General features: G+C 39.5%; 1 pseudogene; it reads left to right on the top strand.

Annotated features, from left to right (window-relative positions):
* The first annotated feature begins 44,744 nt into the window (after window positions 1-44,744).
* Window positions 44,745-117,647, top strand: LOC116151601 (ubiquitin-conjugating enzyme E2 D2-like; annotated as a pseudogene).
* The last annotated feature ends 8,699 nt before the right edge of the window (window positions 117,648-126,346 follow it).

Genomic DNA, 126,346 nt, shown 5'->3' on the forward strand with positions numbered 1-126,346 from the left:
GTAGAGAAGGGGCTCCACTAATCTGTACCCAGGGATCACTTTGACTCTGGCCAAATACTAAGCTGCACAATCGTCAGGCGAATGTCCAGGAAGCCACGCAGAGAGCAACCAGCAGGGAGCTGAAAGCTGAACAACTACTAGAAACAGCACAGGACGGCAGACGGAGTGACCAAATCACCTAGCGGGAGAGACCCTGTTGAACACCACACATGTTCCAGACACCCCAGGAAACCCACGGTTTAGGAGGAAAGCTCAACTGGCCCTACAGCAAAGGCTGCCGTCTACAGGTCCTAGCAGAGACTGAAACAAACCTCAAAGGATCCAGATGATCTACAAGTTAACTAATGGCCTACCAGGTCAAAATTCAGCATTTTTAAAATGAGGATAACAAAGCCCAGAAGCTCAACAGCTTAGCATTCTTAACACACATATCCAATCAAAAATCACTAGGCACATAGAGAAGCAGGAAAATGCGGTCTGTATTCAAGAGAAAAAACAACAAAAACTCATTAGCAGACCCAGAAATGATAGAAATAATGAAATTAGCAGACAGGCAATGTCAGAGACTCAGTACAGACACAGTGTTACATACAAACATAGGACCTAATTTACATAAATTTCTTTCTGGCCATATATTAGAATAACATGATCCATTCAACAGGTAACTAATCAGGCTAAACTGAGATGAAGCTCCTAAAAAGGGAAAAAATCTACTACTACTGTAAGAATAAAAGTATTTTCAAGAACCTGATTGCATAGATGCTAATCACTTACTTAGCTGAGTCACACATTCACTGCAGTCACTTGGCCTGCAGTAAGTTTAACTTTCACTGATAAAGATACCAGAAGTTTTACAAAAATTACGTAAGTCATTCAAACTGACAAACTACACTGGTTATAATCAAGAAATAATTCTTTCAAACAAGCTAGGAAACCATTACCATTCAGACTAGATGGTAAGCCAGACCCTGAGATTCCAGCGTGTCTCTCAATGAAAGAAATGACCACAGAGCTCAAGGCTCTCAGACAGCTGTCCCTCATACTAGTGCTGGTCGGATGATGCAGCCTCACTTACGGTTTACAAGACAGTCGCCTGAGACAGGACCAGCAGTAGCTGACGGACATGGAACAGGTCAATGCAGCCTAACTAACTTGTGCGCTCAGTGAACGGCACTTCCCTATTTTCAGTCAGAAGGTGGGGTCTGTGTTCACCTCTCAGGTCAGAGTCATCCGTGGGCAGTGAAGGGGGAGCCCTGGACCCCTCTGGCTGGGAGAGCTGTGGGTCTCAAGCTGCTCACACTCATCTTTGTGAAGCCCCGTGGTCTTTCTGTATCTCAGATGCCTCTGTACCATGCCAATTTAGCATATTCATTTACAAAACAGGTAAAATGAGAAATACGTGATTTGGAAAGTTCAACTTGCTACGCAGAAACACACTGGCCTAGGGTTTAAGACTTCCTGTCCCTTGCCGTAACCCCAGCATAAACGCAGCATGGTGACAAACAAGTCAGTTTCCTTATACACGAAGTAAGATTCATCATCATCTCGTCCAGTCACATAAATGCAAAGTAGTCCTTCCCTCGTAAAATGCCATGGGTTTGAAACGTTACACAGGTCACTGCCAGAGGAAAGGAAAGGTTGTGCTCAAAAGTCTCTGTTTAGAGCTGAAAAGACACATTTTAATAAATGGTGGTTAGATTCTAACTTATGTCCTTTTTTAAAAAATCTACACAAAAACATAGTAAAAAAAAAAAAAACTTCCAATGTTTTATACACACACACACAGTGTGTGTATACGTACATACATATAAAACCTGAATTACCCAAAGATGCTCCCTCCCCCACCCCGCTCCAGGAGTTTTCTTCAGCTCTCCTCACCATCATTTTGCCAGCGCCCACGCACACTAAACCTGCCTTCCAGAAACCTGAAAGTACAAACAGAAGAGACATGATGTACTGCAACACAGCTAGAAGCTAAAGTATTATGAAGGCTACTGTAGAGCTGGACGCTGCCTGCATGGCTGCCTTCCCCTGGGGCAAGAAGAACCAGGAAACAGAAAGAGGCAGCCAGGAGTACAACACAGGCAGAAAGCTCACCTACCACAGGCTGCCATCACCTTCAGCTCGGCCACAACCGTGTCACTTTAAGAAGTGTCTGAAGATGCTACTGAGTTTCAGGCACATTCAGTTTCTTTCAAAGAATGCTGCCTCAAACCTTCCCTCATCTCTGCCTCTGCCTTCTCTCATCTCTGCCTCTGCCTTCTCTCAAAGCCGGCAAAGCAACAGCAGCTGAGGGACACAACCACTTTTTACAACTTCCCCTATCCTACCCCAGGCAGAAAAGAGGAGAACCCTGCACATACTCCTCTCCTCACTTTTTTTTTTTAGTTCTAGCTAGACAGCTGTGAAACATACAAGATATTTTTAAATCTAGTCAAGTGCTTGGTTGGGTACCTATATTGAATTGCAGCAGAATACTTAAAATTATTCAATGAGGCAAACATTTGGCTTTGTGATTCCAATTAAAACACTGCATGTTTATGGGGATTTTTCCATTACAAAATGCCCGAAGGGCAAGATATTCATCTGACCAGAGACACTTTAAGAGTTAAGCACTGAGCAAATTGTTAACTGTTAGACAGAGGTTATAAAATGTAATAATATAGAAAAGTAACACTTCATTGAAAGTATACTTATGTAGCAAATAAACACATCATTTCAGAGCTCACCATTAGTTTTCTTTCTTCCATACATACTGTGTGAGTGTTTAAAATTTGTGGCTGAGTTCCACACCAAATGAAAATAGTATAGAAAATGTTACCGTATGAAATGTTATACAGTATCCTGAATATATGAAGTTCCCTAGTGATACAATTAAAAACACTAAGATCTGTCACTGCTTCCCGCCCCCACCCTCCAAAAAGTCAGGCAAAAGATGAAATTCTCATAAACCAATAGTAAGTATATGGAAAAACTTTCAAATTCACTAGAAGTCAAAAAGTAAGCCCATAGATAAGTAACTAAGATTTCATCATTTACCTCTTAAACAAGCACATTTTTCCAAACCAGGCATAATACCCTGAATAACAACAGCATGGATAGAGCAGCTTTCTAGGACCCTTTACCAGAACGCTCTGCTAGCAGTGTTTCACAATTAAAGAAAAAGTGATAAAAGTAAAAAATAGTAGGAACATCCATCACACTCTCCATGACAAACTTTGTGCCAGTATGCCTCAGATCCATGCAAGTCCCACGAACCAGGTGGCATTATTACAGCATCTGTCACATTATACATAGAAAGAAAAGAGTCCAGCAGCCCCATGGGGCCTGGCAGCTGGTGGCCCCACGTTCATGGGCTTGGGGCTGATCAGTGCAAGTAAGGCAAACCAGACCCTCCAGGGTCCACCGTCCTCAGAGACAGAGGGAGTAGGGGTAGGGGGTGCTCAAGAGACTTGGGGAGCGCCCCTGTGAGACAGGACTGATGGGTCCTCACAAGAGTGAAGAGAAACTGAACCAGCAAGTCTGAAAAGAGATCGGGCTGGGAACCAGCCCTCTGCGAGAGATGTCCCCTCCCACGTGCAACCTACTTGAATGCAGGTGAATGCAGATGAATGGGTGGCTGTGGCCAGAAGAGATGGGAATTTAAAAGGGAGTCTAGGAAAAATGAGTAAACTTCACATCAAATTTTACAAAAGAACCTTAAAAAAAAAAGAAAAGCCAGTTCTCTAGTCACCATGAATTTTGTGACGAGCTCATGAAACTGACCTGTGAGAAAAGACTAGACTAGGAAGTGAGCCACAGTCCAGCAGCCCTGTCCCTGCAGCCTCCCTCTGATACCCACCCCCCAGGCTCCCGGCATACCAGGGATACCCTCCACCTCGGAAGTCCTGGCTCTGCTGCTTTGCCTGAGCAACTCCCACTTCCCCTCCCAACTGCAGTTCAAATGTCACTTCAGGTTTGGCTGGAGAATGGAGTACAGACAGAGGAGCAGGTAAGGATACACAGGTAGGCTGGACCAGAGTCCTTCCACCAGGGTAAGAAATCTGGATTTTGTTAAAAAAAAAAAAAAAAGCTATGAGGACACCAGGGAAGGTATGCCAGGAGTGACATGTCTCTGGCTGTGTTTTCAGTCAGTGATAAACACTCTGGGGTGTCTGGATTCAATCTCGCCACTTACTACCCAGCGACTGAGTGACTGGGTAAATAAATCTGTGCCTCCCTTCCCATCTGCAGAATGGGTTAAGCCAGTACTCAAACCTCAAGACTATTATGAAAATCAAAGACTTAATGTTTAAATTGGTACCTGGCACATGGGACCTTCATGGATTCTACACTCCCCCTTAACACCCAATCTATCCTCTAATTCATTCATTCAACAAACATTTACCACGCCCCCACTACGCTCTACACCTTAGCTGTCCGGTATGGCAGCCACTAGTCACAAGTGGCCCCTCAGTGCTTGAAATGCAACTATCTGGGACTGAGATAAGCTGCAAATGCAAAGCACATGCAAGATTTCAAGGACTTAGTACAAAAAACAGAATATAGACTATATCAATAAATTTTTAATTTTAAAATAATGTATTTTAGATATATTGGGTAAAATAAGATACCAAAATTAATGTTTCTTTTTTTCTATTTTTCAAACTGTGACTCCTAAAAGCTTAAATTACATAAGTGGCTTGTTTTATAATCTACTGGACAGTGCTGTTCTAGAAAAAGTTCTTAGCATTAAAGACACAAGAGAAGATGAAGGGCAAAGTCTCTGGCCTCCTGGAGTTTGTATTTTATTGCTGGTTGGGAGAGGACACGATCCCTCACAAAATAAATAAGTGAATTCGGTAATGTCAGAAAATGATCAGTGTTCTGAAGAAAATAAAACAAGGAAAGAGAAATTGGGAGTGGAGGGGAGCTGTGTCTTCCACCTCACCTCCCGTCTCTCACAACAGAGAGTGCAGCCAGGTCTCCTGTCAAGCACGAGCTCAGATAGACTAGCAGCGGCCGTCCTGAGCACGTGCTGTTGTTACATTCACACACCCCCAGGCTAACCTGAGCGGGTCAGAAAGCCCGGCGCTCTGCCTGCCCCGGCGGGAGCCCAGGCGGGAGCACAGAGAGGACCGCCGTGTGCGCCCGGTTCTATGAACTGCATCCCCCATCCATCCACTCAAGCCAGAAACTCTCTCTCACCCCCACCTCCCTATACACACAAGCTACATTCTGAGACTGGCCTCAGGAATGTCTCACAAATCCCACTGTTAATTTGTTTACTCTGTCAGGCTCTAACTCAGAAGAAAGTGAAAGTGATGAAGGGGCGATTCTGCAGCACCCGAGGCTTACCCAGTCTCTGTGCCCTCTCCCCACTGTTGCCGGTCTGCTTCCTTATCACAGGTTCAAGGTCAGCATCGCTTTAAGAGATCCAGAGCTTCCAGGTTTACATGTCACCTCATCTCACTGCCCACCAGGTCTCTCCATCCCGTGGCCCCATACATGGCCTCCCTCTGAGCTGCACTGACAGTCCCCAGGCAGAAGTGCTCCCCCGTCTAGAATGCGGTCCCTCTTCTCCTCTTTTCTGCTCCTAGAAATCTTGGATTCAATCTAATGTCATCTTCTCTAAGAAACCTTCCCAGAATCTTGCAGTGAGCTGCTCCCCTGCTCCATTTCTTTCCTACTGTTCTGCTGTTAACACAGCAAACATGCGCTGTGCTGAAGCAATCAGCACATCCTCACAACTAGAACCCTTGAGGGAAGGACTGGTCATACTTGTTTAAATATTCTCATGAATACAACAATGCAAAGGCTTAAAATAGACAAAAAATAAGTGGATGAGTGAAGCAGAGAGGCCCGTGAACCCCCTGCCCACAACCCTCCCATCCAGATGAGGGGCTCCTCAGGAGCTGCTGGGCCCCCCACAACTGTGCGAGAAGGACTTCTCTGCTCTGAAGGGCGAGACAGCCAGCATGCCTCTCTCACTCTTCTCTTTCATGCCAGCACATAAAGGCATTCAATAAATATTTTATTCAATGAGTGTGCAGATGAACAAGCATTATCAGACATCAAGTTCCCCATCTCAATTTATAGAGGGGACACCTGCGACCCAGAGAAGTTTTATCTTTTGTCCCAAAAGGTCAGTGGCAAAATCAAGACTGGGACAGTCTCCTATCTTACACCCAACATGGCACATTTTCTTCTGATGAAAAGGTCCTGAAGTAGGCATTTGTCACCTTTTGGTCACTCAGTATCTGGACACCCATCATGGTTGTGGCAGTCACAGAAGACAGAAAAAGCCGTGTCTCCTACTATAAAAGCCAAACAGTAACAAAACTTCTCTCATCCTCACTCCCTGCTAGCAACCCAAGTTTGAATGGTCAAACGTTCCTGCTCAGCCTGAGAACTGGAGGCGCAGCTCCTGCAAGGCGCACGGGCAGTGTGAGCGTGCTCCCCGCAGGGAAGGGAAGATGAAGCTCACACAGCAACTGACTGCAAAGAGCCAGAAGCGGTGAGACCGGGCCTACGGCTTGACCCGGCTGTGTCCTCTGCTGCTGCCTGCCACGTTGCCTCCTACTTATTTCTCTAGCACAGCCTCCAGCTTTCCAATCAATTCTGCGGGCTAACTGATTCATTTTCTGCCTAAATTAGCCAAGGATGGGTTTGTTGTCTGCATCCAAGAACCCTGACTGTCGCACATAAATGAACAACAAGGGACAATCACTCAAAAAAGGGGGATGAGAAAAGGAACAACGAAAGAAAATGTTACACAGAATAAACCAAGGCCCTGCTGGTGTTTACAGTGGCCACACATGCCACATGGACAAGACTGCTAACCGACAACCAAAGGCATTTTTCTTCCCTGACTGAAGCAACTAGTCATTTCCCAGCTTCCCCTGCAGCTAGCACGGCCCTGTGACTCAGCTCTGGCCAGCGGAACGGCAACAGAAGCGACGTGTGTACTACCAGGCCTGACCCACAAACCTCCACGCTCTCCCCCAATCCAATGACTGAATGCCAAAACCCAGGGCCACCTTTGGGCATCATATGTGAGATAGGAAAAATATCCAGTTTGGTCCCTGAGTGACTGTATGGAGCAAAACAGTTATTGCCAGTCACTGGGCTATTACATAAACAAGAAATAAATTTCTAATTTAAATCAATGAAATGTCACATGTCTGTTACACCAGTTAGCGTAGCACAATGAAAACAGAAAGTAACACCTGCCTAGGGAAGTTAGCAAATACTTCACTGAAAACAATGATCAGATGTATGTCACTTGCCACTAGTAAGGTAATACAAACAAAGCTACCATCCGAAAGTTAAGAAATGTGTTTTTTATTTTGAAAGGACTTTTTCTTGGTGATTAAGTACAAAAGTAGAGGGTGAGAGGGAGTAAATTAACGTGACTCTTTAAATCAAGTGACATAATCCCTTTTTTATATGCATTTCCTTCCTTTGTTCAACATCTGGATTCAAAGGAACTCAGTATATAAATTTTTTTCCAGGATAAACCATGAACTATATACTAGAAGCATGTTAAACCTTCCTATCTGCCTATAAATTTTCATTATGGAAAGAAAGTTGTATCATACAAGGTGCCACCTGCTCAATAGCTCACTTGGAGGGCTCTTTCTTACAGATGACATCCCAACCTCTAAAGATCTGGATTCATTTAGGCCTAAAATAGGGACCAGACATCAATATTTTTCAAAGATTTACCAGGTGATCAGATTACAGGGTGCCTCCACTAGAAGAATTTTGATGAAAACTTGTAAGATTTAAAATAATGATGATATAGCACAAAAGTGCTTTAATATTTGCCATGAAATCATAATTTTAAAAATCTACAATGGTAACTCATAACTGATGGGAAGACTTACACTAAAATTCTTTCCAAAATATTTTATGTTAGTATTGTATGTAATAAACACTCAACTGTACAACCCCTAATTCTCTGCATTTTGAGGAACCAAGTCAACTAACAGGTCACAACGTGAAAGAAAATAATCAGAAAACATTTTTTTAAAACTCTTGGATAGAAGGAAATATTTAGACAGAGGGAAAAATCCATGTCTTAACAGCTCTTAAGGAGTATTTCTGAAGAGTGGGACTCTAAGGAAATAGGAGCAACTCTCATTATCTAATCTGTATACACTTTTATTAGATCACATTTGAAAAATCACCATGAACAATTCACACTACTATAAAACACCAACAACAAATGCTCTTCTGAAAGCAGAACAGGCTCCCCACCTCGAAGAAAAACTTCCTTAGTCACCTCCACCTCTGAGTTACCACGGTAACCCACACCTAGTGGATGGAAACTATCCTCTCTGCACCAAAGTTCCAACCATCTGTCATCCCTGGTGGCTTCTGAAATCGAGCTTTATTTTCTAACTCTGAGGCTGAACCGCTACCTTCAAGTACAATGGCTGGCAAGATCTTGAGCAAGAGGGCAGCTAACTTTTTCTTAAAGCCAGAGTGTAAATATTTTAGGCTTTATTGAGGATACACTGTTGTAATTAATCAACTCTGTCCTTACAGCATAAAAGCTGCCACAGACAATACATAAGCCAATGAGTGTGACTGTATATTTATTAAAAAGAAGCAACAGGCTGGATTCAGGTCTTGAGGCTTCAGAGGCAGCAAAGTTAGCGTGAGGCACTGAAATTATATATACACACACACACACTTATATACCTATATATTACCTATCTACATCATATAAAATATTGTATGTTTATATGTTTATTTATATAGTACCTGTGTTTGTGTTATTATCTCTTTTACTCCAACTATAATACAAAGCCCTTAAGGATGCTGCTTCATTCACTGACAAATCTTTGGTGAGTGGGCACACGATGGCACACAAAAACCATCACTGCCTGGCTCAACAAACTCACCTCCTGAGACCCAAACACAGATTAACAGGAAGGAGGGGGATACAAAAGAACCAATTTTCTCCGGCCAGGAGTAGAGAGATTATTAAACACAAACCTAGGTTTCTATAGTCAAATGGCAAGCACCCTCGCCTCCCTTGCCAAGGCATCACTGTAACTGATGAGGACGATGAGTGCTAACAATGAGGGACAGTCACAGGACTAACAGCAACCAGAGGAGCTGTGACTTTTATCAAGAACTGCAGGCAGCAGATTTGCCAAGGAGGCCACCACAGGAGAGCTCCTTCCGCCAGTCCTGGACGTGGTGCTCCATCAGCAAGAAGGGAGAGCACCAGCCAGGGCTTCCTGGGGGTGGCATCCCCAAGCCCAGGGCTCATGGCAGGCAACAGGGACACTCTGCAAAGTCTAGCCTCAGCTCAACTAACTCACAGTGTGATGACCCTGGCCTTTCTCAAGGCTAAGATGCCCTTCCAGTAAAGGAGGGATGATAAATCATTCCAACACCTATGAGAGGTTCATGTGAGCAAACTAACGTGAGCACATTTCACAAACTCTAAAACACCACATATATTCAATGATAAAGGATGTGAAAGTTGCCTTCACGCTATGAATTCGCAAATGTCAGGATACACATACTTTAATAGCTGGAAAACAGTACCAACTTTCCTATTAACTACTTTATTAAATAGGAAAATAATGTCAATTAATATTTTTTAAAGGCCCCCATGGACCTGAAGGCTATTTTCATTTTGAATTTTTGAAAAATGCCACTTGCCAGGTTTGTTTCCTGAGCTCTACCTGCTGCAGTGAGTACTTAATAGTAATGCATTTAGTTCAACGTGTCTTAGAAAAAAAGTTAATATGCCTGTGTTTTCAGATACATATAATACTCAGGAGGTAGTTAAATTAAGTGCAGTAAAATCAATTTTATGCAAAATGAGTGAACGGAGAAGCCTGGTACTCAGGAAAACTTTCTCAAACTTTCAGTTATAAAACGTTCATCCATATTAACTATCAATAAACACGGATGGTATGAAGGGACACTAGCAACAACTCTCCTGCATGATACTACGTGCTTTTCTTAATGCTAAAGACAGTTCTGGTAGTAAAATCTACTCACCGTTTTAAAAGCAAGGAAGCCCTCCCCCTAAACAAATGACAAGAGCAGAGTGCTAAGCTCCCCCCTCTCCCTGGCCCCCTGGCCAGTCTTTTACACAGAGCTTCCTGGTTTCACATGGACACCCATCATTCCTCTCCCCCAACTGGGAAGAAATGTTAAGTTGTTTTGGATATTAGAATAGATTTGCAAGATCTTATGCACGGCTGTGGTTGGCACTATCAACTAGGCTATTCCACAGACACACATGTTCATTTGAAACAAGTCAAATGAAACTGAAGTAAAGCACTCCCTTGGAGAGGCCATCCCTGGCCTTTCTAGAGAAGACTGCACCCGCCTCCCACATCATCTGTTTGCTTTGATGTTTACTGTGTATCTCCAGCCACTAGAATCCAAGCTCCATGAAACCAAGGGCTTTGTCCTCTAGTATGCACCTAATACCGAGAGGAAATGCTCGGCATGACAAATGCTTAATAAATGCGTGTTGCTCATCTCACCATTTTCTTAAACTACCTGACATCTAGTAGAATATCCACTGGTTACTAAGTGATCATAAAAAGTTCCATCATTCTCGGGTAGGCATTCTGCAAGTTGTAATAATTTAACAGAATTGCTTTGGTTCCGCTGTATTTATTTTTACTCCTACCTTCAAGACAAGTGAGGCTGATGTTCTTATAACTGTATAATATTATTATAGTTTCCTTAGGAGTGTTAAACAATTGAGTGCATTTAAGGAAAAATTATTAGAGACAGTACAGAGTAGTGCTAAAAGCACCGACCCTTGAACCACAATGTCCAGGCTTGAATTCCAGCTCCACCACTTATCAGCTGCTTCCCTGGGCACCTCTCTTAACTTTCTGTGCCCTAGCTTCCTCATTAGTAAGAGAGAAATGATCGTCATATTATCACCTCCCAGTTCTCCAGCCCTTTCACTCTTCCTTCAAACACTTTCAGAACAGCACCTGCCCAGAAAAGCCCTGTTGTTGACCACTGTCAGCCCCCCTTGAAGGGGCTGCTCAAGCTCTCTCTCCTCTCGTGGTAGAGTGAGACCAACATCTATTGATTCGCTATTCATTTTGGCATTTTCTACTTCGAGGTTCTACTTATTTATCCAGAAGCAAACTAACTTACCCCACACACACACACCTCAAAGGATGCCTTTCCTGACCTGCCATCTCCACCAGCAACACTCTCCCACTCGTCCAGGCTTAACACCATGCTTCTCTAATGCTCCTTCACCCCCCACCTTGCATGACTCATCATTCTCTAAGTTCTGCCTAGGAACCCCTTCATGCCCATCTTCTCTGTTCTTTTACCTCTTAACTGTTCATAGACAGTAAGTTCCATGAGAACAGAGGCAGATTCTGTAATTTTCATAGGTTTATCTATTCCTAATACATAGTAAAGGGTTTTGTATCTAGTAGGCTCAGTAAGTATTTGTTTAATATAAACTAATGCACACCAGGCTTACTACAATCACTTCTAGGACTCCAGACTCCAATCCTTCCTTAAGTTACAAATCATTCATAAAATGTCTCATACCTACAACTTGTTTGCTCAGACACACTCATTAACATATTCAATTCAAGTAACCACTAGTTATAAAGCACTACAGGTGGTTTGGGGGAGGGAAGAAAGATCTGGGGCATGATTCCAACAGTGAGTCCTCTCCATGTCTTCAAAAATATTACAAGAATGTGTAAGAAACAGCCACGTAAATATTTACAATAAAAGGTAAATAGACATTAATTCTGATTAGTAGGTGGTTTTTAATAAAGACAATACAAGCAAAGGAAAGGAAAAGGGGGCATTCCAAGACATGGGAAGAACACAAGTAAGAAGCATCAAAGTGTTATGTTCAGGAAACATCACTGGGGGAGGGGACAGGTGAAGGGTCAACTGAGTCCACTCAAAATTCCTGTTAAAGTCTAACCTCAAGCACCACAGAATGTGACTTTATTTGGAACTGCCCTTATTTGAAAATAGGGTCATTGTGATGTTATGAGTTAAGATAAGGTCATTAGGGTGGGCCCTAATCCAGTATGGCTGATGTCCTTGTAAGAAGAGGAAATCTGGACAGAGAGACAGGCGCACAGGGAGAACAGGGCAAAGCGGGGTCAGGACAGGACCCACCTTCACCGGTCAGAGCCAAGGCCTGGGCATCTCTGCTTCCACACGCCACCTGGATCACTCTGTGACCAAGGACGTTCACCTACTCAGTTACAAATGCAGAAACAAATCAAGCACAGGCACAGAGACAGCAGGGGGGTTTCTCCCCACAGACTGAGAGCCATACTGCACAGGGTGTCATGACCTGTCTGAGACTCAGAGCTTATCTCCTCTGGAAATCAGCAGATGGGAAGCTTTCTGAAAGCAACAGAAATGTGTATAATCACCATCCGTGGCTTCAGCTGTGTTGTACTGTCCCCGTGTCCCAGGCGGCCGTACTCTCCGAGGCCCCAGGTGTACAGTTCACCGCTGGATGTCAGGGCTGCGCTGTGTGAGCTCCCGCAGGCAATGTCCCAGATCCGCTTGGTTTTCAGGGCCTCTGTCAGCAGGGGCTTGTCACAGTTCCTAGAGCAAGATCAAGTAATATTCCCTATAATCAATTCAGCCTTTTGGAAAGAAGAAAAAAATGGACATCTGCATGAACCCACGTTTAGTCAAAACAACAGCTATAGATCAGCTGAACTATCAAAACTTAGAACAGAATATGTGAGGCCAAGTCACATTCATGGAGATTTTTTAAAAATATATTTTTCAGTTCTATCTTCATAAATAACCTCTCCTATTCAATTTTCCACAAAACAACTTTCAAAGGGCCTTCACTTTTATGATCAGTAACAGTTTCTTATTAACACGTAATGAAGAAAATATTCTTAAAGTCTGCTGAAGTGTCCGAGTTTGCCATCATCACCTTCACCCCAAGAAAACACTTTCCCATCGATGGTTAAAGCCGCAGCGTGCCACCCACCTGCAGCATTCACACACACAGGGGCTGCCCGAGCTGGCTGCCCAGAGGTTAACGGCGTACCTACCCACTGTGCCTGGCAGCCAGTATGGACTCAATGAATCTGTGCTGAATAAATGAGTAAAGAGGGTCAGCATTTCAGGGCATCAAGTACATAAAATAAGTGAATGATTATTAAACTACAAAGTGGAAACCCCAGAAAGAATTTTACTTGCCAAGAAGTGGCAAAATAATGCTATTTATTTAATGGGGTTGCTGCTATGTCAAATACAGAAAAGATCAAAATTCAGATGAAAAAAGTAAAAATAAGTACCTTTGTGATCAGGCAAATTGTCAAATGCAGAGGCAATCAGGCTTTGGAGAAATGCAGTGGGATTATTTAAGCAAAAGTACCATCGACTGCAGTTAAGGCACTACGCTCACTCTCCCCAAACAACCCGCTCACGCTCCTCCCCCAGCATGGACTGTCCTCCCAGGCTATCCACCCCACTCAGGACTGAGGAGGGTTTCCTCTGAGCAGTGACTGCCAGCTCCTAGGCTCCCGGCCTCCAACACTCATCCCACCACCGCTAGAGCCCACGTGATCGAGGGCCATGTGTTCTGCTAAAGCTCACGCTTCCCTGGCTCCCCTGCCCAGAGAGCACAGTGGCAGAGATGCAACAGAAGTGAGTAAGGCTTCCAGAAAAGCTCTCGGACAGGTCAAATGGGCCTGAGGAAGCATCTGTCTCGTGTGCTCACCTGCAGCTGCAGGGACGTCTCTCAGCGAGGGTGGACAGCAGGCCAGCACTCCCCGGGGGCACTCAAGCTGCCGCACTGGCTCTGGACCCCACCTTCAGGCTTTTACAGCGGACTAAAGCTAAACTCTGTCTTGCTCAAGTTGCTACTGTTTGGATTTTTCTGTTATAAGGGGTGAAATCTAACCCTATTCAGTACAGAGATGAACTGAGTCTGTTGTATCTAATTCAGTTCATTCCTCAGAGGCCTCATATCATGGTTGGAAATAATAGTAAGTTTCCTGAACTGAAGGGGTATGACTTTTGTAAAAGGTTCTTTCTAATCACCGGGATACACAGACACTGGGAATCTCGTGAAAGTTGCAGGCTCTTTCCCCAGAAAAATAACACATACTTAGGCACTGAAGGCGATGATTTCAAAGATGCTATAAACCCCACCACAGCTCCAAGACTGAAACCCCCTCCTTGGAGGGGTATGCCCCACATGCCTGGGATTCCAACAACCACTGGTCCCCAAAAGCCTTGTAGAGCAACAACAATTCAACTCTACACCACCTGGAGCTGTACATTATTCCATTTTTATTCCTAATAGTTAAGTAAAACTTGAAGAATCCATTGGTACTTTAGGGAAAATTATTTAAGACCTTGAGTTAATTACAGAGCATGAGCAACAGGCTTGTCTGCACACAAGTGCCAACCCTGGCCCCGTACCTGAGTGAATGGCCACCTTCTTGACCACGTAACTGCTCAGGGCTGTGATCTGCCAAGGGGTGGGCACAATCCCGCTGGAGAGGCCCAGCCCCAGCAGGCCGCTGGTGGCTTCCCCACAGGCATACACCTCCCCTTCCACGGTCACTGCCAGGGACAAATGTGAGCAGAGCATTCACTTTTCACAACAGAACTATGTATTCAGTGCTAAGCACAATTCAAAAACCATTTAACATTAAAGGAGTCATATCTGCAAATAAACTTTTCGAACCACCAGCCACCTGTACTACTTTCAAAGCAGATAATTTCTCAGAGAACGAAGGAACTTTTATCTAAAATGGGATTTTTTAAAAAGCAAAAGAGAAAAAAAGATAATTTTATACATTTGAAAATTATAAGTAATCTTATTAAATGTTACAAAGAATTACTGCTAATTTACATGGTTATATTAACCAAAAAAGTTCTTTTCTCTTAGAGATACAAAGTAAAGTATTTTAAGCATGAAAGGATCCAATAAGATTTATTTTAAAATAAATAGGGGTCGGGGGTGTAGAAAATAAAGACAGAAGTGACACCATCTACCGGGAACTGCTGAAGCTGGTAGAGGAACCAGAGGACTCGGGTCCCTATTCTTCCTACCTGGGTACACCTGAACATCTCATAATAAAAGGCAAAAAATAAAATACACATCATGTAAGGATATGAACAAACATTTGGTGAACTACATTTTATTTCAGGTCATGCCCTGCTCACTCCTGTTGATTCTGTCTTTTCTAAGAAATTATATGCTTAAATTTCCCATTGGAGATTGGTGTGATTTAGTGTAAAATTATTAAAGCCCCCATCTAAGAAAACCTTATGATTCCCATGCGTCAGAAACTATCAGTCACCACCACCATGGGAGAAAGGATGTTCATCGCAGCCCCGAAGCGCCAACCCACCTTCACACGCAAACCCCCACAAAGGCCACGTGCCCTCAGGACCCCCTCGACAGCCCACACCATCCTGACAGAGGCTCCCAGAGCTTCTGGCCCCCACGCCCCTCCAAATGCAGCACAGGGGCCTCAGAATCAAATGTAATTCATGGCTGCTGAATTGCATAAGGTAATTTTTGTTGCACTAGAACAGTGAGACTTAAAATGAGCTCTAACTTTCCTTTTCAGCTTCTCAACGACGCAGGTAACTAAGGGATCTGACAACGGGCCAAGCCGCCCAGAACACGAAGCAGCAGAGACGCTCATCTGAGAAGAAACTGTTTCCAGGCACGAACCCTGGGAGGAATCTGTTCTCTGGCTCCTCAGTTAGGAGCCACACTGAATTCAACTCAGTTCCGATGCATCATTTGTTTTATCTGTTCTTCAAATCACATCTCGCTCATCCTGTACTATGACTACATTATTTTATTCACGGGAAGCAAAAATGTTTACTGTATTGAAGGCAAGATAGATACAATTATCCTCTACAATTTTCACCCCTGTGCTTGTCAAATCTTTTCAAAAGTATACGCTTTAGTTTACAAAACAGCAATAACGCAACCGTATCTGAAGTGCCCTATTTTCCAAGAACAGAGGCTTCTCAGAAACTAAAATTGAGAATGTCTGTGGTTCATGCCAAGAAGTACTTTAGGAAAGTCAATTTTAGAGAACCACATGTAGAAAGCAAAAGCATCACAGAAACCTCAGGAGGCCTGGCAGTGGCTGGGCCCGTGTGGGCCGGAGCAGCGGGGTGAGGCAAGGGCGGGGGCACTGGGTGGGGACCTTGGAGATAGAGGTCATTTAGAATGAAAAAAATATTTTTTTTAATAAAAAGTAAAGCAACCTCAAGAACACACAGTTTGCTGGTTACTATCAGAAACTCTTAAAGTTTTGTTTTAATCCAAGAAAAAAAATCAAAATTTAATATCCTGAGATATACACAGGAGTTAGTGTTCCAGAGGGTCAAAATTTCTAGATACCAGCTTGCAACCTTTCAAAACTACAACTTAATTTTAGCTTTTTCATTCGGTGGTGCTCTTCTTGTAAGACCACAGTTCTTTCCTCCTGTACACCAAGCTGAACATGACAGCTTTTACTGAGTCAGAGCAATTCCCGCCCATCACCTCAACATACAGCTACTACAGATGTAGCCGGAGACAACACTGGCTAAGTGGCCCCAAGAGTCACCACTGGAGCTGGCTTTGTGGCCATGTCCCTAAACCCAGTCGTCTGTTTGGTCATACTTTTCCTCAAAAGAAATAATAAAATTGGGGGAAGGGTATTACTCAGAGGTAGCACGCGTGCCTAGCATGCAGAGGTCCTGGGTTCAAGCCCCAGTACCTCCATTAAAAATACACAAACCTAATTACCTCCCCCACAAAAAACAAAAATAAATAAATTTTAAAGATTTCAAAAAAATCAAAGAATATGAAAAAGTAACCAACAATTTTTTTTTTAATTTGAAAAGAAATAAAATAACCCTAATGACCTCTGCAGTGCTCTGACAGACACAGGCTCCAAGACCTAATGTAATTTCCTTCTTCTACACCTCCCGCCCACTCTGCCGGCCAGCTGGGCGGGAGTCCCCACCTCCACCCCACCCGGGAGACCTGCCCGCACCCCGAGGTTCCTACCACCCCAGTCGTCCTATCTCCTGACCTGCCCTCGATGGGCTGTACATCTGGTCAACAAAACGCTCCGGTTCTTGAACCGGATGAGACCATCTCTTACCTGGCACAGTGTTAGGTGTTCTTGGCTGAGGTGGTAAGAACTGCTGCATGCTGTGTGTTTGAGGTTTTGGCTTTTTGTCTGCTTTTGTTCTGTTTTTGTACAGCTAGGACAGACAACTGAAGACTCCAGAGATGAGGTAAGATTTTTTTCTTTGACGTGTTGTATCCTAATGAATATTTAAGGGATCAAAATCTCACGGCTAGGGAATAAAAATATAGGAAAACCCTCTCATTGGTATCAGGCACAGGAGACCAACTTGAAATACTTTGTAACGACTTGAAATACTTTTTAATAGTGTTGCTCAAAACTGTGCAGGGGACACCACCAGTGTCGAGAAGTGTGATGACTGGTACCATGTAAGGATGAGCCATGGGAAGGTGGGCCTGCAGGAGTCTGTGTGGGTCCCCCCCTGGCTGGGGGCCTGCCCTGTGGGAGGCTGCCCGGGCCACTCAGTGGTTATTAGCTGATTACTGATACCTGACAAGGAAAGGAAAATTACACTCAAATATCCAGAATTTCTTCTGTGAATCTACTCAACTGCATAAAAATTCCATCTATGAGTAAACCCAAACTTTTCTGGTTATTTTCCATACACATATGTATTAATTTTATTTGCCCAGTTGATCTTAGTTGCTACTGAATAAGAAAATCTGAATCTGTAATCCTTTCTCTTAAAAATCTCTATGATTTATTGAAGTGAACTGGAGGTCTCATTAATTAAATTAATGCATGTAGACACTATCGGTTTGAATGATAACATGTGATATAACGTATATTCTAGATAAGGCAGTGTTATAAATATTATTTTCCTTTCAACTTCTTTGCAAAGCTTCCAGAATAAAACAAGACAGGATCCAAACCCAAGATCCCTGGAATGAGCTGGAATGACCGCAGTGGCCACCCATTCACAACTAAGAGTATGTGCTTCATAGCAGTGCAGGGTTAGGTTCCTTTGTGTCAAAGAGACAGGTTTCTGACATCACACCCTAGAAAGCATTCAGTGCTCAGGGAAGAGACCAGCAGAGCTCCTCTGGCACTGGGACCTGCCTCTGGTGCACATCTTCAAGGGCCCAACCACAGGGTCTGGGAATAAGAAGCAAATGTGTACAGACCTGGCAGACCCCTGTCTTCACCCGTGGTATGGGCCACTCCCCTGTCAACACCCTCTCCTGCCCACTCTGCCCTGAGGAGGAGAGCCTTCCTTCTCCTGACAGCTCAGCACACTTCTGCAGCCTCTCAGAGCACCAGGCGTGTCTCCCCCGTGCACTTCCCACAGCCAAGAGGACACTCTGATGTGTGTGTGGTTGTCTAGTTTTATCCTGCATGGTCATGACGGCAACTGCAGGACAGAGAACAGAGTTCAGCCTACAGTCAGCATTCACTAGACACATGGTGTGCGATTAAATACAGGAACAGCTGTCACCACAGGCCTCCTACAAACTGAGGACCTGAATAAGCAGATGAGAACATAATCGTAAGATGAAATCTGGCACTCAATAAATTTATACAACAGAAGACGGATGATACGGACATTCTGAAGATGGATGTTGCCCAAAATTGCACAGTGATGCAAACATACTTAATGCCACTGAACTACACTTGTAAAAATGGTTATATGGTAAATTTTATGTGTACTTTATTACAATAAATAACTTTTTATTTAAAAACTAATAATAAAACACTTAGCACAAAAGGCTGTAAAATACATACCATATCACCTCCATAGGAAAACACAATCAGGGACAAATAAAAAAGGAAAGTACAAGGATTTGTATCAAAATATTAATGTGACATTTCAGATAGAAAATTATTTTCCCTTTTAAATGGTATTTCTCTAAATACCGTATGTTCCTACATTAACTATTTTCCTAAATTAAATTAAATTAAATTATAATTTTTGAACACTCAACTAATATTTACTGAATAGTCCTGTGGGCACAAATCTGTTATCATTATGAGATGCACACTAATTAGACACTGGCTTTTGAAAGGAAGAGCTCTGGCATAAGCACCACCAACAGCAACAGCTCTCACCTCCCACTGCTGCCTTTTTCATCTTCTTCCTCTTCATTATCTGAAGCTAAGAAAGGAATGGCAGCCAGACCCTCCTCCTCTGCACGGATCCGTCCCAGCAGGGTGAGGCCATGGATTTTACAATCAATTCCTGAGCTCCTGCACTGCTTTATCGCAATTTCAATAAACCTGGGACCCAGTCCCAGCCCCTCGCTGACGTGCGGCAGTGTTACAGCACACAGCCGGGTGTGTGACCGAGACTGTCCCACAGCCTCGAATGTCCACCACCTGGCCCTTCACAGGAAAGTTTGCTGACCCTGGTCTGGACCATTGGACCATCTCCTGTTGAAGATGAGTAGAAAAGCTAAATAAATGTGTATATTTGATGTACACATACTGTAGGTATAAACTGATATAATCTGATGCTTGAGGCATCAGATACACTCATGATGGTGAAGGATCACAGGGCCAAGTTCCTTTTCTCCTATTTAAGTTCAGTTTGCATTCTTTGCTTTTTGTTACCTGTACTTCATGTCACATTTTGGAAAATAATTCATCCCATACTTAATCCTACCACTAATTTTTTTTTGAATACATTCTTTAAAGTATATGTATTTCTTTTTTTCATATCTACCATATCATTTTTTTTTATTGAGGTACAGTGAGTTTACAATGTTGTGTCAATTTCTGACATACAGCACAATGTCACACATGAACACACATATATTCATTTTCGTATTCCTTTTCACCTTGAGCTACTACAAGATATTGAATATATCTCCCTGTGCTATACAGTGTAAGCGTGTTCATCTGTTTTGTATATACCAGTCAGTGTCTGCAGATCTCAAACTCCCAGTTTATCCCTTCCCACCTCCCCCCCCCCCGGCAACCACAAGTATGTGTATTTCTAATTGTTGGTAATGAGACATCATTTTTACCGAATCTGCTATAAAAACAATACATATAAAATTATTCCATAAAATATTTAACTCATATTTATTGTCTCTATTACTTCAATTCCCATTCTTATTCCCAATTCTTACTCTTATTAATGTTATTTGGAAACATATGATAAATAAATAATTTTACATGACAAGATAATAATGAACTGGAACAATTATTTTGATTTGTTTAGTCTATCATATTTTCCACTTTGTCTAGGACAGTAAAAGTCATTTTTGAATTTTTTTTTTTTTTGCTAATTTTCTGTCCTATTACATTTTTTCTTTCTCAAATGGTATGCTTTTCTTTTGATATTAGAAACAATTTCTCTGGTTCATCTTTTTTTTAATTTGATTTTTTTTGCCGTGTTAATTATGTTCTTTCTAACTGTGTTACAAATTTCATTGTTTTTATTTGTCCATGAATTCTAGCTTATGTCATTCTTCTCCTTTTCCATTTCATTCTGCTTTATATCTTGTTTTTTCCTATTGGTGTTTTTCTTTCCATTTTATAGATGGCAGATGTTCTCGGATGGTAAGAAATTTTACTTATTCATACAGAAATATTATTTTCTCAGTTCTATGTCTCAGCATTCAAGACAATAGTTATTTTCTCTGTTTTTGCATCACTTAGTCACAAATTATTGTTGTTGTTTTTGTTTTTTTCAACATCACTTAAAGAAGTGAAAGCTACTCCAGTTCAGAACTTTGTAATTATCAGCTCTGTGACTGCTCCTGCTGCGCTCTCTCTCCCCATGTGGGTGGCGGCTGGATGCAGTGCTCAGTCCCTCACCTGGACCAAAAGCTAAGTCCCCAGAATCGCCAATGGTTCTTGTTAGACTTCCGTGGAGACTCTGCACTGCTTTGGTCAGTTTTGATCCTTTCACCAAATGATCTTACTTTCACACTGTGAACCTACAGAGGGTGTGGAAGACGAAGTTTGGAGACTGTGCTCCTGTATCCTCACAAAAAGCCTTTTAGGGAGCTGGCCGTTTCCCAATACCTGGAACAAGACTGGGGCGAGGGAGGTGTTGAGCAGAGATAGGGCTCTGATCTATTTAGAGGCAACATGTAAATATAGACTTTGGGCTGCCAATTTAGGTGTCTAAAGTTAGAAAATGCATGATGTGACCCCCCCATCATTTTTTAGATGATATAAAGATAAAGTGTTTTTATCCTGGTTCCATTAGCTTTGCTGTTGGTAGAAATTCAAATTTGGGATTTAGTGGTACTCTAAATTCTAGTCTTATTTTCAATTTTTACAGACATACTTGACAGGGTTTGGGAAATTTTTGACCATTGATTACAACTCAGACATCCTTTAAGACAGACAAAATAATTTGCTATGTTTTGGGCCATAAACTTAACATTAAATAAATGTCAAGGAAAAAAAAGTCAACACCAGTAAAAAGAAAGTGAAAGTCAAGGAGAAATATTTTTAAAATCCACCCTTTTTACCTTTTCATTTAGCCCCAACAAACTGTCTCAAAAACTCTTCTTGGCTGCATATCTCCCATGCCTCCAGGCTCTTGGCTGTAAGTCTAAACTTTCAGTTAAAATGCATGCACATGTGCACTTTTGAATGATTTATGCACTGAAGGAAATCTGTATTATTGTGTAGAGTTATGCTACATAACAATTTACATCCATTTATGGGAATCCAATAGGCTAGAAAAAATTGAAAACATAATTGAAATCTGAAAAAAAATGGACTTTAGGATAAAGATGAAGAAAACAAATCACATGGTTACTAGGAATCAAAACTTTTAAAAGCATACATTATACACTTATGAGGTAATTTGACGTATACCCCAAATGTTTCAGATTCAGTGGTTCTTTATATTATTTTTTGCATTTTTAACTTACATTATTCTTTGTATTTTGTATGTTTAATCACAAAATTGTTATAATATTTTGACACATTTCAAGAAAGTAAACTCTTTTTATAAGCATTTTACCCAATATTTAATCATAACCTATTATATTTTATGTGCAATAGAAAATATTTTATGCACAAATGAATGCATCCATTGTCCTCCTTCACTGAGCAAATATGTGTTGGGCACCTGTGTGTTGGGCATTATACCAGGCACTTGGAAACATAAGTGAATGAAACAGATCCATATTTCTGCTCTCATAGGGGTTACATTCTAGTGGATATGTAGAGAAATAATAACTAAACATAAATAAAATACATTATTTTGTGTTAATAAATGATAAGTGAATAAAAACAGAAAACAGCAAAGCGGCAGGAGAAGATGAGCAAATGCTGAGTGACTGGATGTACCAATTTTATACAAGGTGGTCAAGAGAGATATGGAGAAAGTGATATTTGAGCAAAACTTTGAAGGTGTAAGGCATTTAGTGATGGCAGATGTTGGGGAAGAAGGTTCCAGACAAAAGAAAGAGCTAGTGCAACATCCCTAACATCGGGGTGTGTCTGGGGTGGGAGTCCTATGGGATGACGTCAGAAAAATACAGGAGTCAAGTCCTTGGCACGCAGCTGAAGGACTTTAACTTTGACTGTGAAATAGGGAGCCCCCAAAGCCTTTTGAGCAGAGGAGTAATGTGGTCTGACAAGCTTGGAAGGATCATTCTGGCTGATGTGGTGTGAGTGGAAGGCAGCAGGGCTGAGGGAGAAGGAGAGAGTTTGGTTAAAATTCTCCTGCAGTCACCCAGATGAAAGAAATTAACTCCGTTATGAAAAAAATATCATTTTGCATATTTGCAAATCAAGAAAAAAGCTTAACTATTGAATCATAAAATAGAAACTGGCAGCAAAATTAACTGTAACTATGACATTGGAGGGTGTGCGTATGTTAAAAATCTGACCTACTGACAACACATAATAATGATAATTTAAAAATACACAAAGTTACACGTGCAAACCATATAACTCACAATTTAAAATACCTCTTGTGAGATAATTAAGAGTTTTAGATTCAGTGAGAGATTCCATTAAAATAGAAACATAAAAGCCATTGCAAAACTTGAGAATCATGGTGTGAAATCGATGTACAGGGACGATACTATCGGGCTGTTTCAACGCTGACTTATGCAGACGGTGTTTCTCAAAGGTAATAGGCAAATACACAACTCAAGGAGAAAAATATTATAAATATAATTTTAATAATGCTGCTTTCTACTCTCATTCAAATAATTTTAATTTTTATTTTCAAGGTAGTATACAGTAAAATTTGTTGTGTGTTTGCATTTCAAAGAATTTTAACAAAGGGGTAGATTTGTATAATCACCCTTACAATTAAGATACTAAAGGGTTCCATGACCCCCAAAACCTCATTCATGCTATTCCTTTTTTTTTAAGTTAGGGTTTTTTTTGGGGGGGGTACTTAGGTTTATTTATTTATTTACTTTTTAGAGGAGGTACTGGGAACTGAACCCAGGACCCCGTGCATGCTAAGCACGTGCCCTACCACTTTGAGCTATACCCTCCCCCACCATGCTATTCCTTTTTAATCAGACTTCCCCCATCCCAAACTCTGACAACCACTGATCAATTCTTTATCATTACGGTTTTTCTTTCCAAGAGCATCATATAAAGGAATCGTGCATTACATGAGCTTTAGAGACTGGGTCCTTTCACCCAGTATATCTTTGTGATTTAGCCAACGACTGCATGGAGTCATAGTCCATTCTTCTTATTGCTGAGTGGTATCCAAATACGCAGACGTACCAAAGTCTGTTTATGTACCCACTTACTTAAAAACATTTGAGTTATTCCCACTTTTTTATGACTATGGATAAAGTTGCTATGAGCATTCATATATAAGATTTATGTTTCATTCTATGAGGTAATAAGATTTCATTCCCCGTGGTAAATTCTCAAGAATAGCATCATTAGGTCATATGGTAGTGAGTGTTTAACCTTATAAGAAAGTGCCAAACTGTTCACCTCAGCAGCTGTACAGTATTCCTACTTCCCACCAGTGATGTATGAGTCCTTGTTACATGGCATTTCCAGGAACACTAGTGCTGTCATTTTACTTTTTTTTTTTTCTTTCTGCCATTCTAATAAGGGTGCAGCAGTAGCTTATTGTAGTGCAAGATATTGTAAAAATCACATTCAGTTTTTTCAAAACCCTTGAAACTTGAGAAGGGGTAATGAGTTCAAGGATTTCAGGGGTGATCAAGAAAAATGCCAGGATCATTAGGGAGCAGGGGTGCATGGGGAGCTTTCTTTGGGTTAGGTTAGTATTATAAGCAGGAAGCCCTTTACCTCCCATCAGGAGACTTCAGAAGCAGGGGATCAGAGCCACCCCAGAGGGCAATGAGGGTAAAGAAACCCCTGGAGAAGAGGGACCATGAGGAGGGGCCTCTCAGGCCTAGGTGGCATCCTTCAGCTGCACAGCTGGGGGTTCTCCAGGGCAGAGAACTCTGAAGGGCAGCCACTGGGGGTCTTTCATAGTCCTAAGGTAGTTCTTATCTATGGCTTGCAAATGTTTTGCTGTGTATGGAATGCAGGGAGGTTCTAGTTTGCTAAAAACAATGCTGATCAGGGCATTATGCAAAGCAAATGGATGTGTAAAAATTTAAGTTTGGCACTTGCAGGTTTTTGAGTGAATGGTCCCAGCTTGCTGTGAAGAAGTAAATAAAATAGGGGTCAATACAGGAACCATCTTTGGCCAATGGGGAAGGAAGTAGGACTATAGAGACCTATAAGATTTAATCAATTGTGTGAATCATGTTAATACACTTTCTGTAGAAAATCATAACACTTTACTACTATTTGAGAAACTAAAATTGGAAGATGAGAAAATGAAAATACGCATTTTTGAGAACTCCTTTCTTAATGCTTGAAAGAGAAACAAAATTTTATCTTCATATTTGAAGGTAGTATTATAGACCTTCTGGTAAACTTTCTTACCTAGAAGTGGAGATAAACATTTGCTCAGAAATCCACATAAATCCAAGTCTTAAGAAGGAATGTCCTGTGTTAACACAATAGCTTTTTGATTTAATGATATAGTTTAAGGCTGTGGAAGTCTGTGTGTGTGCACACCAATCACAAGTTAATTTGACAACTCTTGTGTTGCTGGTAGTAACCTGTTGATCTACGCAGGCAAAAATATCACTAAGTATCATCAAAACAAATGTTTGTGTACTTGATCAGGGAAGCAGCCCAGGGAAGAGCTGGGTATGCAGAAACCAGCTTTTTGTTCAGGGTCAGCATCAGTCTGAGTAAATCCCACTAATAGTTATTGAATCTCCTTCCTCTGTTGGTTAACACTGTTAAGTATTTCCAAATGGCCCAGTGACAGTGCACACATTTCCAGGTCTGGGGAGATGAGACACCAGGGTCACAATCGTGGAGAGTTTTGCTTGCTTTCTGTACCAGCTAGACCTCATCAAACAGAGAGACAAGTCATCAGGCAGGAAGACTTGGAGGCATTATTGTCTTTGTAAGTATGATGACATAAGTCACATTTACATTCTGCATCTTAAAAAAAATGTGAATATTTGTATTATGACAAGTATACATGAATATTTTGTACATAGAAGACTTTGTCTATTTCTTTACTTTGTGGATTTGTTAAGTTAGATGTAAATTTTGGAAAATGTGATTATCTTCTAGGGAGGTAACATTTGATGAGAATAAAGTTTAGAAGACAAAATAATCCCTGTATACTTTCTTCCCTATTGGCCACTCACTGTCTGAATCTTCCTTCTTCTTTCCTCCCCACTCCTTCCTTCTCTTTCCTCCCCTCCCCTTCCCTCCTTCCTTCCTCCTTTCCTTCCTTCTTCCCTGCCTTCCTTCTCTGTCTCTTTCTCTCTTTCTTTCTTTCTTTCTTTCTTTCTTTCTTTCTTTCTTTCTTTCTTTCTTTCTTTCTTCCTTCCTTCCTTCCTTCCTTCCTTCCTTCCTTCCTTCCTTCCTCCATTCTTTTTTTCTTCTTCTTGGACCATCACTGAGGAAGAATTTAAGGGAGAATTAACTATAATACAGTGACCACTCCCCAGGAAGGAGAACTAGATTATACTATTGAAATCTCATAACTATAAGAATATTTCCCACTATTTGAGTTTCTTTGAATATCTGGTAGTTTTCTTTATTTTAAAATCAAGCTCCATGTGTCCAGAATTTCAAGATCTTTTGAAGAGTAAGATGTGATGAGGGCTTTACGTCACTTACTCACTTAACAAACAGTTATTAAGCAGCTACCACATTTCAGGCACTTGTTGACTTATCAGCTTTGAAAAGACTGTACAAGAATATTTCATTTTCTTCTTTTTCATTAAATTTGAAGAGTTAATAGATTTGATTATCTCCAATTTTATGTACATGTTTATCTTAATAATTTGCACTTTTCCTAATAGTGATGCTGAAAACTTCTGTAATTGGATCTTTAGTCATTTTGTTTGACATTTAAATTATTGAGGTCTCTAAATTCAACCTGCTAGCCTCTGCAAATACTGTAAAGGTAGTGAGAGCAATTAGTTTGCATTAATATCACAGGCATTTAAAACATCACTAAGACTATCAACTGCTTCATCTTTCCTGGAAAGTGAAAGTATTAATTGAGCACCCCCCTCCCCCAGTTTTTGTGACCTCTGCACTGAGCATCTCCCTGTCACTCTTTCATATATGTTTACAGATGGTTTTTCAAACCAATAGGTGTGTCTTGATCAATTAATTTTGGGAAAGTTCACTTAGCTGGCATCATCTTCTCAACTCTTGGCAACTGTGTATATAATTCTATCATAGCAGAAGGGTTTTTTTTTCCCCTCTGATTTTTTTAAACGAAAAAAATATGAAAGCATTTTTTAGGAACAAATCTTCTCAAATATCAACCCTATTAAAATTATATGTTTATTTGTAAATCTTCTTGGTTAAGTTATTTTGCAAGTACATTTTTCTCATTACAGAGATATGACTTGGCAAATCTCTCTATTACTGTAGTTTGAATTTACCTATTTAAACAAGAGGAGTAAGTGCATATTTTTTGATGCTATTTAGATTTAAAATAGCTCTGGCAATGGTTTTTAACTTGAAATGTTGCATTTCCTCCTCAATGCCTGGCAAACTACAATATTTCTAATGAATAATAAAAATAATATTCTTTATCAACCCAAACCATTTTCAAGAATTATAAGATAAAATGCATATGTGCTTTGTGGACAAATATAAAAATGTTTTTTGCTGGATATTCACTAAATTCCAAATATTTAATGTAGTACACATACATCCTTGATAAGTCTATGCAAATTCTGCACTTAACAGAAACCTCATTTCTGAGTAGTTCTATTAACAAAAATACATGACTGCTCTTCCACTTTGAAGTGATAAATGGGAATTGGAAGATGAGTCAAAGAGATCTGGAGCCGTCTTCGAGGGTGCCTCATTCAGATCAGCATCCATTATGCCATTTGTATGGATTTTTACCCTGTTGCCTTCATTTGCCAGCCAGGATTCAGGATTCTCTTATATGTTCCTTGAGGTTAAGCAGCAGACAGGGGTGGAGAGGTTGGGGGAGGTGAGGGTTGACATAGGAGGGTGTGGTGTGGGTGAGGGTGGGAGAAAAGAGAACTGAAACTGAAAAGATGAATCTGAAGTCTCTGCCCTAGAGCAAGTCACAGGTTGGTGGATAAAGAAGGCCAACCACATGGAGAAATTACAGTAGAAGACGTGAGACGCCATAGTAGGGAAGTCCATGGGTGCTCTAACAAGTATTGATTATGTACTTTCTGCATGATCAGATTTGGATTTCAGAATGATATCTTAATTAACAAAGGTAGAGGATAATTTAAAGTTTGAAAGGCTGCAATAAATCTGGTTATTACAATTTGAAGATACAGCGCTAAACTAGCACTGCCAATGGGAAGGAAACAGCACTGCAGGCAAGTGTTAACAGTCAGCATGGTGGGCGGGGGTGCAGCTCAGTCGTGGAGCCCGGCTTAGCGTGCGTGAGGTCCAGGATCCAGTCCCCAGGATCTCCAGTAAATAAACAAATAAACCTAGTTACCCCCCCAAAAAAACCCAGCAAAATAAAACAAAACATTAATAATAATAATAATAATAATAACAATAATAATAATAATAATAAAGAATCAGCATGATATCACCATGTAGGTAGTTACATGGGGAGATGGATGCAGGAGCCTTAAGAAGCAGGATTGCTCCCTGGTTCCCCACTGAGATGATTAGGTGGACAACAAGTTTGAGGGTAGAGTGAAGTGATGAGCCAACTTTGGACTTGCTTGAGCTTGAGATAGCATGACTATTCATGCAAGAGTTTTGACTGATACTTGAAGATTTTTCCTAAATTGGTACAAGCCTTGTTTGAGTAAGAAATATGCAAATATGTTTAAGTTGGGTTTGTAGGTGGAAATGCGGATTTTCTGGAATAATTTCAGCTTGATTCACTGACATTGGAACATATTGGAATAAGCTTGAACTTGTTTTTATTCATCAGACTATGTTATGCCAGAGTAACCAAACAAACAGCAGCAATGACTTAGAACAAGGAGAACTTCCTTCTCATCAGACAGGCACAATGGTAAGCTTAGCTGACAGTCCATGGCAACCATCAAGCCAAGGAGAGTTCAACCCCATGTTTCCACATCCACCAAGACTGTTGTCACTTTGAAACAGAGCCCTGGAGCTTTCTACCATCAATTAATTGCTTTCACCCTTAAGTAACATATGTCCCATCTGCACACATTTCTTGGCTAAAACCAATCACAAGCCACATCTAACTTCAAGGAGGTAAACAGGTTCTCTGACTAGCCTTATGTGCTCAGGAGAACCAGAACTATTGATAAATCACACTATTATCTTCCACAGATTTGTAGTCAGAGACACTTAAGTTTCAAGGCCAGCTCTGCCTAAGCTTCTATAGTCACAAAGCGAGAAGACTGATCTTCTGAGATTTGAGGATATGATGCCAAAGTCTGTATAAAACTCCTGGTCAGTTGCTCTATCAATGGTACAGTTGGTAGGCATAACTTGCTTGAATATTTAAATGCATGCTATCTGTTAAAATGAACTTTGAGTGTGGAACTTGTCCCCACACACCAAACACAAGTCTTTGAAAATTTGTTCTTTCCATTTTTAGTTTATATTATTGCAAAATGTGATTGGAAATAAATATAAATGAACATATGATCAATTCCACTTTGTGTTTCTATAAAGGTTTCCCTGGGCATCACAGCTTATTTTGTTTTTGAAGACCTTGTGAATCTTGCTTGTAATTTGATGTCCTTCAAATTCTTCTTTAAAAGAAGTTCTCCTTTTTGATTGTTTGTTAGAGTTTGTTGGTGTTTCAATGGGTGGTTGCTTATTTTTGGATCCAACAGATTTTGATCTTCTGATTACTGATCTGGATCTAAATATATGATACATGCAAGTTTAATGATTTATTGCATGGCCACATCTGCATATCTTAAACCTGAATGCTATTAACCCATAATTCCCTTAGGCTGGGTAATGTCCACAAGGCTCCTCCCCACAACACTTCATCTCAGAGCTTCCTCAGGGCCTTTGTCCTCCAATGTCACTAGCATTCTGCCAGGCTTCCAAATGTCATTTTGACTGTAGACATGCCAATTTCAATTATGCAATGTTTTTTAAACTAAGATACAGATTGGAAATGCTCAGTGAATTCAAGTAATTACATATTATTACCTTGAGTGAGGTAATGCATTACAAGCTGTAATGTAATTAATCTTACCTTAGTGGCTTCTATAAGCATGCCTGATATACACCAACAAGCTTAATTACTTCAAGCAGCTAAATCTGACTCGATATTAGGACATCTGATTTCATTTAGAATAATTAAATTTAGGAAAAATTAACTTTTATGTTCTTATTTCAAAAGATCTAAAATTAATTTAAATTTTAAATGTATTATTATAAATTAATTGTTCATTGAAAATATACCTTTGAGTGAATTTTTAACTAACATAAAATTAGTTTGGGATATTCATCTTTGTGAAGGTACAAATGTTAAAATATGCATTTAAATTAAAAAAAAAGAAAAGATAGAGATCAGTACCTAAATTTAAGCAGCAGTCTGTGCTAGTCAGGAAAACATTCTCACTGTGGAGGCAGCAACTGAGAAACTCACAGCAGCTTTGACACCCAAATGATGTTATATGCTAACTTCTATTTATTGTACATGAACAAACTCTTAAAGTTAATAATAAAAGTAGAATTTCTGAAGTTAAAAATGTGGAGGAAAACCCCCTCTATATCCCTATAACTCTAAAGACTGTGATATATTATCATTCAAATATTTGTTTATTGAGCATTTACAGTGGAAGAGGAGTGATTGGGTCCTGCAGAGGGGGCATCTGAGTTATTACTGGGGTGCCAATTAATGCATCTTAGTTGAGGTAATAAGTACATAAATTTTTAAAGTTAAAGTGCTATGAAAACGTAGTCCAAATTTGCGTGTGGTGTGTATATAAAAAAAAATAGAGGTATTCCCTATTTATCTGCAAACATTTAAGTCGTGCTGCTGGTAAACACCATAAACAAGAGCTTTTATTATCTTTCTCTACTTCACACCAGAATTAAAGGCCCTCTTATTCCTCATGCTTAGAGTTGACTCTACCACTTAACTCAATGGTTCTTTTTTTTTTTTTTTCAAATTAATGTAGAAAACACCCAAGAAAAGTAAAGAATAAATAATAGCAGCAATTTTACTAGTAGTTATTAAACAAGTTCTTCCAAAGGGGAAAAAAAGCAAAAATTTCAAAGAAATGTGTCAACAAAAATCAGCTTTAGACAATAGAATCTGACCTATGGATAAAATTTTAAAAGAAGTTAAAGTATATTTTGAATAAAACAAAAAATGCCAAAGAGTGTGACTTTCAAATGTATCAACAATTTCCATAACAACGATGAGCTGAGAGAATGTCATGTTTTACAGCAAAAATCATCAGCAGAAGTCCAGACGTGAGACATTTCTTGGGAGTCGGGTGTGGAGATGCAGCGTCCGCGGTCCTAGGGACTGACTGCAGCAGGCGCCCCCACTGCCCCGGGCAGGGGCAGAGACCGCAGGGACTACCCCAGCTGAAGGGGTTGCTGCCCAAGGCCACACCCTTCCCGGGGCGCTGCACATCCATCACTGTCTGATGAAGGATCACCAAGGTGCAGCCATTTCCCCTCAAAGCTGGACCACTCCGATAGGGTGCTTTTAGCTCCAGACATCCCTGGGTCAGTGGAGGCTCTGCTCACTGGGTGATGCTCCAGTTCTAACTCTCTCCAGAGAGACAGTGTACTTCCTCCCCTCCTCTCTCCCACACACTCAGCTCTGTTTCAACATCTCACTCTCAGAGCAGCTGATGTATCACATTTTATAAATGCAATTTAACTGAAAAGAAATCATGGCATATGAAATCTGACTTCTTAAGAATGATCTTTTCTTTTTCCACTAGACCTAAGATTGTTATACATATTCATATATGATTTTCTGTTAAAACAAAACAAAACAAAAAAACCTATGGAACACAGACATAGAGGAATTGGAATGAAAACTGTAAAATCTGTGGTATCTGGGCTGCCTTTGAAGAAGCTAAGCCAGGATTCTGATGGCAGGAATCACACCAGCCAGAAAGAACAAAAGCCGGGTTTGTTTTCAGACAGTGTAAGAATGGCAGAATTAGACATGAACTGTGAAAATAAAATAAATGTAAAATGTAGACACATATTCTGTTTTTTGCACTTTTCTCAAAAGATGGCAGAGTCCTTAGCATCTTCTAATTTCCGCATTAAACTATTTTGAAATCTGCCTATGATCACAGAATTTTGTGATGTGCTAAAGTGCTTATGATACTCAGCTTTTAAGATTTCAATTAGCAAGTGCTAATTAGCATCTAAAATGAGGGAAAGGTCCCAGAGAGGTTGTAGGAAAAGCAAGGAAGGTACAAAGTTGAGGGGCCTGAGATAGAAAGAGAGTGACTTCAAAGCAGAGAAGAGGAGAGTGGAGGAGCAGGAGGTGGGAGCACAGTGGGCCAGAGGAGGAAATGATGTCTTCTCAGCAGAGGAAGCAGAGCGATGTGCAAAACTGCTTTTTCAGAGGGCTTGTTTTTCTTGCCCTTGCTTTCAAACAAGATTCTGAAAATGCTTCCTGCTTAAATGATTTAATTAAGTTTTATTTTCACCTTACAATCAAATCTGAAGAGTGAAATTCAAATAAGCTACAAGTAGCTTTCTGTTTTCAATTGTTAATAATTCTGGACAACAACGTACACTGACTTTATTCTCAGTTTCCTTCCTGTCTTGCATTAAATTGTACATATCACAACACAAAAGTTTAGAGTTTGAGAAAGTTGTTTACAACTCAATGCATTTTTATGATGATAAAAACTTCAGAAAGATCCCCTAAGAAATTATTATCCTTTATGAGTGAATAACTCAAAGACTTTAATTAAAAAATCCTTCACAGATCCCATATGCACCCAATAAGGCTAAAGTCATATAATTGGCTACCTAAGCTGTAGGCAGCTGGAGACGGTTTTCCAATTCCTTACAGGAAGGGAGCCAGAACAGAGAGCAGGAAGACAATACGTCATTGAGAACATCGCTGGAGCATCACCTTTAGTGAAAGGAAGCAATGGAAGTCTCAAAGGGCAAAGGCAGGCAGTTGGTCCTGAGAATCTCTTGGACGAGGTTATTTTTATTAGGCATAGCTTATGATGGGAAGCAAATGCACTAGGAACAAACTACCTGGTGCAGACGGATGTGGGTGTTAGTTTCCTAAGGTGAGAATCAAATTCGCAAACCTAACATTTAATCAGAACTATTGTTTCTAACTTGCAAGTCAAGCTCTATTGCTTCCAGGTAATACATTGTATGATTTCCAATCAAATGCTAATGAGGAATAGAAATGATAGAGTGGCAGGAACAGCACTGAGACAAACCTGCTTTTCTCCAGATATCCTGGGGGGGAAAAATCCTCACCCCTAGGATATTTAAGAAAAGAAGAGAAGTGCAGACTTCCACCCTGCTTACATGATGTAATCATAGTTCCATCACTGATAACACAGCTTAAAAATTGTACACAGCTTCACAAAATGTGATGGACATTGAGGTGGGTTCCATACTAACACTGAAGGGAATCATATGCTGTGGACTCAGCTTTACTGCAGGAAATAATTTGGCTGTGAAACATAGGCTGAGTTGGCTTTCACCATCATTTTCATCAGGGCTTAAGTTGTTACCCATTTTCATAATGCAGTGACTAAAAACATTGCATCTGGAATTACCACATTGTTAAGAACATTTACAATTATTTCAAGAATTAAAATTCTACTTTTCAAAACTGTATCTGGGAGGGGGCTTTATAAAGCAGTGTGTGTGTCTGTGTGAGTATGTGTGCATGTATGTAGATACGTGTGTAGGTGGATAAAATAGCCTGTCACGTTTGCTTTGAGTTAATAAAACAAAGATGTGCCCTGATGCAGTTTCACAGCACATTGGCTGTCATAGCCTGAAACCAGCACATTCCGTAACTAGATTCTCAATGAAACTTAATACAACTTTTCTCACGTTAAGGATGATTTCTGTTTTTCCCTTACAATGTAAACGACTTATCACATAAGTGAATTCTGCTTTCAATTATTATAAAGCACGGTACAATCATGTAGTATGATGTCAGCGTATGATGTCTTATGTGGTCATGTTAGTCATCGATCCTCATTTTCCATTGAATGTTGTCCAAGTTCCTTAGCAGCCTATAATGGCCCTCAGTGTCACAGGGTGTGTGTGTGTGTGTGAGACTACAACTCTCATCAGATGCTTCTGGAAAAGTATGTGCAGTACTGGAGAGGAGGTGGGTTTGACCTGTTGCAAGGACTAGGACTTGCTACTGGGATTTAATCGATGAGGACCAGTGATGCCAAGCATCCTCCTCCAAAACTGTCATGAACAGCAGAGAGCTGCCCAGTATGCTGGTAGCGCCTCTGCTGAGGAGCCCGTCATCACAGTCTGACTCGCTGTGTCTCTGTGAGCTTTGATCTGCCTTGCCCGCTCACAGGCTCCAAACCCCGGGCACACTGGATGTGCTGTTTGCTTTAATATGGGCCTTGGTGTGCTGTCTCCCCTTCCCGAAGGGCCCTTCTCTTCTTCCCTTCCCTGTCATCAGGAAGCCGGACCACTGACTCAGTTTTCCAAATTCAATTCACCTGCTGTTTCCTTAGTAAAATGTTCTATAACTTTCTCATGTTTCATGAAGTCATATCTTGTTTTATTGTGCTTTGTTTATTGCAATGCACAGACATTCCTTTCTGTCTTTCTTTTTACAAATTGAATTTTTGTGGCAACCCTGCATTGAGCAAGTCCATAGGTACCATTTTTCCAAAAGCATTTTCTCACTTTGTGTCTCTGTGTTCCATTTTGGTAACTTTCACCATATTTAAAACTTTTCCATCATTATTATATTTTTATGGTGATTTGTGATCAGTGATCTTTGATATTACTACTATGCTTGTTTGGGGCCACCATAAACCGCATCCATGTAAGATGATGAGCTTAATCAATAAATGCCATGTGTGCTCTGAGTGCTGCCCCTCCTGCTGTCCCCCCACCTCTGTCCCTCTCCTCAGGCCTCCCTATTCCCTGAGACACAATGATATTGAAATTAGACTGATTAATAACCCTATTACTGATTTGAATTGTGATGAAATACTTACTTTTGAGTAACCACAAAAAATTTAATATTTCTGAATTTCAGTTTACAAAATCTATACAATTTATAACGTATTTCAAGAATGAAGCAAACACATATCTAGCGAGTGTTCTGTGAGGATCAAGAGGGGTTACATAATGCCTTAGACAATTTCAGGATCATTGGGGGGGTCTCAATGACTAGATCATATGAGAGCTGCATCCATCACTCTCAGCATGTCTTTATTCTGTCTGGCCTTTTCTCCTAAAGTTTAAATTTCTCAAACCTTTAAATCTTGCAAGAACTAAAAGTTCTTAAATTTTGCTGTATTCAAATATATATACAACTTGTTTACTATGTTTCATATGTTATGTTTTGATTTTTGCCATAATGATAGATCAGTTTTTTATTCTATTTCATGAGCAAGTTTTGATTTAGACCACGTGAACACTATGTTCAAATGTCCTTTGACAATTTAGCATGGATTCAAGGTATAAATCAAAATTCAATCAAAAGCAGAACCTTGCTTTTTCATTGCCTTTTGTTGGTGTGACTTATAGTTTCCTCTGGCTTTTTTGGCTTTCTCCCAAGTTAATAGTTCTTCAACTCTTAGATACTTGATATCTTGTGTTGCCATTAATCACCTCAAAGTTAACAGCTAACACACCTCTCAGTATTATCTTGGGTTTAACTCTGTCTACACAGCAATGAATCAAAGTCACGAAAACAGGGGATAGTACCTCTTTAAATCAAAGCATTTAAAAATATATATATTGTTCAAAAGTTTCAGACTTCGGAAATTCTTTTGATTCTGACAATTTTCTCTTTGAAATTAATGTCCTTTAAACATGCTATCTGGTGAAATGTTACTTGATGAAAAGTATTAATTAGACATGACTCTTTAAGGTTATTTTGCTAAAGAAAAATTCCTATCTTGACTAAAAGTTTATTCAATTTTTATTGTTTTTCTAAAATGCTGCTATGTGTTTATCTCTCAGTATCGATACACTGTCTTGTATTAACACATTTTTAATAAAAGGGGAACTATAAATTTGATATTTGAGTGATAAATCAGGTGATTACCTGGATCAGTTAACTTCTTGGCTCTACAAGAAAAATAGCTTAATGACTGACTCAAAACCTTTGGGGGTTAAAACTATGTTGTAGACACTATGTGAGAATGTTTAAATTCTATAGCTTTGAAATCAAACTTTTATTTCCACAAAATTATGAGTATAGGAATCATAAATCTTATTGATATTGGAAGTTAATTGGGAGATTTTAATGTGAAAATTTTTGTCTAATTATATCATAAAATTATACTAACAAATAGTTTGGGCCTTTAAACAATCAAAAGATAGGTTAACTTGTTAAAAATTATCTTTTAAAAATACATTTCACAGAATATGGGTAGAATACGGAGATGAATTGAAAGATTCCAGAGATGGACAAATATGAAAGAGTGACATATTTCTATCTGAAGGCAAAGATTTGAAAATGATAGTTCTTCAGTTTATTGCTTTTCTTAAAATTGTATCTTAACATACCACTCATATTATCAACTCATAATTTTGTAATTTTAATCTGTTGAAAGCATGATTTTGCTGTCAGATAAACTTTTTTTTTATTAAAACTAACTTTAAGTGAATCTTGAACCCCTAACCAGAAGGAAACCATTAAATATAAAAAGGATTAAAATCTTAGCAAGTTAAAAAATAAAATTAACAGACAAGTTGAATTTTATAGTATGATAAAAATGAATGATTCAATTACATTTATGATATTTTCTCTCTCCTCTTTATGCACTTATGAGGAACTTCAGTTTTGATAGATGACTATTATTGTGCATCCATAATACATTTACTTAAACTATGGGCTAGTGGAAAGAAGCCTTAGATATTTTTCATGTGGTTAATATATAGGATTAGTAAAAGTGATTATTTTCATCTAGTCCAAAGGGTTATGAGGAACATTCAACACTGTGGACAGGGGGAAACAGACCCTTGGGTTCTTAGATTAGGAGAAGCCAAATAAGCTTGAACACAAATAATTATCAAAACAGTGACAATAAAAATCTACCCCACTTTTAAATTACTCAGCTGGCAGGTACTAGATTCACTTTCAATTGCTAAAGCAGAATCTATGCTTGAGGTCCTTGGCCAGCTTAATAGAGAGGTAAGTGACATGCACAACCTATTTGTATGTTAATAGTAAGAGCAAGATAAAACTTCAGGAGTAGACAGGCCACAAGCCAGGGAAAACAGGGAAGGGAGAGATAGTGGAATACATTATTAAGAAAAAGGAGGAGATATATATATATATATATATATATATATATATATATATATATATATATATATATATATATATATCACACAGGATACATATATTGGGCCTGCTTCTGGCATCTCAGCATACATGTAATCAAATAGTTTATACATTTTAATATCTTATACTTTGTTACTTTGCTATGAAGTAAGGAGATCGGGAAACACGATTAAATAGGCTCTACAGCTGAACATTTTAGAATTGCAAATAATAATAATTATGCTACAATATTGATCTTGGCTAAAGAAGAAACTCCTAACATAAGAGACCTAAGATCGACTGCCTACCTGAATATTTTCCCCAGTAGGCAGAGAAGTGTAGAGGGTATGTTCCTTATAGCATGGAAGGATTTTCTTTATTGCATGTAAAGTGTTAATACTGGAAGCAGTCAGATATTATATGTTTCTTAAATTATCTCCTTCAAATCTTACTATGATGCTACTAAGTGAGAGTATTTTCCTTTTTATAGACCAAAAGAAAAAAAAAAAAAAAAAGAAATACTTAGTAAGTTGCTCAAAGTCAGGTAGATTTTTGCGTCTGACAGGGGTTAAACTCCAGCCCCTCCCCAAACTGCCCATTCCACCAAGCCAACAGCGTCCTGTTCTCTTCTTGAGAGTGGTTGTGGCAAATAAATCCCAGCTGTGTATGTTCTTCTTATATAATCTCTCTTCTTGTGGAGGAGGAAGAATAAAATATATCAATTAAATCATCTTTAAACTAAATAACTTGCTTCTGAGACCCATCAAAATCAAAAGGAGTGGTGGAGGTATGACTCAGTACAGAGCACGTGTCTGGGATGTGTGAGGTCCTGGGTTCAATCTCCAGTACCTCCATTAAAAGGATAGAATAAAATCAAAAGTAGATACTGCATTTCAAATGCATAAAGCCAACATTTGCTGTAGAAAGAGTTATTCAGGATAAACTTCAAAAGTAGGATCTGAAATTAATACAAAGACTATATGAAGAATGTATTGAAGAATAGTGCCTCTGCTGTACAATGGGAATGTGTGTCTAAAGAAACGGGCTCGCATAGCAATTTTCAGTGATATGTATACAATTACTGGCTGTCAAATAAAGTTACATTCATTAAATCTCAGATCCAGACACAGGAACTTTAACCATAGAACCATCCTTTGGTGAGTATTTTTAAAGTCTATGATTACTATTGGTATTGTTACTTATTCCCTGTACCTTAGATTAATTACTAAAAATATCTTCTGATCCTATGAATAAGAGGAAAAAGTTTTAGGAACTGATTTGAGGATTAACTTCAGATTTCATCATTAAACTTAGACTTATATGTAATATTCTTAATAGAGAGGAACATAAGTATTCTTGTAGGAATTTTTAGAAATAATTCCAAACAGTAATTCATATCAGCATGAAGTCATAAATAACTTTATTATAGGCAAATTGAAAAAAAAAAAGTGAATTTCTTAAACTCTAGAATTTTTTCAGAATTGAGAATTCTGAAAGCCCACAGAATTCAAACCCGGTAATCTAAATAAACAGGCCTGAGTTGGGACTGAGGAACCTGACCGTCATTAGTAAGGTATGCATACTTAGATACAGAGTAGGACCCCGGTGTTTCATAACACACTCTGAGGAACAACTGAGATAGCAGGTCCAATTGTTACAAAGTCCAAAATTGTTCTGCTCACCACACAACAGGCCAGTAAGTTGGGAGACTAGGTGTTGGGGCAAGGAATAATAACTATTTGGAAAGTGGGCAGACCGAGAAGATGCAGACTAAAAATGTCCTGGAGAACCATCTTCCCCAAGGCAGAATTCAGGCTCCTTTTTTACTAAAAAGGGGAGGGGGTGTGGTTGGTTGTTGCAAACTTCTTGGTGTCAGAATCCTTTGTTCTGCAGCCTTCCATGTGGGTCAGGTCATACTGTCCCTGTAAACTTCCAACAACATGTTATTTTCTATTCTGCAACTTTTTAATCTTTATATGAACAGGAAAATGTTATACTCTTAAATAGCGCAGCCTTGGCAATGGGCTGCCCTGTCTATTTCAGGCTCTGGGCAACATTCTTTTACAAAAGGGGCAGAACCAGGATGAGTCAGCTCTGGACACAGAGCACAGCGCTAGAGCTAAAGGCACAGGTTTAATATGGATTCAGCTTTGTTCTCCCCTATTTCACCATGAACAGGGAATTCTAAGAAGTGGGCAAATTATACATTTAAGAAGACAACACAATGTTTTCATTTTAAGAAAATAAAAAGATGAATACCTGCTTCAATTATACTTTAATTATAATCATTAAGAAAAATCAAAGTATCACTATGTATATAGACACTCCCGGTCATCCAGCCATTCATTCAATTAATATTCACTAAGTTCAGTTCCTGCCATGTGTGTCCCAGGCTCTGGTAACAGGGATACATGGGGAACAAGAGATTTAGGGTCCCTGTGTCAGCAGAGCTGTCAGTCCTATGAGAAAGATTGCCATCTGATTGCCAAAAAGCAAGCAAAAATAAAATAAAATAATTAACAATTCTTATTGGATTTCTAATGAAAAGAAGGTAGGTTTTCAATTACAAAAGAGAAGTATTTGAGGGTGAATTGTGTCACATAACAGAAAAAAATCTCAGTGAGGCATTTCTGAGGAAATTATGGTGAGTTCTCCAAGAAAGAAAATTTAACAGCTTCCTCTGTGATGTCTGTGTTGGTCTTGCCAGGCTGTTCCTGGCTGTAACTGAGCAGGAGTCAGGAACTTATATTCCTGGATGTCTTTGCAAAGTTCAAAGTTCATTTCATTGGGTCTCAGAGCACATCTCTTGACAAACAAGAGAATTTTAACTTATAGCTCATTTTATACAGAATAGTTTGTACCTCTTTCTTTCTTTTGTTATTAAAATATAGTTGATTTACAATGTTGTGTTAGTTTCAGGTGTACAGCAAAGTGATTCAGTTACACATACATATATTATTTTTTAGATTACTTTCCATTATCGATACTGAATATAGTTCCCTCTGCTATACAGTATGACCTTGCTGTTTATCTATTTTATATATGGTAGTGTGTATATTTTAATCCCAAACTCCAAATTTATCCTCCCCATACCTTTCCCCTTTGGTAACCGTAAGTTTATTTTCTATGTCTGTGACACTATTTCTGGTTTGTAAATAAATTCACTTGTATTATTTTCTTAGATTTCACATATAAGCAATATCATGATAGTTGCCTTTGTCTGTCTGACTTACTTCATTTAATATAATAATCTCTAGGTCCATTCATGTTGCTGGAAATGGCATTATTTTATTATTTTTTCTGGCAGGGTAGTACTCCATGTATATATACAATGCATCTTCTTTATCCAATCATCTGTTAATGGACATTTAAGTTGTTTCTGTATCTTGATGTTTTGTTATTGAGTCATATACACTGTATATATATTCTGGAAATTAAGCCTTTGTCAGTTGCATCGTTTGCAAATATTTTCTCCCATTCCATAGGTTGTCTTTTTGTTTTGCTTATGGTTTCCTTTGCTGTGCAAAAGCTTATAAGTTTAGTTAGGTCTCATTTGTTTATCTTGGCTTTTATTTCTATTGCCTGGGTAGAATGCCCTAGAAGAACATTGCTAAGATTTATGTCAGAGAATGGTTTACCTATGTTTTCTTCTAGGAGGTGTATAGTGTCTTTCCTTATGTTTAAGTCTTTAAGCCATTTTAAGTTTATTTTTGTGTATGGTGTGAGGGAGTGTTCTAACTTCATTGATATACACGCTGCTGTCCTGTTTTCCCAACACCACTAGCTGAAGAGACTGTCTTTACTCCATTGTATATTCTTACCTCCTTTGTCAAAAATTAATTGACTGTAAGTCTGTGGGTTTATTTCTGGGCTCTCTTTCTGTTCCATTGGTCTATATGTCTTTAACCATCTAACCACAAAATACCTTACTCTCTTAATTACTATAGATTTATAATGTATATAACTCTCAATATCTGATAAACTCTATCTCCCTTCTTATTTGATATAACATTGTCTTGGCTATTCTTGTCTCTGCCCTTGAGTACCAAATTTATCAGTTTTTAGTAGAAATTGATTACATTTGCAGATTGTGGGGAAAAATGATTTTTATAAGATACTAACTATTATATCCATCTCTACTTCTACATTTATGTAAATCCTGGGTTTGCTGTTGAAGACGATTTTATAATTATCACTACAGATGTTCTGCAAATTTCTTTACATATTGTTAAAAATGCATTGAAATGTATCTGTTTTTATGTTGACATTTTATTCAGCAAACTTGATGAAGGCTTTCTTCCAAAAGACTGTCCTTTTCTATGTGGAATTACTGTATGGTACAGGGCTCCCCACTATTTGCAGTGGAACCCTGCTGTGTCACAAATAGGTTACAATTGTGGCAAGATATTGATCTGAATCTTTGAGCAATTTCTGTGTATCTCCTGAGATGAAAAATGCTGGCAAGGACTGAATAGACAATCATAACTTCATTTGTTCTTTTCTTTTCTTTTTCCCTCATCACGCTGTTATGGTGGAGCCCCTCAGCACAACATTGAATAGATGCTGTCATTGCATCTTCCTTCTCTTGCTATGGATTTTTAAAGAAAATGTTTATAATGTGTTCTTTAAAAATGATGTGTGTTGTTGCTTGTTAGTAAATAACCACTATCAGATCTAGAAATCTCCCTTTCATTCCTAATGTTCTGGCATTTTATACTCAGAGTTTGTGGAATTTTATTAAATATATTTTTCCTGCATTGACTAGTTGATCCTGTGATTTTGTTTCATGACTTTGCCAATGTGAACAATTATGTCAATAATTTTCTTTGCTGCTAGATTCTTCTTGTATTCTTACCCATATGCATTTTTAAATAAAATGCTGTAGTCAGTGTGAAGTATTTTAATTAATCTTTTTACTTATAGATAATTGTAGATTCATATGCAAGTGTAAGAAATACTAGATAGTGATCTCATGTACCATTTATTCAATTTTCCAGTTGTCATGAATTTAATCCATCCTTCCCGTTATACTTTTCAGCCATTCTATCAGTCACCATAAACATGTTTACATAATGGTTTACTTAAAGTTTTCCTGATTTTTAGCCTACAATAAGGGATGTCTCCTTTTAAATAATATATATCATATAAAGCAAAACTCAACCAGGAAAGCAGTAACTTTCCTGAAAATAGAACTAAAATATGAAGCATTACAATCTTTGACTTACAAAAATACCTTTTGGTCTCATTAAACCTTTACTCTCATAAATAAATAAGGTTACACTGATATTTTCATTGACTGTTGCATAAATGTAACATTGTATAGTACAGGCAACATTAAAAAATTTGATCTTTTTTTTAAATTACTCTAAAAGCTAACCAGTTAATGAAATACATTCATATAAGAATTTGTCTTTGAATTTTTCCCTTAAATCAGTGAGAAAATCTCAGTTATTTAAGCATATTTAAACATAAATTTAACATAACTTAAACATAAAATTTAGGGATGTTAGGTTCAGATACAACGTTAATTTTTTCACTTGTTCATTACACAAACTGACCCAGCAACAATGCAAAGTATAAACCTTGCAGAATATTAGCCTTTTAGCCCCCAAGGCCAAATGCATAATAAATATTAAACATGCTGCAGAGGGTAGAGATAATTGAATTATAAAATTACAGAAAACAACGACATTTTGATTGGAATAAGATCAGTAGGTCTTCACAGAGGAGGAACAGTATAAATAAAGCCTTAAAATATTGATACAATTTTCACATTAAGGGCATATTTCAGATGCTGTCAGGAGTAGCACGTGTCAATGGTTTTTGTAGTATGTTTAGAGGAGGGAGGAAGACAGGGAGAGATTCAGGGCTCCATCATGTAGCCTCTCAAAAGTGATGCATTTTAAAGACAGCTTGCTTCTTTATGTAAAATATACGCAAATTTTATAAAGCACTCATAATTTTTTTGTTTTATTGTGTTTTGTTTTTAAATATTGGCCTTTCCATCTGTAACATATTCTGCTTCCCACCATCTGTGCATAAATGGTTCATGTCCTTAACAAAGTCCACAATGTTTAGCAAAGCTTGGCTCCCAAGCACCCTTACCACTTAATCCTCCACGTTACTCCCCAGCCATTTGGCCCTGTTTTATTTTCAGTGACGTTCTGTTCGCTCAAAAGGGCAGGTTTGTGATGAGATCAGCTGGGTTTACCTTGAAAGCCTGATTTTCAAGAGGATGTGTGAGTAAAACAGTGGGAGGCGGAGGTCTGTGATATCGCTGGCTAAAGGACTGAAATGATTTGAAGAGGAGGCGTGACTCAGATTTCAGGTCTCATTGTTGAGTGAAAACAAAACATGGCATTTCAAATCGTTATTTTCCCCCGGGCCAAAACAAGGAGTCAAAGTGAAAGAAACAGCGCCCAACTGCAGCTGGCAGTCCCTCTGGCTGTCCGACCGAGAGGCGCCGCGGAGCCCCGGGCCTGGGGCGCTTGCTCACCGGCGGGGCGACCCCCGGCGGCCGGGCGGGCGGCGCAGAGGCCCCGAGGCAGGGGCGGCGGCTCAGGCGGCTCAGGCGGCTCAGGCGGCGGCTCAGGCGGCTCAGGCGGCTCAGGCGGCTCCGGCGGCGGCGGCGGCTCAGGCGGCTCAGGCGGCGGCGGCTCAGGCGGCGGCGGCGGCTCAGGCGGCGGCGGCTCAGGCGGCTCAGGCGGCTCCGGCGGCGGCGGCGGCTCAGGCGGCTCAGGCGGCTCAGGCGGAGGCGGCGGCTCAGGCGGCTCAGGCGGCGGCGGCTCAGGCGGCTCAGGCGGCTCAGGCGGCTCAGGCGGCTCAGGCGGAGGCGGCGGCTCAGGCGGCTCAGGCGGCGGCGGCTCAGGCGGCTCAGGCGGCTCCGGCGGCGGCTCAGGCGGCTCAGGCGGCTCAGGCGGAGGCGGCGGCTCAGGCGGCTCCGGCGGCGGCGGCTCAGGCGGCTCCGGCGGCGGCGGCGGCGGCTCAGGCGGCGGCGGCTCAGGCGGCTCAGGCGGCTCCGGCGGCGGCTCAGGCGGCTCAGGCGGCTCAGGCGGCGGCGGCTCAGGCGGCTCAGGCGGCGGCGGCTCAGGCGGCTCAGGCGGCTCCGGCGGCGGCGGCGGCGGCTCAGGCGGCTCAGGCGGCTCAGGCGGAGGCGGCGGCTCAGGCGGCTCCGGCGGCGGCGGCTCAGGCGGCTCCGGCGGCGGCGGCGGCGGCTCAGGCGGCGGCGGCTCAGGCGGCTCAGGCGGCTCCGGCGGCGGCTCAGGCGGCTCAGGCGGCTCAGGCGGCGGCGGCTCAGGCGGCTCAGGCGGCTCAGGCGGCTCAGGCGGCTCAGGCGGAGGCGGCGGCTCAGGCGGCTCCGGCGGCGGCGGCTCAGGCGGCTCCGGCGGCGGCGGCGGCGGCTCAGGCGGCGGCGGCTCAGGCGGCTCAGGCGGCTCCGGCGGCGGCTCAGGCGGCTCAGGCGGCTCAGGCGGCGGCGGCTCAGGCGGCTCAGGCGGCGGCGGCTCAGGCGGCTCAGGCGGCTCCGGCGGCGGCGGCGGCGGCTCAGGCGGCTCAGGCGGCTCAGGCGGAGGCGGCGGCTCAGGCGGCTCCGGCGGCGGCGGCTCAGGCGGCTCCGGCGGCGGCGGCGGCGGCTCAGGCGGCGGCGGCTCAGGCGGCTCAGGCGGCTCAGGCGGCGGCGGCTCAGGCGGCTCAGGCGGCGGCGGCTCAGGCGGCGGCGGCGGCGTCCCGGGCGGCACCGCACTCGGGGGCCGCCGCCGGGTGACGCGGCGACCGCTGCGGCAGGCTTAGGCGCCACGTGGGCCCCGGCCTCAGTCAGTCCCACCGGATCCGCTCTCCGGAACACCCCATCTTCTCCCGCCGATCCGCGATCACCGAGGCGGCCTCGTGCCCCCTCGCCCGCTCCTGTCCCTCCCCTGCCTCCGTCCTCGCCTCGGGGCCGCCGCCGCCGCCCGCCTCCCACGATGGCTCTGAAGAGAATCCAAGTTGAATTGAATGACCTGCGTGGGAGCCCCCAGCACAGTGTTCAGCAGGTCCCGCTGGAGGTGATACGGTCCATTGGCAAGCTACAATAATGGGGCCAAACGACCGTCCTGATCAGGGTGGAGTATTATTCTTGACAACTCATTTCCCAACACGTTACCCCTTCAAACTACCTAAGGTGCATTTACAACAAGAATTTACCATCCAAATACCAACCATCATGGCAACATTTTTCCTGATATTCTACAGTCACAGTGGTCTCCAGCACTATTTCAAAAGTACTCGCGTCATCTGTTCTCTGCTGTGTGGCATATGGATTAGATGATCCTTTAGTGCCTGAGACTGCTCAGAGGATCTACAAAACAGAGAGAAAAATAAAGCAGAATAGCTCAGGAATGGACTCAGAAGTATGTGATGTAATTAAAGAAATTATTGGATAACCTCTACAAATAAAAATAGGGAAACTGAAAGTCCTTTTGATTTCCATCTGACTGCTTTCTATGTGCCCACACCTCATCTTCCCCCGTGCACATGTTTACCTGATAACAGCAGTGCTGCGTGTTGCACATACTTGGAACAACAAACTATAACTCCTGCACTTTTGTACCAACATTGCCTCCAAGCAGAGAAATGTGTGTGTGACAAGCCAGTTCTCCAGGCATAACCTCGGTGCGAGATTAAAAGCTTTCCTTATTGACTTCAATTTGGATAACAGCAAGGTGAGTGGTGGTGGGTATAGTGTGTGCTTGAAAGGGGAAGAAAAGCTCCACTGACCTGTAGGAGGTGGTTTTTTTAAGTGGAATCCTATTAAACTCAAAACAGTTTTGAAAAGCAAGGAGAAGAACACAAAGCTGTTTCTGTATTCATTTCATTCTAAGGACCTACATCTTAGGTGAAAGTTATGACCAACCAGATTAAACTCTACCCACATCCTGTGTTTTAAGGTCTAAGTTTAACTGGTCAACATTTAAATGGATTGGAGCTATGAGTATGTGAAGTGTGATGGGCTTTGATCCAACTCTTTTACATCTCCCCACCCTTTATCCTTCAGCCCCTTTCTCGCTTCCATATTCTTTGGTTTGTATGTGGTTTCTCAGTTAATGCATAGCTAATAGCTCTTATTTTTCTTATGTTTTTAACTGCTTAGCTCTATCTGTATGTAAGGGTGAAAATTCATTTGATGGAAATACTTGTTTATAGTTAAAGACCCATTTGCTCCTCTGGAGCTTGTACATTCAAGAATGATTAATCTGTGTAATAAACTGATTATTACAGTCATTACATATATATATATAAAAGTAAATGAAACATGTTGAAGAGACAAATCCAGGTCTATTTGAAGCAGAGAGTAAATCTATTTTCAAATTTTAAAAGTCATTACAAAGTTCCCTCTGGTACTAGTTTTTATTAGAAAATATCAGTATAAAGTCATCATCTCATTAACAACTCCTGAAATATTTCTATTTTCTTGCCTTTGGGAAATGTAATAAATACATCCCTAAGGGCTTGTAGGCTGATCCAAAGTTTTAGATGTTTCATAGTCTCTGATCCTAACTGGATATTATTAATTTTATCTCTAATATAAAGAGTTTGGACATGATTTAATTATTTCTGGGATTTTTCCAACCTCAAACATTCTCTAAGTCACATTTTCATAGCTCTAAAAAGAGTGCGCATGAAGAAAATGCCCAAATATTAATCTCCAGACATATTTTCTCTAAACTTTCATATCTCATGTCCAACTTGATATGTTTCCTGGAATTCTCATCAGCATTTCATTTCAACATGCCCCAAATCAAACACCTATATTCCTTACCACCCTCTCCCCTCCCCTTATTCTGTCTATTCTTCTCCTTGGTCAAGGCAAAAAAACTTGCATTTATCCTTGACTTCTCTCTTCTCTTGCATCTAAACTGAATCCCTCAGAAAATCCTGTTGCCCCTACCAACAAAATAGAATTGAAATCTGCTGCTCACTACTTCCATCACTACCATCTCAGTGTCATTTCATCATCTTTAGCATCTTTAGCTGGTTTACTGGACATGGTCTCCAAATTAATCACTCCACCTTTGCCTTTTCCTCCAATAGCAGCAAGAGTGATTCTGTTTAAATGTGAATCAGATCATGTCACTCTGCTAAAACCTTCCACTTAATGGCTGCCTAGATCACCATAATACGAGCCCTTAAAATGCCTGATGAGGACCTGCATGGTCTGGCCTCTTTCCATCTCTGACCTCATCTCCCATCTCACTAGTCCCTCTCTTACTCTTTTGCAGTCTTACTGCCACCTTGCTGAACTGTGCAACTAGACACTTCCTGACCACATTATTTAGTAATAAACCCTATGTCCCCACTCAAGCACTCTCCATCCTCCTTTTTGCTTTTTTCCCTTCACTGTCACCAATTAACTTGCTATATATTGTAATAATAATAATAATAATAATTAATAATAATAATAATGAAAAATGTGTATGTACTTGTTATGTTCTTCTAGCAGAATGAAAACCCATGGAAGGGACCATTTTGATCTGCTTTGTTAATTATTCTAGCTCCAGTACCTAGAAGAGCCCCTGGCACATAATAATGTCCTGTTTACCATATCAATAACTAACTTTGGGGAAAAAACTATTTATGAAATTACTCTTTCAATACTGTTTTATGAAAAGCTTAATATCTACTCTGAAAATATCACAATATTCCTTTAATGTTCCCTTTATAAACCTGAGTAATGTTTAGCCTATCTGCTTAGTTTCATAAAGCTGAAGATTTTAATTAAGTGGATTTGAAGCTTGCTGTTATTGTTGGATGTTTTCTTGTTTTCCAGAAGGAATCTGGTGAGGGATTTTTCTTTATTATAGTCCATATTTTTAAAAATACAATAAAAATTTACCAGAGACATTGGCTTGATACTGTTAAATGTAAATCTTGTGAGAGATTTATATTTGAACTTGGAAAATTTAGACAAGTTTATAAAATGATGAAGTTAATTTAATTTTGTACTTGTTTCTTCATGCATTTAATTGGAATTTTTTAAAGTTAGGCATTATTACTAAAATTACTAGTTCAACTTTTCAAAGCTAACTCTGACTTCATACCTCATTTCCTTTATAATATCAATGGCCATTTGGATATAATCTTAACTCTACATTACCTAATAACATTTATTTCTCAATTAGCAAGTGATCAGGAACAAAATTGGATCAAGATGTCTTTCAACATATAAAGATACTTCCACCAATAATACATTACTTTCATATTTAATGAACAAATAGATAAGATAAATACAATATTTTCAAAATACATGACAACAAAATATACTCAGAAGAGAAACACTGTAACCACCATTACAATCATATATTCTTAATTTTGTCCCAATTATTATATGCATCTTAGGTGACTTCCTAGGATACAGCAGTATCACCCAAGGAGAAAACTTGAATAGAAGAAAAGTGCGTTTAGCACGCGGTCTGGAGGAATGCCAGCAATGAAAGTGCACACGAAGTAAGAGGCAGAGACACCGATCTGCAGGCACTGATGGGAGCAATAGAAGAGGTAAGACAGTGACGTTAGGAAGTCAAGATGAAGGAGCGTTCAAAAACTAGGCTATGGGGAGTGACTTCAGAGAGCTGGCAGAGTGGGAAGTCCCAACTCGTCCCCTAATAGCAACGCTGATTTAGAAACAGCACACAGGTGAAAATAGCTTTATGAGACCTCCACATCCGAGTCAGTAAGTTGTAGCATGGTGATGAGCACAGAGCTAGTGACAGCCAGGTGAAACAGGCAAGGACATAACTTCACTTCACCCCCAGGAGTCCCTCCCCCAAGCAGGCACAGTTCGGCACCAAGAGGGCACAGCTTGACCCATGGTTTCTCCCTCAGGAGAAAGAGAGTGGAGCCTGCACCCAACACCCTCGGCCTTTCAGCACACTGGCCGCAGGGAAAGTGGTGGCAGCTGTGCACAAATGGAAGAAGGCGCACAGCCCAGGACGGAGAGAGAGAAGGGGGATGTGCACATCCATGAAAAAGCCTGAGACTCTAGCTGGCTGCCTGGTGAGGCCCTTTCCCTGTGAAAGCCAGTCTGTAAATGCTGGGGGAGGCGTCTGTTTCTATAAGTACGCAGACACAAATGGAAAACTGCAAGAAACATGGAGAATAAAGAAATATGACCCAACCAGAAAACAAATCTCTAGCGACCAAGACTAAAGAAATGGAGATTTATGAATTTCCAAAAAAAAGAGTTCAAACTAATCATCTTCAAGAAGCTACATCTTAAAGATGCTTTTATGAGTTACAAAATAACACATATACACAACTAAACAAAATCAGGGAAATGATACATTAAAAATGTGAATATCAAGAAAGAGAAAGAAGGCATTAAAAAAGAAAAATGAAGGGAAAAAAAAGAGAGTGAGAGAAAGAATGGAAGTAAATACATTTTGGAGCTGGAGAATACAACTAAAAATTCAATAGAGAGCTTCAGAATCAGATTTGATCAAGCAAAGAAGGAATTGGTGAACTTCAACACAAGTCATTTGAAATTATTTAGAGAAGCAAAAAGAAAAAAAAAAAGAATGAAAGAGTAAAGGAAGCTGAAGATGAGACACCTCAAATGAACAACACACAGAGTATAGGAGTCCCATAAGGGGAAAAGAGAGAAAGTTGCAGAAAGCTTAAAAAAGCAGTGCCCCTAAACTTCCCAGATCTTTGGAAGGCGGTAGATCCCAGACTCATGAAGTCCAAAGTAGCCCATAAATGAAACAGAAGGTGTCTATGCTGAGACATGATAACCAAATTGTCAAAAGTGAAAGACAGGGTGAGTTTTGAAATCACTCAGAGAAAAATCACCCACCATGTAGGAGGAAGTCCTCTTAAGGTGATCAATCCATTTCTTAGCAGAAAGCTTGCAGGCCAGAGAGATTGAAATAGTGTATCCAAAGTACTGGGGAAAAAAATTATGAAACAAGAATGCTATACCTGGCAAAGCTGTACACCAAAAATAAAAGAGAAGAAAATACTTTTTTAGATGAACAAAAGCAGAGAGAGTTCATTACCACTAGAACTGCTTTAAAGAAATACTAAAGGGAGTGCTTAAAGTTGATAAACAGCAAAAATAAAGCATAGTATGAAATCAGAAAATTCACTGATAAAGGTAAATATAAAGACAAGTACAAAGATTGTAGCATTGGTGTGTAGACTCCTTTTAATTTTAGTATAAAAGTTAAAAGATAAAGGGTATATAGATTGTTATAATTATAAGATCCTTATGTAAGCCTCATGGTAATCACAAAGAAAATATACATAAAAAAGCATATAAACTGAACTCCTTAATCAAATTAATAAAGTGGCTGAATGGAAAATAATATAACAAATAACAAAAGAGAGCAGGAGTGCCATTACTTACATCAGGCAAAATAGAATGTATGTCAGAATCTATCAGAAGAGACAGAGAAGGACATTGTAAAATGAAAGAAGATTCAGTCCAGGACAATTGACATTAGAGTACCTAGAAACACAAGGCAAACATCGATAGAGCTGAAGGGAGAAATTAACACCAATATAATAATAGTAAAAGACATCAATAACTCGCTCTCAATAATGAACAGAACATCCATAAAGAAAATTAATAATGAAACAGTGCACTCAAATAATGCTATGTATATCAAATGGACCTATCAGACATATATAGCGCATCCCACCCCAAAACAATAGAATACACGTTCTTCTCAAAAACAAACACAACTTTCTCCAGGAAAGATCATATGTTAGGTCACAAACATTTTAAAAGATTGAAATCTTGCTATTGTAAATATATTTTCTGACCACAGAGAAATGAAACTAGAAATCTACAACAGAAGGAAAACTGGGAAATTCACAAATATGTGGACATTAAGCATCATGCTCCTTACCAAACAATGGAGCCAAGAAAAGTTCAAAAGGGAAATCAGAAAATGTCAGCATAAATGAAAATGAAAATGCAACATACCAAAACTTATGGGATCCATCAGAGGTATTACTCAGAGGGAACATTATATTGATAAACACCTACATCAGAAATGAAGAAAGACCTCAAATAAACCACCTAAGTTTACACCTTATTGAATTAGAAGAATAACCTAAGCCAAAAATTAAGAAAGGAAATAATAAAACTTAAAGCAAAAATAAACAAAGCATAGAAAGATATTTCAAAAAATCAAAATAAGAGTTGGTTTTCTGAAAAATAAAAATTGACAGATGTAAGTTAGACTAAGAAAAAATAGAGAAGACTCAAATAAATAAAAACAGACTACAACTGATACCACAGAAATAAAAAGGGATCAAAAGAGAATAGTATAAACAACTATACGCCAACAACTTACATAGCCTTAAAGTAATGGATTAATTCCTAGAAATATACAACCTACGAAGACTGAATACTGAAGAAATATAAAATTTAAACAGACTAATTACCAGTACAGAGATTTAATCAGTAATCAAAAGCCTCCAAAAACAGAAAGTCCCAGGACCACATGTCTTCACTGGTTAATTCTAGCAAGCATTTAAAAAAAGAATTACTGCCACTCCTTCTCAAACTCCTGCAGTGAATTGAAGGAGAAAGAATAGTTCCAAACTATTTTACCAGGTCAGGGTTACCCACATACCAAAGCCAGGCAAATGTGTTACAAGAGAAGAATGTTATAGGTCAATATCCCTGATGAACATACATGCAAAATTTATCAACAAAATACTAGTCCATCGAGGTCAACAGGCTTATACACCATAATCAAATGGGGTTTATCCCCCTTGAATGTAGGCATGGTTCAACAAATACAGTCAGTAATGTGATACACCACATTAACAGAATAAGAGAGAAAAACCCCATGATTTTCTCAACAGAATCAGAAAAAAGCATTTGCCAAAATTCAACTCTCCTTTATGATAAGAACGCTTAACAAACTAGGGATACAAGGCATGTGCCTCAATGTGGTAAAGGAAATAGAAGACAAGCCCGAAGCTAACGTCAGACTCAATGAAGAAAAATTAAAGACTGTCTCATGATCAAAAGCAAGTTACAGATGCTCCCTCTCACCACTTCTGTGCAACAAGGTGCTGGAAATTCTAGCCAAAGCAATAGAAAAAAAAGAAAAAAAGAAATAGTATTCCAAATTCAAAAAGGAGTCAATATATACCTGTTTGCAGACAAAATGATCTTGTATGTAGAAAACCATAAGGCCCCATAAAAAAGTGTTAGAACTAATAAACAAATTCAATAAAATTGTAAGATTTGAAATCAATATGCAAAAATTGATTGCTATACACACAGTGAACTGTCTGAGAAGGAAATTAAAGAAACAATCCTGTTCGCACTAACATCAAAGACAATAAAATACTTGGGATTAGACCCAAGGAGATGAAAGATTCGTACCATGAAAACTGCAACATGTTGAAGAAAGAAACAAAAGAAGACAGAAGTAAATAGAAATATATATTCATATATTGGAAGACTTAGTGTGTTAAAATGTTCATAATACCCAAAGCAATCTGCAGATTCAGTGCTATTCCCATCAAATTCATATTTTTTACATGAAGACAGTCAAAAATGCTTACAGAAGTAGAAAAACTCCTTAACAGCTGAAGAAATATTAAGAAAGAACAAAGTTGGAGACATCGTATTTCCTGATTTCTAAATATATTACAAAACTACAGTAATCAAAACTATATTACTGGTTTAAAGATAGCCATATGAATCAATGGAACAAACAGACTGACAATAAACCTACGTCTATGTAATCAACTGATCTTCAACAAGGGAGAAAGAACACACAAGGTGGGGAGCATAGTCCCTTCAACAAAGGGTGATGGGAAAACTGAATATCCACATTCAGAGAATGAAACTGGGCCCTTATCTTACACTGTAAGTAAAAATCATCTTAAAATAGATTAAAGACTTAAACGCAAGACCTGAAACTATAAACCTCCTGGAACAAAACATAGAGGAGAAACTTTCTGACACTGGCCTTGGCAAATGTTCCCGACATATGACACCAAAAGCACAGGAAACAAACCCCCAAATACACAAGTGAAACTGTATCAAACTAAAAGCTTCTGCACAAAGAATCAATAAAATGAAAAGACAACCTAAGAGAATGGGAGGATCTACTTGCCAAACTTACATTCGATAAAGTGTTTATATCCAAAATATATAAGAAACTCCTACAACTCAATAGCAAAAAACAAATAACCCAGTTAAAAATGAGCAAAATCTTGGATAGACATTTTTCCAAAGAGGACATACACATGGCCAGCAGGTGTAAGAAAATGTGCTCAGCATCACTAACCATCAGGGAAATGCAGATGAAGACAATGAGACAGCCCTTCATACTCGTTAGGGTGGCTGTTATCAAAAGAACTGAAGAAAAGTGTTGGAGAGGCTGTGGAGAAACTGGAAACCTTGTACACTGTTGATGAGAATGTAGAATGGCCTGGCTGTTATGGAAAATACTATGATCCTCAAAATATAAAAAACAGAATTACTATATGACCCAGCAATCCCACTTCTCAGTATATAGCCTAAATAATTGGAGCCAGGAGCCCCAAAAGGATATTTTCATTCCCATGTTCATTGCATAATTATTTGCAGTGTCCAAGATATGAAAGCAACCTAAACGCCCATTCACAGATGAATGGATACAGAAAATGTGGTACATACTTTCATCGGAATATTGCTCAGCCTTTGAAAAGAAGGAAACCCTGCCATGTACAGCAACCAGGATGAATCTGGAGGACATTACACTGAGTAAAATGAGCCAGTTATGGAATGACAAGTAATGTATGATTCCACACATATGGCATACCTAATGTAGTCAAATTCGGAGAAGCAGAGTGTAAAATGGTGGTGTCCAAAGGCTGGAGGGAGATGGAAATGGGTGGGGTTTTTTTAAGACTATAAAATTTCAATTATGCAAGGGGAAGAAGTTCTAGGGATCTGTTGTAAAACATAGTGCTTGTATTTAATAATATTATAGAGTATACTTGAAATTTTGTTCAGACAGGACAGCTCATGTTTTAAGTGTTCACAATTAAAAAAAAAAAAAGTAGAGCGCAATCCACACTTTAATTGCTGCTCTGCTGGCAGGTCCATTAACAAAAACAAACAAACAAAAAGACTTCACTGGATGCTGCAGTATGACGACTGTTAGTGATGTTGTCCATCGTTGGGATGGTGGAAAGGAAGTCCAGATCTGAGGCAGTGGAGTTAGAAAATTCGTGAAGTTTGACTCTGAACAGTGAAAGTCGAGGCAGTAAGTTGAGAAGGTCCAAGGGAAAAGCAGCACGAGCAGGACGTGCCGATGGATCCCTGGGTCTGACACATGCGGTTTGCCATTCAGAGCCGTGCCGAGTTAAACAAAAGACTCAACTTCCTTGCTTCATTTTCCTAATTGATAACGGGGGTGACGCTGCTGCCTGATGCACTGGTGGGTCAGTGCAGCTGTCCATGTAAGTCTGGTAGAGTCCTGCCTGGCATGGCAAACACAAATGCTACCATACAGTATTAGCTAACATTGTCTCACAATCATTAAAAAATGTCTTTTCTATGCTTATCAAGTGTTATTTTCTTTATGTATTTTCCAGGAAATTTTCATCAACTGCTAATTGGTTTTACTTATTTTCTGGAAACTCATTCTATGTAAGAAAGAAGTCTTTACTCCCCCAGTATTTCTCACAAAGATGCAATTACTCTCTTGGATTCGGCTTCCCTTATTGTCTATTCAAGTGCCCACATTGTCTTTCTAGGTTGTGAACTGGGAGGTTGTTTATACCAAAGTAGATTAACAGGTGGAGGAGTGAGTCTGTGGCCAGAGAAGTGAGCATGCTAGAAAGTACATTTTATTACCTGATACTTTTTTTTTTTTTTTTTTTTTTTTTTTTGGATACTGGATCCACTATGGTGGAGGTCAGATTTCAGTATTTAGCTTTCTCTCTGACTATGCACAGCTTCATCCCCCAGGCAGCAAGAAAAAATCCATGTAACCCTGCCTCACTGGTTTTTTGCTTTTAACTTTGTAAATCCAGCTTTAGAATCCCAAAGTCCATCCGGCTGGGCAGTCTGTGCTCCGATGTGTTAAGTACCAGTGGCTGTTAAACTGGAATTTCAAGCAATGCGCTCTGCTCATGCACCTTGCGCTGGCCCCAGGGAATTTCTCTTCCAATTAACCATTGCCAGAAGTCTGTGCAGAACATCCTTTATTTATAGCCCATAATTCCATCTTGCTGCCTCCAGAGGGGAATTTATTAGCAATGCATTCAGGTGTCTCCGATGCATTTGACAGGTTTGGATATCTTTAGAGCAATTTGATCCGACTCCCATTATATTTAAGAGAAATTCTTTGGTGATCCTGGGTTCTCAAGAATGCAGCGGGGTTTTCTGTATTTTCTAGAGCTGTCTTCATGTTATTGAAGACCTGGAGGCATGTGTGAAGTTTAAGGCAAAGGAGAATTTGGTGTCCTTCGGGTAGCCAGTTCACCAGTTCATCTCCTAACAGTTAAAGAGGGAAGACACTGAGGAAGGGGCATGGATTTGCATACAGTCCAGGTCCACCTGCAACCTTGGGTACCAACCTAACCTCACTGTTTCTGAAGTGCGCCTAACGACAGTTACTACTTCATACAACAGATGTGAGATTTAAATGAGTATAAGTTTCTATGTACAAGTTTCTAGCTGTGGCTGACACATAATAAACACTATAGGAGTGATTGATGTAATATTAAAATTTAATAGCTATTTAAGTGTTCTATTAAGTCAGTATGTTTATTTAACCACTCTAGTTGTATGTTCATTTAAAATGTATATACATATATGATTTTTCACATGTTGATATGTAATTGTCCCAACCAAATTTTTTTGAAAAGACTGTCCTTTGTGCATTTAATTGACTTTTCCACTATTGTGGAAAATCAGTTGACTATAAATAATAATGTATAAATATTATATGTATAAATAATAATATATAAATAATGCTATAATATAAATACAAAACTTTGTCTATATCACTGATTATTTCCATGGTTGAATTTAGAATAAGTTTTTAGACATGAAACTATTGGATCACATGTATCAATATTTTTAAGATTCTTGACATATGTGCACTAAGAAATTTCCTTTAAGCCCTGGCAAGCAAATTTATAATCTTACTATTGATATATGAAAGAGGTCATTATAAACCACCCTTACCTATAGGGGTTAATATCATTACAAGCATTATGATAAATTTGATAACCTGGGTATAATTTCTTCACTTCCTTGGACTTTCCACTTGCCTCTCCTCTGGAGAATTTGTCCCTGGCTCCTAACTCCTTTCTCCGGCCTCACTCTCCTTTCTTTCTCCTTTGCATTGTCCTCCTTTTCCCAGGGAGTGGGGAGGGGTGGGTGGGTGGGAACCTTGTCTCAGCTGACCACTGTGATTACCTTTGCTATTGCCTTGGCTCACGCTGACATCTATTCAACCAGAAAGAACTTCCTATAAGTAGCTCATTAAGCAGGATATTTTCCCATGGAAAATTTTGTTTCTAAGTAGAATCTGCGGGAAGCTATAAATACAAAATAAAATTTTGACTCCTGTGAAACAATAAGGTATGAACTTAGTAAGTAAGAAGACGTAGACTCAGAGTTTTTACCAATTCCAGCAGCTGCTGCTGCCAACTCTACTTTAGTGCTCCTGTCAGCATTTTAATCACTTTGCTCTTTTACATGATATTCGGGTTTCCCACACGAACTATTATTAATCTACATGTGCTCCATGTGTTGACTTATGTAGGTATTTAACCTGAAGTCCAGGAGACTTCATTCATTTTTTTCTTATATTTCATCCTGTTGGTTTTAGTTTAATAATCTGAACAGTATGTCAAGTTTCTTAATCCTGGGGTTACCATATTGTCAATCATTTTGTCCCTTTGTGTTCAAAAATAATTTCAGATTATTAAGTCTCTCTATCTTCTGGGAATTGGAATTGCTAGTAAAGAAAAATAGGACTCATTCAATGCATTGCTTTTATGGAGATAGCTGAATTTAGACATGTCCCTCAGCAATCATTTATCTTGCCACTAGGCCAATGTATACATCTGTATTAGGGAAATCTTACCTATCTTTACCCTTTCTTCTGAGAGGCCTATAGTAAACTTCTACCATTAAACTGCTTTGCTTGTCTGTTTACTACATTTTTGAGATGTAATTGACTATAAAATTATATTAGCTTCATGTGCACAACATAAAGATTTGATATATGTATATATTGTAAATTATTCACCACAAAAAGTTTAGTAAACTTACTTTCTATTTCTTTGTAGTAATGCTCACTAAATTTGTGATGGGTGTATTTTTATTCTCAGTTTAATGGAATTCTGTATTATTTGAAAGTAGTGAATACCCTAGACTTTGAGGGGTAGGTAAGGATATCTAACCATACGTTTAGCAGTGTTTCCAAAAGAAAAATATAATGTTTGGTGTACAGAGAGGGAGGGAAATGGAAAAACTACAATTGCCTTCCATTAAAGTCACTCCCTTACCAGTTAAATGGTGAGAAAACCTAGATTTTCCATGGAGAGTAAATGAAAAAAATGTTCAGCATCACTAATCATTGGGAAAATGCAAATCAAAACCACAGCTAGATATCACCTCACACATGTCAGGATGGCTATCATTTAGGGAAAAAAAGGTGAAAAGTGTGGGTGACAGCAGGCCAGTCCCCTCAGGTAACTGTGCCTTCCTGAGTGTGGCATGGGAGAATTGATCTGCTCTGTCTAACAGGCACTGAATCACATTATCTGTGACCCAGAGTAAGACAGTCACATTTTTCTCATGTTATTTTGACAATTAAAGATAAGAATGTAATTTAAGTACTGATTAACTTCCATATAGAATAACCACTAAATACAAAGTCACTGCTGTGTTTTACCTAGGAATTAGACAAGGAAATAAAATTTTGTTTTACTATAAGGAGGGAAAAGCTAAATGAATAATAAATACTAATAATAAAATGAAATAGAATTTCTGCTTAATTTATTAAGAAATCTCTGTATTATAATCTCTAGTTTGTATGACGTGAGTTTGATGAGTGAATTCAGGCATAAAAATATCTTACTTATATCTCTGCCATCAGTATCCCAGAAAGAAAAAAGTATTGTCATAAAGCCTCAAGTTCTTCAGTGCCTGTTGAGATGACCACCCATATCCATGAACAGACTTTGGTGAAGACTGAAAGAGAATTAAAAGCATAGTCCTTAGCCATGAACTTGCCCATCACACCCAGCATTTTATGAAAAGTGAAAAGCCAGCATTTTATCAAAGAGGCTCCTGACCTCACTTCATTGTTCAAATTTCTAGTGGAAGAAGGAAAGAGAGAAGAGAAAGCAAACCAGATTTGATTTAAACCCATTAGTCATTGTTTTTGCCTCTAAAACACAGACTGGTAGCAAAGCTACTAGTTATAAAGCAGAAATATTTTCTGTGACAACTGTGGAAAAACAAAAAGACTTAAATTACCTACTCAGTCTGTTTGTTCTCATGGTTCTGATTTTTGGCATTCCTTAACATACAAGCAAATCACTGCCATTGTTTTCATGTGCTCCCAAAAGACAAAGAAAACAAATATCTATCTATAGAGGACACAGTTTTGAACCAGAAACCATGTTTCAAAAATTTACTTGTTTTACTTCGGTACTTGCCCATCACAAGTATATTTAAAATTAACCATATAACTTGTCCTCAGTGATTACAGAGAACATACATTGGGCAAAATTAGTTTGAAATTCAAGGTTTTTGAAATGTCACTTTTCCAGTCATTATTTATTATTCATATACAAAATAATGTTTTCCTACCCTTTTTAATTGAAGTAGAGTCAGTTTACAATGCTGTGCCAATTTCTGGTGTACAGCATAATTTTTCAGTCATACATGAACATACATGTATTCCTTTCCATATTCTTTTTTATTATAGGCTACTACAAGACATTGAATCTAGTTCCATGTGCTATACAGTAGAAACTTGTTTATCTGGTTGTTTATCTGGATTTCCTTGTATTTCTGGTTGTAAGAGATATTCTGCCGAAGTTCAGTAGGTATTCTGGGAGATTTGTTCCACAGGTAGATGTAGTTTTACTGTATTTGTGGGAGAGGGTGAACTTCACATCCTTCTACTCCACCATCTTGGCAATCTCCTGCCCTTATGAAGGAATGTGTAACCACAGTATTCAATATTAACTTTGTAATCAAATATATATTTATACAACCAAAGGCTTTGCAGCTGCTCAAGACAGTTGGTCAAAAATGAGCTTTGTAACTGAGATGCACATTTAGATATGTTAGTCATTCAATTCCCATTGATTATAAATGTTTAGAATAAAACTCTTAGATATAGAGACACCAAAGAAGAAAAACAACCTATGACTTTATGGTTTACTTTCCTGACCTGAAATATACTAGAGCAGAAAATGTAGAGGGATAGTTTCTATGCATTGAAAGTTGGAAAGGCAGAGGAAGTATCCTTGCCCCTTATTGATAATAGCTTCTAGGTCTGAGGGTAGTTGAAGGCATAATATTTCTGCAGTATTCACAGATGTTACCTGTTACCTGTACACATCTAAATTAATATATAACACATCACCTGAATACCAGGGTAATTGAATATTTCTGTAGTAGAAACAAAATTCCAAAGCATTTATAAAATTAAGCTATATTCTCTAATGCTTCTCCTCTAAAGAATGTAATTGTGTACTGATTCATAAAAAGATGGATTTGATGAAATATAAAACAGAGACTTTTCATTAAACATAGAAAACATATTTTTTGAACACAAGAGGATGGATGTATTTATTTCATATTGTATATTAAAAGCAGGTTTTGGTGACCCAGAAAGAAGATGGAAAAGGATGTGGTAAGGGAAGTGTTGGTTCTGAAAGCAGAAGGTGAAGAAAACAGGAAAAGTATTTATTTTCTAGGAAAGTGTTTTTGTGGAAAGTAAAGCTGGAATAAAGAAAAAAAATGAGATAATTCACAGACTGTGAGAAAAGTCTTCAGAGCAAGCTTAGATGAGAAAAGGGGAAAAGGAAAATAAAAATTAAGTCAGCCGCTGGGGGGGCATAATGAGAGGAGAGCAATTGATTGTCAATTTCCTGGCAATTTACAAAAGGAATGGTGCCCCCAGCCAGGAAAGAGGTGAATAGGATTTCATATATAGGAGGGGAAACAAACACCCCCAAAAAACCTCTGCAGTCTCCGTCTGAGTTAGTAGGGCAGGAGGCTGTCTGGACACAAGTTTCATCAATTCATTACTCTTTAAGGATACAGGAGGAAGGGAGCCCTGAGGAATCTGGTCTGAAACTTGACAAAGGGAGAACTGAAGACAAGAAATACAGGAACGCAAAAGAAAAAATTCAAACCACACAGGAAATTGAGAACTCAGTGGGATTTGTTTATTTATTCAACAAGCAAAATCAAAATAATTCTAAGGATTAAAATAAGGCCTAAAGAATGCCAGTATAAAGTGGAGAAATTTTAAAAACCGAGACAAAGAGATAAAATCACGCCTGCGTTTCTAAGTACGGTGGACGCGCAGAAGCGCGCCCTCTAACGGTAGGGGTTGTGGTTGGGGGCAGGAAAACCTATTACATGGTTTAGCTGGGGCTGGATGAGTTAAGTGACTACAAGGAGGGAAGTCTCTTTCAAAGAGAATAGCAGAGGTTGGTGCTTTATAATGTGTGGTCCAGCATCTGCAGCATCAGCATCACCTGGGAACTAACTGGAAATGAAAACTCTCAATTTGAGGCGAAGAATGCAGACCCACTGACACCCAAACTTCGGAGATGAGGTCCAGCAATCTGTTTTAACAAGTTCTCCGGTGAGCCTGAGGTTGGCTCGCGTTAGATTACCAATGACACAAGCGAATATTTAGAAACAAGGAGGAGCATCTTCCTATCACATATAATAGAAGTTATTTTTTAAACCAGTTTTTTTTTTTATTTTAATTTTGGGAGTGCTTTAATTTCACGTATTTTTAAATTGCATTTAGTGTTATGAATACAGATTTCTCATAACATAAAACTCCACATAACTGGGACATAGATCAAGAAAGAAAGTATCGCCAGCATCCCAGAAGCTCTTTCCATACCCCTTCCGGGAATTTTCCCCGATCCTCTACTCCCAAAGATGAAGACTCTCCAGAATTTTTATAATTTAGCTTTCCTTTTCTTCATTTGATCTTCATATGAGTGGAATTTTCCAGTATGCTTTCTACTCTGCCTAGCCTTCTTTATTCATGTTATGCTTGTGAGAGTTTAGCTTTAGCTAAATGCGTCACTGTGTGCTTTTCAGTTGTATAAACATATCAAAACTATATATCTAATGTAATGATAATGGACATCATCTAGACAATTTCTAGTTTGTGACTTTCATGAATAATTCTACTATAAGCTTTCTTGCACCTGTATCTTGTTTCTCCTTTGTAAATGTATATATACGTATATATGCATATATACATATTTATATGTGCATATATGTATATCAATTACTTATATACATATCAGTGGAGTTTGTGGTCATGGTTTATGTATTTGTTAAATATTAGTAATTAATAACACATTGTTTGCAAAAGGGTTGTGCTAACTTACACTCCTGTGAGCATGTATGAAACTTCTCTTTTCTGTACGAACAAGCATCACTCAGCACATCACCCATTTTGATTACAGCCACTCTGGCAACTACATAGTAGAATTCTATTTTGGTTTAATTTTTATTTCTATATTTATTAATAATAGTGAATGCTTTGAAAATTTATTGGGCATTTGATATCTTTTTTGTGAAGAATCTAACTTTTTTGTTCATTGTTTATTGAGTTGTTTTATGTATATATATATATAAAACGCTTTAAAGAGTTTTTATAATATGTATAGCACAATATATAAATATGCATACATATAATTTACATATTTTATTCATCTGTAGGAGTTCCTAAAGTACTCTATTCACTAATTATCAGTGTTAAAAATATTTTGTCCCATTCTCTGTCTTAGTTGTCAGTCTCTCAGTGGCGTCTTTGAATAAGTAGATGTTCTTATTCTTCACGAGATTTTAATGATTTGTGTAATATCTAAGAAATCTTACTTCCTAAAATTTTTATTGTTTTACCCATCACATGTAAATATCCAATCTGATTGTACTGATAATTTTTGTAAGATATGAGATACGGGGATAGTGTCCGAACAATTTCATTTCATTGTCCCTCAGATTTATAGACTTTTATTTCTATTAGTGTGACATTGTATTCATACATTTTCTAAAACTTTCAACCTCAGGATAGACCTAACTTGGTTGTGTTTTAGTACTACTTTTCAATGTCAGTGAGATTTAATTGCTCATATTTCACTTAAGCTTCCTCCATCCATAGGCATGGGACTGAAATTAAATGTTATGCTCAGTAAGGTGTTTGCCTTCAAGTTCCAAATAGCTTTGTGAGATGAAATTGGAAGATTTAGATTTTTCTTCTGTCTAGAAATGTGCTGTCCAGGACAGAACCACTAGCCACTTATGGCTATAAGTGCAAAGAACACACTTTTCCACGTCAGTTTTCAAAGGCCCAGTATAAAAAAATATAAAATATGGCATTAATAATGTCATATATTGATGATTATTTAAATAATTGTGTTTGGGAATGATTGGAGGTAGGTTAAGTGTATTATTAAAATTAACTTCATTTGCTTAGTTAATTTTTTTAAATGTAACTACTAGAAAATTTCAAATTTTATTTGATACTTTATTTCTTTGAACAAGGCTGTTGTGGAACATAATGAATCCAATTTTACACTTTTGACAAACTTTAATGATTCAGAAAATTTAGGCTCAGCGTCCGAGTAGTTCTCCAATTTTCTTTACAGATTATGTTTTATGTTATTGGTATAGTCAGCCATCCTGTATTCTTCTGTATTAATTTTGGGCATGCTTTTTCCATTTTCAGTTTTTCCTGGTACTGAATTATTAATTATTATGTTATACTTCATTCTCCTTTTAATACATATAATCAAATATATGTATATAAATGACCATTTTAATATTCTGAATGTCAAGTAGATCTATTCTTTCACTATTTGATAAGAATTACTGAAAGATTGACTCTAATATTTCTTTTCAAAAAAACATCTTGTTTTGCTCTATCAGTCCCTGAATTGTAGATTTCTATTTATTCTCCTGCTACCAGTGTCTCTGCCCCAGAGAAGGATGTTTGCTCTACTTTTCAACTCTTCCTTTGAAATACTGGCTCTTTTCACATGTGTGATCTCATTTCTTTGTTTTCTCTCTTTCACTAAGAAGTGACCAAGCTTGTCTGGTATTTGGGTGTTGACGTGCTTTCAGCCAGAGACTGAGCAGATTCCTGTTCAAATCTGTAAGGCTTTGATTAAACATGAAAACAAAATTAGATTTATAGAGGCTTTACCTTCCTACCTAACTGGAGATACACTGATTGTGACCTTGAGGTAGAAACTTCTAATATTAGTGGCAGATCTTCTGTCCTTGTCTTTTTGTTGACACCAATTTGTTGTTGCTAAAAAGTAGTTTTCTAATTGGAAATGTAGTTTTTCTACCAGAAAAACTTGCATTTATTCAATGAAAACTTACCTGATGGGTGTACTTAGTCTCAGGCATCCTAAGCTAAAGTCGCACCCTGGAATATATGATCGACATCCTTCTTTTCAATACGCTCCCAAAGTCTGATTTGGATTCCCCTGCACCCACCTTGTACCCTAACTGAGTGCTCCAGAGACCATCTTGATTTCCGCTTCCTGCTGCTCTGAATTGAGAACTGTGAGTGGGTTTACTTTAGGGATCGTATCCATTTGTTCTGAGGTAACATTTTTTTTTTCTTTTCATGACTCACACATCTTTAGGTACATCTTGAATGCAGTCTTATGTTTTGTCCTTCTTGCAGACAGTCCTCAGAGCTTCTGGGGAATGATATGGGAATGGGTGTATTTCTTGAACTATCCTCCCTGTGCCTCATTTACCGCCCTGTAATGGACATCTCAATTCAGGCTGCTGTAACAGAACTAGCATAGCCCAGGTGGCTGGTAAACAACAGGAGCTTACTCCTCACGGTTCTGCAGACAGGGAGTCTAAGATCATGGTGGGCACACGGTCAGGTGTGGGTGAAGGCTTGCAAGTTGCAGAATGCCAGCTTCTCATGATGCCCTCACAAGGCAGACAGCAGAGAGGAGGGCTCTCAGGACTTTCTAAGGCATGAATCCCACTCATGAGGGCTCCATTCCCATGAGCTTCTCTAAGCCTAATTACCTTCCACGGGCCCTGCCTCCTACTGTCATCACATTAGGGTAGGGTTTCAACGTATGAATTTGAGACACAAACATTCAGTCTATAATAATGGGTATAATCATTAGAGCAGGCAGATAGCTAGATCTGAGCAGAGAAAAGGGGCACAGGCCAAATGGCAGGAATTGGGCAAAAAGGAGGGGCACTGGGGCCAAAAGCAGGAAACCACACATCGTATAAACAACAGGGGTCTCTGGGCAGAGAAAGAAAAGCAGGAACCTCTGGGCTGATAAGCAGCCACACATTTTGGGATGACAAGTGGCCTGGAGGCCAACAAAGAAAGGTGGGAAACAGGAATCTCCAGTGTCTGAGTGTAACCTTTTGCTCATTGTACACTCAATTCAATAAAATTAGCCTTGAAGATTAGAAGTACCCACCATGCACCAATGCCGTGACATTTCTGATCCAGACTAAATAAGGACAAAAATCCCCCCTCCTTTCGGGAAGGTGGAGTCGGGGTGAAAATCAGGGAATAGGACCCCAAACCCTTACATCCCCAATGAACACCCCACCCATTCATTTCTACAGCCTGTGTAACCAACTTGCCAAAGAAATGCAGGGCAGCTGCTCACCTGCCCCTGCCTGCTCCCCCCTTACAGTGAACCATCCACCCCTTAATAAAGCCCCACTTTACTTTCTTAGTGAGAGTCACATGTTAGGAAGTTAACAAAGCTGATATGTTTAACTGCTAAAATGTCATGCCATGCATAGATGAAACTGAATTAATAACATAAGAATAAGGGTACTTAAATGGTATTTGCTAAGGTAGGCATAAAATGAGTAGCTTAGCATTTAATTTATCTTAAATACCTAAACATCAATATTTCACATGATGACTTTTAACACAGATGAATACTAAATATTTGCATCAAATACCCTTTCTTATTTTGAAGTAATTCTTCATCTTGACAAATTCTTCAAACATGAGTCGACAAGTTGGCTGTCTTTCTTTAATTTTCTCATGTTTTTTTGCTTATTACACTTTTCTACTCCTTGAGCAGAGCTCCTAGCAACCTTTTCTTACTTTCTCTTCCCACAGGAGTAAAAGGCAAATTGCTCTCCTATGTGATGACGTCTCTGTGTGCTCTACCCTTAGAGTATAATAGCTTTATTCTCACATGAAAGTAGACTGAAATGAATTTTTATGGATAAAATATTCAACTAACCGCTATGCATTATTTTACACCAAATTTCTTTAGACAATTTTGACACTTCATTAGAGCCCTGACCTAAAGAACTTACTAAAATCATAATAAAATATTGCAGTCTAAAATGATCTTCTCTTTACTGTCAGTTTTTAGTGGACATATGTACCTTCTTAGGAGAGCAGAGCTAGTTTCCTTTGCAGATGCCCCATTAAGATCGCCATTAAAGTAAAATTTACTTAGGTGATTGAATAGAATTTCTGCTTAATAGTTTAAATTATTTGGACCACGTGTCTTATATACACATGGCTGTATGCATATTTTGATGTCTAAAAGATGAAAAGATGCATCACTACTTTTGTGTTTGCCCTCTAATTCTTTTTATGCTGAATAGATTTTTAATGCCCTATATTTTGATATAAAGGGGTTTATTTTCACATGGTGAATCATTCAAGCATTTTAACATATTGAAGATGTAGAAAGAGAGCCTGCATATTCTGGGCCATACCAGTCCATGCCAGCAAATGGTCACACTTTGTTTTTCTTCTTAATATTGCTCCCTGGTATTTCCAATTTTTCCATTCTTTTATTTGTTTGCAGATAGACCATAGTCTGTTTTATTTACTATCTTGCCAAAAGCAGTAAATAGCAGCTGAAACATTCTACTACATTTGTGCTTTCCAACCTCTTCTGCTACAGGTGTTGAGAAAGCTTGCATTTCAGTTTCTCTCCAGTTACATCAGGTGATACTTTATAATGTGAATCGGCAGCTTTTCACCCTTTCACATTTCCTTGGTGCCCACCACTCAGGAAGCCAATACCACACCTTTTAACTTCTCATTATGGCAGAACCTCAACTTTGGCAGAGTTTTCAGTAGTTGCCATTGTAGGCTAGACTTACATTCACCTGACACTTTACATTTTAACTCAAAGTTTTCCTTACACAAAAGTCATTGGAAGCTTGGTGCCTCCGTAGGGTAGATCTTTCCCAAGTAGTGACTCAGGGGGCTAGACTGCTGGAATATGGGAGGGGCGCCGACTAGAACGTGTGGCTTCCAAGTGGCCAGTGAACTGAAGATGGGGAGAGATGGAAGGATGTGCATCCACACACAAAGGCTTTGCCTTGGACTGAACACACAGAATTTCTCCTAGGATCTCATTGGCAAGAACATGCCCCGCTTATAAAGATGGCTTAGAAGTTCATGTCACCTTTGGAATAACAGATGCGCTTTACTGTCTCCACCACATTGTTCCAAAAATTCTGGCTGTCATTAGTGAGGTGTCAGCTGGGGATCTGACCAATTGCTGACTCCTTCCTCGCTGTTCAGTGGATCGTTCCTGCGACTTTGCACCAAGTCTGTACAAAAGTCTCTTTTAAACTTCCTATTGCAAAGCTAAGTCCATAAGAACTCAGAGTCTCTCCAGGGCATTATAAGTGGAAAAAAAAAAGTCAATTTCAAAAAGCCACACATTACTTGTATAACATTATTGAAATGACAAAACTGTAGAGGTGGAGAACAAATTAATGGTTGCCAGTGGCTACAAAGTTGTAAGAGAATTAGGGATGAGTGAGACTGTAAAGGGGTAACACAAAGGAAATCTTTGTGGTGATGGAATAGTTCTCTACCGTGTCAGAGGTAGTGTTACCTGAATGTACACATGTGATAGAATGACACAGAGTTTTAGCCACACATTGTGCTGATGATGGTTTCCTAGTTTGACAGTGTATTATGGTTCTATGAGATGTATCCGTGCCCAGGACTTCTCAGTACTATCTTTGCAACTGTATGTGAATTACTTCAAAATAAATACTTGTAAAATGAACATTTCATTGTTCACTAATTTTTCCTCTTGATTACTTTGGAAACTGCCACGATAGATATGCACAGAGGTATATTTATACATTGAGAAATTTGTTTGTTTGTTTGTACAAGATGCCAAAGCAATTATTTATTTATTTATTTATGTGTTTGGTTTTCTTTTTTTAACACATGACGTTGTATCCTGGAGTGGGAGTATTGGACTTGTTACCCCAAAAGGGGAAGACCTCAGTTCTTGTCTCACCTGAAAGAGAAGAATTCAGAAAGTAGAAAAAAAAAAAGTGTTGTGTAGTTAAAGATTTTAAAGGTTTTATTAGCATAGGGAAAGTGCACCTCCAAGAATGGGAGGCAGGCTGATCAAAGGGCAGACAGCAATGGCCTCTGTTTGACTCTTCTGTCTTATACCCTCGCTTACATATGGTCTCTTGATTGATTAATGGCTTTGCCCCTGGAGTGCTTAGTCATATTTGCACCCCTTTTTAAAAAATATATTTTTATTGAAGTATACAATGTTGTGTCAATTTCTGGTGTACAGCACAATACTTTAGACATATAGGAACATACATATATTTTCATATTCTTTTTCCACTGTAAGCTACTACAAGACATTGAATATAGTTACTTGTACTATACAGTAGAAACTTGTTTTTTTAATCTATTTTACATATAGTAGTTAGTATCTGCAAATCTCAAACTCCCAAATTATCCCTTCCCACCCCTCCTCTCCTGGTAACCATAAGTTTGTTTTCTATGTCTGTGAGTTTGTTTTATAAATAAATTTGTTTGTCTTTATTTTTTCTTTTTTAGATTCCACATATGAGTGATATCGTATGGTATTTTTCTTTCTCTTTCTGGCTTACTTCACTTAGAATGACGATCTCCATGTCCATCTATGTTGCTGCAAATGACTGTCTTTTATTATTTTTATGGCTGAGTAGTATTCCATTGTATAAATATATCACAGCTTCTTTATCCAGCCATCTGTTGATGGACATTTAAGTTGTTTCCATGTCTTGGCTATTGTAAATAGTGCTGCTATGAACATTGGGGTGCATGTATCTTTTTGAATTAAGTTTCCCTCTGGATATATGCCCAGGAGTAAGATTGCTGGGTCATATGGTAAGTCTATTTTTAGTCTTTTGAGGAATTTTCGTACTGTTTTCCATAATGGCTGCATCAAACTACATTCCCACTAGCAGTGTAGGAGGGTTCACTTTTCTCCATGCCTCCCCAGCATTTATTGGTGGACTTTTGGATGATGACCATTCTGACTGGGTCTGAGATGATATCTCATAGTTTTGATTTACATTTTTCTGATAATTAGCAATATTAAGCATTTTGTCATGTGCCTATTTGCCATTTGTACATCTTCATTGGAGAATTGCTTGTTTTGGTCTTACAGGGGTGTTAAAGTCTCCTACTGTGATTATATTCCCATTAATTTCTCCCTCTATGTCTGTTAGTATTTGTTTTATGTATCTAGGTGCTACTTTATTGGGTGCATATAAGTTAATGAGCATAATATCCTCATCTTGTATTGCTCTTTTCATCATTATACAGTACCCTTCTTTATCTCCCTTTATGGCTTTTGTTTTAAAGTCTATTTTGTCTGATATGAGTATTGCTACTCTCTATTTGCATGAAAGATCTTTCCCTCCTCTCACTTTCAATCTGTGTGTGTGCTTCACTCTAAAGTGTGTCTCTTGTAGGCAGCACATTATAGGCTCTTGTTGGATTATTCAAGCTGCCACTCTGTGTCTTTATATTGGAGCATTTAGTCCAATGACATTTACGGTGATGATAGATGTGTGTTTACTGCCATTTTGAACTTTGTTTTCCAGTTACTTGGTATTTCTTCTTTATTTCTTTCTTTTCCTTTTTATTTTCCTTTTTGTGGTTTGATAACTTTCTTTTGTATTAGCTTGGTTTCTTTTTGGCATTTGTGACTCTGTTGTATGCTTTTGATTTGTGGTTACCCTTACTATATCTGTTTGCTTTAGACTGATAGTCATGTAGGCCAAGCACATCCTAAAAAAAAGAAGAAAAATAAAGGAGAAAAAGGGAGAGAGAAATCTATATTTTCTTGCTCTCCTCTCCCACCTTTCTATGATTTTTTATATTCTTTATTTTTTCATCTTCATGTTTATTCTCTTGCAACTCATTGTAGTTATCACATTTCCAATTATGGTTTTCTCATTTCTGTAGCTTCCTGTTTCTTTTCTATTTAAAGCAGATCTTTCAATATTTCTTTTAATATATGGATTTAGGATTGCTGAATTATTTTAGTTTTTGCTTGTCTGTGAAATTCTTTATCTCTCTTCTACTCTAAAGGATAGTCTTGCCAGATAGAACATCCTAAGTTGCAGCTTTTTCTCATTCAGAACTTTGAATATATCTTGCCACTCCTTTCTAGCCAGCAGTGTTTGTGTAGAGCAATCAGCTAAAAGCCTTATGGAGGTTGCCTTGTAACTCACTCTTTGTTTTTCTCTTACTGCCTCTAGAATCCTTTCTTTCTACTTAATTATAATATGTCTTGGTGTATGTCCGTTTGGGTTCTTCTTATTTGGGAATCTCTGTGCCTCCTGTACTTGGATATCTGTTTCCTTCTATACATTTGGAAAGTTTTCAGTCATGATTTCTTAAAATACGTTTTCAATCTACTTTTCTCTTTCTTCTTCTTCTGGGACCCCTGTTATGCATAGGTCAGCATGCTTCATATTATCGCATAGGTCCCTTATGTTGCTTTCACTGGTTCTTATTTGCTTTTCTGTCTGCTGTTCTGATTGATTGACTTCTGCTGTCATGTCTTCTAAGTCACATATTCATTCCTCTGCCTTGTCTAGTCTGCTTTTGACAGCTTTTATCCTGGCTCTTATCTCAGACATTGGGTTTTCTGTTTTTAATTGGCTCCTCTTTATAGTTTCAATTTCATTTTTAAAGTATTCTCTGTCTCTATTGATAGTCTCTTAGTTCCTTCAGTGCATTGATCATTCCCTTTTTGAGGTCATGATCTAGCAGACTATTGAGGTCTATTTCATTCATTGTTTTTTCATGGGATTTCTCTTGTTCTTTTAATTGGGAGTGGTTCCTCTGCTTCTTCATTTTACTTATATTTTCCCGGCTCTATGGATTTAGGAACATCCATTATCTACTGTGGTATTGAAGGGCTATTTTATTTTTGTTTGTTTATTTTTATTTAAAGTGGGAGTGCTCCCGTGTAGACTTCGTGCATCTAATAGTTTGTTTGCCATGGCTGTGCTTCGTGTGGACGGTTGCCATGCCTTTCTTCCGTGAGTGTTGGCTGTTCTCCTTTTGATTGGAGCTGTGGTTAGGGGTGTGGTATTCAGTGCCTGCCTTGATTGTTGTTGTTGAGCTGGACCTCCTTTTTTGTTCTGTAGTTGTCACAGCCTTGTCAGACCCAAGTCTGCTCCCTAGAATATTGGCTTCTATACCCATTTGTGAGCTGTGCTGTGTGGTGGGCTGGGTGGGAGCACTGCAGCTGGGAAGGGAGTAGGCAGGAGATGCCCACTTGGCAGTTATATGTCACTTGGTATGAGGGCTGACAAAATGCTCTTTATTGACACTTACTTTGTCTCCACCTTAGCTGCAGGAATGTCAACCACTAGCTCTGCTGTCCCCCAGGTTCGGAGCCCCAGTAACCACGAGTCCAGATCTGCCAATATGAGGAGCTAGGAACCGCTGTAGCTAGAATGCAGTCGCATGCCTGGGTCTGTGGCATGCCAGGATTTCAGTGCCGACTCCAGCCCCACCCCCCCACACAGTAGGGCCCACCAGCCTGTTGTGAATGCCTGTGCCCACCCATGCCATGGGTCAGGGCTCCGCTCACTGCATGCTCATCCCAGCAGCGTGGGTCCACAGAAGGTCCAGAGAGAGCAAACCTGCCCTCTCTGCCTGGGACTGTAAACAAATCTCCATCCTGCCTGTGCCACTGGTTGCAGGGCCGCTGGGTATGGGTTCAGCTTCAGCCCTGCCTCCCCACAGCAGTCATGGCTATGACCAAGTCTGACCTCCCTTATGAGGATGCAGTAACAATGGAGCGAAGCAGAGAAAGCAGCTGTGGCATGGCTTCATTGTGCCCCTCCCCTCACTCACACCAGAGGTGGTGCTTTTTTATGAGGGTCCCAGGTTGTTCTGTTCCACAAACACCCCCAGCCAGAAGTCACACCACCCTCCAGTCCCCCGAGGCTGCCTCTGTGCCCTGGGGCCCAGCCCTTTGCCTGGGCTGCTCGCCAATCTCCTGAAGCCAGTCCTGGCTTGTCCCTGCTGGCTTGCATCTAGGGCTGCGGGGTCACAGGGACCCTCTGCATCAGTTCCCCATAGTTCTTTCTGCCACGCAGTTGCCACTTTCTCCTCTGAACCTCAGAAGCCCCGCTTCTGTCCCCACTGACCACCTGGCTATAGAGAGGGCATCCCAGGGTGAGGGCACCTTTCTTCCTGTGCCAGTCAGTCCCTGCAAGACTGGTCCTGCACTGAGTTTTTTCTTTTATTTCTTACCAGATTTTCTGAGAACCATCTTGTATTTTGAAATGAGAGACACTCTGCCAGAGTTCATTAGTTGTTCTGTGTGATTCAGTGAGCTTGTAGATGTAATTCTTGGTGTATTTGTGGGAGATGGCAAGCTGGGGGTCTCTCTACTCTGCCATCTTGGCTCCTCCCCCTGTTCACCCCCTTTTGCACATGTCCCTACCCATGATGCACACAGAAAGGCCTGGGGTGCGGGTGGTGTCTAAACCACAATGCTAATTATATTACGGTCAGCATTGGGTCACATCAGGTTATGTCCTTGTCACTACCATGCAGTTGTGGCTGTCAGGTTCTAAGCGGTTTCCTGCTGGCACTCATTTAGAGGAAGCAAATCCCCTTTATGCTGAAGGCAGGCACATCACCATTTTCTGGACCTTCCTCCCTCTCCTCCACCTTATCTGCCTGGTGCACCCACTTATCTAATCACCTAACACATCCAAGTCACTAAATAAGCAAGCAAATAAATAAACAACAAGAACAAAAATCCATGGGTTGGGAGGAGTGTGGCTCATTCTTTAGAGTTGCTACAATGTATTATCTAAAATATCTAGAGAGGAGAGACCATCCTCTCTCTCCTCCACCTCATCTACCTGGTGCCTCTCCTTATCTAACTGTCTAAAAGACTAATGCTAGCAATCAAGTGATTTTTGAGTCTTAATCTCTTTTTTAAAGAACAAATCTAGAGGGTGTATGTTGTGGTGAATTATAATAGGATTAAGTGGAATGCACACATTTTTATTATTAACCTGGCATTAATCAACCAACTGTCTGGCATGTTGCAAGTTGCTTAACTGCTAGCAAAATGAGTTTTTCATTTAAAAAAATTCAAACATAAAACTAGATAATAGTGATGTTTTATACATCTCAGGTTTATCTTAAGGATTTTATCAGATATTATGAATGTAAGTGCCATGGAAACTGCAAGCATTACATACATATGAAGTCATATTATTCAAATAATTCTTCCCATGATGCTAACTAACCTTTATGTCTTAAATATAATTAAATTTTATTTCCTATAATTATTTAATATGATAATATGTTAGTATATCACAACATTGAGAAATACATATTCATTGTTCTTTGCGTGATCAGAATAATTATCCAGGTACTAATACACTGAAGTTAGATGCTGAGCCATTTTAATATAACAATGTCAATACTGTGATCATTCAACATTTTATATTGCCTTTATATTTTAGAATCTGGCACACAATTCAAGCTTCAAATCCATTAATAGCATATATTCTAAGTTTTTCTTTTCTTTTCTTTTCTTTGGCTTATATATTCTTGCTAAGTAACAATAGTTGGAGTTTTGTCTAAAGCTTTTTTTCCAATGAACTTGTATACGTGTTGGCCTTAGGTTATAAAGTGATTGGTTGACAAGGCTTATGAACTTGAAATATACATATATATATGTTTTTACTTTCTGTAGGTAATTTCTGGAGGCCAGGTATGCCATTTTTAGCAGGAAGTCGAACATGTCCCTATTCAGCTCTCCCCAGCATGTGTGAATTGTCTAATCAGGCCAACAAGGAGTAAAGGAGTATGTTCCATTTCGAAGCCCAGGACTTAACAGGTAAGGCAAGGCTTGTCAGGCCAGTCCTGCAGGTACCTTTCATTGCCACTAGGGGGTGCCCAAAGCATCATGCTGACCCATAGCTGACAAATGCCTCTCAACCTTGCGATGAAACACAGATTGATCCTGCTCTTACGAAAGCTGCAGTGGGGCTACCAGACTTAGGCCATAAGGTCACTACTTTATTTGTTCTAGTCACACAATCTTAGGGTGGGGGTTAGTGGAAGGCACGTGACTTTCCTGGGGTACAAATTTAAGTAGGTATCCGCTCTCAAATTGCAATCAGTGCCAAGAGGGCATACGTTCAACTCTGCTGTTGGTAGACAATCTGTCAACAAGTGAACTTGGCCACAAAGCTAGTCTCAATAAGTCTGAAAGAATTAGAGTCATATGATACATTCTCTCCAACCCTAATAGAATTAAATTAGAAATTCATGACAGAAAAATTTTAAGAAATCTCCAAATATTTGGAGATTAAACAAATTTCTAAGATAACCTGAGTCAAAGAAGAATCACAGTGGAATACACATATTCACATCATATCAAAATTTATGAAATTTAGTTAAACAATGCTTCCAGGGAAGTTTATGGTTTTAAATTTCCACATTAAGAAAGAAAATTGTCTTAAAGCAATAGCCTAAGCGTCTACCTTGAATGACTAGAAAAAGAAGAGCAAACTGAACCCAAAAGACACAAAAGAAAGGATTAATGGCAAAATCATTGAAACTGACAAGAGAAATTGATAAAAACAAACACTGGCTTTTGATAAAAACAAAACTGACATAGTTTGAGTTGGACTGACCAAGAAGTAAACAAGGGAAGACATGAAATGACAAAAGAAGAATTTGAAAAATTTGTAACCATGTGTTATGATGAATGTTAACTAGATTTATGGTGGTGATGATCTTGCAATATATACATATACTGAATCATTATGTTATGAGCCTGAAACTAACATAATGTTATATGTCAATTATATCTCAGTAAAAAAGTTGAAAAGTGAAATCAACCCAAATGTTTACCAACTTGTGAATGAATAAATAAAATATTGTATAGTTTTGAATTGATTCTTTGGCAGTAAAGGGTAACAAGGTAGTGATACAATATGAAAAATCCTCAAAAACTTTATTCTAAGGAAAAGAAGCCAATCACAAAAGATAGTACGTTGTTATCATTCTATTTGTATGAAATGCCCAGAAACAGCGATCTCTAGAGACAGAAAGATGAATGATCACATGGGGATGGAGCCAGGGACAAGAAGGGACCATATAGGAGCTCTTTGTTAATGGAGATGTGCTAACACTGGTGCTGAGGGTCCAATAGCTCCATATATTTGCAAAAATTATTGGATTCTAGATTTGCAATGGGTGAGTTCTATGATATGTAAATTACACCAGGAAAATGTGTTAGAAAAGATTTCATGAACTCTAGAGCCTTTTTCTGTACTAAGTTGGCTACATGCCTATGATCACATTTATTTTCTTTGTGTGTGTCATCTTTTAAGGCCCATTCTGTAAGGAGTCAATGGAACATTGTTTTTCTCAGTCTTGTTGGGAAGGGGGAATTAGTCAAAATGAGAGCTTACACTGGGGAATGCCCAGAAGGCTTTCTCAAACAAAATTGTGAAACTGATGTCAATGGGTGTTCACCGATACCATGTCAGAATCATACTGACTGCACTCCTATTCCAAAGGTAAGTGTGAATCTATCATACAAGGGAGCTATTTGAAATTATTTTTTACCATTACTAATCTGTCTGAAATGTACAAGTAATTAAAATTCTAATTAACATATTATAATTTCTTAATTCAGGAAAATCAGAAAAGCTACTTATTTTCATTTTTTCGTATTTTAAATAGAAACCATAAATTCAAAAACACTCTTCAATTTCATTTTTTTGTTCTTCTGCCAGAATTCTCCCATGTGAACAATGTAATCATCTAAATTTTCATTTTTAGTTATTTAAAATAATTTTTCTTTATTATTTCATTATATTTACTGTTACATTTTAACTTTTAAATTTAATAGTTAAAGAAGAAAGACTAGGAAATCATTTAATAATTCCTACAAATGAATATCTTTCCTTTTAATAAGATTGATACTTGAACTTATAATAAGAATTCATATTCATATTTTAATGACTTCCTTACATGTCTGGTGGTTGATACTGGCAGTCAACCAGACCCAACTACCAGCCAGAACCCTAAGTATAACTTCTCCATGAGGCTTGGCCTTCCTCACAGCATGGTGGCTGGGTTCCAATAGCGAACCTCCCAAGACAATCAGAGGTCTTTTAAACTTAGCTTTGAAAGTCACAGAAGATATTTTCCCCAGAGTCACAGCTTGCTTCCACTCAAGGAGGGAAGTGCAGTCCTCAACTCTCAGTTAGGGGAGTGTTGAAATACCGTGGTAGGAACAGGTTGTGACATGGGAAATGAGTTGGGATATTTGGGAAAATAGAACCTTCCACATTGTTACACTGAGAAATTCTACTACCTGCTCATGTAAATAGTTTTCTCCCCTCCCCATGTAAGAATCCATTCATTATATTTGAAATACCTGAACATTTTTGTAAAAAATTACCTTTTAATCTTTTCTAGGATGTCATATGCATGTGTTCACCAATATTGACAGCAAGTTGCTTTGTAAGCAACTTCAAACACCACATGAGTCATTTCTTTGCAAGACTGATGCCACAAGTATGAAATATGACAAAAATGATCATTGCAGGTAGGATTACTTAATTTCCTACTTTTAAACAAAAATATATGAATTTTAAAGCCATGTGGGCTGAAATAAAACAATGTTCTGTTTCAAGCTTAAATTTTATTTAATGGCTTACAATATGTTATTTCCAGTTAAAGTAGAAAAATGTGAATGTGTTTTTATGGGATATTTAAACATTGTGGTATTGGTTTTAAATAAATCCTTGAGAAATTCTCAGACAGAATTTGAACATACAGTTATAAAACATATATTTTGCTTTATAATGGAATTTTGTAGGATAACTGAATAATATCTGAAGGTTTAGAAAGAAGAGGTGATGTAAGTATCCACTGTATTACTTCTACTGCACACATACAACATTAATATTATATTTTGAAAGTGTAGAGTAATTATCTCTTTCTGCAATTCACAGATCTCAGCTGGTAGTTTTCATTTAGGATCTTTAGGCAAACTTTTAGGAAGCAGTGCCTTATTTAAATAAAAACTTGCTAAAAATTACCAAATTTTAAATGACAGAAGTGACCTAGTTATCTGGGCCTATAATTTTAGACCATTTTAAATAGCTTTGTAGACACTTCCTCACAACATTAAGAAGTACAATTTGTACTGTTCACACTTGCTTGACTTTTATCCAGCTGCTTAAAGTAAGTTCTGTCGGGCATTAATGAAGGGCAGTAAACAGCCTCAAAATTTTAGAATATTCATAAAAAAAGAAAATTAAAAGCTCTGATACAGGAAAGCCTTAAAACACACTGAAAAGAAGCATTCATGTACATCACAGATGTACAGTAGACAGTACTTTGAGCAATTTCAAAGGAATCTAAACACAAGTTTACCAAAAAAATAAAATCAGTTTTTAAAATTTGACATTTTCAAAAGAGAATGAAGAGAAACCTCATCATTTCAATACCTTAGAAATTAGTGAGTGCATGCAATCTTATATTCACTTACCAATAAATCCATCCTTTTAAAGATATTGACTTTTTAATTATAATTTCTGGTTCTAAGCCTTATAGTGCTAGTATATTTGTGAATCTACTTACAAAAGTAATGTACTTTTAAAAATATGGATAGCATTATATAAATGAGGTAAATGTACCTTTATATATAAAATTCATTCTTTGTCAAATATGATAATTTTATTGGCCCTTATTAGCATGATTTTGGTTGTCTAGAAGGCTTTGTTTTAAATTTTATCATCAAAGGGAAAATGAGATAGCTAGAGGTATTACTGTCATGCCTCAGTTTATTTTTCTATCATTAATAAACTTAAAATTATGGAATTTGATCTTGAATGCTTTATAAAGCATGTTTTTGATAGGGTGAATGTTATAAGGATACAAGTTAGGTTTCTCTAGGATAAATACATCAAGTAAGTAACAAGTTGTAACAACTTTGAAATTAATGAACAACTCATGAAATTAATATGAGCCAGTACATATGTGTTCTAATTGTTGAAATTGCCCATGTTCTTTAAGAATTTACATTAAGCACAACATACATTGTGCTCATTTAAAACTACATAATTAAAAACATTGTCTCATCCTTTGGCTAAATTAGACTTCTGGTTAATAGAGCTTGACAAGAGATATTAGGAAATATTAGGGAAGTGACAGGAGAGTAAAAACTAAACTGCGTTAATGAGTCAGAAATAGCACAGTCCAATTCAAATGAAGGGAGAAAATCCAAGCTCAGAAATCAGTAAGAATGTGGTGAAATCTGAAGCACAAAAACAGTATTCCAGCACCCAGATTCTCATCCCTCCCACAACTCACCACGGATAGTTGAAAATTCCCTAACTTTGACTCAGAATGAAGTGACGGCTATGTCATCAATATAAACTAATAAAGCATGAAGTTAAAACAGTGACAAAAAGTAGTCTGAAAGACTATTTCTCTTTTCTCAAAGGAAATTAAGAGAATCACTGAAAATAAAAATAAAAGCCCTTTGATTTAAATGTGTTTAGCAAAAAAATTATCTGTGCATTGTTATCTTAAAATGCGTATTTTTCTAAAAGTGATTCTCACACTATCTGCACCAGAGTTTAGCTATGTTAGACTCTCCTGAAGAGCTGTCTAAAACAAAAATAGTTGTCTCTTGCCCCTAGAGTTTCTAATTCAATATGACCCGTGAGGACTGCAAATGTGTATTTCTACCAAATTCTTGAGATGCTGCACTGAACTCAAACAGCACCAATGAGGAAGATCCTCCTTTATCTTCTCCCCTGCTATATCCACACACCTCAACCCAAGCATTTTCTCTTCTATTCTGAATCCGGGGTTGGGGGGAGTGTGGAGCTGGGGAAGAAGTAAAATGAAGAGAGGAGAATAGAAAGGTGATGATGGTATTAGTTTCTGTACTTGCACAGATGGACTGGATCTAAATTCCTATGATTAGATGAGAGAGGAAATAAAAGTGCTTGCTTGAGAAAGACACTAAGACACTAGGCATAAGAATTCAACTGGCATCTCCTGACCACAGGCAACACGGGTTAGACAGGAGCTCATTTTCACTTGTGCCTACAAACTGGGAGCATGGGGGGCACAAGTGCAACCTGGTGGGAAAGGAAAAGGGATAATTGATGTCTTGGAGTCATCAGGCAGGTGGAATAGAAAGTCGATGATTCTCTGAAACTACTGAAGGATGTGTTAGTTGGGAGTGCTAATAATTTGAAAATAAAATGGAGTTTATGAGCTACAGTAATTGCAGAAAATGAAAGATATAACATAAGAATACTTGAAGAGTCTCTCATAACAGTGAAACCCTCTTCTACAGCAGTAGAGAAAAGCCAAGTGTAACAGATGGAATGCCCAGCCCTCAAGAGACTTCCATTCTAGTTGGCAGGTGCTGCTTTGAGGAACCATTCCGTCCTTTTCCTAGACTGTATATTGTTGTATGACCCCAAGGGAAGACACAAGGACACCAGTGAGGAAGGTGCTATGATGTACATCCTAGAGGTGGTGGTGACTGACACTGCCCCCAGGAAGTCACATGATGGTGATAATTAAGGGCCAGATTTGGAATATATTTCTAAAGGGAAGAGTCAATATTTTGCTGAAGGACTGGATGTGAATCAAGAGATAAAAAGAAGTCGAGGATAATGCTAATCTTTCTTTTTTGCTCCATTGAAATGTTGAAATATATTTATCTAAAATGAGAAAATGTGTGTAAAAAGCAGCATGGTTGGGAAGGGTGGAAATCAAGAAATCAGTTTGGGCATGTTGGCTGCAATAGCTAAGTGGGAACCCTGAGAGAGGCATTCAGATGCATAAGTTTCCATTCTAGAGGAAAGGTCTCAGCTTCATATATGTGTTTGAATTACAGTAACAAAGACATGGCATTTAAAGCAGGAAACTGGATGGGTTACCTTGAAGGGAGCTTGGACAGGGAAGTGGGAGGTCTGCAGATGAGACCCTGGGCACTCTTCTATTTGAGGAAATTAAAGGACAGGAAAATAAAACTAAGAAGTTGCAGTCAGTGAGTCAGGGCTATAAAAATCATCACAGGAAATAGGAAATACTTTAAGAATATTAGGACAGTGCTATATTATCTCAAACAATGTGGCTAAATATAGTTAGAGGAAATGAGAACTGATCTTTGCAATTGGAAATTGGAAATAAGGACTCCCTTGAAAAGAGCAGTCAGACAGAATGGTGTGGAAAATATTGGGTAGACCCATTTCACAGGTGAATGGAGGGAAAGAAATGGACTTTTCCTATAAAAGGTATTAGGAATATAGAGCAATGGAGTGGCAGCTGAAGGACATTCAAAATTGGCCATCTTTAAACAGTAGGAGAGATGGGCTGGGGTGCGGCACACAAACAGAGGAGCGGGCTTAGGCAGGACAGTGGACACTACATCAATTACAATGGAGACAAAGCAGGATATTTGTACTGATTTAGGTATTTTGAATATGTGGGGTTGAATCATTTGGAAAGTGTCTTCTGATTGTTCTATTTCTCAAGCAAAATAAGAAGTCATGTGAAATGAAAAGGTGTGAAGTCATCCACATGAGTAGGAGGAAAATGGAGCATTACTGATATGCAGCAATAATGGACTCCTTGAAGCTAGTGATCATGGATTAAGAGTGAGTTCAGTCTACAGTACTGTGCAGTATCCTCAGATACAGGAAGTTATTCACATGTTCACATGAAACAGCTTGGGTGTTTAATTCAACTAAAATTGGGTCTTGATCGGGCTACAGTAATGGAGAGAAGAGGGCAGGGGATTTTCAGGCATATGCAAGAAGTGAATATAGAAATGAGCCACATAATCTAATTCAATAGGTAAGGGTACAGGGAGAGACTAAAAGACATTTGAGAGTTGGTAGGGGCAATGGATTATGGGGTTGAAGAGTTATTTTCAGAGCATGAGAAGGAGAGAGCTAAAAAGGAGAATGAGGCCGTTGATGGAGCATGAGATCTTTGACATTAAGATGATGGCAGGAACATCACGTGCGATGGTTTTGGAGCATGGACAACCCTGCAGTGGAAGTAGGTTGGAGGTAGAATGAAGACTGAGATTTTGAGCTGAGACAGCCTCCTCCTCTGAGAAGCTAGGGTTCTAACTGGGTCAACTCTGCAGATATTGAAATAACTAAGTGAGACTGGGATTGTATCAGAGGAAGGTGTGATGGGCAAGTTGTCAATCACTGAATTAGAATGAGAAGAACGCCCAGGAGGGTTAGCTGTTAAGGACAGCACAGGAGGAGACAGGGAAGGTACCATCAAATAACTGCGATGTTTAAGGAGGAGGATGTAACATGATTGGGAGGTTTCTGTGGTGAATGGTGATCAGGGGTTCAGGCTGGTGGCCTCGAAGATAGATCAGACGGGGGCAGTTGTGAGAATCGGCATTAAGTCAGGGGTGTGCGGGCTGGTCAGGTGCTCAGGGAGCTCAATAGACAGCCCGGAAGCTCCTCCAGAGTCAGTGCTGAGGATCCGGGTCAGCCCTCTGAGGAGCGCTGGGCAGTGGCCAGAGGGGCATCATGACCTGGCAGGCAGATTCTGAGCGATCTTGGCTGCACACCAGAGCGGGAAGGGCCTGGACCACTAGACCACATGAGGGCTTGGAGACACTGCTGGTACTGCCATCACACACAAACACACACACACACACACACACACACACAGCACAGAGACACACACCTGCCTATTTTAATATTTACTGAATGTAATGCCTCTAATATTTTCTACATATAAAGATGATCACATTCTGAATATTTGGAATGAAATGAGGAAACATAAATCAGGAAATCGATGTTAATGAAACTACTCAGTGTCTTTCTCTTACATCAGTTTGTCTTTTTCTTCCAGCCTGAAACTCAATCATTTAAACAAATATTTACTGAGAGTTACTTTTGTAAAATATGCCAGAAACTCGATATTGGAAAAATAAGCACTATGCTTTTTAAAAAAAAGCAGAATTTTTGTTCTATATACAGATTTTTGCTTTCTGAACCTTTTATTTTCTACCCTCAAATTCAAAGATATTTCCTGGAATAATGATGTTCTATTTTATTCTCTTAGCTTATTGTTTTGTTTTGGGTTTTTTTTTCCTGTTTCCTACTCACGGAGTCGCAATTATAGCTTGCCCAACTTATGTGTCTATTCAATGTATTAAAATATGTTTTTTTTTCTCAAGTCAGTTTCAGCATTTCATTAGTCTGTGTGATGTCTCACCATGTCAGCCCTGGAGAGAGTTAGCATTTTCAGTTTCTGTCACAAATCAACCTAATTAAGCATGCATCGTGACTTTGAAATAGAGTGTTGGACCACAGAATTGTATAGGTAGACAGATTTCAACATATAATAAAGTTACATTTTTACATTAATTTTGGGGGAAAAAAATCACACTTTTGGATGAGGAGTTTGCTAATAATGGAAGGTTTCCACTTGGTGGCTCACTAGTTCTTAACCAACAGGAAACCTCAATCTCTTGGGGTTAATTATCTCAAAAGCTTAGTGGCTATATTTTTCTTTCCTTGAAATCAGTAGCTGTATGTGTAAGTCCAACTTTCCCTTTCAAATAAATCATTCTGCAATTTAACTGAGAAAAAATTTGTTAAAGTTTAAGCACAATATTAATATTTCTGATTATGGTTTGAAACTCTATTACAATTGAAAGTATCTGGGACACCATTGACATTTTACCATCACGAATAGCTTCTGCCGCCATGAATATAATTTTGTATTCCCCGGGGACTGGTATAGAGGTCACCCTGCCACCTGGCCCCCTAGTGGTTCATTTTGAAAATACATGTATAATCCTTTCTTCCATTACTCCTGGACCTACTCATTTCTCTGCAAATAATAAATAATAAGACACCACGACAGAAGTTAGTACAGAGCTATGTACGTAAGGTTTGAATTAGTACCGTGTAACCTCTACATCTTCCAGGGGACACCATATCAAATGAACCTTAGTGCCAGTCTGTTCTGCACAGCCTCCAACACTTCAGTATCCAATACACTGTTCCCTCAGGATCTCATTTTGTCAGCAGCAAATTTTCCAATGCCACATTCTCTTTGCATTTTTTCATTTCTTTTTCTGACTGAAACCTGAGGACCTGTAGTCCTCTTGGGTGGCTCTATTCATTTGTTGCCATTTCTACACCATTTCTCTTCTTCCCCCTCAAAAGCCTGTCCATGTTCATCAATGGCTATGCCGTGGACCATTCTCCCTCGAACTCTGTTTCTTTCTCCCAAGGCTCCTTTCAAGCATCTCCTCTCCTCTTAGTTCCTGTCCATCCCCAGGCTTGTGTCCCTTTCTCTAACACTGTTGTCAGCATTCTTCATGATATCAGTACCTATCTTGCAAATTCACCCATCTTGGTTGCTTAAATCCTTTGACAATTATTTTATGATATTTTCCCCTCCTCCTCCTGGTCTTGGTCCATTTCCCGTGGTCATGGCTTTTAATTCATCATGACCTGTAATTACATGCCCTGCAACACCTTGATTTAAATGTTTCCACTCTCTGATCATCACTTCATGTACTTCAAGCTCACTCAATCACATATCCTAATATTGAAATTCTGTCATGTTTTCCTACCACCAACAGGTACCTCTAGTTACCTGGTTGAAATTCCTCTTCTCTGCTCATCACCCTCAGCATACATGTATATTCAGTTTCAAATTCTGTATCTCCCTTGTTTCATGTTTTGTTGACCTGAAAACACCAAACCAGTTTAATTCTGCATCCAACCAGGTAAACTGGTGTCCATTTCCATACAAACCTGATGTGGCATCTCAAACTTCATATATTATGAAGAAATGGTTGATTTTTGCTTTTTTTTTTTTTTTTTTTTTTTTTTTTGGTAAGGGAGGTAATTAGGTTTATTTATTTATTTTTAGAGGAGGTACTCAGGATTGAACCCAGGACCTTGTGTATGTTAAGCATTCACTCTACCACTTGAACTATACCCTCCCCTGTGGTTGACTTTTAATCCCAGGATTAAACTTGCTTTTCTGCCAGTGTTCTTTATTTGATCCATCATTTCTTTCATTTGTCTTTCAGCCTGCTTCTGGTATATCAGTAAATCTTTTAAGTTCCCCATAAATATATATCATGTGTATGAACATTTTTATTCATTTATTTACTTTTTCTATTTACTATTTACTATTTACATTTATTCACTTATTTATATAAAAGTGACTCTCTTGTTAAAACTACCAAAATTTCTCATCTGGAAATCTCATTAGCCTCCCACGTTCCGTCCCTGCTTTGACTCCCCATTCAACTGTATGTAGGATGGTGAGTGAATGTCTCATTGAGAAAGCGAGTGTCTGGGCAGTGGTTAGAGTGAGGCAAAGGGACACGCCGCTATCTCGAGCGTTCACAGCAGAGGCAGAACCCAATGCCAAGTCCCTGTCTATTCAGATCCTACTCATGAGGCTGGTGTGGCAGGTCAGGGGAAGACAAGGAGAAGCAGTGCGGATGGGCAGGAAACTGGAGCTGCGGGCACATGCTGACCGGGAATGCCATTTTAAGGCCATTGACTTTTACCCTACGGTGAATAGGAAGCACAGCAGGGCTGCTGGCAAGTGGGTGACTTATTTTGCATATACTTTAAAGGGATGCTTTGGCTGCCATGTTGGAGAACAACTGTAGAGAAGGACAGATAGATGCGAAGAGCTCAGTTAAGAGCTAATGCAGTGATCTGGGCAGGAGAGGATAGCGATTCGAAGCAGGATGGGAGAGGGGACATGTAAGAAGTGGCTAGATTATGGATGGACTTTTAAGATGGACTTGATAGGATATTCCCTTATACTGGTTTGAGTTTAAAAGAGTATAATTAATGATTCTATAGTTTTTAGCTGAGCAGTTAAAAGGCAGAATTGCCATCATTTGAATGGTGAGAGCTACAGATAAAGCAGAATTGAAATGTTTTTTCTTCCTTATCATCTCTTTTGTACACAAGAGAATGTATTTGTTTTAAAATCATGTTACTCCCCTGCCACTCTCCCTCAGTGGGTTCCTGTAACATTTAAATAAAATCTAAAGTACTTTAAATGTGTATCATGCTGGCTGTATTTTGTCTCTGCCTTTCCCTCCACCATTACCTTCTACTACAGTGCCTCTGAGTACTGAGTTTCTGCCACTTTGATCCACAAGAAGTTTCTTGAATACCTTAAGCATCTGCTTCAAATCCCTGTATTTGTTGGTTTTCTATCTATGACACATTTTAACCAGAAATTATGGTGCTCAATGTTCATTTCATTTAGGATTTTACTCAAATACCATCTCCTCAAAGATGTCTTTCTTGTTGAGTTTAATAAACATTCCTAAAACAGCTCTTCTCCACTACTCTCTCTGCTTTAACCTGTCCTTATTTTTTAAATTTTATAGCCCTTATCACAGTCTATCATTATATTTTATGCATTTATGATTTTCTGTGCCACAGTCTAAGCACACAGTAAGCCAGAGAAATGGCTGTTTTATTATTTTTAATATTGACTTTCTGTCTCCTGGGATTAAAGTCTATCATGCTCATTTGAATGGCCAAAATACAGAGACTTGCTCTGATAACTTAATTTTAAGGTTTGAAGAACCTATGAAATAGGATGCATTGTGTCTTTAGATCTGGATAGTGACTCAGTTGTCCAGTTTATGCCAAAAAGATAAACTGATGAAATGAGTGATCTATTGTTATACACTTGTCTGTGCCCATAAGAGTCTCAGACTGAGCATCCAGCAATATTGCAAAGCTTCTATTTTAAGAATGGTTTTACTTACTTCAAAGGCTTTTTCTAAGAAATGGAACATGACAGTGTTGAAATTGATACAAGTAACTCTGCATCGGAATCTTCATTTATACATGATGAATCCAAAGATGACAAAAGTAAACACAAAGCTCTATTTGAGACAAAAATTACAACTTACTTATAATAGAATAGTTCAGCCCCCCACCCCAAAATACACCAAGAACCTCCTCCAAGTCCTCAAACAAGTGATAAGAGTATTTCAAGATTACAGAGTCAGAGAAAACAATTTTGAGTTAATTTACAACTATCTCCTTTCAATTTCCAGGAATAGTATTGAGTTTCAAAGAGCTATTTCAGCTCTTTCAGCTGAAAACTTTTAAGCAAGGATATACTAAGTAGCCAAAAGGGACACTGTCTTTGATGCATACTGTCTTTGAAGCTAGCTTGTTAAAAAAATCAAATAATATTTAATTTTCAAGTTTCTTTGTTTTGTTCTATGTTTTATGGTTACTTCATTATTTAATGCATTGCTTCAATAATTTTCTACCATTCACTTACAATGGCATTATACATTGTTTTATTTTATAAAATTTATAATTTCCTAGATACATTGAAAAAATGTCTATTCTAACAACTTGTATTTGAAATATATTAAATATTTACATTCACTGATTTTTTATTTTATTTTATGAGTTCTCTACACTTAAAAAATAAACAGCTGCAATTAATGCCGGCATCTCTGTATTACTGAAGGATTTACCACAATGCCAGTGATGCCATTTTGCTCTGGGATTGCTGACATTATTCTGCACTTCTGGATGCTGCGTCCCCTCATAGCCTGACACTTCTCTTTAAAATGAGTAGCATGTATTCCATTGGTAATTGAACAAAGTTTGGGGAACTCTGTCCAAGAAAGAGAGTAAAGCCAATTGTCCAATAAGTATTGGCCTAACTGACAAAATGCAGCCCAATAATGGAGATGCTTTTAAGGCAGTTATAGGAAATCATCTTGAGAAACAAACACAGGGGGAGAGGATAAAGTTGTTTTCTTTCTTTTCTCCTAGCTTTTCCACTGAGATATTTTATTTCCATTATCTTTCTTTTCTTTCTTCATGTGTATCTTTGCAATTCCTCTCTGCTTTTCCATATATTATCTCCCTTTTTACCACTGAAAATGATACCTTTAACCTATTCATCATAATCATTTATATCCCACTTACCCTCCAGTCTCCTGAAAATATTTTCTGTTTCCTAATAGTTTTGAAGAGTAAAAACCCACAAAGGGACCAGCAAGACCTCCAAGGCAAGGCCATTGCCTTCCCACTTTTGTGCTTCTGTAAATCTGCTTGCTTCTAGGAAAATGAAACTTACCCCTAAAATTCCATTGGTTCTCAAAAGCTCGTTCCAGATTGGTCCATTTCTAACACCTAATTTGCACATGGTGCAAACTTAATCAAAACCTAAAACCCTATAAAATCCTGTGTAAACCTACAAATGGGGTCCAGAGCTTGGAGTGTTAACTCCTCTGGGCCCACAGGTGAAATAAACCCGAGTACTCCAACCCTCCGAGTGTCACTTTGTCTCTCAACAGAATTCAGGTTTCTGCAACATTTTCATGTTGATTATAAAATAATAGTTTGTATAAAATATAACTATCCATTGGCTATTCTAGGCAAATAATGATCTGAAATGGGTTTCTCACTTCTCTCCTCATATTTAAAGCAACCGCATTCTTTGACCAAAATTGTCGGTGGAAACCTTGTGTGACTAAAATGAGTTAGGTCTCAGCCTCTCTCAACAAAGCAATTCTGCAGACTTTTCTGACTTTGTCAGCTAGGTAAGCATTTGTAAGTTAGTATAAGGAACACTGGGACAATAGGCAGAAGAGAGTGGGTACGTTATCAGTACACTTTCACTAGTGAAGGTGGGTCAGAATCAGTCTACTTAGGTATTCTCCATCTCCTTTACCACAAAGAATCTACTCAGTTTTGAATTTAAGGATGGAAGGGATAAAAATGGGTTAGAATAAAATGGATACAATTTGAAGGGGTTAGAGTCTCTGGAGAAAAGAGAGGACAACTTAGATAACTATAGTTAAAATATGGAAAGAGGTTCAAAAGGAGAACAAAGACATTTTGTGTACACAGCAAGACTGCAGCTACAAACTACTTTTGAATTAAACAGTTAATTTTAAAAATTCAAAGGGAAATAGTGACTCAAGTTACAGCAATCTAGAATGTTTCAATGGAAGAACTATTTTAAAGTGGAGTTAAAAATAAAGAAACGGGGATCTGCTTTGACCTCTCTGCTGTATACGTGACTCTTACTCTAAATTTCTGCTAGACTGGTGGTAATTTGCCCATGAAGTTGTCCTTGGCAAACTTTGGGGGAAAAGCAACTACCAGAGCTTCCTGTCCACTTTCATTTGCTTTATGTTTCTCTTGAAATATATCTGATTTTTCTTTTCTGTCATCTCCCACTAAAAGATAAACTACATGAGGGAAAGGAATTTGTTCATCAAAATATGCACCTACTTGGAAGAATAACTATCTACAGTAGGAGCTCAAGAGTTATTTGTTGAAGAATTTAGTGGATAAATTATGCAATGACATGATGAAGAAAGCTGAGCATCTGGAAGAATAGATCGAGCTGGTCTAACACGTGAATGATAGCAGCTCTAGAAAGAGTAAAAAGAACACATGAAGGAGAAGCAATAATTAATCAAATTATAGACAATTTCTCTGAGCTGGAGAAAATTATCGTTTGTAGCTAGGCGGCAGGCAGTAATAAAGCGACACAGAGTCCCAGCTTAGAAAGATGAAGGGAAATTGAAGTTACCTCACAGCTTCTATTGTTTCTCAATAGCTTTTGTACAGGAAATGTATAGGTGTCTTAATAGCTGTTCCAAGACAAAAATAAAAACACTCAGGAGGTGTGCTTATGTCACTGTCACTTGTCCATGCAGGTGTAAACTGGTCTGTGATGAGTAGTATTTTGTGACTCCACACATTTCCTACTGATTATTAATCAACTAGCTCTAGTCTTGTCATAGGGAGAAATTTAAGAGGGATGTAAGTCATGAATATATTCAAAAACTTCTCTCACACTTAAAATTTGACTTGATTTTATATCATACCATTATAAGAGCAAGAACGGAAGAAGTTATAAGCATATATTTTATTATTTCTCTTGCTTTTTTTCAGTAGAATTTTTATATCAAGTGATAAAGTGAATTAAAACAGCTCTATAAGAAGTGACAGCTTAATTTCTCTAAATTAGTGCGATTTCTGTGAATGGTTGAAACGCTTATATTTGTAAGAAACAAATATAAACACTTGAAATGCCTCAGAGAAAGTAAAAGTGCCAATATGTCTTCATTAATAATGACACAGAAAAATGAATAGGAAAAAAATCACCCTTGGAGAAATTTTTACAATTTACGAGTTGCCTCTTAAAAATTTAAAAGAAATCACTGGCGAAACTATTTTTAAAAGTGTGGTGATTGACATGAATCTCATTTGTGTTGTATTTTAGATCAAGACAGTGCCTTTCCCTCCAGATGCTCATGAACAGGAGTTAAGGCCATAGTATCTGTGATCAGGAGCATCAGAAGTAGATACCACATAAACTGAAGGCATCACTTTCCTGAGCAGTTTCTGGGAATCCAGGTTATGGTTGGTTGAATAATGGCACCCCGAAATATGTGCATGTCCTAATCCCAAGAACCTATGAATGTTATCTTTTATGAAAAAGAAACTTTGTAGATACAGTTAAGACAAGGTTCTTGATAGGAGGGGAGTATCCTAGATTATCCAGATGGGCTTGATTTAATCACATGAATCCATATATGGGGGCCCCAGAAGGAGACAGGGACACAGAAAGTGATGTGGTGGCAGGCGGAGATTGGAGTGATGTTCTCTGAAGATGCAGGGAGAGTCCACTGGCCAAGGGATGTGGGTATCCACAAGATGCCAGAAAGGCACTAAAACAAGTCTCCCCTGAGAGCCATCCTAAAACCTTGACTTGATCCCGGCAGGATGGATTTCAGATGCCTCATCTCCAGAAATATAAAATAATAAATATTTCAAACTACTAACGTTATACTAATTTATTACAGCAGCAACAGGAAATAAGTACACAGAAATTTCAAGATTTATTTTTAGCACAAAAATAAATTTACTAACTGAAAATGATTAGAGAAGCTCTAATGAACAATAGTCACTCAAAGTTTAGATTCGCTGATACTGTCTCCCTGTCACCAGGAGGGACTGTTTCCTTAGACTGAGAGTCAAAGGGAGAGAGAAAAGAGAGCTGTAGCTATCTGAGCATATTTGTATATGTTTCAAATATATTAAGTATATTTCCCACCTCCTGTCCCCAGCTCTTCATAATTTCTTCTGGCCTAAATCAGGGGTTGAGCAGAAAAGGGAATGAAAATTCCTGGCAAATGCGTGGCCGCTGTAAGAATGTTGTATGTATTGAAAGAATAAATGTGACAGTTTTTTGCTGGCTGCTGCCGTTATATTTTTAATAGGTTTACTATGAACATGTCTGGGTCAGTTTCTAATTATTCTTGCATCTGTTACCAAAAGAGAGAAAGGAATTTTCTTCGCTAATTCTTTGTCAATAACCAAACTTCCTCAGCCTGGTTGTCACCTGAGAGCTAACTCTGTTTAATCTTTCTAGCTGTCCTTCACAAAGTTAGGATGTCTTTTTGCAAGCGTTTTGTCTCAACTCACAAAAATTCCTTCTGACAATATGTTGATGACTGGAACTCTTAAAATGAGGTGCAAAGTTAAATGACATAATTTTACCCAAATGGTGTGATATCACCTCATTAAATTTTCATGCAAAGAAAAGTAAAATTACTCATTCCATTTGATCAGTGAATATAGAAATCAGGAAACATAAAGTAAATTTCAGTTTGAAAAATTATGTGCTTGTCTTATGTCACAACATTCTAATAAGTCAATCACGTACTTTTAATACTCATTTTCTGTAACTTCAGTAATGATGACAGGAACTCAGTGGTGTCATTCTGGGTGAATGAGCTAAACTTTAAATGACCACAACTGACCCAGAACAACTCATTGTCCCTGAATTTCCTCATTAAGACTACTGATGTAAAAGGTAGATATAAGAAAAACCCGAGCGAAAAATAAAGTTACCTAAAATCACTCCCAAAGGGAAAGTTGCCTTGGTGAATTCTTTATTTTTAATTTGGTTCAATTTGGTCTTTTTTATGAGGGCAAAGAGTTAAAATATGTCTTAAACTCATGTTCATCAGTGAAGTGGGTTATTATCAACTCATGCCAAATTAGCTTATTTTTAGAGCTTTATTTATTTTGCAGTTCAGTGCTATTAATCTAGCATAGCTACACTTGTTTTCTACTTAATGACTAATCAAATGCATAGGTTGATTTCTTTAAATATTTCTCATGTAATAAAATATTCTGATCAATGTTCTAAACTTTTTAAAAAATGATTTGTAAATAGTATCATTTAACCAAATTTCTAAGGCTAGAAAATTTGCTTTGGAAAGACTGTTTCAATATGTCTAACTTGACTTGAAATAAAATAAGTAAACACATTGAGTTGATTATTATATTTTGAGCCAAAGTCTGAGGAAAATCATATTCTACTCCAATGGTTATTTATTAGAAGGAATACTCAACAGTTACAGCAGTTTATATAGGGAAAACCAGTGTTCATAGGATATTATAAGAAATTATTTATAAGAAACTAGACTTACGAAGTATGTTTAAGAAAAAATATTCAATAGTTGATTTGGGGAAACAGGTGGAACATTTAAGTTTCTGGATGTAAAGACTGAATCAGTGTGGTAAAGATTGATTATACAAAAACATTGCTTTTTTTTAGGGAAACTATTCAGTTGGATATACACTTTACAGATAGGAAATATATTTAACAAATACTACATTTAAATATTTAGATAATAGCAAAATGCAACCACAGATGACTTTAAACAATATAACAAAATGCTAAAAAATACTTGATTTGTATTAAAACAGATGAATGATTAAACATTAACTAAGTTTTTAACTATTTAAAAAAGCAAAAGGGATTCAAATGGGTATTTGAGTCCCTCTTAGCTTGCTAAGGATGTACGTTTCCTGGGATGGCGACCTTACCAGAAATGTCTGGTTGTGCTGTGAGAAACAGTGCCAGTGAGAAAATTGAAAAGTCTGTGGAAACAAATGATATATTGCTAAAGGAGTTGAGGTATTGTTCCTTCTTCAGAAAAGGTGGAATTTAACCATAGCAAAAAAAAAAAAAAAAACTGTAAAGTATGTTATCTTGAAAAGTAAAACTGAAGTTGTTTAATTAATCAATTAATTAATTGTTTTATTTAATGTTATACCACTGTTGTAAGAAGTTTACACTGGAACTTTTAATAAGAAAAAAAGGAAAGAGTTTTAAGGTTACTGTAAATGGTAAAAGTAATCATTTCTCCTCTTTATGACTGCCAAATATATTTCTGAAATTGAATGATATTTGGCATTCAGGACATAAAATATATGAGACAATCACTGGGCTTTAGTATCATGGCAAAGGCACTTTTAAGCTGCCAGCTGAAAGCGGATTTAGAAGGGAAAACAGTCAAACTTATTTCATAGTTTTTTGAGACTGTTTGAAATTGATTGATTGATTCACTTTTCCAAATAGAAGAATGACTTCACTCTAGATTTTCCATGCCTTTTCTAATTTTCTTCATTTAATTTAAAACAACGATAAAAGTTTAATAACAGACACCATATTTAAGAGATTTAGAAACAAATGTTCTTCAGAGGGAGTAAATTGCCTTGGGCAATATTGTACTTTATTCATACTCATTTATAATACTGACATGGAGTACTTTTAACATGATTTATATATTTCAAAGCAGGAAGGATTGCATTGAATCTGTAGGTTTCCTTGGGTAGCAGGGTCATTTTAACAGTATTGACTCTGCCAATCCCAGAACATGGAATATCTCCCCGTCTGATTGTGTTGTCTTCAATTTCTCTGTCAATGCCTTACAGTTTTCCAAGTACAGGTCTTTCGCCTGCTTCAGTAGGTATTTTATTATTATTATTTTATTATTTTATTATTATTATTCAGTAGGTATTCCGAGGTATTTTATTCTTTTCTGTGTGACGGTAAATGAGATTGCTTCTTTAATTTCTTTTTCTGCTATTTTGTTGTCAGTTGATTTTATGTCCTGTGACTTTATTGAGTTGGATTATTATTTCTAAGGTTTTTTATGGTGAAGTCTTTAGGATTTTCCACAGAAAAGATCATGTCATCTACAAAAGAGTTTTACCTCTTTTCCAATTTGGATGGCTCTAATTTTTTGGGTGTGTGCCTAATTGCTCTGGCTAGAACTTCCAGTAGTACATTGAATAAGGGTTCTGAGAGTGGACACCCTTGTCTTGCTTCTGATCTTAGAGAAAACTTTCAACCTTCCACCACTGTATAGTTATCATATATGGCCCTTATTATGTGGAGATACATTTTTTCTATACCCAATTTTACAAATATATTCTTGATGGACTGATTCCTTCATTATCATGTAATGCTTCTTTTTCTCTTAACTATCTTTTGCTTAAAGTCTGTTTTGTTTGGTGTAAGTGTAGCTACCCTTGCTTTCTTTACATTAACATCTGCTTGAAACATTTACTTCCATTCCTGCACTCAGTCTGTGTGCGTCCTAAATCTAAGTGGAGTCACTCGTAGGCAGCCTATCATTGGATGTTTTCTAATATTTTTCTGTGTGAATTCATCAGTGCTTTTTTTAAAAATCGCTAAATTTCTTTAAACTAAGTAGGATAAGATATCTTACAAATAAATAAAATGCCCATGATTCTTTTGTAGTAACTCAAGAATGAATGAAAATGAAATGGTAATGCAAGAGGGAGTGTGACAAAAACAGTAAAATTTCAGATTTGTAAAATGTTATGCTTTAAATTTTTAGTGATAATATATCTTTTGTGTCAGTTAATTAACACTTGAATCAATAATGCTTCAATTGCAGAATAAATAAGCAACAAAAAATAAATAAAACAATTTGTTACCTGAGTATATAGGTTTATATCTTGGCCTTGTGAGAACTGAGGTGTATGCACTTTTTTAAAAATGTCATAATTGTTGTTTTCTTATCTGAAAGGGCTTACACTATCAAGACTGTTGAAAATTCACAAGAAATAAATGAGATAATGCTTTTGAGCTCATTTGAACACTGGTAAATTTTATTTATATGGCAAAATTGTCTCTTTCTCTCTCTCTCTCTCATATACACACACACACAAATTTAAAGAGAGAGAGAGAGATGTGCTATCCTTGTTCTTAGTGTGTTCATTATGTAAAGGAAAAAAACACATTTCTATATATTTAACACTGTTTCTAAACCCTACTATAAATATTTAAAATGAACATAAATAGAATCTTCAGGGAGTACAGATGTAGAAATGACAGATATAAGCCCTGATTTGGGGATACAATTTCTTTGAAAGAACTAAGTTTGACACCTAATACAGCACAGAAAGCAGAATATCTAAAAGAAATCATTATCTTGCATAAGTATAGCTGTTGAAATAAATCAACATCTACAGCTTTTATATCCTCTTCATACTATCAATCAAGGTTGCTTCACTTTATAAAAATGAAAAGCCTTAAGAAAGCATCATCAAACACTTCTGGTACATGATGTGTTAAATCAGCTGGTTAGGGCTGTAAGATTGCTATGAATACGTATTTTATGTCAATCACATAAAAGTCACAAGGCTTCGGTATTGCAAAATGTGCCTTTACTGCTGTAACCTAGACTGACATGTGATACAGGAAATAGACTGATTTTCTTTTTATGGACAATTTTCTTGATTCTCTTATTTCTTTTTACTGTCAGTGTGGAACTACTTGATCATTGTCTTAATTTCACTGTTTGCTCACCAAAATGACGCTCTCACAAGCTTATTGAGGTTCAAAGTCACTTCTAAAAAAAACAAAATGAACACACACACAGAACAGAAACAGACTCATAGACATAGAATACAAACTTGTGGTTGCCAAGGGGGAGGGGGGTGGGAAGGGACAGACTGGGAGTTCAAAATTTTATTTTTAACATACACCAGTTAGTTCATTGTTGACAGTAAGATAGATGTTTACTTTCGATTAAAAAACAAAACATGTACAGTATGTCTATCGAGCTCACCTAATTTTAAATTTCACAACTACACAGGTACTCCTTCCCTCCCATGCCACCAAGAAGCAAACAATACAAAATTATAGCTAATAGAAAGTGTAATTTTAAAATAGTTTTAAAACATAGTCCAAAACTGCTTCTGCACTCCTCCTTCCCCAGTTGGAGAATACTGTCAATGATGTAAAGTACAGAAAAGGAACAAATGGGATATGAAATTGACCAGCACAATTTTTAGCAACAGTTTCAAAACAAATTTCAGTGGTTTAAGAAAACATCAATAACTGCCTAAAATATATTATTTTTCACTGTGCTAAGGTATAAAATTTCATAAATCTAAAACCAGTGTAAATGTAACAATTAGATAGCTGAAATATAAACTAGAAAACGCAGGCTTCCAATGTACAATAAATATATTAATAATCAGTAACTTTTTATAGTTTATAAATATAGTTAATAATCAGTAACTTTTTATAGTTTTATATTTTATATTCAACTTCCAAAACTGACTATATGTGGTTAAAGTATCTGCCATTAACATAATCTAATCTCAAAATATATCCATACTCTCTCTTATGTACCATATTAGAGGGAAAAAAGCATGTTTAAATAAAAAATGAAATCCACAAAATGAAAACTATCAAATTAAAACACACCACTTCATTACTACATTTTCAAGAGCCTATAGGTAGGTACTAAGCACAACTCTGAAAGATATGGCCCCCTTTACAAGCACATTCGATTTCAAATAGCAAGGACAGTAATTAAAATTTTAATACTAAAATGTCACTCTTTAAATCATCCATGCTTTACTAGTTAGTTCTGACCTCAGATATACCAACATACTTCCCAACACTAAAAGCATTAAAGCTCTTACCCTGACATCTGTAAATAATAAAAAAGGAATTTAAAAGACACAATTTTTCATTAAAATGAATGTAAAATGGTATTACCTTGAAAGTATCAAACACAATATACCCTGAAGCCTTTCATTTTAGCGCCTACAGAATTGAAACTTCGTTTTATTATGCGAGGATTGCATGAAATTTAAGACACTATTCTACAATCTCGTTTCAACAGTGATTAGGAAAATGAAAGATCATAGGTACTCAGACTTTTAAGTAACAAAACTTAGCCTTTTAAACTTCACAACCTTTTAACGGTCAAATTCCTAAAACCTCAGTGTTAATACTTAAAATCTGTACTCATAGGAAACCAAAATTGTATCCAGTATGAGGCAGCAGTTGAACAGCTAATCTAAGATGTGACTTTTTCTTCAATCAGCTTCCACCTTGCTCTGCGCTTTTATTTTGCACCGCAGTTTTTCACTCAAATAGAGAAAGACAAGACGCACTCAGGTAGGAGGGGTCCGGTCCCCCTCCGCCCGCGTCAAGGCGAGTCGGGGGATGGGATCTGCTCCACCCCGGACCCCACGCGAGCCCTCGGGCACCCAGGGGGACGCGGCCCTCCCGGGGCTCCTCTCCTCGCGCCCGCGGGGCCCCGCACCGCCCGCTGCCCCCGCCCCCGCCCCCGCCCAACCCGGCCCCCGAGCGCGCGCGGCCGACGAGCGGGCACGGCCGCCGCCCCGCCGGCCGCCGGGACCCTCCCCGCTCCCGGCTCCCCGCTCCCCGCTCCCCGCTCCCCGCTCCCCGCTCCCCGCTCCCCGCTGCGCTCCGCGAGGTCGGGGCGTGGAGGGGGGGGAAGAGCCCGGCGGCCGCAGGCGGAGGCGCAGCGCGGGTCGGGGCGGGAGAGCAGGCGGCCGGGCGGGGGACCGGCTGTGGAGACGGCCACCTGCTCCCAGCCCGACGCCCCGCCCGCCTGCAGTAGTTCTTAAAGTGAAAGCATGATGGCAATAAAGTCTGTCAGCTTTTTTTTTTTTTTTTGACTTTTTAAAATGTATTTAATATTGTAAGTGGTTAGTCCTTAAAGTTTCACAGTACCTGACCCCCTCCCAGCCCCTGCCTCCATGTTTTTTACTTTTTTAAAATTTTAAGTATAGTCGATTTACAAAATTATATTCATTACAAGTGTACAGCATAGTAATTCATCATTTTTACATACTATACTCTAGTCAAAGCTATTATAAAATAATGGCTATACTTCCCTGTGCTGTGCAATGTCTCCTTGTTAGACGTCTGTTTTATACATTGTAGTGCGTGTCTTTTAATGGTGTACCCCTAGTTTGCCTCCCACCCTTCCCTCTCCCCACTGGTAACAACTAGTTTGTTTTCTACACCTGTGAGCCTGTTTCTGTTTTGCATACACACTCATTTGTATTATTTTTCACATCCCGCAGATAAATGATTTCACACAGTACTTGTCTTTCTCGGTCTGACTTATTTCATTAAGCATACTATTTTCTAGGCCCACCCACGTTGCTGCAAATGGCAGAGTTTCGGCCTTTTATAGGACTAAGTAATATTACTTTATGTATATATTTACATGTACATACACCAGGTCTTCTCTATCAATTCAGGTGTTGATACGGACTTGTGTTGCTTCCATGTCTTGGCTATTGTAAATAGTGTTGCTACAAACATTGGGGTGCAGGTGTCTTTTCAAATTAGTGTTTTTGATTTTCCAGATACAAACACAGGAATCGAATTGCTGGATTGTATGATAGCTGTAGTTTTAGTTTTGTGAGCAACCCCTATACTGTTTTTCATAGTGGCTACGTACTTTACATTCCCACCAACAGGGTACAAGGGTTCAAAAGCTATACTTCAAGTCTTTATTTTGCATTCACTTTAAAAACATTGTTACTATGTAGATAATTCTGGTTGACATTTTTCCTTCAGCTCTGCAGAGATGTTTTTGTACTTTCTCCTCGTTTTTGTAATTTCTAGCAATGTTTGCTTCCAATCCTAATTTTTCTTGCTCTATATGTAGTGTTTCATTTTTTCACTAATTGCCTACAAGTTTTTCTCTTTATACTTGGTTTTTATTGCTAGTCTGTGAGGTACATGGCCATATCTATCTTCTATTTGTTTTGCTTGGGGTTCAATGAGCTTTTGATCTGACATTTGTTTGCCTTTCATGACTTTTACAAAATTCCTGGCCATTTTCCCTTCAAATATATTTTTCCCTTTCTTCTTAACTTCTTCTATTTTGATTTTTCCAGTTACCTACAGTAAACCTTTAGACACTGTCCTGTGGGAAGTTGTCAGCTATTGAATGCTCAGTTGTCATTTTTTTCTGTTTGTCTTTGCTTTCCATGTGGTTAACTGGTATTGCTCTATCTCAGGCTCTCTGATTTTTTCCACCAATTTGCCCACATCTGTTTTAGTTCATTCCATTAAAAATAATTCTTAACCACTGATACTGTGCTTTACTTTTATAGGATTTTCGTTTAACTCTAAAAGTAGTTGCCATTTCATTTCTCATATGTTCATGTGTGTTCTTCACCTTCCCACTAGATCCTTCAACATAATAATAATAGCGATTTTAAATCCCTGCCCTGTCTGATTGTTCCAACATTTGGTCTATCTCTGATTTTGGTTCTGTTCCTCATTTTATCTCATTATGATTCATAGTTTTAACATGTTCTGTTTTTCTGCTTGACTCCATTTTTATTGTATGCTTGGCATTGTAAAAAAGTAGATATTGAGATAATAATTTATGTTTGAAAAGTTTCAGTTAGGATGATTGTGGGGGGCACTGATCCAATGCAGCTGTACCCCGCCTGGCTGGGCTCTGCTGTTGCTGCAGCTACATCAAGCAGACAGAAAGCTTCCCATTCCTCCATTGGAACTCCGCCATGGCATTGCTCTGAGTGGCAGGTCTGAGGGTTTCCTGAGTATTCCTGTTCCACCCTCAACTGTTAGCAGACCTGCTGACCTGTCTTACAGACAGTCTCTCTCTGTGCCCTTGACCTATTCCAATGGTAGACTGCTGCTTTTGTTACTCAGTGCAAGGCTTTGTTGCGTGCTTACAGGCTCCTGGGTTCTCCAGGTCTTCCTGCTGCCCCTCAAACCTTGGGAAGTGCAGTCAGCCTGTCCAGCCAAGGATGTCACACATCTTCTTCCTGACACCTTCCTGACACCTGCTGTTTCTTGTGAGCACCTGATGGAGGCCAATGGGACTTTTTTATGAGTATGTGTGGATTCCTCTTATGTCAAGTTTTCTCAAGATTCTAGCCATTACTCAGTCGTCAAGAAATTCATTAACATTTTATTTAATTTATTCTAATCTCTAAAATTTACTAGTGGTCAAAAAGTTTATGTGGCTTCTCAAAGGAGATTTGGACCCTTTGGAATTCAGTTTATATTCCTACCTTGTGACATAACCTGTAGTGGATTTTTAAAAGCATGATTTTGTAGATTATTTGGTCCTTTCTTGTTTTTCAGACTGTGACAATATTTTTTAGGCATTTTGGATTCTTAGCAATTTGGAACACAGATCTCATTTCTTTTGATGAGTCAGTCTAGCTTTACCAGTTTCACAAAGTACCAACATTTTGGATGCTTTGATCCCATTACTGTATATTGGTTTTCTGTTTCATTAAGTATGCTTTCATTTTTATTTTGGTTTATTCTACTTTGTATTTGTATCATGTGTAGAGATTGATATTTAGCTTGTCTTCAACTTTAATTCTTTACTAGCATGTGGCTCTGGGGACATGAATTTCACTGAAATTAGTGATTTGGTTGCATCCTGAAAGTTTGATGTATAGTATTATCAGTATTTTTCATTTAAAAATATTTTATAATTTTCAAAATAAAATTTTCTTTGACCTATAGGTTATATATATATATAATATATATATAATATATATATATAATATATATATAAATTTCTAGTTGTATTTTTATCATCATTTTTAAACATTGTATTATGATGAATCCATACACTTGGCTTGACTTTAATTCTTGAAGTTGAAAAAATGTTTTCAACAGTGTTTGATCAGTTATCACATGAAACTCCAGTCCTGGCCAACATCCTGATTACATCCTTGTGAGAGACTTTGAAGCTCAAGGCCTGGCTCAACAATGTTCCAATTCTTGACCCATAGAAACTCTGAGATAATGAATGTTTGTTGTTTTAGCTGCAAGTTCTGTGATAACTTTTTATCTAGCAATATATAACTACTAAGGGGGCTTTTAAAAAAAATAGCTTCTCAAGTTCCAGTCCTATGTGATTCTTTAAGTTTAGGATGTTAACCAGAATATGTGGAGTTTTTTTTTTTTTTTAACTCTCTGTGTAACTCTTTTATTACAATCTATCTGGATTGTGAATCACTGCTCTAGGTCGTACCCCTCCCTTCCCCCAAAACTTTTATATTGTTAGCAGAATATTCTTACTAAAACTCATAAATGACCACGCTTTTTGTGTTTTAATCTCAATGATTACACATTACTAATAAAATAAGCTTCTGACTAGCCAGCAGAGAGCACAACACCCTTAACTCTCAGGCTGCTATGTATCCCCCATATACTCTACTAGTCACCCCACAAAAGGCGTTGTAAACAATATGCAGCTGGTCCTCCTTGCAGACTCTTTCCTGTCTCCACGCATTTGCAACACTTGTTTCAACTTAGAATTTTCATTCTCTAGCCCAGCTCCCATCAAACTGCAAACTGCTCATCTACAAAATATAAATAAAAATGTGCCTCCTCTATGAATCACATAACTATTTTGAGACTTGTCTCCTTGTGACATAAATAATTTTTATAATTTGTCTCTTGAGCAGTAGATTGTGGACATTTGCATAGCCTAGACCCAATTTCATCAATCTGTGTTTACAGCAGCATTGTTAAAAATGAGACATCCGTCATACACAAAGAGCAAACTCAAGCCACAAGATTGTTATTCAATGAAATATAGAATAAATTTTTAAAAAATGTGTTCAGCCCTAGTTGTTCATAAAGTGCTATACACACCATCATGTTATTGCCCTTATTCTTAACATATATTTTTCCTAGTTCAGTATTTTATATATCAAATAATATGGTTGATTTTCATTATTGCTTTCAAGTTTTATATTGTATCATTGTTTTCAAATGCCCACCAGTGAGTAACCAGCAATCTAGTAAAGGTTCTTAGGAGATCTGTGAGACCCCAAGAGGGGCATAACTCTTAGGATTAAAGTTAGTGCCAAGTACAATTTTGAAAATCGTAGCATAGATAAACAAAATTATAGTGTATAGCATAGAGAAATGTACACAAAATGTCATGGTAGCTCACAGAGAAAAAAATGCGACAATGAGTGTGTGTATGTCCATGTATGACTGAAAAATCGTGCTGCACATTGGAATTTGACACAACACTATAAAATGATTATAAATCAATAAAAAAAATGTTAAAAAAAAAAAAAAAGTTAGTGCAAAGTAAGACATTGTCAACCCCTAACCCCAGCTCCCGCCCCCAGCGCCCGCCCGGCTGCCGGTTCCGGAGCCGCTGCGCCGCGCGGAGCCGCCGCCCAGGGCGCCGGCCGGGGGACTGCGCGCCGCCGGCCGGGCCGCTGTGCCGATCTTCACGGGCGCGACGGTCCGAACCGAGCCGGCTCCGCGGCGGGGCCGCCGGCGGAGGGGCGACAGCGGCGTCCTGCGTGTCCGAGCCGGGCAGCCGCTGCTCCGCACAGCGCCCCGCCCCCGCCCGGGGTTTGCGGAGACAGAGCAAGAGGCTGTGTTTATGGTCAGTAAAAACATTCTGCTGCCCAGGGGAGAGGGTTGGGGGGAGGAAGATAACGCCGGTTCCAAATGTTGTTTGCTCTGTAGGCTGCGTTATTTTGAGTCTTTTAGAGGGATGGCCCCTGGGTGACCCAACTTGAAGAGTTTTCTTAAGCTCGCAGGTGGAGGAGACGTTTACTGCAGCTAGTGGATTGTGAGAACAGTGGCAGCCCTGCACCCCCCAGCTGACGTTAAAGTTTGCTAAAAGCATGTAATTTCTTGATCACTCGGGTTTTGAAGATGACTGTTATTTCCAGTGTATTCCAGGACCAGCTGCATCATGTGGTGGTGTGCAAAGTGCTTTATTTCAGGGTTAGCTTTTTGACTTCCCCGTAGTGTGCTTAAAGACCTCAAAGTGTGTTTAAAAGCTTTGGATTGAAATTTTCTCCTGAATGCTTTGGATGCTTATAGACTAATTTGGTAATTTAGAAAATATCCGCATATTCCATGTCATGATTGTTGCCTTTCTTTCCTTTGTCCCTTTAACCGTCTGACTGCGGAGCCACGCTTAGCTTTGTCCTGTCTTCTGTTTGGTCTGGATGATGCTTTGTAGGTAGACTTCTGCTTTGCACTCGCGGTGTTCATTTGCCAGAGAAATGTTTCAAGTTAGGAGCTTCTAGGAGGCGTTTAGCTTAAACTATTGTAGCTGCAGACCCTCTATAGGGCCTTTTCTTTAATGTCTGTATTTACGTTCTACATACGGCTTCTAACAAATCACTTCTGTGTCCGTTTTCACTTTTTGTTAGACACTGATTTCTATGAAGTGGAAAATAAGACAAACCACGTGAGGCAGTTTAAACTACTGATAAGCAGTGGTATGTATGACAGCCTCTGCTTTTCAAATGTGAAACAGTGAGAATAGAAACTGGTGTAGCCTGATGATTGAAGAAAAAAGTTAAGTTTACTTTTTATCTTCGTGGGCTAAGACCCTTGTTAAACAAAAATTTTCTAAATTCAGAACTCTAGAGTCATCTTAAAAGTATCATTTTGCATTAAATATTGGCTAAAAGGCTACTTAGTTTTTGATGTGATTTTATTTAATATATAGTATTTTTATCTACAAGTCAGAGCTATTTATGGTCCAGTTGGTAAGGAGTTTATATGAGGGTGATGTGTAGAATAGAACACATTCAGGTTCTCATATGAGAGGATGGATATGTTTGTGTCCATAAGGAGACATCGTAGTGGATTTTTAGGTACTGAATCCTTTTTCAGTTGCTCCCCCATCCAATTTGTCAATCTCTATATTGCATTAGTTTTTCTTGCACTTAATGTGAGGAGGGGGAAGCTGGAAAGGAGAATTCATGTGTTTAGAGTCATAAAACTTAAACTTCCCTAGTGCCTCCAGTTCTAGCACGTGCCCCAGCCTGTGCTGTGTTTGTAGGAAGACATCATGAACTTTCTAGAGTTCAGTGTCTATATAGACATGGGCTCACGTATATAGAAGTGCTTTTCTTTCTTATTTGTAACCACATTAGAAATGTATCAGAAGTATCATGATTAGGTGTAGCCTAATGAATTTCTATGTATGTGTTTTACTTTTTAAAAATCATATGTTAATGAGTTATTGTCTTTTTCTCCTAAAAAAAAATTAATTGGTGTGTATGAGTGGTCAAAAGGTATTTTAACTGTAGCAGTAAATTTAGTCCCATAATGTTTTGGTTTAATGAAGTCATACTTTAAATGAACTTTAGATTATGACAGGTTTTTTACATTGAAAAATCTGGTATAAATGCTTTGCTCCAGGCATTATATAGAAATAAGTTTCCTGGAAGTTTGGCCAAAAGTTACAAAAGTATCAAAGCTTAAGCTGTTTCACTTCTACCAGCAAGTAAGGGCCTGTGAAATTAATAAGAAAGCCTTTTTTTGTCTTTAGCTTTAAGGGGCTCGGACTCTTCAGCTTTTTAACTGAGATTGATACTCCAGTTAGCGGTCTCATTTTAAGAAGGCCCATTTCATCCCCTACATTAACAGTGCCTTCCCTATGTATGTGCAGGGCCTCTCTGAGTAGCAGGGTTTGAGGGAAGTGGGCATCAAAGCACCTCTCAGTTTTCTGATCTCCTTTTTATAACTTGTTTAAAGTGTTCCAGGGTGTTTATGATCTGGTATCTTTTAAATTATCCTACAGACTTGCAGGCTGGGGCAGTCAGGGTGAGGGACACTTCTGTGATGTCTGCTGTGTATCTGGTACTGTGTTCAAAGTGTCACTTTTCAACAATTATGAGAGTGTTCCATTTGAAGAAGCAGGCTTAAAGAAATAATTTTTCTATCATCATGCACCTGCTAAGTGGTGAACTACACATTCAGACCCAAACCGTTTGGTCTCAAAGGCTGAGCTTTTTATTCATTGACCCTCATATCTCTTTAAAAGCAGTTTTCATGTTTTAGCCTAAAGGTGGCCTCTGGACTGACCATCTTAGAGATGTGTTTTGTTGATTTGCAGTGTCTTTGAATTTCAACTAGTGATCAGCATTGAAAAACTGGGAAATTTCTCAATGAGGCTTATGGATTTCTGGATTTTTAGGGATGACTTGAAAATCCAGTCACTGGTAGGCTGTGTTCCCACCTTCTGGGGCAGAGTGGTGGGGCAGTATCTGCCGTTTGTAGATCGGGGTGTGTGTGCAGTCAGCGCGGTCCCCTCACCCTGGCTGGTGACGTGCGTGGCCTACGGCACTGATGTTCTGTTACCCGCCTCAGTCCTCGTAGGTGTGTCATTCACGTCTCTGCCCCAGCTTCCCCTTGCATGGATGACTCCAACCTTTAAAAACAAAACGTTTTTTTGGACTGTGACCACTTATGCAACTTCTAATATATTGCTTGTCATTCTTAATTTATTCAGAAGTCCTAAAAGTTTGTTAATAAAACCTGTGGTATACATAATACTTTTAATCCAGTGTTAGCTTATTAGGTATTTTTTAAAACTTTGTTTTTTATAATAGTAACAATTTGCAAGTTCTAAAGAATGATGATTATAATTTTTCCACATCTCTTCATCTCAGTGAGCAAATAAAAAAAACACTACTTTTTTACTGGGATGAGACTCACAAAAAAAGAAATTGATTGAAGATCATATAAATAACTTTTTTTCTTTTAAGAATGGGTTATAGAGATATCGCCTCCCACTAGTCAGAATGAGCACCATTAAAAGTCCATGAATGATAAACACTGGGGAGGGTGTGGAGAACAGCAAGCCTCCTGCACTGCTGGTGGGAAAGTAGTTTGGTGCAGCCACTATGGAAAAACAGTATGGAGATTCCTTAAAAAACTAAAAATAGGCTTATCATGTGATCCAGCAGTCCCTCTCCTGGGCATGTATCCAGAGAGAACTCTTAACTCGAAAGATACATGCACCCCAGTGTTCATAGCAGCACAATTTACAATAGTCAAGACATGGAAACAACCTAAATGTCCATGACAGATGACTGGATGAAGTTGTGGTACACACACACACACACACACACACACACACACAGGAATACTAGTCAGCCATAAAAAAGAATAAAATAATACCATTTGCAGCACCATGAATGGACCTGGAGATTATCCATTCCAAGTGAAGTAAGCCAGAAAGAGAGAAAAACACCATATGATATCATTTATTTGTTGAACCTAAAAAAAAAAAAAGACAGAAGTGAACTTATTTACAAAACAGAGACAGACTCACAGACATAGAAAACAAACTTATGGTTACCAGGTGGGAAGGGACAAACTGGAGTTTGAGATTTGCAGATACTGAGTCCTTTATATAGAACAGATAAACAACAGTTCTCTACTGTATAGCACAGGGAACTAGATTCAATATCTTGTGTGGCCTATAATGGAAAAGAATATAAAAAGCTATGTGTGATCAGGATTTATTTAAAATAAATAAATACTAAAAAAAAAAGGAATGCATGTATGTATATGTATGACTGATGTATAACATGGTACACTAGAAATTGACACAACATTGTAAACTGACTAAATGTCAATTTTAAAAGAATGGGTTATAAATATAAACTCTGCTTTCAAAATGAAGACAATGAAATGGAATAAGAAATTGAACAATAAGCATTTTTCTAACATTGTTGGTAGATGACGGGTTTGGCAAAGAGAAGATTGCTGTGTAACAAGTCTCTGGGACCAGACTTAAAAACTTTGTTTGTTTTTGATGGAAGTTTTTCTGAAATGTATTACATACTTATTGTGTCCCTAAGGTGGACTGAGTTTAATCTTTTCTTAAATGTTTGAAGTTTAGTATAAGAACGACTTACTGTTTTCAGCTCTCTTGTAGTTTCTGTTTTTTATTTTTCCAGAAACAACTGAATGGGCATTCTAAATTTACACTAGATGATGGTGTTTCTTATTCTTGTATCTAGTTTTAATACTATTTCCAACTTTTTATTTAAATTTCCTGATTTTCCTGCAACCTTGAGGATGTCACCTTCTGATTTAACTGTTTCTAATATAATTTCTGTGGGGAAAGTAATCATACTTGACATTTGCCTGTTAAGTGGAATAAATAAATTCTGAATCTTCTGTGCAGTAAGATATATGAGCTTTAGTCATTTTTTTTTTAAACACCTGTTTTGGCTGTGTAGAGTTTAGTGTTGAGATTGCCCTGTTACTTTGTAAGTAACTGGGATGATGTATTAGTTAAAGTGAAGCAAAGTAGGATGGAGAGAAGAAACTGATGAATAACCAGAAAGACACAGCAAATAAAATGCACATTCCTTAGGCTTCGGGTAGATCATTTCTGAGATTTGAATCCTGAGTACTCTGGCTCTAAACTAATACACTAGGTTATTGATATTAAACATAGCCTAAAATGTCTGATTGTAATATGCTCTCCAGAAATGTAAATTATCAGTGAAGAAAAAGTACTTTCTGTATTTAAAGGAAAGATTAAGCACGAGGTAGATGACAGGGGCTCTGGATGTTCTGTTTTGCTGTTAGTTTGTAGTAAGTCGCTGCTGTGTTTTACATTACAGGTTTGGTGACCATGATTCACATGAAGTGAAGTTTCTTGTTCATCTTTGAATTTTACTACATTCTAATGGTCTGGAAAATTTTGCCAAAGTTAGAGGTATATATTTAGGGTGGCCTAGCTTCAAATGCAGTCTATATGGGGTATCAAAAAATGGAGTTTGTTTACATGGAGAGATTTGGGGGCAGGGCAAGGGCAGTCACTGGCTATAACTGCTAACACAAAGTTTAATGAGAGGCCTATGTGGCCACTAGTTGCAGGAAACAAATTGTAGGTGCGAAAGGCTGTGAACAGAGAAACACACGGTGCCTTCAAGTCCAAGCCCCAAGTCGCAGGGCACTCACTCCAGGCTGCAGGACTTGATTTGTGTTTTGTGTTTTCACATGAGCAAGTCTGTGTGACATGCTTGGGCAAACAGCCCCCGGGTTTTTTTTTAAAGAAGGATTTGATTTATTGAATGATTGTTGCTAATTCTCCTAGCAACTCTGAAGTCTGCTTGTTCTGAATGAAACCCCAGCAGGGCTAGCCCTCACGTAGTTGAGCGGCCCAGCTGCACAGCAGCGGGAGGAAGCCGTGCTCAGGGCGCATGGGAAGCGCGGGGCGGCCCCCCCCCAGTCAGATCCCCGGGAGGCTGTGGCCCTGCCGCCCGGCAGCGCGCAGGCCTCGGCTCGGTGCTCGTGGGGCCAGTCCTGTCCTGGCCGGGCTGAGGCAGCAGCAGCGCTGAGACCAGTTCTCAGGGAGTGCGCGTTCCTTTTGCTGTTGGGTGAATTCATCCCGAAGCTACTGCGGTTCCAACTCAACAGAGTGGGAACGTGCGCAGGGAGGGCTCTGCTGCTCAGTCCCCAGACTTTCTGGTGTGTCTGTGACTCCAGGAGTCATGACGCCACTGCCTGGAGGGGGAAGAGACGTGAAAAACACAGTTTGTCGGAGTAGACAGAAATGCCAAGACCTAAAACTAGAGTTCCAGTTATGTGTTTAGCTGCAGTTGAAATGAGAATTTATTCAGCAGGAAGGACATCAGCCAGCTGGGGGGAGCTTTCTGAGGCAGCAGGGAATGGCATGGAGTCTAGTGAGGAGCGTGCAGGTTTACCTGCCTGGAGTGCGGAATCCAAGGCAGGAAATAAGGGGAGATGCTAACAGGACCATGGTAACTGCGACTCTGATTATTCACGTAACAGGCCACGATAACCGTGAGGCAGAGTATTTGGAATTTTGGTTGGTTGAGCAGTTGGGATATAATACAATAGGAAATACATTAGCTGCTGGATGAACTGGGTGATTGAGTCCTGGATTAAGGTAGTGATTGCAGGAATAAATAAGAGTAGAACAAGACATTACATGGAAGAAAAACTGGTCAAACTTGGCAAATGTTTAATGTGAAATTATCAAAATTTCTTGAGGGCTCACTCTCTGGGTTGAATTTGGACCACAGACGCTGTTGTTTTGGGAAGAGTCTGATTTTATAAAACTTTGAGGAACTCAGTCTTTGAAGTTGAAAATGTCTAAAATTCTGAATCCAGATAGGAGGTTATAGGTTGGGGTTTGTGTCAAAGCCCGATTTTATCCTACTTGCAAGCTAATACTTTTGTTGGGGGTTGGTTAAAACTTTGCACAGTCCTTCAGTAACCTGTGCCTAGTCATTTGGGAAGCTTTGGTCCAGATAGTTGGGAGGTAGAAGTTTGGTGAATTTGGAGAGGAGGGGAGAAATTAGATGTAAAGATACATTATCAATTATATTTCTCCTTTACAGGTATATATTTACTCTCCTTAAGTTGGAATTAGACACTTCAGGTCAAGAATATGCTTGATACCATTGATTATATGTGAATTGTAATTCCTGTTTCACAGACAAGGTGGAGGAAACTGTGATCTCTGCATTGGAGGCAAATGTATATGTATGATTTGTGGAGCAGAATTACCTTTTCATTCATCTCTTCTTGCATTGTTGATGGCAAAGGATACACACATACACATCTTTGAACTTTGAACTTTGGATTTAGTTTTCAAAAGAACACAGGTAGAATCGTATACTTGGGAATTGAGTGGGGTATTTATACACTGCTTCTTTTCCTAAGAATTAAGTAGGTTAAGTTTGTAAAAATGGTGAAGAAACTGTAAAGTGCTTTGCAAATATTGTTAAAATCATGCTGTTTCCAGACCTAGTTTCTTTTGGAATCCATCGGTTAGAAAATACGGATAAATAAATGTATTTTTAGAAGTTGAAATACTGGAACATCATTACCAAACATCATCTAATAGAATTGAAAAATTCCTAATTCCTTCTCCAATATGATTTTATCACTTTTTAATATTCATCATTCAGTCTTTTAAAATGCCTGTTATGAGTTTACATCATAGTATTTATAAAGTTTTGTATCCTTCAAGAAATTAACCTGTATTTAAAAATGTATATGCAGAGCAGAGCCCGCAGCACTTGTAGGAGGTGGAGAGGCGGTTTGGTTGTCACAGCTGGAGGGGTGCTCCCAGCACCCAGTGCCTAGAGGCCAGAGATGCTGGTAAACAGCTTACATGCATAGGACAGTCCCCAGCAACAACGAATTATCTGCCCCAAAATGTTTGCGGTGCTGAGGTTGAGAAACCTCGCCCTAGCAGAGATTTGTCACTGTTGTCACTGTCTTCTTTGTCTTTTTTTGCATTGTTGTTATTTCCCACGGCTTGCTGTCTTAACTGATTACTCCAGTTGTGTAAGCTTCCCGTATCCTTACCCTGTGAAGCCTCCCTCTTCCAGCGCTCAGGCACTGCAGTCAGAACAAGTGGCGTCTGCTTTCCAGGGTTGCCCGTGCTTCTCTTCATCTCTGAGCTTGTGTTTGGGAAGAATATCTGATTCTGTTAATTTATAGCAGTGATGGAATGATGGCCCATGGGGATTATCTCAAAACCAGACCAAGCCAGTTGCTTGTTAACCCAGAAGAGCCTGGATTAGAAGGGTTTTAGTTTCTGTGGAGGAAGATTTTTAAGGCACTTAAGCAGCAACTTACTCTGCAAATCTATCTTCACAATTAGTTCTACTCAGCTTCAACTTTTCACAATTTATTTTCCTCAAAATTTTAACTCGGAAGTCCTAAAAAATCTTCATATCTTTCTCATAACTCCATCCCTCTCTCCCCTTATTTTCATCTGTAACATTTTTGGCAGAATTGTTTTATTTACACATCCAGATTTCCTGGAAAGAGACAGAGGCAGATGGTTTGAGGTGCAATATGGGAGAAAGGTGAGGTCATGAGGGTGGGTTTAGGATATACTGCAGGATGTGGGATAGACAGATATCAACATTGGGGGAGTGACCAGAGCCATTGTGTGTGTGTGTGTGAGTGTGTGTGTGTGTGTGTGTGTGAGTGTGTATGTTAGATGGTTGAAAGTTACAGTCCTTTATGTGGGTCGCTAATGTCTCTCCTTGTGTCTGCACTTACTTGAAATGGTGTACAGGAGTTTCAAATTAGTGTGGAAATCTAAATTATGTACATGTTTCCACTTTTGGATTTTTAAGTTATATTTCATAAGTGGATGTAATTTAATACATTCAGTATTAAATCGATGTTTTATGTCCTTTGTGATTGATTTAGTTTATAATTTATAGTTTATTATTTCACTTTGTGCCAGCTAACTGTATTAGTTTTAATTCTTAGAGACTAGCTTGTCTGAAAAAGTGGGTGGGTTGGAATATGCGTATAACTGTAGACACACTCTCCTATCTTGAACTTTCACTTGTAGCTCTTTGGTGTAGATATTTGTAGAAAATAATTTGACTAGTTTCTAATGAAGAAATAGATAATGTAGCTAGGTTTAAAATCGCATTGTAGAAGTCGCTTCTCCAAGACTGCAGCAGTAAAGGCACTTAAGTATGTTGCTGAAACATAAGACAAGACTGTTCCTTGAAATCTGCCTTTGTCCTACAAGAGAACAGCTTTGTTAATGGAATTTAGTTCTTTAAGATCAGAGTGAATACATAAATGTTAGAAGCCTTGGTCAGCACAGTGTGATGCCTAAGACATGGTTGATGTCTCAAGTTCCTTAGGAAGAAAATACAATTTTATGTTGGGGAAAATGCTCTTGTTATCTGGTTTTTAAATTGCACAAGTGAAAAGGCTGTACAGAACACCTCAATTACAAGTGATTTTTCCTGAGGAATGGGAATGTGCCAGCCTTAGCTTATTCTTACAGATCGTCTCATATATTGTAAATTGAGTTTTCCTGTAAACACGAAGATCTGTGATGTCAAAAGATTTTTGCAGATTTTCTTCCTCTATTCATAATATTGTCTGATCAACTTTCTTTCATAGAAAAGGAACATGATTCACTTTGTTTCTTATGTAATATTGCTCTCCCACACAAAGATGGCACTGAGCCACCGTCAGTAAGCTGTGCGGATGGTCTCTTCTCCTCTGATGTCAATGGCATGTTCATTCTATGTTTTTTGCCCTGTTACATTTAATTTAGATCAGAACAGAAGATCGTAGGCTTTAGATTTAGGAGTTAGGAAGGAAGCTTTTGTTTGCAGGCATTCCTGGGAAGCAAGATGCTGTCTCCTGATGGAACATGAGAAATAACCCTAAGGGCTGGCACTTAGGGCATACTTACTGTATGCCAGGTTTCTGGATGGAGTTGATACACCAAATGCCCAGGTTAGGGTGTATCAACTCACATTCCACAACATCTCTGTAAGGCTCTGTTACTCTCATTTTATAAATGAGGGAACAGGATCAGGGAGGGTAAGCTATCCAAGTCAGAAAAGCCCTTTAGCTATTAACTGGGGAAGCCAGGATTTGAATGTGTTCAGTCTGGCTCCAGAATTCATGCTCTTAAAAACTTAACTGCCTCTAAGAAACATATGCTTTAAAAAATATAATGAGTTTGTTAGATTCTGCCTCTGTAAGAAGGTTGGATCATTTTACAATCAGAGCATAATTGAGGCTCTTTGTGCTTAGAGTATTTGAGCCATTTGGCTTTTGGTCGGTCAAGTTCTTTGCAAGGTTTTTGGTTGTTTTCGTTTTTGATGTTAGAAAGTGTTTGCAATTAAGAGAGGGTAAGCAGCTTACAGAAACATTTTATACACAATACCATTTCAGTTTTGCCAGAGATAAATTTATATATGTATTCATTTTTTAAAAGCTGAGGACAGGTAATAAATCTCTGGATGGTGAGATATGGGTTCTATCTTTTACAAAAGTATCTATTAGAAAAGTAATCCCTTATGTAATTTTGTGATCAAGTACTCACAAAAGACATCAGGGGAAAAAAAACATTTTTTAATGGCAGTACCTTTAGTAAATACCAGTATCCTGGTGTCTTTCAAAAAAGTTACAGGAAATAAAATGCTTTTCTCAAATTATAAAAAAGAATAGACCTGCTAAGCTCTCCAGTGGCAAGGAGATCAAGTTCTGTTTTTTCTGCTTAGTGTCTGCTGGCCATTTTCCTCTTATTCCTGTGTGTGTGTAGGTCGGTGAGTTTTTGGTGTAGCTTTACTTCCCCCCTCCCCTGGTTTTTCTTTTAACTGTGAAAATTAGTTATCTGTTTTCTCCATATCACAGGTACAATCTAATTATTATTCTGCCAGTTTTACACATAGGCATTTGCTTGATATACTATGTTTGTTTTTCCCTAACTTTTTATCTTAAAAACTTCTATATTTTCTAAAAGGTTGGTAATATATATAGTCCAATGAACATCTATATACTTTTTACCTAAGTTTACTAAAGGTTATCTTTTGCCACATTTGTTTTCTCTCTCTTAATATATATTGTTTTTTTGTTTTGAACTCCTAATTTCATACCCTTAAATACCTCAGTTTGCTTCTTACAAGTTTAAGGGCATTGTCCTTACATAACCAAAAAGATTGTTTTCTCTTTTTAAGTGTGGGGATGTTCAAATTTCCCATGGAGCTTGTAGGTACTAGGCACCATGTGAATTTATTTTATGCAGATTTCTGGTGATTACAACTAAGGACTGGAAAGTAAAATGCTGTTGGTCTGCTTTTTATGTATAGATAATGTCATAGTAGAGAAAAGAGACATTGACAAATAACTACCCTGCAGGATGGAGCATTTTATATAAGAACAATGGCACAATAAGGCAATAGCCTAGAGGTTATCATAGTATTATGACCTCTTAGGATAAAGATATTAGTAAGGATGAGCCTGGCTCAAGAAGATGCTAAAGTAGAGGACAGACAAACAAACAAAACCCAGTACTAGTCCAAGTGGAAAGGTATCTGACACATAGATAAACTTCAGTTATCTAGAAAGTTTCCTCAGTGGAACCTGTCATTTTCCTTTGATGTCAGATCACTACCGTGTTACTGTAGTCTCGGTTAACTGGATTTTGTCTTCATCACTGTCAGGAAACAGATCTGTTTTCTCCGTTGTTGAGGACTTTACATGATTAGGACATCCTCAGTGAGTGTTATATGCTTTAGCAGAAGGGAGAAAAGGAGTTAAAGTTCAGCATCCTTTGAGTCTTTCCTGGTCTGTTCCCTGTGGTTCCTGTTGCCCTGCTTGGGTAATGTATCCGAGTGATAAAAGCAGCTCCAGGTCTGTATTCAGGGACTACAATAGAATATTCATTTTTTTCATTGTTCATTGTTTTATTATTTTTACTCCTAGATTTGTAGGTTTGTTTCCCTGTTGAGTATTTTTTTATTCCCTATTAATTAAAAAAAATTACTTAGGCTGAATGGGTTAGAATTTTCTCTATAAAAACTTAATTGCTTTTTCTCAACTACTATGTCTTCCTATTAAAAAAATATTTTTTAAACACTTAGCAGTTATCATTCCCTGCAAAAATTAGACCAAAGGGAAATGTAGAATGTCTTCATGGTTATCTGATTCTATCCAATAAAAGGTGTAAAATTGACTATGTTATTGACATGAAACCTTATTTTAAAAAACCCTTTTCATTTTGGGGTAAATTTGGACTCACAGAATGTTAGTGCTAGAAGGAAGTTTTGTACTCTTGGTTGGGTTACTTAACATCTCCGTGCCTCATCTTAAGATTAATTGTACTTGTCTTATATGGTTGATTTGAGGTTTAAATGAGATAGTATATTCATTGATTGATTAAGCCATAATTTACTGAATTCTTACCTGCTAGGCACTGTATGCTATTGTAAGCACATTAATTCATTTAATCCAGGTAACAACACTATTAGGTACAGATACTGCCATTTCACTTATTTTACAGACAGGGAAAGTGAGGCACAAAGAGGGAGGTAACTTGTCCAAGATCACTCAGCTAGTAAGTGGCAGAGCTGGGGTTCTAACCCATGCAGTTTAGTTCTACTTATAAATAAAAGCTAGTGCTTGCTAAACTATTGAAATATGAAGTAAGACGTTGACCATGTACTTCCATGGTTATTGAAAAACTTAGTTGCAACAGCAGTATGACAGTTACAATGCCGTCCAGAAAGTCACACAAAATGGTGCTGAAAGTTGCATGGGTAGTTGCAGAGACCGGTATCTGAAATGCGCTCATAGCATCAGTGGAAGATTTTTTTAAAACCTTATCTAGTGAATAGATCTATAATAATTTTATTTTTAACAAATTGCACTTTGCAAATGCTAGACCTATTAGACATTCTGATACTTCTTGGATGAGTATCATAGGATCACATTTCCTGATAATTGATGCATGGCTGTCTTATCAGCAAGGTATAGGCTGCTTTTTTTTAATAAATATAAATGAAAACAGATATTTCCATGGACCAGTAAGTGGATTCCTTAATTCTTATGGCAGACATTTACTGAGCCCCTATTTTCTTTCTTACTCTGTCCTAGGTAATGAGGGTACATGACAGAACAAATCTAAGTCCATGCTCTTATGGAACTTACATTCAGGTCGTGGAGGGATGTGTCAATAAATGATAGTGTGAAGGAAGGCAAAGCAGGGCTAGAAGGAGTGTGATTGGGACATAGGCTTTCAGACAGGATAATGAGAGGCAGCTTGTGAAGAAATTGAGTAGATGTCTGAATGAAGTGTGGCAGCCAGCGCTGCTCTGGGGGAGGACGGTCCAGGCAGAGGGACAGGCATTGAGGCTCATGTGGCTGCAGAGTAAGGGGACAGTGGCAGAAGGTAAGGTGAGACAGATACGGGAGTGGAGTGGGGGAAATGCAGCCTCCTGTAAGGATCATGTCAGCCTTGTACGCCATGGCTAGGACTTCGAGCAGCTGGGAAACCTTTGGAAGGTTTTGAGCAGAAGACTGACATGATATGACTTCACTTCAACATTAGTCCTCTGGCTGTTGTGGGAAAAGGGGACTGCAGTTGGGCGAGAGCGGAGGCCAGTTATTTGTCATGAGCTTTGACTGTCTAGAACCTTTTAAATCTTGCTTTGCTTGGTACATTTTCAGCCTTAAGAATTTCATCTCCCTAATTTAGACTCCTCAGCCTTTCATTTGCAACTGGGACACAGACACGTACACTAGTCTTCTTAAGTAGCTCCTCTAATCAGGAGCATCGCTGGAGACCTGGCTTCTGGCTGAGCAGGCGTGTATGCTTGCTGAAGTCTTGCCAATGCTGTGCAATTTTCAGACAGCTGTGACAGGTTTCCCCCTGGTCATTTAAAGCTTGTGTTTGTGAAACACAAGGGGCATTGGAGAGGCAGGGCTCTCCACTAGGGTTGATGTTTTTCACAAGATGTTTTGGGGGTAATTATGGGATATACTCCTGCTTCTGGGGATACCTGGATAGTCTTGAGGAAGATAAAAGTGGGGAGGGTGCCAGTATTATTGTCAAGTAATACAGTAATACTTCAAGTAAAAGAATATTGTTTGGGAAGTATGGGAATTGAATGAGATCATAATGGAGAATGCTTTATCATTTATGGAAAAGTCTGTAGATTCTGGGCCAGGTTTCCTTTGTAGGATTTGCACGTTGATTTGCAAGAAACACAAAACCTTGTATTCATATTTGTGTCTGGTGTTCCTTTGCTTGGCTCATGATGTCTCTTGGTTCGTGCTTGTTCTTATAGAAGCAATGATATTGCCAGCGTTTATTAGGGCACATATTTCCATAGGTTGGTGGAACCTGGGAGAGTCTAGCCAGTAACAGGGGTCAGGAATAGGGTAGCCGATTAGGAACTGGAGTAGACAAGTAGGCATCTTGGAACTAGGGCATCAGGTCTGTATCAAAGGGGAGATAAGTTACAAATATGAGTAGATCAGAGGCCAGGGTCTATTCAGACGTGGCTGAGGAGGGGAGTGAATATTTAAGTGCATCAGTGAGATTTGGTGTTAGAGCTGCATTGGTCCCTACTTTTTGAGCTTTTGACTGGTTGCTAAGGTATAGGAACAGATCTCAGTTAAGTAGGTGCAGACTCCACACGTGGGAGCAGGCAATTCTGTGGCATCTGACGGAGCCAAGTAGTGCAGGAGCTGGAGACCGGCATGGGCTCCTGTAGGGGAAGCTGTGCCAGTTTCAATCACTAGCTGTGGAAATCAAATATATATATTTAGTGTATAAGAAGTACATTCTTCTGTATTATTTTGTTACATGTTTTTCCACATCTTCAAGGTAGATGTCAGCTTAGATTTTAAACTGGTTTAAAAGATCCCTATTATATGCTATATTTAGATAATTTTTTTTCTTTTCTTTTCTTTTTTTTTTTTTTTTTTTTTTTTTGTCATAGCAAAAGTGTGAACCAGTAACTTACCTTGTTCATGATGAGGGTAGTAAAATTATTCTATAAAGTTATGAAGATTGAAACCAAATTTGTCTCCTTGGCACTGTCTTCTAATTGCTGTGTGACCTTGGGCTTGTTATAGATCTCAATTTGATTGTCTTTGTTTTATTTTTATTTTATTTTTATTTTATCTTATTTTATTTATTTATTTATTTATTAAATGGAGGTGCTGGGGATTGAACCCAGGACCCTGTGCATGCTGAGCACATGCTCTATGACCTGAGCTGTCCCCTCTCCTCCTGCTCTGTTGCTTCTTAAAGCAGTCTCTTGTCTCCAGGGCCCTGGCAGCTTGGCAGGGGCAGGGTTGTGTTTTGCAATGACCGAGACCAGGGTGCCCTGTACGCTGTGCTGGGCATGACAGTCAGACTGCCGGGCCTGTAGGGGCTGGCTGTGCCATGGGACTGGCCGCCTCACACCTGTGTCTGCAAAAATCAAGGTGTGCTGGGTACAACCTATGGTCAGGATCCACATCTTGCAGCTTTCCTTCTGCTGCTCTGCTCCAAGGAGACCCTTTCCAGAGAGAGGGGATCCCCAGGCCCTCATTGTCCTGCCCCCTGTGACTCGCATGGCCACCCTGGCCTGCAGCACGGGTGGCGGGGAGGTTGCGTGTGTCTCCCTGAGGAGCTGGTGTCCAGGGCAGCCTTGCCCCAGGGACAGCTGAGGGAGAGCTGAATCTTTGCCCTAAATATATGTGAATGTTTTACAACCAAGTAAGTTAGGGAATATTCCTTTAAATAGTAATCACTTATCATGAGATTGAAATGTTAAATACAGGAAATTTCCCCTCACGTGTGGCTTTTCCTGAACACACACATAAAGCACAGCCTCGTCCATGTGTGTCCAGGCCTGAAGGTGCCCCTCGGTCACTGGCCCCAGGGCAGGGTGGGGCCGCCCTGTGGGATTGATCGGGCTGGTGGCGGGGACCCCTTTGAGGCTGGTATCTCTTCTGGTCCAGCTGCCCTTTTAGGAGATAAGATTAACTGTCAAAAGCTTTTCCTTTACAAAAAAGACAATGTCAAGGATGCCTTGTATGAACAAAAAATAATTATGGAAACAAACTTCTAAATTAGGAGTTTGGGACTAACAGATGCACACGGATACATCTAAAATACATAACCAACAAGGGCCTACCATACAGCACAGGGGACTGTATTCAGTCTCTTGTAATAACCGATAATGGAAAAGAATCTGGAAAAGAACAGAGATATACATGTATAACCGAGTCACTCTGCTATACACATGAAACTAATGCAACTTGTAAATCACTACCCTTTAGTTTTTAAAAAATTCTAGTTTTCAGATGATTGATTTTCTTCAGCAAATGTTTCCTTGCTGACTTTTCATTGTTCTGTCTGAAATAACTGAAGATGGGTTGGGTTCACTGGTGACTAACCTACAAATGGGTAACCTTGATGATAAAATAATCTTAGTATATCTCATTACAGTATAATGTAATGTAATATAGCACAATAATACAATAAAATAACTATATTCTGTTCCACAGGAGGAAAATATAATCATGGACCCACAGGAGTTTGAAGCTGGAGGGGCAGAACTCATCTCTCATCAGCTGAAAGGAGTTGTCAGGGCAGCACCTGGACATTTGTTGGCTTCTGGAAGGAGTGTGATCCTGTGTTAGACACTTCAGAAAAGAGAGGGGAGGGGTATAGCTTAGTGGTAGAGCGGGTGCTTAGCACGCACGAGGTCCTGGGTTCAGTCCGCAGCACCTCCAGTAAAATAAATAAATAAACCTAGTTACCTCGCCACAAAAATAAATATAAATAAATAAATAAATAAAGTAATGAAAAATACTTAAAAAAATTAAAACTTTGGAAAAGAGAAATCTGGGACCGATGAGATCCTTACCTGCCCAGACCCTTAAATTCTCGTTGTTTATCCCTGGACACAAGCACAGCCTTTCTGAGGTGTCTGGGACTCTCACAGGCCCCCCAGCCCTGGGAGACCGGCCCCCACATTGGACAGACCTTCCAGCTCTCAGGAGGTGGATGAGGGCTGGGCCCCGCTGCCCCACGGACACACATCCTTGGTATCTCCTTCCTTGTGACACCTGGGTCTCTAGTCTGCACTGTGTAATGACTCCCCTGAGTGAGGAACATAGCACTGGGCATCTAGAAAAGATGTTATGAATAGCTGTCAGTTGATCTTAAAGCTTTGACTTATGAGTGGATGGCTGCTTCTGAAACATAGATAAAAAGACGGCCTGCAGCTAAGCCGAGTGCAGCCTCCTCAGCTCCAGCCTGGAATTCTGCACTGTTGCTTTGGTCCTTCTAGAAATAGAGGTAATGTCTTCCAGTTGGTCCACCGGGTGGAATTTGGAAGGTGGAAGATGCCTGGCTCCTCGCACTCCATCCCATCACATCCAGACTCCAGACACTGACCTCTCCTTGGTGGTGATTTTCGTGTCTCCAAGGAAAGTGGTGGCAAAGTACATTTGGCATCCATGTGGGCTCCCACTAATATAGATAGAGATGTTAAGGGTGGATGTGGCCTTCAAATTGCCACAAATTAGACAAATGGGTTCGCCATCCCCCAGCTGCCGGGGACACCGTGCCTGTGGTGAGGCCCCAGGGTTCTGGTGGCCCTGGGTGGCACCGGGAAGTTGTTCAGTAACCAAAGGTGTTGATCTGGCTCTGAATCTCTGCTTTCTGGAGAAGGGTTGTTTTATTTTGTTTTTCAAATTCTGCCGTCTAAACCCAACCTGAAATTTTTGGTAATGTAATTTATTCTTTTTAACTTGTATGTGTGTATACTTGTTAAACTTTTTGTTTTACAATAGTTTTACACTGCTGTGTTTTGTTTTTTTTTAACTGATGTGTAGTTACAGTGTGTCAATGTCTGGTGTACAGCACAGTGTCCCAGTCATGCATTGCATACATATATTCATTTTTATATTCTTTTTTACCAAAGGTTATTAGAAGATATTGAGTATAATTACCTGTGCTGTACAGAAATTTGTTTTAAGTATTTTTATATATAGTTAATATTTGCAAATTTCAAACTTCTAAATTTATCCCTTCTCAGCCCCTATTTCCCCACCACCAGTAATAAAAGATTGTTTACTAACTCTGTGAGTCTGTTTCTGTTTTGTCGATGAGTTCATTAGTGTCTTAGATTCCACATATGAATGATATATGGTGTTTTTCTTTCTCTTCCTGGCTTATTTCACTTAAAATGACACTCTCCAAATCCACCCACATTGCTGCCTGCTTGTTTCTAATGCTGACTTTTATAGCCACTCACCCTCTTTCTGTGGTTTGGTTTGGGGGCAAAAATTTGAGCTCATTGGCTGTGGCAGCAGGAAGCAGCATAGATGGCTGGATGGCCCGTCTGGAGGGCCACCGCTGGTAGGCAGGTGCTTTACCACCGGTAGAGACCCCTGTCTGTGTGGCACTGTCCCCGTGATGCCACCCACTGGCTGGGCCACTTTCTTGCATCAGTCACCTTCCAAATGCCCTCCTGCCCTGCTGGCGCAGGCTGGCCGATCACTCGTCTCCACTTTGCATTTTTCGCTTGCCAGTAAATATGTCCTGGAGACCACAGCACATGAGTGGTGACATTCCTCTACCTTTCTGTAGATGCATAGGCTCCCACAGACACCACCCTCGTTCCTGTTTGCAAGCTGTGCCTCACAATCCGGTGCTCTCCTTCCTTGAGCATGTCCCACCCCAACCCTGCCACACATACACACTTCTAGAGGAGGCCCAGGAACAGCTCATGTGGGTGCTCTGAGTGCACCTGTCACATGTATTCTGTGCACAGGATTCAGGCACAGGTGACCAGGAGCTTGGGGGGTCAGCCTCCCTCTGGGGGGTTCTGGTGGAGCCGGGGATGGCTGCTGACCGCTGCATTAGGTGTCTGTTAGGTGACAACAGGACCCTCACCTGTTGGGGACAGAAAGCCTTCTCTCCCTCCTCTTGGTCTTAGCTTTGCTGTCACCTTGGGGGAGCTCCTCAAGGGAAACTCTTGGCAGTCATATGCTTTGACTCTCTGATTTCTGTTTAATAACCTGCTTTATGTTCTCAGGTTAGGTGCAGAGTAGGAGGTGCAGAAACTCATGCTCATCTTCTGCCCTGAGGTGAAGGCACCAGTCAGGGGAGCCTTCCTGTTTGTGGGCCCCAGACTTGGGAAGGGCGCCCTGTGCTTGACCATCTGTGGATGCACGGTGGGGCTTTGGGAGTTCTGTCACCCCTGTGATGCTGGAAGTAAATTTTTCTCCACATTGGGTTCTCCTGGAGAGTGGATGGGCCGTGCATGGTGTAGGGTGTCATCACCTCTCTAAAGAAGCTGGTGACCCAGCAGCACGTTCAGGGCCACTTCTCAGAACTTTGGGGCTCTGGGGACACTGGTGCCATCCCTTCCTCCTGCCTCCTGCCCTGTTTGCACAGGAAGTGCCTTCTTTCTGCCTGTGCAGGGACGGCTGTCAGTGCTGGAAAGTAAAGGCCACGTTCAAGGCTGGGTTTGCATGTGTCCACATTGAAATTAGTCAAAAGTAAGAAAACTGAAAATTCAGTTCCTCAGCCACATTCCAAGGACTTGATCACCACAGGTGGCCGGCAGCTACCTCGGTGGACAGCAGAGAACATTTCCACCAGCCCGGAGACTCCATTTATTTTACACTAAGTGACAAAGATGTGCCTTGTTTTCAGCACTGATTTCTTTGTCCATCTTTGCTGTGAGATAAACTACCTAATGTGACCTTCTTCTCTCTTTGTTCTGGTCTTTAGAAGTATGTGACCTGATGCACGCAGCCCCTTTCCAGAACATCTTGCCAAGAGTCCACATGAAATGTGAACCAGTGTCCTCTGACCAGGATGGGGAGGCACATCTGTGTGGCCAGAGGGCTCAAGGCGTTTTGTTTTGAGTTTAGTGCCTGTTCATTGGGATAATGGGTAATTTAATATAGTTAACTGAGTATTGAATCACTGAAGTATTTAGGGCTGAAATGATGTCTTGGATGTGTGTCAGAAAAGCTTGGGGAGGGGGAGACGGTACAGCTCAGTGGTAGAGTGTGTGCCTCGCCTACACAAGGTCCTGGCTTCAGTCCCCAGTATCTCCATTAAAATAAATAAGCCTCATTCCCCCCCCCCAAAAAAAAACCCTGAATTGCTTAGGAGCAGGGATGTTGAGTATCTGTCCAACAAGAGTGGCAAGAGTTCGTGATCCTTGCAGCAGATGGGCACAGAGGGTTCACTGTCCTGTGCTCTGCTTTTGATTACTTTGGATTTTTCAATACATTGTTGGCTGGATTTGCATTTCTCTACTTATTAGCGAAGTTGAGCATCTTTTCATGCGCAGTTTAAAAAATAATGACAATAACAAATACTGGTGATGTAATAGAAAAGAACAAATCTGACTCCACGTTAGATCTGTTCCTTTTGCTTTAACCCTGTGCCCTGTTTTCCAGGCTTAGCCTTGCCGGCTCTGCACCTTTTGGGAAACAATGTTGCCTTTAGCCTGAAATAGAGAGGAGAGCCTGTTCTCCGGGCACTGGGCTTTAAGGCTGTCAGCGCTTCTGCACTCCGTGAACAACAAGCTGCAGACTAGAAAGTAACATTTGTTTTGTTGGAGGTTTTGCAGGAGCACCATGACCTGGTGCACGTGGACAGCTGCAGGAGCAAAGAACTCCTACAGCAAGAAGTTTACAACAACTAGCACACATCCCACTCTTTTTTTTTTTTTTTTTTTTTTTTGTATAGAATGAGCATGTATTCTGACTGGGGGAGGATGGTTCTCCAAGGTATTAGTCGGCCATCCTCTCAGTCGGCTGGCTTTCCAAATAAAGTTGCCATTCTTTGCCCCAACACCTCATCTTTTGATTTATTGGCCTGTCGTGCAGTGAGCAGAGTTTGGACTCGGTAACAGTTTGGCACATACAGCAAAGCGATTCCGTTATACATATAAATACTTATATATTTCTTCTCTTCAGATTTTTCTCCATTATATGTCATTATAAGAAATTGAATATCATTCTTTGTGCTCTACAGTAGGACCTTATTGTTTATTTTATATAGAGTCATGTGTATCTGTTAACCCCAAACACCTAATTTATCCCTCCCCCACCCTGTGCCCTTTGGGAACCATTGTTTGTTTTCTGTGTGCAGGAAGCATTTTTAGAAGCAGATTCCGGTGAGCTATAGGCAATGTACATTTAAAATTCTGGTAGATATTGCCAAATGGCTTTTCAAAAAAGACCGTACAACTTCACACACCCACCAACAACATTTGGGAGTGCCTTGCCAACTCTGCACATTATCAACCACTTTTCTTTTTTGACAATCTGGGAAGACAGATTCTCACTGTTGCTTTAATTTGCTTTCCTTTTGTTAGGATTGAGGCTGGGTATCTCTCTGCCTCCCCCTCCCAGAACACACAGACATCCCTGTTCATTGGAAAATACACATACAGAAAAAGCAAATTTCTACTGTATAGCACAGGGAACTATATTCAATATCTGGTAGTAACTTGTAATGAAAAAGAATATGAAAAGGAATATATGTATGTACATGTATGACTGAAACATTAGGCTGTGCACCAGAAATTGACACATTATAACTGACCATACTTCAATTAAAATTTTTTTAATTAAAAAAAGAAAATACACATACAGAAACGTACACAAAGCTTTATTTTACGTGTGTGTGTGTGTGTGTGTGCATGCGTGCGGGCATACACATACATTAATGAATAGATACCAAGCAAACACTTGGGCAACCATCACTCAGGTCAAGAAACAGAACACAGAATGTGACAAGCACCCCAAAGCACACCCTGCCCCCAAGCTCCTCTCTGATCATAAGCCCCTCCCTCCCGCAGAGGTAACCACTAACTTGTGGTCACTCCCAAATAATACAGTCTATTTTGGCCTATATTTGAATTCTCTGTGGATGGAATCATATCACACACGTCCTTTGCCCTGTGTTGTGTTTGTGAGATTCATGCCCTGTTGCATGGTGATCGGGTGTCATTTCACACGATTAAAAATCATTTCAAATTCTCTTTACACTGGGGGCTGGGGGTCTTCTCTCTCCCTTCAGTGTCTCACTGGTGTTGTAAAATCTCCCCACATTTCTAGGGAGGAAGATTAAGAAGGTGGGAAGGGGGCTGGGAATTGGGAAGAAGCTGAGGCTCAGAGAAGCCACACAGCCAGCAGGTGCCAGCCCAGATTCACATCCACGACTGTCTGACACCAGAGTCCAGGCTCACTGCCCCATCCCAAGGAGATGAAGCAGCTTCACACAGACCAGGGGGGTCCAGGGTGACCCAGGCTCTGTACAGGGCACATCCCAGACAGCGAGGACTGTAGGGATGCAGAAGAGACTGAGTTCAAGGAAGGCTTCCTGGAGGGGGCAGCAGTTGACCTTTGCTCTGACCCTTCCTCCTCCCCAAGGCCCCTGCACCCCTAGCCCAGGGTGGGGGCTACAGATGCTCTCACCTCTGGGCAGTGTCTTCTTGGAAATGACTTGTCTGCCTGGCCCCAGATGGGTCCTGAGACAGGTTAGAAGGTGGAGGCCATGGGCCTGTGCTGGGCCCCTGGGAACCTTGTCATGACTTACCCTCTGCCCTCCCCTTGCAGACACAGCCCTGGACTGCGACCTGAACTGTGAAGTCAGGCAGGACAGGGGCTTTGTGGACAAGGCAGGGGATCTCTGGCTGGGCCTAGAAAAGGGGATGGGGCTTGGAGCTGCTCCAGGCTGGGTTAAGAGGGATGAGGCCCCTCAGGTGTCCCCCTGCCTCCCAGCTGATGCCGAGGTCGGGGGGGGCCAAAGAGGAACCAGGCATGGCTGGGGGTCTTCCACTGGGAGAAAAATCATCAAGAATTTTCAAGCACACAGGTGCCCAAACCTTCCTTTGAAGGGAAAAGTCCTTCTGGATTTTCAGTCTAGACTGGGGGTCAGCAAACATTACTCCAAGAGCAAGCTAGTAAATATTTAAGGCTTTGGAGCCATACTGTCTCCACTGCAGGCAATTGGTTCTGCCACTGTGGGATGAGAGAGCCACAGGCAACATGGGAACAAAGGGAGGTGACAGTGTCCCAGTAAAACTCCACTCAGAAAAACAGGCAGTGGCTGAGCAGTAGTATGTCAACCCCATAACCCAGGTGGAAAGGGAAAGCTACCAAGGATGAAACTATGAGCTTTGGGCTGGACTGTGGTGGCACTTGGTGCCCTGGGAGCTCAGAGAAGAAGGGTCAGGATGGGTTTGTGAGCAAGGAGGAGTTACTTAAGTCCACTTGAGCTGAGCTCCAGAGCGATGCCAGAGGGAGGACATTCCAGGTGTGGGGACAGCAGGGGCCAACACCTGAAGGGAGGAATGAATCTTACAGTCAGGAAGTTGCCTAGGGAAAGAGGATGCTGGCTGGAGACATAACACGGACATCCCTGAAAGACAGCCGTGTAGTTAGACTTGACAGTGTGGGCACTAGGGAGCCATTTCCATTTCTTGAGCAGGAGCGGACCTATCCTCAGAGGGTGGGGTGAAGATGAACAGATGGGGTTCAGAGGATGGCCAGGGGGACACTGGGGGGGTGCTGGTTGGTCTGCGACCCCACCACCAGCTCTGCTTTGCCATTGGCAGCAGAAGTGGGTCTGGGGGCCTCGTGGGTGTGGAGCCATCCTGCTGGTGAGCTGTGACAGGGACAATCTGCACTATGATGACCATGATAACGGAGCAGCACGTGCACTGCCTGCAAGGTGAGGGGGCGACAGGGCGGCTTGTGTTCCCGGACTTTCAGCATCACTGCTCAGTTACCCTGCAGGGATTCTGACCCACATGAGCTGCTCTGAAGGCAGAGCTCAGGGCCAGAGTTTCAGCTCCTGATACACCGTGATGTTCCTTCAAACCTACCTCAGACTGGCAGCTGGCCCTCCCCACACGCCCAGTGCCACCGGGCACACACACCAGGGCAGAGCTCTGGACATGAGCTGACTCCCCTTTCTCCCCCTCTAGGGGAGTGGAGAAAGCCGACATGACTGAAGCGCCTACTGTGAGCCGGGCCCTTTCCCAGAGCTCCCTGACCATTCAAGCCAGAGGGCAGCATCTCCTCACTTCAGAGGTGAGGATGCTGAAGCCCCTGGAGGCACTCCGCCAGTCTGCAGCAGATCCAAGCTTTCCTATTCCAGCACCAAATCCGGCCTCCTCCCCGAGTGCTCTACGTTCCTTGGCCCTAAGGATCACAGGGACTGAGGAGGGTGGTCAGAGGGGTCCTCAGTTCCTCCACCCACATTTGGCCAAGATCCAAGCAATTGCCTGTGGCGAACATCACTGCTGGGGCTTGGCACATGGGGTCTAATAACCACAGGATTTAGGGGCTCCCAGGACTGAGGGGCGTGTGGCCCCTACAAGATCCTGAACCTTCTGGCTGAGATGAGGACATCAGAGCCAGAGAGCTGAGGGACACACAGCTGGAGGGAATGTCCGTGTGGAGAGCCGGGGGACAAAGGGGCTTTGCTGCATCTGCCCGGAATTGCTTTCTCATCACCCGCATCTTCAGCCTCACCTCTGGCAGGTACTGGGTGCCTGCTGTTGGCCAGGCACCATGACAGGCATGTCACGTGGTTCTTTCATCCTCATAGCCTGAAATCAACCCTTTGGAAACGTTATCATCCCCACTCTATAGCTGAGGAAACTGAGGCCCAGCGAGAACAGCAACTGAATTCCAGGGATGTCCTCACCGGGTGGGTTCTGAATCCCAGCGCAGGCTGCCTGACTCCTGAGCTCTGCACTGACTCCCTCTGCTAACAGGAGCTGGGGGTCCTTGGGCAGCTCCTGTGGGATCAGTCTTCTATGTGATTGTTTCAGAGCTGCACGCCCATCCTCTGAAGTGGGGACCTGTGTGGTCCCCATTTTGCAGGTGAGGAAACTGAAGCAGCTCAGAAAGGTGAAGGGCCTTGGCCAAGGTCACAGAACCCACATTTCCTGGGCTCAAGTTGAGGCTTATCTGAATCCCACCGTGAACAGAGAATCCCTAAAGCCTGCACCTTCCAAACCACTCATCTTATGGCTGGTGAAGTGGAGCCCCAAAGGGGAGCGGAGGCTTGCCCAGGCCCACAGTGGTCGCTGGCAGCAATGGGACGCAGGTCTCAGTGGAGTCCCTCATATATAGTTTCCATTTTACAGATGGGCCAATTGATGCGTGGAAAAATAAATGGCACAGAGAAGGCTAAAGGGAGAGTCAGGGTGGTAAACCCAACTTGAGCACACAGAGCTTCCCGAGACCCCCTCTCTTCCCTGCCAGATTCCCCAAGACCTGTTCGGGGGCAGGGCTCCTGGCTTCAGCCAGCTTGACCCTGGGCACATCTCTACAAGTTCAGATTTTCTGCCATCCCAGCCCTGAGCCCCTGCCCCTGGTCTGTGCGGTGCTCTGCCTCACCTGTGTTGGTAAGCTGGGGGGTCTTGGCCAAGGGCGGTGTGAAATTGGTGCTGTATGCCTTAAACTTA

Source organism: Camelus dromedarius, chromosome 2, assembly GCF_036321535.1.
Source record: "Camelus dromedarius isolate mCamDro1 chromosome 2, mCamDro1.pat, whole genome shotgun sequence".
In the NCBI taxonomy this organism is placed as follows: Eukaryota; Metazoa; Chordata; class Mammalia; order Artiodactyla; family Camelidae; genus Camelus; species Camelus dromedarius.